The 144,179-nt window shown below is 37.5% G+C and overlaps 2 protein-coding genes across 2 annotated transcripts in view; one reads left to right on the top strand and one right to left on the bottom strand.

Annotated features, from left to right (window-relative positions):
* The first annotated feature begins 3,299 nt into the window (after positions 1-3,299).
* On the top strand, positions 3,300-100,496 carry LOC139685955 (gamma-aminobutyric acid receptor subunit alpha-3). Its single transcript, XM_071583090.1, has 12 exons — positions 3,300-3,405; positions 39,828-40,075; positions 56,676-56,743; positions 58,247-58,473; positions 63,846-63,928; positions 64,245-64,379; positions 66,026-66,178; positions 69,906-70,066; positions 89,140-89,235; positions 89,353-89,412; positions 95,857-96,090; positions 99,462-100,496. The coding sequence occupies exons 1-12, from the start codon at positions 3,368-3,370 to the stop codon at positions 99,948-99,950; spliced, it is 1,992 nt and encodes a 663-aa protein (XP_071439191.1). The 5' UTR covers positions 3,300-3,367; the 3' UTR covers positions 99,951-100,496.
* A 12,892-nt stretch (positions 100,497-113,388) lies between these two features.
* LOC139685956 (gamma-aminobutyric acid receptor alpha-like) overlaps positions 113,389-144,179 on the bottom strand; it is a 357,245-nt gene continuing 326,454 nt past the window's right edge. The window contains exons 6-11 of the mRNA XM_071583091.1: positions 137,565-137,647; positions 119,883-120,119; positions 116,105-116,257; positions 114,590-114,723; positions 113,461-113,674; positions 113,389-113,414 (exon numbers count right to left, since the gene is read on the bottom strand). Coding sequence (XP_071439192.1) covers positions 113,389-113,414; positions 113,461-113,674; positions 114,590-114,723; positions 116,105-116,257; positions 119,883-120,119; positions 137,565-137,647 — 847 coding nt within the window. The remainder of the gene's footprint in view (positions 113,415-113,460; positions 113,675-114,589; positions 114,724-116,104; positions 116,258-119,882; positions 120,120-137,564; positions 137,648-144,179) is intronic.

Here is a 144,179-nt window from a genome sequence, read left to right on the forward strand (position 1 = left end):
ATCATTGATCGGGAGCGTCTTTTGATGTGTACACATTAGCATTCAGTATTTTGGCCAATGGTCATGAATGATTTCAACTGTCGATAAAAACTGTTAATGGTCATGTCAATATATTTTGACCATATTTTAATCTTTTTTTGAAAACTCGCACTTTGAGCGACGACCTCAACCTCGGAACGTGTTAAATTAGCAAAAATTTGCTAAATTACTAACATTTCAGTTGAACACAATCCATTTTTTTCGATGCGTGATAAGGAACAGGGTCCACATAAATCATAATCATATTACAATTCTTTTCGGAATGATCATCCCTTTGAATACTTATGGCCTAGTTTTGTTACCATCCAGTAAGGACAAACCATTATATCATTCATTCCATGATAACTGCATCCATCTTCGGTTTCACGAAAGATAGGGAGTGACAAACAGTTCCTAAGGGATTGCATTAAGATATTCTCGGTCCTAGTTGGTAAAGTGCTCGTAGTCATCTCCTCCTAACTACATTAGGAATTCCCCAGATCCTCCCTTGGGTTTGGGGGGGGGGAAGTGAGGGGATGTTTGAGGGGAGGCAGATCAGGGTGCAAGGGAGAAGGGTGGTGGTGTCGTGAGGAAGAGAAGACGACGTTCAAAGTGGGAGTTCGTGTACGCGTTCAATGGCCGGCACGTGGAAAGTAAGAGGCAAGCGCTTGGGAAACAGACAGCGGAAGGGTGTTGTGGGGTGTGGCGGGGGAGTTGAACGCCTTAGATGGACAAAGAGCGAGGGGAGAAAGTGGCTCTGGAATATATCAGGAAGCGAAGCGGGCAGCGAAAGGCGGGAGTGGTGGTCAGTGAAGAGAAGAGTACATTTAGACCAAGCTCTTTTCCAGTGAAATGAATGGTGAAATCAACGAACGTAGTTAAAGAACTATTATTCTAAACGTTATATCGGACAGCAATTCGGAATTTTTTTAAATCAAATTTTTCAAGATGAGAATCTAATTAAAGCGGAAACTTATTTCCATTTTGATTGCGTAATTTACACCGCCATTCGAAGAATAGGGTACGTTTTGAGTTTTGAGAAGAGAGGGGAAGACTTGACGACAGCGAAGTGTTTCGCAGCTAAATACGAACTAGATTTGAGGGCGTGCGTATCCGAAAATACCATAGCAACGGAAATTAAATTGGAACCGAGAAAACAGTTTAAGAAATCAATTCTTTGATTGAGAAACCATCACTTTAAGGGGACATTTGATTCTACGTCCTGCCGCAGTTTCCACTCATGATTTGATCACCTGAGATCTCAAAGGAAAATTCCTATAGACAACGAGTGATATAGTGTGAGGTCAGATAGATTCGCCAGTATTTACGTGCTTTTGTGTAAAGGTGTAAACAGCAATCCAGCCTTTTTCCTTAAGAAATCCTTACTTCATGTTAAAGAAACTTTTAGTTTCATTATGATCCGTAATGGCACAAATAATCTGAAGGCATTCACATTTTTACTTGAAAAATGGCGAGTGAAACCAAGTGTTTTGGTGGACTTGTTTCAACAATTCTGCAGAGGATTATTGGAATGAACGTGACCAATTTAGTGTTGCTATCTAGCATTTATTTATGTATCCTGAAGTATAATCTTAAGATACTGCTTCATGTTTGATGTACTATAAACACGTTTGATAATATCTTATAAAAATACGTTTTGGAATGCAATATTTGCCAAATATAAGTTTTCTTGAAAAATTCATTAATATCATACATGTAAGATATAGATAATGTAACGCCTGTAAGGATATGAGAAAAAATTGGCAAAGATTTTCAAATGTAGCGTAGTGCTCTAAGGTTGTGAGACCTGGTGTTTTAGGAACCAGCACGAGCGTAGATTGGAGACTTTTGAAGTGTGGGATTGGCGAAGAATGGAGAAAATACGGCAAACACTGAGGTTTTAAATAATGTGGGCGAAGAGAGAAATTCGCTTAGGGGAAAATCCGAAAAAATGTATGGAAAGTGAACGGAGGAAATATTGAAATCTTTACTAAAAGCCGTTAAGGAAGGGAGAGGAGGAGGTAAGCGAGGTATATAGAGGAAAGACGAAAGTGAGCCTTTTAGACAGAATGGAGACAAGAAGGAGTTACGAAGACATGAAGAGAGAGATACTGTAGGGCAGAGAAAGAGGAAGCTCTCGCAACATTAAGAAACAAATATTCTTCAGGAACCGACCGAAATCTATCTTTATATAAATAGGTAGAACACCTTGAATGAGTTGAAGAGGAGTCAAAATATTATAGAACTTGCAATGTACAATGGATTACTCCGTAAATCAAGGTAGAAATAATTTCCGTTTTTTAAAAGGACGAACAAACTATTCCGGACATAACGATAAGAATGAATAGGTGGAAAAACAGGCGCTTCTGGGAAAATTGTTTGAAAAGACTGCGAGTTCCATACGGCGTCGTCACGTAAAATGGACGATGCACGAATGGGTGGATACGTAGCCGGCTGAGCGTAACGGAAGAGCGCGGGAATTCCTCCAGTCGAACGAACACTTGGCTCGAATCGCTCGCGTCTTAATGATTAAGCCAGCGAATCCAACACCTCAAATATTTCACTACAGTTGAACGCGGCGATCCCTTAGGCTGTGATGAATAAAGATGAACATTTGACTTTCACATTGACTTGACATAACCGTGACGATTAATAAAAAAAAATAAGAACCCGAGTTTGAAACAGATTAAATCAGGAAGAAATTCAATCTCATCGGAATCCGGTGACGAAAAATCGGACACGAAAGCGAGGAAGAGAAGAAGATTCGATGGGGACGTCTCTCCCAGAAATTACGTCTTCCCCGCCGGCGTTTGAATCGCAGTGCATTTAAAGCCTGAGGATTCGTGTGGAGGTTGGGGAGGGGAAGAGAAAAAAAAGGATGGCGGAAAGAGGGAAAGAAAAGAAAAGGGCGAGAAAAAAAATGAAGAGAGGCGTGGATGAGCGAGGAGAAGAAGAGGATGGGAACGGGAGGGATATTACCTACCACGAAAAGTAAAGCGGGGGAGGAGAGAGGAGGGTTGGATGGGAGCTGGGTCGTTGGAGGAGATAGATACAGAGAGAGAGACGGAGAGAAGAGGGAAGGAGGAGGAGAGGAGATGAGAAGGGAGGTGGCCTGAGGTGGGAAGGGAGAGAGAGAGAGACTTGAGAAGTGGAGGATGGTTGGGGAGGGGAGGGAGGGCGTGTTGGGGAGAGGGGGTGTGGCGGAGTTGGCGCGGAGGGGAGGTAGGGATGGGAGGGGGGCGCCGAAGAGTGTGAGGACCCTTCAGACAGGATGGCTCGTCGTGGGAGCCGCTCGCTCCTGACACTGCCCTTGCCGACCACGCTGCCGCCGCGGTGTTTGCCGGTGGACATGAGGCCTCCGCGGACTCACACCGTCCTCCTCCTCGCGTGAGTAGACAGTCGTTTCCCCGTAGACATCTTCCATCCTTATCCCTCCATCCCCCAAAATCACCCCCTCTCCCCTCCCCCTCCCCACTACACATCAATCCCTCAAAAACTTCCCCCACCCCTCCTCCCCTCTCTTCCGAACCACCACTTTGGCCCACGGGTGCGTCCTTTTCTGGTGAGTGGGCGGGGGTAAAGTGAGGGGGAATGAGGGGAGGTGTTGGAATGTGTGATGCTATGGAACGCAACTACTTGTGTACTGTAATTTATTTAATGTTTTTTTAAACGTGTCTCGAGGTGTAATTTAGTTCCACCTCGAGAGGAAGTGTGGTCGATAATACGTTAACTATGGTGCCTGGATCTTCGTTCATGGTGATAAGAGTTGTCAAAAGACCATTATGTCTCTTGTGCCGGTAGTGTTCTTCCGATCGTGGTGTTGCAAACATTTAAATCCCTCTTACCCTCCGTTTCCTTCTATCCTACGATCAATCGAGTTAGTGTTTTCTCTCCCATCTCTACTTGCCAATACGCGGACGGATAGGGAAACGGAATCTGATTCTTTAATTTGGTGAATATATTTTGTGACCCGATGGACCTAAGTCTGAGATATTCACCCAAAATGTCGCGTGTTTGAGTTCCGCTGTGTTAATTTTTTTTGTCTCGAGATTGAGAATTTTCTGTGAAACTGCTTAACTCGTCTGGAGGGAGCCAATTTGATTAGTTTACTGCCAGGACCGTACTGCAGTAATATTTTATCGGGAGTCTTTGAGTTTTATTTATAACTCTCCTCCATCTATCTATACATGGCAGAAGAGGCTTATTAGAAAATAACTCTTTCACGAGATTTGTTACTGTATTACAGGATTTTCCAGTGCTTCAATTTTTTTTATTTTTACTTCTGAAGCTGGATCTGTCCGCACAAGGGATTCAGTTTGAAATATTAATCCAATCGAACATTAATATCGTGAAATGAGAATATGTAAACATCGGTCTGGTGAAAAGTTATTGAGACACTCAGTAAAACCTCCGTTGTTTCGAATAAATTGATGTAAAGTGATAGGAAGCTATCACCCCCTCGGTATTACCTTTTGCAATTATTAAATTGTACTCAAGAAATAGTGTTTCGCTTGCATATAAAATCTCCACGCTCGAGTTCTCTTTTACTCTGAATCTCATCACTTATGTTTGCATGTTTGTTTTTTACTATTGCATGTCAAACGTCCAAGTCTTGGAAACTGATCTCAGTATGACTGTCATTGATGGATTAGTTTGATATTTTGTGTGTGCGTGGTCGTGTTTCCCTCTTATGCTTGCACAGCGTTGTTTCATACGTCTCATATGCTCTCGAATTTAATATTAATTTGTGTTTGGGTTTTCATCATATTATTATTAATCTATGGGACCCGTAGAATTCTTATTTTTAAGGGTTACATGTCAGTGTGGTTTAGAATATAAATATTATCACACAAACAGACATTTAACCGCTTATGATTGTCTTTTATTTTGAATGAAGTTTTTGAAGAAAATAAAATTTTTCAGCCATCAAATATATTTTTTATATGGTGGAAAGAACATCATGTTTTTTAGTATTTCTTCTTGAGCCAGGACATTAGGTGAATAAGCCAGTTGTCATTGGAAATCGAACTCTTGTTTGATGACATTCGATGAATGGACTTCGATGAATGGAATATATTGTGCAAATTTATATGCATGTTTCATAATTACCAGTTAATGCATTTGTAGAAAGGTAAAAAGAATTGATTAATTAAACAAATTAAAAAAACAAGCATGTTTTAGCCTTGTAAAATGGCTTGAATATCAGATTTTTAATCTTTCTTTCATTTTTTATTGGCATCATGAAATTAAGCAAGACAATCCGCGTGGTTATGAGCCATTAAACTGAGGCGTTATTTGTCCTATAAGCTTTTGTGATTTTTGTTTGTATTTTAAATAGTGAAACTATGGCATGCGATTTGTGGTGAACATACACACCATAAAATACCTTTTTTGTAAAGGAGCCAGTTGGAAGTTTTTATTCTTTCTTCAACTCTGCTTGAAACTTTGTCTCTAGGTAGTCCAACATGCTCTCACATTTCATATCATGATGAAATTTACCTGTAACGGATTGCTATCATCATGCTGTAATCCATTCAATCGTAACAACCCAAATGCTATTAGCTCAGCTTAATTTAATTGTATTTAAGTTATTTCGTGTTATTAAAGTAGCTTAATAAACTATTTAGATGAGCAGAAATAACTATGTACGTAAATTTCCTCCATACTGTGCTTGGAATTTCAAATGCCATCCCTTTCGAAATGCTGACATATCCTATTTAAACTTAATATCGTGTTAATCAAAAGAAATCAAATAATTAATTCATTTGTAACAACCCATTTTATTTTTAATGTTAGGAATTAATTCTTTACCTTCTATTTGGAACAAATGGAATCCATAAATGTTGAGATGATGGTTTACAGAAAGTTGCTGTGGTGGGAAGGCTGTGTACTTTAATTTTACCTTTAATGAGGCCCAATTACGTAACTGAAGGGAAAAAAGTACAGGAAGACCTTACGTAAAACTCTCCACTTGACGAAACTCAATAAATGCTTAAATTAACTTAGAGAGAGACTGGTAGACGGAGCATGTACGAAGATTAAGGTGAATAAATATATTTTAACCCATCCTTTGGCTTTGAGAATTGCAAAAGTAGGTACTTCAATGTGTTTTTTTTCAAATCCAAACTTTCCACGGTTGAGAGATTTTAGTTTACACCTTAAAGATTGGGGAAAAATATTTGCAACGAAATGTAAACTTGCGATGTTGAAATTCAAGTTTATAGTTTGAAGTTTATATATTTTTCGCAATAGTACTATTTGCTTTAATAGTCTTATCAAATAATATTGTCAAAAATTAAAAATATAAAAATCTTCAATTGGCAGTTATCCGAAGATAATATCAATATAAAAATCCTCACTCGATTCCTATGTTTTATGAAAGGTTCTGCAGTTATCCGAAGATTAGCTCAATATAAAAATCCTCACTCTCTTCCTACGTTTCATGAAAGATTCTCATTATTTCCTTTCATTTATTTCCTTGGCAGCTGTATTGTATGTACCCGGTAGCAGACCTTCCATTAACTTGTGTCCATGTTTTCTCTCCCATCTTTCCTAATTTCTAATAGATTAATAAAGCTTGCCTAAATCCGTTAAGTGGATTCCTTTGTGTTTCAATGAGTGGGCTAATATTTTTGTATATAAATAATGGAAAATCTTACGCAAAATATAGCATTTTCTATTTTTATCCACAATTTGTCCTGGTGGGACTTGAACCTCTTAAACATGTTAGATGAAATTAGCTAGAGAAAAAGAGAATTTAGAGAATTTAAAACCAAAGTCGAAGGGATGTTTTGAGGTGCTTTCCCTCCACCCTCTCCAGTACAATACATCAACATCTGCCAATTCCACTGATTCACTTCCACAAGCTAGTACTAATGGCAAATCCCATTTGGGGATCCAAGGGAGAAGCCGTCTCTACTAGCGGATAACTCTTGGATTAACTTATTCATTTGAAGTCTATTTACTTGAAAATGAATAGTTTTTATATGCATCGCACTACATCGTACGTACGTCTACAAGTACATCTGCTGCTCCTTAATCTTGAAGAATAGCCAATGCAGGGTGCGTCGCGACCTATAATTTAGTTCGATGAATTTTAAATTGACAATGGTGCTGAGCTTTCTTCAAGAAAATATTATTAGAAAATTATATTTATTGATATTTAGGAAGTTTAGTGGGTAGAGGGATTGATTAATTATCAGAAGACCCGGGTTTGATTCCGATTGACACCCCTTGGCACACTCAGCTTCACCCAAACTGTGGGATAATTCTGATACTAGAGCTGTCTCAACCTGGGAAACCACAGGTGGGATGGGGAAAGCAACTCGCCGCTCTTATTATCCTGTTAATGCATGAATCTTAATCTCTGTTTAGGGGTTAGTAATAGATGAGCCCTAGTTTATAACACAAACTTCAAGAAGATAACTATGGTTATATAAAATTCTGAATAAAGACTTGTTGTAGAATGCATGTAGTATTGGGTTTAATGATACTCTCTCTCTCTCATGTTATACTGGGTAAAGGAGTAGTTTCATATGCCAATTAAACTCTACCCTAACTAGTTAGACTAGTATTTATTTAAAAATTAGGAAAATGACTCCGCCATGTTAGAAGTTTTATATATAGTCTTTCTGCTGCCCAGTACAAAATTTTCCATCCGTGTACTCCTTTCTTCACCATTTTCTCCACATCCTCCGATATATCTCTTCCGACAGCATTTTATCTCATTTATCTTCATAAGCTTCTCCTTCCTGTTCACCCAAGCTGCGCCGATACCCCAGACGTGTGGGTTCCACCCCCCGACGTCGCTGAACACCGATCCAGGCGCCCTCCGGAGAGTATGCGGAGGAGAGATGCGGGACGTACGATTGTCTTTTGTCCGACGCTTTGTTGGATCACGTCTCCCCACTTGCCACGACCTCCAAAAGGTCAGAAGACTGATCAGGGCAATGGAAGTTGTGTAGGTGGAGAGAGAGGAAGAGGGAGAGGGGAGGGTATAAAGAGCAAGGTAGGGAGAGAGATAACGAGGGAAAGAGAGGGAGGATTTGTCTTTCATGTGTTTGAGGAAGGGGTGGAAAGGAATTTTACATTTTTTCGAGTCTTTAAGTGAATGGGGTCGTAGAACTCCTGAGGTCCCATGCTCGGGGCCAATTTTTGACACCGGCGTCAAGTGCCCTCAATTCAAATGTATATGCGTATTTAAACAGTAATTTTTTACTATGAAACTTTTCCCCATTCATATCATTAAAACACTCGCTATCGCATTTCTTGAGTTGGGAGAATAAGAATGAAAGCGCACGTATTAAATCTCTTGCACCAAGGTCTTTATTTCTGATGATGTTATGACATAGTTGTATGGAGTGCAGTGGCTCACGCTACTTTCACTGTTTCTAGTATTCCTGCCAACCTGATAGACTTGCTGGAAGATCTTCGAGTCAAAAGATTTTGAATGAAATTAAAAGACGGTTAGGAATGCTGGGAATCGTTTCAGAATGTTCTGTCATGATCATTGTCGTATGCATGAGTATGGAGTGATAATAAAAAGGTAAAACTCATAAAGGTAATCATTAAATTATGTTTTTCATTATCAACGTAAATAGATCGTAAATTTTTTTTGGTCTGTCGTTTTTACATGAAATCCACAATCTTTAGCAACGAGAACATAAACGGTGAACTACTGTTCCGAGCCACTTAAACAATTATAACCTACCATATTAATATATTTTCGGGGTTCAGTTCTTTGGTATTTTGGGTGACCCAAGATAGTTTCATCGCTAATAGAAAACAGTACGTCTCTTATTTCAACATACTTGGTCGTAGATGCTCATTTCGAATTTTGAACATGTCTCAATCAGAGGTTCAAACAGACCTTTTCATTTGATTATAATGAAAAAAAATTATAGAGTTAAAACCATTTCTTTTTCTAACATTTATGGCCATAGGTTAATTGAAAAACCGTGATAATATGCTTCTCTTTCATTCTGTTCATCTCTTTAGCTGGTTCGGCCTGGATAGCTAAATCGTCATCCCAATTATTGCAGTGTATCTTTCTTTCATTAGCCCTTGTACCATTAGTCTTTTCCTTCATTGTCACCATAGCTTCGTCAATATATTAGCAAATAGGTATGATGAGAGTGGAAAAACCTTGTTTGAAACCTGCCCTAATCTTTTCTTCATTCTCACATTCACTTACTGCCATGAACGTGTTTTGGTTCAGGTGGAGATAAAAAATGTCTTCTGTCCTTTTAGTTCCTTCCCACACTTCTCAAGTGTCAAATATTACTTCGCCGTAAAGTCTATCTAAAATATTTTCCCGTATAAGTATTAATAATTAAATAATCCTCGGGATTAACAAAGTGTTTTAGTAAAACATTCCAGATCTTTGTCGATGAATACAACTGAAAAAATTGCCACGTTATTTTTTAGGGGATGAAACACTTTTCTCATACCCAATTCCTCCAAGTAGTAGTAGTTTTGAGGGGAGGCGACCGACAGCTAAGGTCATTTGCGCCATAGGGGATGGACAGGAAAGGATGAAGGGTGGAGAGAAACCCGGCGTCGGCATTAGCCTACTCTTTACGAAAGGCGCCAAGGGGTCCGCAGTTTAACGTCCCATCCGACGGACGGCGTACTCACTCAAAGTGCCCTCCACAAAGCACCTCAAGTAGGGATCGAGATACCTCTGAAAAATATTCAACACCGCCGGGATTTGAACCCGCGCCCTCAGGGTGGGAAGCCAGTACGTTAGCCCCCGCATCATCTCGATCCCCCAATTCCTCCAATTTTCGTTTTCCGTGCCTAACCATTCAGTATCGAATTTAATTTAAAAATTGAAATTTTTTGAAGCTTGCTGTTTTTCTTCAAAACGAGTTTATTTTTATCCCATATGATTGAACGTCATTGAGAAATATTTTTCTTCCGTGGATTTGTATTTTGCATTCCACATGTTAATATAATCTCCCTCTCTCTCTCACATACACAACACTACTCTCAGTGGTCTCATTTGCTGCAATCGCATCCGGAGTCGTTGCTTTCCTCATCAAGGGCATCCGCCTCATTTCTCTTTCCTACCTGAGCGTGCATATGATGATGCATTTCATCCAGGATGGAACGCTAAGCCGCTCTCCAGAATTCATGACGATGAACATAATAACGGCCACCTAATATTGCTTTCCTGAGGGGAGGTTTTCGAACTCCGGAATTATTAACCAGGCATTTTTCCAAGCACACATCAAGGGTGGAGTGCGGAATGAGTCGCAGAGTTTTTGCCCTTATCTCCCTGCCTAAAAGCGAATGTACATATATAGCTTCTCGAGTGAAACCGGAATATTTGCCTAAGCTTCATAGACAGTTTATTGGGAAGGTAGTTAACGTGCATACCTGTCCTCAGACGGATTCTAGGTCAACCGAATGCGTTTCGGTAAATGCATAAATCCTGGTTCCTACAGTCCAGATGAATAATAGCCAATATAGCATCTACCTAAGTGGGAGATTTTATGTATTAAATTTATTATATGCTACAAGATTCAACATTAAACTGCAGGATTGAATACCGTGTTTTGGTATATTCTGAAATTATTTATTTACTCACAGAAGAGAAGGAGATTTAACTAAATACTAGGGCAATTTATCTTCAATTCGGACTGAACTATTGAAGAAAAATCATCTCTCTGATTATTCCTAATTTATTATTTTTACTGTCATCAAAGATTTTTGAGGAATACTACCTTGATAAAAAATTTCCCGGAATTTATTCAGAAAATTAAAAATACAAGTTTATTCATCTAAATCTATATTGTCCCCTTCAAAGTAATCCCCATCGACTGCAACACACTTATGCCAGCGCTTGATCCAATCCTCGAAACATTTTTTATATTCGGTTTTCGGTATGTCCATCAGTGCTTCCTGCGATTTTTCCATTACTTCCTCTCGGCTGCTAAAACGCGTTCCCCGTAATGGTTTTTTTAACTCGATTGAACAGAAAGAAGTCACAGGGAGCCAAATCAGGTGAATTCGGTGGCTGTTGGATGGTATTTGTTGCATTTTTCGTCAAAAAATTACGAATAATGATAGCACTGTGCGACGGTGCGTTATCATGGTGCAAAATCCACGAGTTTTCTGCCCACATTTCTGGTCTCTTTCGGCGAATTGCTTCACGCAAACGTCTCATAACGCCCAAATAATACTCTTTGTTTACTGTCTGGCCTTCTGGCAAAAATTCATGATGCACTACACCGTTGTAATCCATGAAAACCGTCAGCATTGCCTTCTTTTTTGACTGAAAACGACGTGGTTTTTTTGGTCTCGGCTCATTTGGTGAACGCCATTCACTTGCCTGATGTCTGGATTGCGTGTCGTACTCATAAACCCACGTCTCGTCTCCAGTAATGATCCTTTTGATGAATGTGGGATCGGATTCAGCCTCGCAAATCATGTCTTTTGCGACGTCAACACGGTCTCTTTTTTGCATGAAATTGAGGTCTTTTGGCACCAACTTTGCTGCTACACGACGGAAACCCAAATCATTAACCACAATGTCTTGGGCGGATCCATAGGCAATGTTCAAGTCCTCCGCTATTTCTCTGATGGTTAATTTGCGGTTATTGACCAACATTTCTTTTACTTTATCAATTTTTTCACCGACTTTCGATGTCGATGGTCTGCCACTGCGTTCATCATCTTCGATTGACTCACGACCACTTCTGAACCGCTCGTGCCACTGGTAAACGACCGTTTTTTTTAGAGAATCGTTGCCGAAACACTTTTCCAACATTTCCAACGTCCGTGCGCCACTAAATCCGTTTTTTACGCAAAATTTAATACAAGTTCGTTGTTGCAAATTTAAATCCATTTCTGAAATTGTAAAAAATCGCCAACACACACAGAGATAGATGTACTCTTGGCTACGTAACTTTTGCAAATGTCAAGTTATGACACTAAGATTTAAAGGGAATATCAACAACAGATGTACCAATTTAACAAAAAAACAGAACTCAAATCGGAACGATGGGAGCGCCACACGGTGGTTATTCCGGGAACTTTTTGATCAAGGTAGTATTCGGTTTAGGGGTAGGTCGGCTTTGGAGGATTTTGGCCTGTGGGTTTGGAGGAGAATGGAAAATGAAAAATTGTCGGAAAGGAGGCAAACAAAAAATTCCAAGGAACTTGGTACCAGAATAGAAGATTGCTGGAAGAAAATACAAAGGAAATACGAAGGAGTATGCATAGGAGTGTGATTAAGGGTAGAATATGATGCAGACGGGGCAGGGGTAGAAAAACGATAAGCGTGTTTGACGAAATGAAAGGAGGTACGAGAATGAATCGTATGTGCGATGGAATAAGGGTTTGTTGTAATGAGAGGAGTCAGATCATTAGGCTATACTAAGGATTTGAGGGGTGTCAGGTTCGTTTCCGTCTAAGATGTGCCTTAAATAGTGCACAAACTTTGAAAAATATTTTGTTAATCAGGGATAATTTGCAGTAGTAGTAGTATTTAGGGGAGGCGACCGACAGCTGAGGACATTTGCGCCATTGGGGATGGACAGGAAAGGATGAAGAATGGAGAGAAACCCGGCGTCGGCATTAGCCTACTCTTAACGAAAGGTGCCAAAGGCTTCAACAGTTTAACGTCCCATCCGACGGACGGCGTACTCACTAAAAGTGCCTTCCACACAGCACCCGAAGCAGGGATCGGGATACCACTGGAAAAGATCTGTCGATTCGAACCCGGGCCTTCTGGATGGGAAGCGAATGCGTTAGCCACCGCACCATCCCTATCCCTGATAGTTTGGAACAACAAATGAATCTTCAATACAGTATATGTGGCCATAGAGCATAGTCGTTACAAAAAAGTCTATTAATTGCTGGAAGAATGAATGTCTGAGCAGTTTAGCATGGGAAACATTTGCTCTTACTAAATAGTCATCAAGTTTTACCAATTTCCACTTTCAGTAATCCCATCCATTCTTAACTATTTACCACGCCAATTCAAGATTCTTCGTCATATCAGTCTTTGGACACAAAATGTCACGAAATATCTCCTGCATTAGAATTCTCTTCCTTCAACGAATTTGTTCCTCAAACATTCTCCCTTTTGCAAATATGTATGCCACTTACTTTTTCGCCGTCTGTTACGTCCCTTTGAATTTATACATAATTTTCCATGTTCATATCTCGAAAGCCAATTAACCCTTTTCCTTCCATTAAAAATAAATTTTAAAACCGTACGACGTAGCGTTTCACGTTGCATGTTTTGTAATTTTTCACTTACTTTGCCATATCAACAACTCTCCCTTCTTAGTAAATGCTTATTCGACTAATACAGTTCTTCTCCAATGCACTCCATAATTTGAATGTATTAACCTGATTGTCTAGTCAAATCAATGAAGTATCCCATACTCACACTGCCATCCATGTTCGTCTGAATTTCCTGACAGACAAAATTATCCTTATTCCGTTTGAATCGAAAATTTCATTTATAAATCTCGCCCAGTAAATTTCTTTTCTGAATTTCTTCCAGTCCTTCAGCGTTCGGAATCACCGCATAAACTCTATCGTAAAGAATCAAGTTCCTCAGGGTAGCCTTAATATGTTACTACCCTTATTTCAACTCTGATCTAACCTCACTGAAAAACCAAAGTGTTTTCTAAAAGAACGCAATCTCAATCTTATTTCACTTGTCCAAAAAAAATATTCCTCTCCGTCAATTTAATCCCTGATATACTAATCTACGATTCTATTCCCATAGCATAAACATGCTCATTCTGTCCAAATTATGTCTTGCTTGACAAATTATGGTCACTGAAGAAAAAATAGACGAATGAAAATGTTTAAACGTAAGAGGACGTAGTTGTAGATGCTGTAATAGAAATAAATTTTCTATGAAAGCAAGGTAAAAAGCAGAAGAGAGTAAGTGGTTTTCAGACGGTACGTATAAAGGCAGGCAGTAGCTACCAGGAACTAAAGAACGAAATAGCTTGGGGAAACAAGAGCAAGTCTCCTTGATGAATTGTAGGCATTCATTCCCGACCAAAACGTATGGGCATAAATGCTGTCCCATAGTAGTGTGCCAACCAAAACCAAAGTTCCATAGGCAGGCTAATTTAAATAAATTTGGTAATAATTATGAATGAACAATTGTTTAAAAAAAGGTCTACAAAGTTGCAACCAATTAGTGAAAACAATTGTAGGGGGTGTGGAACATAGGAAAGGTAGACTAGAAGAGAATAAAAACCTTCAAAACTTGGTGCTCAAGACGAAATTTGAAGATAAAATTGGCATAGGTCAAAGTAAGAAATGTACAAGTATGCAGAAGAGAAGAAAGGCCATGCAGAATACCCTAATGAGTAGAAGAAAAGGATAAATTGGGAACACCTTCAGTTAAAGCGAATTCGTGATGAATATGGTAGAAGGGGAAATAGATGGAAAGTTCCCGTGAAGAATGCCAATATAATGGCCAAATAAAGAGGATTGTAGAACAGAAGAGTCACCAAGGCGTAAGAATATTAACATGAGATAAGGAAGAATGGAAAGGGGCTGCAGTCAGCCAATCTTCAGATTGAACGATCGATGATGATCGTCCTCTCAAGAAGAATGGAACTTTCATTCTAAAAAAAATCTTGGGGTATGTATAACATCGACTGGGGAAGCGTAGGGGTCCCATTACTTAGTTATCCTAACTTAAACTGTCCCATTCCCTTCGTTTCCACTCAAAATATCTTCTTCGAGTGCTCAACCTCCTTGTCGCTTAATCCACCCTCATCTTATTAAAACAGCTCGACCGAGTGACTGATTGTGACATTATCAACTGCAAACCTCACTGACTTAATCCAATCGCCGCCTACCTTCGCGCTCCCGTATCTGACAACTCGCGTGTCCCTTTTGCCAGTTACCTCCGAGCTCCAATGCGTTTGGAATTGATCTGAGAAACAGAAAAGGGGAATGCTGCGAGATCCTGAGGGCTGGCTGTTCGTTCGTGGAGCTGGCGTGGGGGATGAGACCGAAGGCCGAGGGGAGACAGGCAGCGGACAGATGGCAGGAACGCCTCGGGATTGAAGGGGGAGCCGGGAGCGGGAATTACAAGAATTTCATAGCTGATTAGTGTCTCGAATACGAGAAAGACTTCAATCCAAACTCCAAAGGTAATAAATAAAATAGAATGTTAATCCGCGTCTCAATTAGGTGATATGAATACTAACGCTCTGCACAGTCTTAGGTTTTAGAATTCTGGACGACAATTTCATAAGGAGTGATTGGACAGAGAAAGAGAGAGTATGAATTCAGTCATCTCGCTCATCTTCCACTGGTTACTACAGCCAGGATAATTTACGGGTGGAGCTAAAACAGGGTTTCAACTTAAATGAATATTACTCCCATGCCAGACACTACTTTTCAATGCCTGTCGTACCCAGAGAAAAGCATTATCAAATGCAGAGTTAGTTGAGGTATTCTGATACAAGTAATATATCAAAATTTAACATGATTTTTCGTCTTAATTCGTAGGAAAAAGATTATAATATTAAATTTATTCATATTTAAAAATTTCCCAACCCCTTAAAGATTTTTTAGATCATTTCCTGGGTAGATTTTCTTTCACAGCAGATCATATTTCAATAGTAGTGACATTAAAGCAAATTAATTTCCACTCTTCTCTGAATATTTTGAGGAAGGTGAAGTTCAGCTATGAATTTAAGGATACATAGTTAAGTTAAGTTTCTAAGACAACATTAATTACTGCATTTCTGATTTATGTCCTTCATCTTTTAGTTTGTACAATTTACGTTTATTTGTTATATAAACACAAAATGAGTTGAAAATAGCAGGAAATTACCTAGATTTAGATGTCTCGCGAACTCTATCGCAATTATTAATTTGTTATGGTATTATACACATGAAATATATGCTAATACGAAATGACCCAAGAAATAATGCATTTACCCTTTTTCATGCAGATGTGTTTAATATCCTTATTTTAAAAGATACTTAAAATATTTACCTGAAAATTGTCCGTTCCCGGTATGGGCACGGAAATTTTGTTGCCTTAAAATAACCATAATTTTTGTTTATTTTACCATCAAATGTTTTAAGTAGTTTTGAAAAAGGTCATAAATGCTTTTCTTCAAATTAAATGGCTTGTTGTTCAAGATCGTCTATATTGGCTTGAAATAAAAAAAAATTACCAAGGTAATTGATCATTTTATTGATATTGAAAAGAATTTAGGTTTTTGTTCAGAATTTCTCGGAACATCAGTGGATGAATTCTGGGAAAAGCATGTACTGAATACTATATGTTGGAAAACAAATTGTTCACAAGTTTACATGCAGGGTGATGTAAAAGTCTTTGAATCTAGTATCCTTAAAGTTTGAAAAACAATAATCCCATAGCGACGCGCTCAACGTAACAATCCCGACTCCATGCAACGGGTCATAAAAATCCGGGAACATCGGAACCAACGTCCTCAATTTTACAATGGCGGCCATAATTCTGGCCTATTTATGGTAATATGTACGTTTACGGTGACGTATCGATGCTCACTTGACATTTTTTTTTGTTTTTTTTTCACTAAAAATAAGGAGGGCGGTGGGGTTCGCGGTAATAAAAATGAAGTGTCGACTTGATGACGGAAGCGGAAAAAAAGAGATGATCTTCTCTTTAACCCCTCTCTCTCTCTCCTCCATTCCCCCCTTTTCCCCCTAGACACACGACCTCTTCATCCGTGTTCACGAAGGAAAGGGGGAGAAGAGGGGTGGGGGGAGGGAGAGGAAGTGAAGTGGGAGAGGAGGCGGAGAAGAAGGGAGTGGAGGCGATGAAGCGGTCGAAAGGGGGATGGGGGGAAAGGGAGGTCGAAGACGATGACTGAGGGTGCGGGGAGGAGCCAACCCCCGTGGGGAGAGAGTGAGAGAGGGTGGGATGAGCGTGGGGGGGGTGTGGGGAAATCGTTCGCATACTCAGCTCATCTCCGCCGGGAGAGTGCGAGGGGGTGTGGGAAGGAGGGCTCGGTTGGATGGAGGGGGCCTCACCACCAATAGCTGCCGCTTGGGTGTGACGACGGAAGGGCTCTCTCTCATATCTCCTCGTTCCCAACCACCTCCCACACGACTTAGCCCTAATTATGGGCATTGGACAGCGGGACATTGGCGGTGAAACTAAATCGAATTGAAGGTATCGACACCGACGGAAGTTAAAACTGTTCTTGTCTAGCCGTTGGTATCGCCCACTCTTGGGAAAAGAGGGAAAAACATTCCTATTCATGCTCTTCACTTTCAATTTAGATTTTTTTTTCAGGACCACGTAGTTCATCATTCATATCTTCATGACAAGGACCGTGATTTTGTGCGGGAAAAATCTGCTATTTGAAGCAAGATGACAGGCATAGCTTTGGAGGTTTTTCTGATATCGGTTTGGAGAACGGTGGAAAATATGGAATGGACAGAAAGGAAAGTATACGAAGAAGTGGATGAGTATAGCGGGGGAGGAAAGAGAAGATTATAGCGATAAATCCAAATGGGGCACGAGAGATGGATGTATACCATTTTAATTGGAAATGGAATTCTGAATACTGTGATGTAGAAGGAAGGATGTTAATCAAACGAAAGGTAAGGGGGGGTGAAAGAATACTTTTGTTGGATGGAATTAAGGGAGAAAATGGAAGTAGTTGGAATTAAAATGAAGTATAGGATGTCAGGTTGTGTTGTCAGACAAAACTATGAAAAGTAGCGACGTTAGGACTCTATCCATTCAAAACCTACCATTGACGGTAGACTATAAATGGAAGAAAATTATTATACGACGAAATTAGTATTTTATTTTAAGAAAGTCATTAATCAGGTGAGGTCATTCGCAGCATCTGGATCAGATGAACTCTTTTTTTGAATCAGCCGCAGATGAATTCTCTATGAAGATAATTTTTTACTTCTCTGGAAGCAGTGAAAATTGATACTGATTGTTTCTACGAAAAAAATTTCAGCTATTTTAATCTAATTATTAGTTTTTAGGAGAAACACGGGAACCAAAAAATAAAGAACTTTTCTGGGTTAAATTTTTAAAGGAACACCAATTTAATACTCAGCACAAGTTGCCCGTGTGAATTGTAACAGAAGGGAAATATTTATGAATACCACACGTCCAATTAAAAAATATTGAATCAATATGAAATAAGAAGTTATGTTCCGCGCAATGCTGAATTAATACAGACGTTGAAAAGAGATTCGATGATCGATCGTTCTTTCATGCGACAATTTAAATAATTCGGTGGAGTTAGCATTTTCTGGAAATGGAGGAAGATTTGGGAGAGAAAACCAGCGTCAAAATCAGTATCTTGTATTAACGGAAGACGCCAAGGGGTGACATTATTAAACGTCCCATCCGACGGACGGCGAATTCCTTGTTGTAGTACTCTTTCCACATGGCACCTCAGTTAGGGATCGGGATACTCCTGAAAAATCATTCGGGTTCTAGATCAGTGCCAAAGCCATTTTACCATTGCGATCCCCTTAGTAATTTAAATGGAAAGTTCTTTCTTACCGAAGTGGTTTTCAATACCTGAGATATCCACGCGCTATCCAAAATTTGCTAAAATACCTCGGCAAAAAGTCAATTTTGGTGCCCAAAACGAAATTACCCTCTACATTTTTCTTGATTTTCAATATAGTTACAAAATATTGTCATGAGATGAAATTATTCACACTATAAGGATAATAGTGATAGATATTAAGAACGCAGAAAGTGGAAATTCCAAATATCGGCTGTATAAAACTAATATTCCACCATTATCGATAGTCGATTGTCAGTCCTATTTCACCTCTCCCTAACACCGCAAGCCATTCTTCTTATTGAATCGACGCGTTTCTGCGCATAATTCCTGCCGCATCCCTTTCAAGGTCTTGGCCAAACATTACACATAACCCTTAATCGCTACCCGATGCTCATCGGATTTCCCCTTAGCTATTCGACCATATTTTGTCCATTCCTGGCCACCTCTTCCCAAATCGCTGATTTGTATCCACTGCTCAATTATTATTGGCTAGATTTTAATGTGTTTTGTGAAGACTTAAATGGAGGCAGTTTCGGCTATCTTAATAATGCGAACATGTAATGACGTGTAAAAACATCTGTAATCATTCACCAGAGTGCTGGGGAGGGGGGGGACGTTTCTTATGTGAACAGCGTGTCAGGGTGATGTATAACTAGTATCGTAGTAGTAGTTTTAGGGGAGGCGACTGATAGCTATGGTCATTTGCGCCATCAGAGATAAATGAGAAACGAAGGGTGATGAGAACCCCGGTGTCTGAATTGGCTTAATCTTAATGAAAGGCGCCAAGGGGTCCGCAGTTTAACGTCCCATCCGACGGATGGCGTACTCACTCGTACGGAGCCCTCTCGGTGAGAAGCCAGTGCGTTGGCCAACACACCATCTTGATCTCCATGCATAACCACCGTAGCCCTAGTGCCCAAACCAATGAGTACCAATATAGAAAACCCCTCCACCTAACTCTCGGCGCTTATTTGACTGTCTGACTTTTGGGAACGACAGTAAAGCATACTCTGTCGATAGTTACGTAGAATCTTTCGGATGCAAAATCCACGATTCTCTATCAATTAATCTTGTTTTTAAATGGGAAAGACTGGTTTGTATCTTTTTACCAAATAAGATATGAAGAATTTCAAGATAGAACAAGGACAAGCTCAAAGATGACTGAGAATGAGATACATTAAATATGAGATATATCCTTGGTAATATAAAATACATTTTTATCTTTACAGAATTTTCGTGAAGGGTCTTAGAATTAATAAGAGGTTAAAATAAAAGTTTTAGTTTGCATGTGGCGTATATAATAAAATCTATGCTTGTCTAAGGCATCAAAAATGGTATTTGTGCATCACATTTATATCCAGAATACCTCAGTATTTTAGGATAAACATAAATTTCTGCTGAATTCAGTGTCTGTGAATACTGGAAGAGTTTTAGTGGTAAAAATGCGAGGGTTTAGATGAAGACTAATTGGACTAATTAAGAATTTCTGTTGAATTGGTAATAAATAGTATATAAGAAGTGTATTCCACTAGTTTGAAGAGGATAAGAGACGAGGGTTGACGCTCGAATCACCAAAATACATTCATTTAAAATAAGAGTAAATTGCTTAGGATATGAAGGATAACGCGACATATTTAAGGATGAATTTGGCCGGAGGAGCACTGTAGTAGAACTATTAAAAGTTTTAGGAACAGAGGGGTATGATGTGATTCACAAGTGTGACAGGAGCGATATTAGTATGAAAGGATAGGACAGACAGGATGGAAATAGGAAATGGAGTCAGATTTTTTTTACATCCTTTAAAATCAGGCTTCCTAGAGAATGCTCATCCCGGAAGAAAACGATGAGCAGTGTATGCACGTATACCTTGTATTGAAGGTAGAGAGGTATGTGAACTTTCCATATTACCTTTTTGATTTTCGCCAACGATGTTTCATTTGAAGTTTATTGATGTTGGTAATACTGAAGCCAATGCTAGCATGATGTATGCGTATACATAGTTAGCATAAATACTTTCATAATTAGTACCTTACTCCTACGCAATGAATTTATATAGTCACCAAGTTATGAGATCAAAACGAATTCAATAGCTCTTTATCTGAAAAAATCCGATTGGCTCAGAGTGACTATAGGACGATATTTTTGTTACAATGAGTTAGTAGTCAGATTGGAAAATACGGGAGGGAATTCCCAGCAGGAATAATTATGTGGTAACAAACGTTGCAAAAATAAGTCATAACGGTAATAAATAGATGATCGATGAGGTTGAATTCCAATTTCAAAAGTACGAATCTAACGCAGGGGTATTTCAATCCAATTGAATTCAATTAGTGACGTTAGATTAGATTAATAGCCATTTAGAGTTATGCCAAAGTTGCATAATTTTCAATGACTGCTGAAGCTATTGCTGCATAATCTTTAAATTATGCAAAAAATACACGGAATAATTTAGCCCACGTGTGAGGAGGGAATGGAAAAGGGAGATTGGAAACAATGGTCGCTATGACGCGCAGGGAACCCGCGAAGGAAGGGGCCGCAGTGAAAGTTACAAAATTGGGAAAACGAGGATCTTGAATATTTCAGGAAAAGGAGGTGAATGAATGATTGAGAACCAACCGAGTTGGAAGGAACGACTTTGTAAAAGCTCATATTGAACGATCAACCCCGTGGATATGTGTCAAGTGTCACGGCACTCGGCACGCTGAAAATGGATCCTGGTAAGAGTTGAGCTAGGGAAGTAGGGAAAACTAGGAAGCAAAAATTTTTTATTATGTTCCGCATCGATTATTACATTAAATATGTCATTAAAATATTTGACTGAAAAGTGCGATTTGAAAACCAAATTTTTGTATTGTGTCAGGACTTCAAGGTAATCATAGGTAAAATTCCAAATATTTTGCATGTTTTCATAAGGTTGTCACGCAAGAATGGTAATATTTTTCACATTTTAATCTTCTTACATTTAAAATAACAATTATTAGTATTATAACGTTTAAAAATAGTTTTAGAGTGAAAACATTATGTAGCGGAAAAATGATATATTTCTTAATCTAACATAAAAAAACACAACCTCTCATCGGACATACCAATAACCACTTCTTCGATTTGGAATGCTTCCTTCCTACCTCTGTTCTGTCTTGCATCCCTATCCTTACCATGGATCCTGGTAAGAGTTGAGCTAGGGAAGTAGGGAAAACTAGGAAGCAAAAATTTTTTATTATGTTCCGCATCGATTATTACATTAAATATGTCATTAAAATATTTGACTGAAAAGTGCGATTTGAAAACCAAATTTTTGTATTGTGTCAGGACTTCAAGGTAATCATAGGTAAAATTCCAAATATTTTGCATGTTTTCATAAGGTTGTCACGCAAGAATGGTAATATTTTTCACATTTTAATCTTCTTACATTTAAAATAACAATTATTAGTATTATAACGTTTAAAAATAGTTTTAGAGTGAAAACATTATGTAGCGGAAAAATGATATATTTCTTAATCTAACATAAAAAAACACAACCTCTCATCGGACATACCAATAACCACTTCTTCGATTTGGAATGCTTCCTTCCTACCTCTGTTCTGTCTTGCATCCCTATCCTACCCTAACTCTTCCCTGTCTGCCTAGGTTCCCCCTTTCTATATCAGTCTTCCATGTCCCTTTGCCAATCAAAATGATCTACATCTCATCTTTCCTAACTCCTTTGGATCTCACCCAACAATTCCCTCTACTTCCCCCTATGCCTAGTACTTCTTCATTTGTTTTCCTTTCCATCCATTTTACCATTTCTATCCTCCACGTCTACTTCTCAAAAGCCTCCAATTTAATACGTCTAACGTCTTGCCTCAATTACCCTGTTTTCGCGAAGGGCAAGCCCACACTTCATATCAAATTTTTATCAAGCCTTTTCTTAAAGTTATCACTCAACGTTTCTGTAATCGGTTCCCTTCTCCATGTGAATTATTTTTTGCCTAACACAGTTTTTCTCCTGATATCCTAACTACTTTGACCATTTTGGTTCAATACGCTTTCGAGGTAAGTTAAGTGCTCCACCTGTTTTTGAAATGCAGTTTTAATATTTAACTCCATTAATATTGGGATAAAAATTAAGATTTAAACATCTTATATGCTATAGTTTTTTACATTGATACATATATTCAAATAAATACACATTTTTGGTTACTTTGGTACAATAATGCGACTGAATTATAACGCATAAAGATCGAAACAATTACAGTTAAAATGGAAATATATACATGGAAATATTAGAGCATATTATATGATAAAACAACAACTTCATGTCTTATTCGTTTGTAATACCCTCTGAAAACGGGGAAAATTGCTCTTTTATAACGCCTTACCCGCCAGTGCCTTAAAACTCTGACGATACGCAAATTTGGTTTTCACCCTCGTATTTCGCAGTAAAAACTCTGTCTGCAAGGGGAATTTTACCTTCTCTGATACCGGATGCAAAAACTTGGTTTTCTAGCTCAATCGCTTCAATCCTTCATTTCATTGTTTCGTGTGTGTGTGTATATGGGTTTTTTTATCTGCTGTATCTCCTCCATCCCTCCCATCGACAGCCCCAGAACGAACGCCCTTTGATGCTGCTCTATCACCGTATCCCAAGTCCGTCATTCAGCTCTTTGTCATCGTTCTCTTATTCTGCCCACTTATGCCCTCCAATCATCGCCTCGTCCTCAAAATTTCTCTCTATCCTTCTTCTCTCCTTAACTTCCATCCTTCTGCTTCCTATGCTATCAAGTTCTCCTTTGCATTTCCCCAGCCTTATCGTTTCTCTCCTCCGTTCACCTTCGAAAATCTTACACTATGTCACCGATATAGACATTATTAGAAGGCATCATTTTTCATCACCAAGGGTTATCTATCAAAGGATTGTTTTTTTAAGCAGCTCTTTAGCCTTCACCCTGTTACCAGCTTATACCCTCAGGGCTCCTTGCACCGATGTTTACCATTAACTGATTCTAGTTTCTAAAGTATTTTAGATTCTAATGGCGAATGTTAACCAAACATCCCTCATTTGCCTTTCTTAGTCATTCTATCTCTTACTGCTTTCTGGAGATATAGTATTTTTTACTTGAATGTGCTTTAAGATGTGTGCAATTAGTTCACCTCTTCTTCTCTAACCTTAGGCCTCTCTCATCAACCACTCTTCTAAGTAGCTTTTCAATTCTTACTCTAATTAGGAATTTTGTCAAAGAAAATGATTATAAATTCGTATTTTACAAAGAACTCATATCTCTATATCTTTCATTTATTATCATTTAATGTTCATAACTCTTCCGTAGTATCATTTTATGATCCCCTTTAATATTCTTCTCTGTTTCTTCTCTCATCCGCGAATTAAAACTATAGGCAATGCTACTCAATGAATGAATGTTAATGGATTGGCATCCTTTTTTAGCATGCAAACATTTTTTGTACCCTGATTAAGTCAAAGTTGAATTAATGTTTCTTAAAATACATTAAAATTTGCCATTAAGCACTCTGTTCTGGTATGTTTTATTGTATTTTTTCGTAATCAATCCAAATGATGGAACTAATTTTCTGTTTTATTTTTTCCCTATAATGTGCAATCGAATTCTATCCTAGTATGGCTAACCGGTTGTTTTATTACGCGTCTTCGTTATGTGACTTCACTTTCACACGGGGTGTGGATACATAACTTTTTTTTTCAAAAGGGTTTTGCTTTATAAAAAAAGGAAGTTATGTTATCGCACGCTGTGTAAAATCTTCATCTTGTACTTTACTTAATATTTGATGCTCTTAAAATGTTTTCAAACTATTTGCCACGAGACGCAATGTGTGATCAATCTGCCTATCTCTTCTCCCAGAAAATACCACCCTCTTGCTCACACTATGATACGTTATATTTTCACTTGATCGCATCAATTTCTCCTTCTTCCTACTTCTCCCCGTTCTTATCTGATTGTGTTCACAGAAGGTGTATCTCCGCATTTTTTACATTTTCTTGATATTTTCATCTATCAATCCAGTCTCTCAATACCCTATGCTCCTTATCTTCCGCTGGAAAAGTGTTGAATGGGAAATGTTTATTGAATTTATGATATTAGCTCTGTACAGGTATATATTTATGTTGTGGAAGTGTGGAAAGGATCGAGATGTAACGTAAATATTTGATTGTTAATCACTAAAAACATAGTTTATGGTACCATAAATACGGAACGAAAAATCTACCACCAACACGGTAGCAGAAAAATTTCTTTTTTACTCTTAAGATAAATGCCCCCGATCAGAGTTGTCATTTAGCGTAAGGAAAATTATTAATACCACACCCTATCTATTTCCACGGAAAATACACTCCGATATGCATGTAAAATAAAAGGAAGTCATTCTAAGGGTATCATATTTTAATGTAGTATCTAATATTGTGCACTTCGTTGATTTGGTTAGGACTGAATTGGATGGGTGATTAGAATACGGAATATTTTTTTAATAGCATTTAAATTCCCAAGATTTGAATTGCTGTATATGACGTAATTCATTAATGTGATATTATTGGGGATTGTTTCTGATTTGCAAAATTCATTATCACAGCGTTAATCATTTGCGTTCTTGGTGAAGTGCGGCAACATAACCGGTTATTACTAATAAAATTCCTGATACACATACATTTGCTCATATGCCGGTAGAACTCACCGTGGTTCATAACACAAATTTTGTTCCCATCGACACAGTAATAATTAGAGTATAGGACGAATCAATGCTGGAATATTTGTGCACCTTAATCGCTCTTAATAATTACCCCTTTTAAAGGCATTAATTAATATTCAACGGGTTAGGAGAAATCAGCTTTGAGCATGGCTTTTCCATTTTGTAAATTTTTCCCAGGTTTTTTAATTTCAACCCCTTTCGATATAGCGTCAGTAAATAAATACGCTTTAGGAAGAGCACAAATAGTTTTATTTTACATTCCAGCAGTTCAAATTTCAAGGGACATTTTTCATTAGCTACTGCGTCCATGAATTCCATCCTTTTATTTCCTTTGCGGGTTTATATTTACATTGCTTTTATAATGTTTTTCTGACCGCTACTGAAATCGTTCAGGCAAAAGAGCTGTAGTATGTAAAAACATTTTACTTCGAAGCCTGGTGTCCTGATAAAACCTACGCTATTCCTTGGTGACTTTCAGGTATTGTATAAACCGTTGAAGTAGTAGGATTAAAAAAATGATTTTCACGTTCACCAAATTAGGATAAAAATGAAACTCTCCGAGTAAAAGAAAAAAACACCATTTGAATGTGCGCTCCAGACTCGGTTGTCGTATTCCACCGAACAAATTTTCTTCCTCAGGCACTTCTGCTCATCGATGGAGAGACTTTTTGGCACAATGATCTTACCCGAGCTTTGCCTGGCGAATCGAATGCGTCACAGACGCCTCACCGCTTCCGTGAGCCACGAAACGTGAGATAGTTGTTTCGCGCGTGTGTGTGTTGACAGAGGATGGATGATCGAATTCGGCCCCGCCGTGCTTAGCTTTAGCTCTTCCCTTCTCTCGTGAACCTCTGACTGAAAGTGAGCCCCATTCGGATGACGCGTAAAAGAGTGTTTGTCCCGGAAAATATATTTTGACTCACGAACAACAGAGTTTGAAGAAGAGAATACGGATGCATTTACGCCAGACTATATGCCCCAGTTTCTAAGGCCATCCCTGTTTACACAACACTCTAATTAATTGTCGCATCTCAGATCTGGGACAATATTAGCTCCCCCTTAAATCCAAAACGTAAGTAATTTTAAAGAAATGGTTTCTTTTTAGATCTGAAAGATAACTTTTAATTTTTGCCTGTTTATTTACCTATTGATTTTTGTTACCATTAGTAAAAAACATTCTTTGCTTGATAGACTGACAAGTCAGTGTGATAGGGGATAAGTATAGGTATAAAATTAAATGAAATAAAGACAATGCTGTTTTCCAGAAAGAGAAAGTTAAATGCGGAAATAGGGGTGCAAAAACTAAAGCCGGTGGATTTCTTTACGTATTTCGGAAGTGTTTTGGGACTAAATGGTCAAAGTAGTCGGGTCATGAGGAGAAGAATGGAAGCTTTAGGCAAACATGTGTTCTCAAAGAATGAATCGAAAGCACGGGACAGGTATGGGATGAGAATCAATATTAATAAAACAAAGGTTATGTGATTTTCTATAAAGAAAAAGGCTAAGCTAAACATTAAAATAGGAGGGCAAAAACTAGAGCAGGTAGAACAGTTTACGTATCTCGGAAGTGTTTTGGACCAACACATTCAGTGTAGTAGGGACGTAAGGAGAAGAATTGCGCTAGTCAAAGATGCTTTTACAAGGAGGAGGGAGTTGATGACAGGGACGTTGAGTAAGAATTTTAAGAAAGGACTCGTAAAAACTTTGATATGGAGCGTAGCTATGTACGGTGCGGAAACGTGGTCATTGAAGCAGGAGAATAGACGTAGATTGGAGGCTTTTGAAATGTGGGTGTGGAGAAGAATGGAGAAGGTGAAATGGACAGAGAAGAAAACAAATGAGGAAGTACTTGGGATGGTGGGCGAAGAGAGGGGTTTGTTGGGAGAAATCCTATGGAGGTAGGAAAAATGGATGAATGGCGTTTTGGTCAGCAGTGGGATGTTAAAGACAGTAATAAAAGAAAGAGAATGTTAGGCAAACGAGGAATAAGCAGGGATAGAATAGGGATGTTGGACGGAATGAAGTGAGGAAGGAAATATGAATACGGGATTGAAAACGAGTTTGGATGTTGGGTTGTGTTTTGCTCAGAGAGACTAGTGATTTGTCGCTGTAACTTCAGGAAGCTTGTGTCCATCAAAAACCAATCGTAGCCGGTAGAATACCTATAATAATAATTTCATGGCTTCCATTTAGCATAATTTTGGTAGATGCTTCTTGATAAACATTTTTCAGTGAATCTGTCAAATTATCCGTTAAAAAGAAATCTCATAAATAGAACGTGTTGGAAGATAAATGTAGTTTGTCAGTACGTTTACAGTTACTATTGTAATATACTCCTTCACAAATTAGAATACTACCTAATCAGAACAACGATTTTAGAATATTCTTATTATTTAGCAATAAATACATTAACAGTTTAAGGTCCTTTGGTGAATGAAAACACAATGAACACTTAAACATTTAAATGACAGCGATGGATATTTTCATTTTCTGAATTCCAATTTTTATTGATATCAGTTTGTAATTAGATATTAATTCAAGTATTCCAGCATTTAATTTATGAGAATGCAATTAAAAGGATGAGTACCTGATGATGCCGCAAGTCGGTGAAACGCGTTGTACCGTATAATAAAATCTGTGGAAAAGTACAAGTCTTTCTTTCTATCTTAATAATGGATAAAAGGATGAGCATTGAAAAGGCTAATCGATCAAATTGAAAACGAAGTGGGTGTAAAGTATCCCGGTGTTAATGGCAATAGTGTAAAGTATCCCGGTGATATATTAATTGCAATAGTGTACTCTCTGTATTCTGTGACTGCAGGTGAAAACCAAATTTATACAGGGCAATTTAGCTTTTTGTTTTTGAAGTTTCCATCAATGTTGAAGTTAGATCAATACGTACATACCACGATAGGTCCTTTGAGTAAATGTAATAGGAACTTGGGATATTCAATAGACCAAGCATATTTTCTTCTTAATTTTATATTTCTACTTTGACGGGGATACATTTTTGCAATAGATGTAACGCAGTGAAACGAGTCAATTCAATAAAGTCAATCAAGCTAGGGATTTAATTAGATCGAACGAAATTTAAATTTCTATTGTAACTCGGAATAAATAAAGAACGGTTGACGTAAAACTAAAATTCTTGTAAGTTTGCTTATTTTGTGTTTTTTACTTCGAGAGATGTTTCCGCACAAAATTTTAACTCTTTGCGATGGATTTCGTCTTCGAAATCCCGAGTTATAATTTATTCTCCTGCGCCTCAGCCGCATACCTTCCCATGAACTTCGTCTTTTAATGAACCGTTGAGGGTCCTTCCTCCGGCCCCAAATCCATTGATTTCCATTTCCAACTCATATCCCGTTCTTCCACGAGTGACCGCTTCATTATACCTCGCCTTTAGCCTATTCCCTCGTGAACTCCATACAAAACGCCTTCCTTTCGCATTGATTAAAATTTTCTTTGCCGAAGTTACGTTTTCCATTCCTTCATTTGAGGCTTGTCTTGACATACGCCAATTCCTTAGCCTCAAATCGCATTCGAATCTCTTATTTCAGACCCTTTTGATTCTCTGACGAAGAACCATTCGAATGTAGATCAGCTAGCAAGTGATTTTCCACGTGATCCACTCGGTGAATGCATATTCAACGGTAGAGGAAACTTGAGGGCACCTTTGTTAGAACTGGTAAAAAAAAGCGGATCAGGGTATGGGAGCTCATGCAGAGTGGAGAAAATACCTGTGATTCGCGAGTAAGTAAGATCTCATGAGAGAAGAATTACGACTATCTGGGTCAGTTATAATCTGAATAAATTGCAGTTTCCGTTCGGTTGCTAATTATTGAAAATTAAACTTAACATACGATTCTCATTCAAATTACAAATGCGGTTTTCCAGGAAATATTAATGCCTTGCACTACTAATTATGAAACCGAATGAGGAAGTAACAAGTAGTCCATCCGACAGTCATTTATTTTTATTGTGTTTCGCTGACAAAATTAAATGAGAAGAATGTTGTGAAATTACTTCATGAGCAATTGGGATGGGTTGACACTTCTGCTCATGAGGGAGGGTCCAGCACCCTGCTTCCTCCAGGTATAAAAAGAATCAAGGGATTTTTTTGGTACCAGCTCTATCTGGGAAATTGCAGACGGAAAAATAAAATACCTAAGAGATGACTTACGATTAGGTGCGACTTCGATTTGCCACAAGCCTTGATAGGTAAGATCCACCATCACATACAAAACCTATATTTGTGTCTCTATAGTTGGTTAACAAGCATTAGTATGAATTAATTTATTAAATAAAAAATAGCAATTATTATTTCTGAGAAAAATCAAAAGAAATGCGAGAGATACCGAGACAGTTACTATGAATGATAATTATTAATTCAATTTAAGGCGAATTGTTTTAGACTAGAAAATTCCTGAATTTCTGTACATAAGATAGGTGTAAATGTAATATACTAATTTGGATTTAGAAATACATAAGTTTTTCACCGTTTAGAAAATTTTGTTCAACCTACTCTGATAAACTTCAAAGGGTCAACTGTTAATTAGAAGGTTAATATGGATGAATATTTATTCATATGCAACTTAATTTACATGGAATGAAGAATTATTCCAATGGTTTGTCCATATACAAGTTGGATGATTGATCTCCGAAGACAAGTGTGCAGTAAGGTCGTGTATAGCAGACAAATCAAAACGCTGCATTTCCACGAATACATTTTTATTTTCCACTTCCCACGACCATGGTTGAACCATTTTGGGGCATTATTTGGTGGCTTGATGGCCTTGTAAATGGAATGTATATGAATTATTTTGTGAAATCAAAGAGTTTTTATTTATTTTTTCGATGAAAAGATTGCACTAAGTTACTGTTCTAAGAGTTTTATGAGTATGCTCGGAAATAAAAGGAAATGGCAGGATTTGATGAAATAATTTACGGTGCATATCTCCCAAAAAATAAAAAAAGGGTTTGCTAACAGTCGATTTGTCCCTACTACGGGTGTTTTGTGGAGGGCACTTTTGAGTGAGTACGCCGTGCGTCGGATGGGACTTTTAACTGCGGACCCCTTAGCGCCTTTCTTAAAGAGTAGGCTAATGCCGACGCCGGATTTTTCTCCACCCATCTTCCATTCCCATTCATTTATCATGGTGGAAACGACCTTAGCTGTCGGTCACCTCCCTAAAAAAACAACTACTGGGTTTATTTTAGTGCCGGAGGTCAGGTTCTATTTTCTTAGGAGAGGGGAAGAAAAGTTTTGTTCTACCGTTTTTTAGTCTGTTTATAAGGTAAAAATACGAAGGAGGCAGGATATGTGGATGTAAAGCATTTTAATTGGGGAAGGAATGATGAACATAGAGGTAGCGATCAATATAGGGATGAAGAAAGAATGGAAAATTGAGAAAGCGTTTATTGCATTTTTGATGGTGGTCATTTTCTGTTGTGCTGGGTTAGTTTTAGGAATATATCAAATTTTAGTAGGTGTAGTCTGCCATCTCTAACGGCAAACTAGCGTTAATTATAATTTTTAAGAATACACTGTTCCTGGTTTTATTACAGTCAGTCTATCGGTCTATTAGTCAGACCCTTATTATCAGAACAGTTAGGTCACTGGATACTAACATAGCTCTTTGCAAACTTCCTAATATTTATTACTGATTATTGACTATTACCTAAAGCCCAACTGATTTCCTACTATGCATTAGTAATATCCGTCTTCTTTTTATAATACTTTCTACTCTTTCCGGCTTAAGCGAATGGAGTTGTTTATGTGAATATGCTGAAAGATATAAAATTGGTAATATTTTAAAATATAAAAATTTCGAAAATATTAACGTTAATTCTGAAAAAATTCGTAATCATGACATGATAAATTGTTTCTTTTACACGCTCTATGTATTGATTTATTTTTTCACCTATTGTTTACCTCTTTAATCGTTTGGCAGTAGTTTATATGGTTAATACCAACTATTAAAGATAATATTTCTCATTTACGGGAGGCAAACGGGGGGGATTTCTGCTATAAACATAACGCACATATAATACTATGGAATTTCGAAATCATTACATTGTTGAAATTTACTTCATTTAATAGGAAGAATTATAAAAAAATACACTCCTTGAAACTTGGAGTCAATATTATGGTTAATCAAGTCCATTTCATAAATTACGAGGTAGGCGCGTTCAGATGCATCTAATAATGATGCAAACTGTCTTACGCTTTTACTTAAATATTAGCTATGTTACTTGATAAACTGCTGTATTACAAGTGTAAAAGATACCTTTGAATTTGGGCTTGTAACCCTAAGTCAACGAGAAAGATACGCAGTTAAAACCACGAAAAAAAACTCATTGATATTCGCGGAATTCTACGGACCGTACTGCCCTCCCAACCAACTCGGGTTTCAAAGGTGTTCGAAGATCCGATCCTATTAGAAGTCTCCAGCTGCTCTCCACCATCGTTCATTCCCATCGTCCCTGAAATCGGTTTTCGATAGGTCAATTGCCGACCGGTCGGTGGGGAAGACCGCGCGTTTTCGTCTCCCATCCTCTCATCCCCCTCGAGCGATTCCCGGGAAAGTCGAGACGCTGGGTCCTGCAAGCGGAAACGCCCACCGACAAATTGGTCGAATTTATCGCCCGCCCTCCATCCCATCAGACCCTCCTCCATTTGAAACCCTGTCTCCTGCTTGGTTGGTCACCACCCTACCGATCCGCGAGTTCCATCTCTCTCTCTCTCTCTCTGCACACAACCAGATAAATGCACACTCCTTCAAATACCTTCCTATTTACAAGGAAAGAAGCAGGTTTTCTTCACTCTCTTGTCGAAAAGAACACAATTTCTCACCCGCTTCACCACTCATGGCCCGTATATCCCCTGAGCTTTAATTTTAGTAATCGTCCGAAAAGCCAAGATTGTACTAAATTTTTGCGTCAAAGAGGAGGTTTTGTCGCACCGAAGCGGTTAATTGCGTTTTCGAATTAAAACCGCGAATTTAAAAATACACTTATTAAAAATTTATTTTCCCTTTACCTAATAAATATGCGTAACTATGTACATTGTTACTGTTGGTACTATTATACCACAGATGCTTAAATGCCTAGTTTGACGACTTGCAAAAAGTGAAAACATTTATTTTTGCCGTTTACAGACACCTTAGCTCTTAAGTTTCACAATAAACTTAATAAGCGTAAGAAGTAGGGTGTAAGACTAAAGTGACTTCCGTGTAAAGTGAACCTCGCAACTCATTTACATCTTGATTGCACGATTTGTATCGATTACCACGATTTACTCATGTATACTGATAGACAAGCGTTGTGTCTCTATCAGAAGAATATAAATGGAAGTAATTGAGAAAAAAATTATCAAAATAGAAACTTAAAATTTTGAATGGAATAAACAATGCAATGTGTGTTTTCGTAACTCGTGCATACACGCACGCGCGTAAAAATACATCGAAAGCTTAATTTTCAATTTTAAAATTGTTCAATTACATCTTTCCAAATTCACCATATGAATGCTACAGTTTGTAATGGAGAATTAGCAAAAAAAATAATTTTAGAAGAATCTTTTTTGAGCTCTAAATTTTTTTTAGTTATTCGGTTGGCAACCTTGATATTCTGCCACCCAACTACTTTTCAGTTCCCCTCCCTGCGTCGCCGCCCATTTAAATCTCTCCTTGTCGTCTTTCTCCCAATTCTCGCCTTCCATTACGAAGATTAATTTCGAAGGAGAGCAAAAAAAGCGTATGTGAAGAGTGTGGAGGGGGGGGGGTAGTTTAGTAACTAGTTTTTCGGAGCTTGGACGACTGTGCATACTTCTCCACTACTTGGCTTGGCATGTCGCTGGCCATTTTCTCACGAGGACATTTCAATTATTCAGAAGAAACATTGCATCTGTTTCCGGAAGTGTCCTTTTTCTTGTGTAAATCTGTCTTCTTTCTAAAATGGGGCAGGAGAAGCACATGGGGGCGATTTACATCAACACTTAATTGGTAAAAAAAACAAATACACAGGTTTCCTTAGGAGATGGAGGGAATTTGTTCTGAAGTTCGTTTCAATGTCGTATTGCCTCTGCTTTCTTGGATAGGAATGGAGGCCAAAGTGCAGACGTTTCCAAAACACGCCTATGCAAGGTCAATAAAACACCGAGTAGAGGGGGGGGCACGTGATAATGGTAAAACGATGTTTCTTCATTAAATATGAACTCGTGAACCATAGAGAGTTCTCTAAGACACGCTTTGGGATAGCAGTACATAATTTACGTTAAAAAATGTTCCCCTTACTGAATATTACACTCCTGTGGAGACGAAAATATTTCCATCATAATTTAAAAATGACAGCTCTCGTCTAAATTAGTTTAAGGTTGATGGAGGAAAGTTGTTTCAGGATTTGAGAAATGAATAAGATATGATATTTGGGTGAATGATTTTTTTTAGGTCCTCTCCCAGGGTTAAGTGTTTTCATAGCCAAAATTTTGATTGACAACTTGTCCCAATTCTTCAGATCGTTCAGGACGATGGAGGATTTATCTATCAAAATGTCGGAAATGAAATATCTGACCTTTACCGAAGGCCTTCACCGAAACTATTCTTGGGCGAGATCAAATGATTATTGAAATAAAAATTATATTTTACCGCATTTCATTTAAATTCAATTACGTATTGCCGTCACTCATTAAAAAATAATTTTGCTATAAGTGGAGAGGATTTTTCGTAAATATTTAGACTTTCAAACATTTCGTCTCTAATATATAACATCTGAAGCTTTATCCGAATGATAGTTTTGTAAGAAAACAAGACATTTCTCTCCAGTTTTAGACTTTTGGTAGCTCTTTCTGTCTCATTCATTTAGCAGTGACTTGATTTCAGAATGTGGGCCTTGAGTTTTCCTATTTCGTTTTGAAATATTTTCATGAGCCGTCGCGCACAGCTCTAAGATATTGTTCCTCCTCACAGAGTATTTTTCAATTCATATAGCCGTGCATATTTATTTTCAATGTGCTCTATATTATGCTCAATTTAATTTCATCTTGGCACCTTCAGTATGTCCGTTGCTGATGTCGTCCGCTTCACCCAATTGTTCGACATGCACGCATTATTCTATGAGGAGGCAGTGATGAAATCAATATGCACGAGAACGGAAAGGGAAAAGCAGCAGTTAAGTAATTAAGATCTATGAGATGTAAATGACCTCTACGGGTTTGACAGAAAAATGTTGTGAGAAAAATTACCAAGTATATTCATTCGGTGATTGTGAATTTTCACAAAGTAGAGTCTCGAATCATCAAATTCATGCTAGAAAATGTTTTTCTAATGATGCTATAGTACACCACGTACTGAATATACATGGTCTCTTCCAAAAAATAAATAGAATAAATCAGGGGAAAACTTTATTGCAGATCAAAGTACATATTACTAAAACTCTTCAAAACAGGACCCTTGCGCATCAACAGACCGGCGTCAGCGCCTCTGCCACGCTTCTGGTACGCTTCCTGTAAGGCATCAACAGGACCATCGTTCAGGCACCTCGTCATGGTATTCTTGACATAATTCAGTGTTAAAAAATGGTACTGGAAGGGGTTGTACTTGGGTCGTACTCAAAAGCCCACGTCTCGTCACCAGTAACCACCAATTCTAAAACATTCGGGTCACTTTGACAGAGGCCCCAGAGGTCAAAGGTAAGATTGTCACACAAACAGTCTTCTGACAGTACCTTGAGGACCATCTTGGCACATCTTTTTCATGGCTAAATCTTCTCTGAGAATGCAATGCACTGTGTGATTCTGAATATTGTACTCTTTTGCTGACATTCTGACCCTTGGGGGGTTCAATCGGAATTGAGCATGTCTCACTCTTTGCATATTTTATCACAGTGTGTTGTTGATGGGTTACCCTCCCAGACTCTACGGTTCTAGAAGAAAACTATCATTTGGGACACTTCTTCGTCTCCATAAGCATCCTTAACCATTGTCATGGTCTCCGAACCCGATTTGCCGTCTTTAACACAAGATTTTATTGCATGTCATTGCTCCATAGATACCGGCATCGTGAATTTGGGACGAGACCCTCGAACAGGTTTTCAGTCTAGCGGCGATTCACAGACTATAACGGCCTGTAGGCAACTGACGTGGGTCGTATTGCTTTCTCAAGACATCTCACCATATTTCCCGCTACAAATTGCCCCACTCTAGTTGTCCGCTTTATCAGGAAAAATCGTTGTACTTACTTTTTGGGACAGACCCTACATAGCTGGTCCCGTGTAATTTAATTTTAATGATTTAAGAGGTGAAACCATGAAACAATTAAATTTGTTTATCTCACCAGCCATTTCTATTGATTTATTTTTCGTCAATGCTATTGTCTTATTCCTAACATTGACCTCCCTCTCTTAATTCTTAGTGGAGTTGTATCCTAAGGGGAAAACAATTTTCTCTATTCTCCTCATATACCTATAGGAGTTTAGTCTCTTCAGCTCCATGGTATAAAATATGATGCTCATGTTCTTTAGCTCCTTTATTTTCCCCCTGGCTTCTCTGTCTGGCCATATTTCTCAAGAGCAGTCATCTTTTAAGCTAATCTGAGAATAATGGTTTCTAGTCCCATCTCTGTCAATTAAATTTTGATTTGAAATGTTTCGTATTATTCCATCAATGACACATGATGGCTTCGACTTATGAACACATTTCGTCCTTAGCACTGATTACAAATATTATGGTATTGAGAGTAGAGCGTAATTAGTTATTCGGAATGCAGAGATTATTTCAAGGCAGGTTGTTCTCCATAAGGAAATGAGTAAAAGGATAAATATGTGTTTGTAACTTGTGAACTGAATGAAATTATGATTAGGGTTACTTGTAATTTTATCAATATTTTCAAATATTATAGTTCATTACCTTCTACTTTACGAGGAAAAGGATGGTAATGGAAGCTATAAAATACGTGGTGCACGGAGTAGGGCTAAATCTAGAGGGGGTGGTGCAAATAACTTATCTTGCAGGTGTTTTGAACCAAGATGGTCTAAGTAGAAGAGGAATAAGAAGAAAAATGGCGTTAGGCAAAAGAGCTTCCTTAAGAAGGTGATATTTGATGTCAAGGACGTAAAGGAAAAAATAAGTGAAAACTTGAATGTGGAGCGTGGTTTTTTACGGCACAGAAACACGGCCGCTTAAATAAAATGATAGCATGGATCCAAATCTAGGCTTTTGAATTTTGGTTGTAGAGAAGGGTGGAAAAAGTTTAATAGATGGGAAGATGAACAAACAAAAATGTATTAGACATGTTTGGAGAGGAGAAAGGATTGTTGAAAGAAATCCTAAGGAGGTAGGAAAGGTGAATTTGGAGCATTTAAAGTTGGGATGGAATGATGAACACTGTGATCGAGGGGAGAACATTAGACCAGCGAGGTAGAGGGAGGAATATGATATGAATATTGAACGGAATGAAAGGGGCTAATGACCCATTAATTTTATCAATCACCAAATGTGTTATTTCATTGTCATGTTATTGGAATATTAATTTTAAATGAGATTTTTGGCTTTGAGAGTTTGGTAGTTAACAATGGGACGAGTGAAAAAAACGGATTAAGGCTATGAAATATGTGATGTAAAAGTTATGCTAGAATATATATTGTTTGCTCTAATATACATATACATCGTTTAATTTGCTCAATGAAAATTTAATAGCAATATTTTTTCCAATTAGTATCACGTGAAATAAAATCAATGCGATATCAGAGCTTGAGTCTTTCAATATTTCACCATGAACATAACTCGTGAAACATATATATAGCAAGCGGTCTTAATGAGATTGAAAGCGTTTAGGAGCCGCCGTATTACGTCATAGATTGATGAAAAAATATGTGAATCCGAGGTGAAGTGACAGTATCATGAGCGATCACATCGCGAATCCCGATATTGCAATTGCTAAAATACTATTTACACAAATATTGGGTCAATAGATACATTGGAAATCGGCTCCAATTACCCTAATGAGCTGCCAAAATGTCATTGGAAAAAGCGGCAGTGTGTTTGAATTTAATCTAGGGGATTCGATTAATTCGTTACTTAAATACCACCTGGATTTCAGGCTCTCAGTATGTTTGCGAAATGCACTTCCGAATTGGAAACTTCGTTAAAATCCTGGATGTTTCGTGCGGCGAATTGCGTTGTATGTTGTGTGTTCGGCAGTATTCCCTCCTCTATCACACCTTTTTTCGCATTGATTCAATTGACAATATACGCATCCCATCCCTCACTCGCTTGCCTTTGTTGTATCCCTTAACTTATGATCTCCAGCGATTGCACCTACGAGTCCGTTTAATGCTCTCCGCAGCACCGCTGCCTCGGCCACACGTGGCCTTTGTCGACCAATGAATGGCGCTGATGTTCTACTCTCCGCTCTTTCAGTTTCACATGGGATCCGGGTAAATTAATAAATGACCCTCGTTGCCAGTGATGAGACTGTCCTAAAAAGTGAGGCGGAAATTTGGAAAGTAATATTGATTTTCGGACTGCAATATGCGGGAATATGGGCGTCTCCCACATGTTTACGCATCGCCTAGTTTTTAATGAGAGCTGGAATGGAAAATTTTCCAGACGAACATGGTAAAGTTGACTCTTTGAACATGATTTTCTGCCTAATTGGATCGGCACCCAAGGGATGGGTGTGGTTTACTGCATTTGGTTGCGCTTACCATGCAAAAAATAAAAAATAAACATGTGGCTCCTGGGAGAGAATTTTACAATAGTAACAGAGACGAAGGCTATTAAAATTTTCCACTTGATAAAGATTTATATCCTACTAGTTTTGATGCACTACATCATTTTAAAGTCTAGAATTGAACATTTTGTAGTGCATCGAAACTAGTTGGGGATAAATCTTAAGTAAGTGGAAAATTGTATTAGCCTTCGTCTCTGTTTTTATGTAACAATTCCATCACATCACACCTGAATCTGTAAATTACATTAGATTTTACCATGTTAATGTTCACAGATCCAAACTCGACACAAGCGTCTGACCGTTGGAAGATATATTTTTGTGGATTCTGGAACAATAGTTGAAGCTTGGATGCTAATTCAATACATATTACATATGTAGTCAATCATGCTTTCGGAGATTTAGGAGAATCAAGGGATTTAATTTGGCCTTTTAACTTGAATCGCTCAACTTCGTTGGGACGTGATGATTAGTAAGATCACAGTTTTAGGCTGTAGTCCTTCATTGAAATATTCTACAAAATTTTTTTCATGTTGAATTTTTACTTTAAGCGCATTAATATGAATAGCGTTCTATTTGAATGAAATTGATAAGTTCTGTTTTTTTCATATCTGAAATACTTTCAATTAAATAAAGTCAGACTATAATAAGATTTTTCCGTGTACTTATATGACACATTAAACTAAGCATAAGATTCTGTAGAATGGAAACTTTGTTATCACTTTCGAGCCAAGCATATGCATAAAATTGAAGGATAGAGATTTTGAAGATGGGTGCTTGAGGTTCTTTTCTCGAATCATTTATATACACATACCTTAAGTTAAAGTCTTACAGATGTGAATAATAATGTAGACCACGATAGTACTAACGAATAAAATCAATAGTTCCTTCTCTCCCTTGAGAAAGGTGGTTATCGCCACCGATAATTCAGGATACGTGTGAGTTCCTTTTTTGTATATTTCTGCTTTTGTTTTGTTCCCTAGTGCTAACTTGGTGTACATTATATATATATATATATATATATATATATATATATATATATATATATATATATACCTGTATAGTCGACCTGATGTAGAGTAGGATGTTGTGTTTTGATTGGGGCCACAAATTATTTAATTGGTAATTACGTCCATCCAAAAACCTACCTTAACCGGTAGATTACCTAATAATAATAATTATATATATATATATATATATATATATATATATATATATACAATATATATACACACACAAACACACTTACATGCGTAAGAGATTCATCCACTACGTTCTATTGAAATCCCTATATTCGGTGTGTAATGATGTAAAGCGTGAAGGAAAAGTAGGACCTCACTTGGAATATCGAAGCAGGTAACTCCGTCGTCATTTTTAACTCTGAGCAGCGCGATTGGCAAATTGTTCTTAGTGAATCACACGTTGACATTTTCACCTCGCCCGCATTACTCGGGATTTCTGAATTTATCAATATGAGCATTTAAAAGAAAATGTGTTCCCATCAAAAGACTTATATCGCTATTAGGGGTCCCATGGTGGAATTAACGGTACAAATCCTTGCAACATTAACCGTGGTTAGACCCCAGAATCGTGGGAAAATTAGCATTCTGCTTCGACTATTCAATGGTCTTGATTCTTTGATTTTCAGTTCGTAAAATCAAAAGATCTCAAATAATCCGTAGGATAAAGCGCTCCAATGAACGCCTCTCTCTTTCTCCCACACACTTCCGCCGTCGGCCATACTTTCTTGTTTCCCGTCACTGGGAGTCACCTGTTGATCGCGCACTCCCTCTCCCTCTTTCGCTCCCAACTCCCCAAAATCAAAATATCTTTCTTATTCTCACTCTCTCTCCAGTCTGCTCCTCTGCCACCCCACTCCGGCCCCCGCGTTTAACTGGAGCTACCGGTCGTTGGACGGGAGCGACGAAGACCTCTGGCCGATCAGGCAGAGACCCCCCTTCGTGGTCCCGGAGCCGATCCCAAGGGCCGTGCACCACAAGCGGACGTCTTCAGGGAGCGACATAGTCAGCAGGAATATCACCATGGTGCTTGAGAACTTGCTCAAGGACTACGAGAGCAGTCAGCTGCCGCCGGAGGGAAAAGGTGATTTTAGTGATGTCGTGCAGCGTCGTGTAGGAATGTCTGCTTTGCGCATGCTTACCTGGCGAAAGTTTAGATTGGGGTGGACTTATGGGTAAAGAAAATTATGGGTACGAGAGAAATATGCTAATATTTCATGCTCTGAATCCTTTTTTAGGTACTATAGAGCATCGTAGGTACGACTACACCGGATTATTAAGTCCATTTGGTATTCTTTTGGTACAAGGAGAATCCTAAGAATATATGGTATTCATAAGTAAAGTGTGAGTTGTGCTATCTTAAATTTTAGTTTTAAGCGGCAACACTTTCCTCCCTTATTTTCTCTATTTGCCTTTACAAAGTGTGTAATACGCACTAAACCCTCTCCTAATTATAACTAATAAGAATATCTAAACTTCCAGAGTAGGTTTTTGATAAATATTTCAATACAAAAACCAATTTTTCAAATTCACACGCTTCCTACCTTCCACCATTTAGTACAACATGGCTATTTTTCAGCAGATTCTCCTATCTCACCCCACCCTCTACCAGGCTCCAAGAGTCCATTGCTGGTCAATATCCTGTATTTTTCATTGAATTTCTTCCAAAAATCCTTTGCTTCTTTCACCATGCGTCGTGCTAAGGTTTTATTTATTTTCCATTTCAAGTATTCCATTCTTCTGCACACTCATTGTTCAAACTTAATTTCCTAACGCAGTTATACTTTTAATATCCTTTCTTCTTCGGCCCAATTCCTTAAAAAACTTTCTAAATACCTTCCTCTTTGTAAAAACTACTTTACGTAACATGTACCGTATTTTTATTTCCTAACTGCTATACTCTTTTTCTTTTAAAGCATCTCCTAGGTAAACTAAACTTCTGAGCACACTTTTTACAGCACTGCATCATAAAAAGGAGAATAATTCTGTCAAATACAATTATGAGCTTAATTTTTATTTTTAAAAAGACGAATTAACATGCACAATACAAATACCAGTCAACAAATTGAACACATGTTAATGCATTTTAATAGTTTTGACATCAGCTAATTGTATTTGGTAATTTCCCATATAATTCGAAAAAGCATTTTCTATGTGACTTAGTAAAAATAAATATAATTATTTCACCATAATTGTAAACATCTACACATTTTTTCTAATGAAAACAATTTTTTTTCCATTGGCCGTTGTTTACAAAACTATTCAATTTCAAATATTTGGTAGCGAAATTACTAGAATGGGCATTATCCTTGAAAAAGTTGCAGGCAAAGTAAAATGTTACTTTTGGCATTAATCATAGGTGAAACATTTTTAGACTATCGTTTCTTTCGGTATTTTCTTGGAAAATCAATATGGTTTTACTCAAATTCCAGCGGTCTACTATTTGGGGATGAAACTAGAACATAAAAATACACAAAAAGTGGTTGGAGTTAGATACAAATACCCTTAAATATTACAGCAGTTACATCTCATTGGTGTTTTAGCTTTAGCTTTTAGATATCCTTGATTTGAAATACACCCATGCCCAGCCTTCAACCGCAAAATGCTTCAAACAATTCCACATTGGAAAGGTGTTCTAAAAATGACGGGCAAGAGAGCAACAGGCAATATAGTCATTAAAATCTTTGATTGTTATCTTAATTTTGTTATGAATTGAAGGAAGAACTGATATCGTTTAAACTAGGTTTTAAATTAATAATATCATAGGATTGATTTCTTATTAATTCATATATTTAAAAAAACTCAATTATTCATTTACACGTAAACGTCTTGTGTGATTAGCGAAGGAAGTTTATATATGTCTTTTAATGTCTCTTGGATTGTGCATGCATGGCTAGTGACCTAACACCCACCGCCACACACCCTTACTGCGGGTTGTGGCTTGCCATGTAGATATAGTTAGTAGTGTTTATTTCAATGGTAACTTTTACATTAATTTAAGACGTAATATTATACACATCCTGTTAATATCCAAGTATGCATATTATATGTATCCCTACATGCAAATGTGCAATTTGTCGAAGTGAGTTTTCCCATGTATTGTCATCAGAGTACTAAAAGGTCATTTATTGCATTGAAAACCCTACAGATGCACGAAAAATTTAGTTATATCTGTTTGCAAATTATTTAATCTGCTACATTTACGTCTAATAGTTGTAAGTGACGAAAAACTCGGTTGAAGATATGATGACTTGAATATTATTTAAGATGTCTTAATAAGGAATTTGTTCATCTAATATTTTCCCCGTGAATTAAATTGCTTTTTTAAATTTCAAAGAAACTGCGGGAGATGCCGCAACAGTAACTTTTAACGGAGTCATCCGCTAATGTGCATTTCAATGCAACAATATTTGTTTGTTGCTTTATTGTTGTTTTTTTAATTTGGCATATACGTAGGTGTGATCAATCGACAAGGATTATTTTTTATTTATTAATGCTTTTAAGCTTTTATCAAAATATGATAGGCTTCTGGATGTTGTGGTTAAACAATATTGCAGGTTTTGCGATGCACACTGAACTTCTGTAATTTACTTTTCTCAACCAAAGATATAATTTTCCTTGGGGGAAGAGAATTTATGCATTGCTTGCCAATCTTACAATATTTTCTCGAAAAAATATCTTAGAAAATAATAGTTATCGAATACATATCCAATTATCTCCAGTTTAAGTTAAATATTTTCTAGCTGGATTTAGTTTTATTTGCGCCGTTTACTATTGTATGTCTATTCCAAACAAATCAGATAAAATAAATATTTCCATTAATTTGGTGCCTTGCCTGGTTTTTATTGCAATTATGTACCTGTTGCGTGTATAGAAAACCAGCATATCTATACTGATCGACGTCAGACCTTTTCTGGAATAAAATTGAACCTGTCCAGTGAAAAATAATTTCGCTCGAGGAAAATTAATTCCTTGAACAATTTGTACCGTCGTCGGCTCGGATGGTAAGATAAAACCCCACGGCATGCATCAATCGTCTATTAACATCCCGTCTATCTGTCGGCAAAAGAGTTCGATACTATGTGTCGCGGCTGGCCATAAATCGATCAAGAGGAGGTTTGGCAGTACGCCAGTTTTCGCACCCCGCTCTCTCTCTCTCTCTCCCCAGCGTGTTTTCGGCAACCTTTCCCGCGTGAAACGAAGACTAACGATGGCGTGTCCTGGAACCGTAGCGTGGGTTGGTGACCGCATTCACCTCCTCCCCTTTCACCATCCCCATTCATCGTCAACTATGTCACGTAAAACGTTCAAAGAGGTTGAAAGAGTTTCTTACACGCGATGCGATCACATATTATTTTCGTCAGTCATTATCAGAGGATCGTGCGGGCCATTGGTAGCGTCGTGGACTAGCCAGAAACAGAAGCTTGGGCAGCAATGGGAAACTCCAAACCAAGTTAAGGTGAGAAAGAAATATTAGATATTCTCCGAGGAATTTGGTCATTTCAAGGGAAATTACTAGAACGTCTTAAAACAATTCAATAAAATTCAATATATGTTTTGTTGCACCCCTACTACCCACTCTCATAATTTTAGACATAGCCTGACAACACGCTAATAAACTTTTCTACGATTCTTCGTTCTGTCTATCTCTCTTCATGCCATTTACTATGATTATTATTTCCCATCACCTACCTCACCTCCCTTTCTGCGCTTATATTTTTATACGCTTAAGTAACGTTGTCTTATTTTGTTTCTTCCATTGATACAATTCATATAAGTAGAGATTATAATAAGAAACAGTATATTTTTTATTTAAAGTTAAGCAAAATTTTCGTAGGCTTTTTTCCATGCTTACGACTGGTTTGGTTGATGGTTTGCATTCCGATAAATGTTTTCCTTTCCTATGCGCGTTAAGTTTTTGAAATCAAACAGATAAAGGGTCTGCCCCAAAAATGAGTGCAAATAATCCAGGGAAAACTTTTATTGCTGATCAAAGTACAAAGTAATAAATTTCTTCAAAATAGCGCCCTTATGTATCGATACACCGATGCAAGCGCCTCCATCCGTAAAGGTACTTACTCTTCCTGGAAGTCGTCGGAAACCTCGCGTTTAAGCATTTCGTCACGCCACCTTGGACGTTCTCAAGCGTTCCAAAATGGTTGCCTTTATAGCTCCATTTCATTATTGGTAACGGAAATAAGACCAGCGGTACCACATCGGGGCTAAGGGTGGTTGGTGCAGTGTTGCCAACTTGTGCTTGACCTGCTACTTGGTCAAGAAGGAGAAGGTGTGGGAGGGCGCTTAGCCGATAGGTTCAATATCGTTTCGCCGCAAATTGTCAGTTTTATTTGAAACGCCTCGAGTTTTTGCGATTAATTTAACCCTCTCAGTACGGAGATTTAAAGTTCATATGTATAAACTTTAAGTCAACTGCAAGTAGTGCATTACATTTCAATACATATTGAAATATAGTGTGCTATTTACCAACACTGTTAATGAATCCATACTAAAGAGACTTGGTACTTTTCCACAGATTCAGATAAAATCTGTGGAAAAGTACAAAGTCTCTTAAGTGTTGATATGAAGTAATTCTACGAAGTGAAGTCTGAAACAGTAGAATATGCTGCTAATGAATTTTATTTGATGATATTGCTAGACTCCGCATGTTCCTCAATCATGTTTCCCAATAAGTACAGCATTCAAAAACGATCATTACACAGGCCATCGGGCCATGGAAGGAGAACCTGAATCAATAATATAAAGGTTGAAGAATATATACTTCCAAAACGGACATACTGGAACTAGGGCTGAATGGCTAACTTATTCTATTCTATACACACTAATGAGAATTATTTTCGTTAGAATACCTCACACTTGAAAACAAGCTGAGTGATTGTGAATAAAGAGTAGGTTAGGATTCTAGAGAAAGGGAGAAATTTTCTTGAAAACCAAGCCATGATTGGCATTATATCAATTGTGAATACAGGGTTCGTCCGGAAAATAAGTGTACTGATTTTTTCCCGCCGCTCCAGGCGCGCCCAGCACCGCTCTGACGGGCTGCGATTGGAGGGGGGTATGTTGGCAAGCGACGCTGAAAAAGGTAGTTGGCTCTGAGCTGTGGTGTAGTGAGGAGCTCTGTTAACACGAACCTCCACGCTCGACCCACGTCACGGAACGCGATGCCGAAGCAGCGTTATTCCATCAAATTTGCGGTAAAGCTTGGGAAATCGTCTACCGAAACTGTCGGTATGATTAACCAGGCTTACGGGGAGTCAGCCATGTCCAGAAACATGATCTTTCGGTGGCACAAGATGTTCGTGGAGGGCAGAGAAGAGGTCGACGACGAACCACGGCCTGGACGCCCATCAACGACACTCACCGACGAAAATGTGCGAAAAAGTGCTCAGTGATGATCAAAGACTCAATCGTTTGGAAATCGCGACACAACTTGCGGATCACTGCAAAAATGATCCACATTTTTTAGAGAACGTTGTTTGGGGTGACGAGACGTGGATCTTTGAGTACGACCCGGAGTCGAAGAGACAAAGTGCGGAGTGGCACACCCCATCATCACCCCGTCAAAAGAAAGCTCGCATGAGCAAATCTCGGATCAAGGCGATGCTCATTGTCTTTTTTGACAAAAGGGGAGTCGTCCACTACGAATTTGTACCTGAACGACAAACTGTAAATGCTGCATTTTACGTCCAAGTGCTCGACAGGCTTCGAAAAAGACTCGCCCGCGTCCGGCCAGCGATCAAAAACATCTGGCGGCTGCATCACGACAATGCGCCGTCTCACACCGCGCTTGTCGTGTCGGACTTCTTGGCCAAGCACGGCGTGGCAACGCTGCCGCACCCGCCCTACAGCCCGGACTTGGCACCACCGGACTTCTTTCTGTTCCCGAAGATAAAGAGGAGTTTGAAAGGAACGCGATACGGGACTTTGGACGCCGTCAAAGAGGCCGTGACGACGTGTCTTCGAGAGGTTCCCGATGATGCCTTCGCGGGAGCGTTCCAGGAATGGGAACGCCGCTGGAACAAGTGTATCGACTCACAAGGGTCCTATTTTGAGGAATATTAGCTTAAGATATGTAAAAGTGTAATAAATTTTTTTTCCTGAGCTCAGTACACTTATTTTCCGGACAAACCCTGTATTTTTGATAGCTCTGAATTTTAATTTCAAGATAGTGCCTCGCAGGAAATTGTTGGTTTTCTTTAAAGCGCCACGAGTTTAAGTGAGTTCTGAATCACCTTGAGAACTGAGATATACTTAATTTACTATGAAACCTCAATCTTGGTATGTTCTTTGATACATTACACGCCCAAAACAACTGTGATCTCCATTTTTGAAAGTAGCCAATGATACGGTTTCATTCCACCCCAATTGCTTACTCTTCTTCATCTGCAGTATTTTTTGAACTATCAACTGATAATGCTTATTTCAAATGGAAAGTAAATTGAGAGAAAAGAGGAGAGTGAAGTGCGTCCAAAAGAATGGAAGAGAAGATACCACTAAATGGGCGCCACGCATTTAGGATGAATTATTCTTGAAGGAGAAATTCATAGTAGTAGACCGTAGGGAAGCAAGGTTGATTCTCTTAGTACTACATAATCTTTAAGAAATAATAAAAATAAAAATACATTTTATGGATTGGCGAAGACTATTGATGTTTATGATGAAGTCATTAATTAATGTTACAGTATTAATTATTAACAGTGGTAATTATTAGTTAATGCGATTATTACTTATTTATTGAATATAAGAGGGACTTGTTTAGGGATCATTCGGATTAGGTAAGGAGGGGTTTAGGAATTAGATTCAAGAGGTTGAATATATAAGATGTGATTTGAAAAGAAAAAATTAGTGCGGATGAGAACTTAAAAGGTTTGTGGAAAAATAAGAAATTAAATAAAAAAATTAAAAATCTCCAAAAACTTTCATATTTAAATATTTTTTGGCGGAAAGCTTAACTTAAAACACGTTTTCATTTCACCCAATAAAATAAAAATGAACCAAGACTGTTTCTACGACAGACCTTCACCATACCAAGACAGGTCATGCAGAACTGGAAAGTAGGAAGGGGATATTCCATTAATTCATGAATCTGAAACTCATGGTCCCTGCCCCTAAAATCACAGGTAGTAAAAATTTGACACCCCGCTGTTGGCAGCGCACGGTATCTGGCCTCACCCCGACGGAGAGGGTCGAGGGATGGAAGGGGGAGCTTAAAACACAACCAAAAAGGTTAAGGAATGCTATAAAAGGCACGGAATCAATTATATGATTGTCCCATTTGGTCATGCGGGAAGATATTTAACAATAAAACACAAGAGATTAGTGTAAAATAATTCATGTAGGTAAAAGTAATTATTTCTTAGTCATTGCGAGTCGCAAGCGACGTTCTTGTTACCACCAACCCTAGAGTTACTGTCCCGAATTGTTCGTTTGGAAGAAGGAGTCCTTGAGTCTGCTAGTTCTGGCGTCTATTTCTCGAATTTAATATTGATGAATCAAACGATCAATGAAGTTATGCATGCCACGCAAAAATACTGCGGCCATCGTAGTTTTGATCAGATGTGATTTTTTGTAGTTGGTTTATCATCAAGACTTACATCATATTTGCTTGGTCTCTCAGAGCTAAGTAAATTTTCATATTAAACTAACCATTGATTTGAAGTATTTTTAAGTTAAAAAAGTTAAGTTAAAAAAAAAATTCAGAGTTTAAGAAGACGCCTCGGTAGCTTAAGTGGCTAAAGCACTCGACCGGATATTGAGGGATCTGGGTTCGAATCCCAGTCAAGGCGAATGATTTTTACACTCTGAAATTGTTGCATTAAGTATTTTTGTTGGTTATGTAACCAACTTTATCGTTCTATGATTCTTAAAGAAAAGGAACGTATTTTATCATCCCACAGACAAATCGGGACATTATTTAGCACAAGTGCGTTCACGTTACACTTGAAGTGTTTACGTGTAAGGCGTGTAACTTAAGGGCACCATTATAAGATTCTGGATGAATACATTCATGTGTGTGTGGATTTATGATTTTCCTACGGTGCCTCTGCAGAATTGCGGTAAGAAGATTTGGAAGTAAGAATGAGCAGAACTTTAGATGGTATCATTTGAATTCGTAAAATTATATCTCACAATAAATTCATGAAACTTAACGCAAAAGCGCAAAACCAATGTTGTGGGAATTCAGCCAAGAAATGGAAAGATAGAAATTCTGAAGAGACGGCTGTGCATTTTTTTCTCCTTCTTAAGGAAAAGAAATTCTTTAAATTAATTTAACTTATCGTGACTGCTATGACCGTGCCCCTTAGGAGGTCGTCTAATGCACTAACATCATGGTGAAACACGTTCAATGGTCTGATGAAGTGCAGTGAAACTGACGAGTATCCCCGCGTATTGGCCCCCTAAACTAACGTTACGAGTTCATTTTATTCGCTATGAAATACAGAAAAATGTACCCTGTTATCCTGTATTTGCACTAAAATAGTTACTTTCATAATTTTCATATTAACAAAGCCTTCTCTTCCGCCCATCTTTGTGCTTGTATCTATACATAGATTTTGTTTCCATTGCGCACCGTCTCCCAGCCTCTTTGTGTCTTTTGCCTGCTCCATCGTTCTCCTGAGCAATCGATTCGTCTAGAGGCCTGCATCACCGCTCCCATCGAGTTCTCATTGTGCATTTTTCATCCTCCGCCCACATCATCTCCCCACACCGCTCCGATGGCCTCGCTTCCTGGCCGATTAGTCACAGGGTAACAAGGAGGGTGTATTTTAGGTCAGAGAGGCCTGAGTTTCACGACTTGCTTACGGCGTTTACTAAAAAGAACGATGAAAATAGCATACTCGAAGGCGATAACCTGATTTTTAAAAAAAATTATCGTATTGGAAAGCAATACAGCTTTCATGCAAGCAATAAAACTTCGGCTTGTTTACCAGGGCTGCTGTTTTCGGAGAAATACGATTCTGCAATGCATATTGAATACACTGCATTGATAGATAGATAAAGGTCTTTATTTGGGCGAAATTGAGACCTAATGGTCCCTTATTTTATTTAACCCATCGCAATGATCTGTATTTTTGCATGAAAACTGCATTCGAATATTGGGTAAACCAATAAAAATTTTAATATAGACAAGGAGAAAGAAAAACAGTTACTTTTAAAAATAACTCCAAAATGACTTCGTAAGGTCCCGCCATAGATTCAAACACTTGTATTGTGTATCGTCTCCATATAAATCAGGACAGTGAACATATTAGTAATACTTATTACATTGATAGTCCACCGCTTAAGCTGGGTTTTGGATGTTCACATTTCTTAAATCAGTATCCACTGCCAACTACTATTTCCTTCACCAATTTTTTTCTAACGTATACGGATTTTCCCCTTCAACTTCCTCTTCGTTCAATCTATTAAAAACCTCAGCGTTTGTCTTTCACACTGTCCAACTTATTTTCTCCATTCCTTTCCTCCATACAGCCACATCTCGAAAGCCTCCGATCCACGTTCGTCCTCTTGCCTCAAAGAGCAGGGCTTAAATCCATAAAACACTAAGCTCCATATCAAAGTCTTTATTAATCTTTTCTTCACATCATAACTCAAGTGTACCCGTCATAAAATCTCTTTTTCTTGCAAAAGCCAAATTAGCAAAGACTTAAATATGGGAGCGCAGTGCTTTATGGGTGTGAGTCCAGGTCTTTGAGGAAAGAGTATGAGCATAGATCGGAGGCTTTTGAGTGGTGAATGTGCGGCGGAGAATGGAGAAAAAGTAAGTTGGAGAAGTAGACTAACGCCGAGGTTTTAAATTGCGTTGGCTAAGAGAGAAAGTTGCCGGGAGAAATAAGAAGGCCAAGATTGTCAATAAATACGAACTTCTGTAATGTGTGCATATAAAATGGTGTTCATGGATCACGCTACCTTGTGTTTCAAGAATTTTACGAACGAGATTTTTTCCATGGATGCAACAAGAGAGAAACTAAACAAATCGATGACGGTCAATTAATGTAGGAACAGCTCTAATGCCATCATTGAGTCACCAGAAAAAATATTTTGCAAGGAACTATGGTTTGGAAACAAATATCAGACTGATAAGTCGAGATTTCAATTTTAAAGCAATATACTTCTCTGCATCCGAGTGAAATGTAATCTGGCTCACTATCCCTTCTTAATTCTTGGTCTAAGTAGTTAAGCAATCATACGAACCCGCTGTAACAGGATTACACAGACCATTAGACCCGAGACTCCGATTCGTCGTATCCTGCACCGTCTCAAGACATACTATCCATTTTATTTGGAATCATATATTTTATTTTCTTTGACTTTGAAGTGCCTCATTAAAATAATAATGGAAAAATCATTGATCTCAAAAAATCTTTAGCTCATAAATTGAAATTTTATTCAGTGAGAGTGCAAAATTCATTGAAAATTATTGGAATTGAATTGAATAAATTTTTACACATTTAGAAACGAGACTAATTGGGAAATTGGCTCCAACTATCAGAATCAAATTCGGTGTGACGATATACATTCAACACACACGAATATTTATATGTAGTTATTGCCCATTATTTTCGCAAAACAAAATATGAATGCTAATAATTCAGAGGTCGCAAATTATTCCAGGAATTGTAGTGTTAAATCATATCTATTTAGCATCCAATTAATATCTCGGATTTATTTGAATAATTGCTTGGTATTCAGTATCTAAATAATATTCGTAAAGCGAGAAAAATATTAGTATATTCATATTCTTATTTTTCCATCCCTGGACGATGACCGCAGTTGCTATTGGTCATTGTTCAATTCATATATGGAATCTTCTTGGCCTGATTAAAAGGTTGTAGTTCTCTATTGATTGTTAGCAAAAATGTGCAATCCATGGGGAAAAACGATATGGCACTTTCGCCAAGTTACCTTAAAAAAAGTATTATTTACTATAATCCGATTGGTATATATTTTTATAATGAACACAACTGATATGTGTATATATATATATATATATATATATATATATATATATATATATATATATATATATATATATATATATATCTAAGTATAGTTTTATTAATATTGATTCTCATCCCATACCTGTCGCACTGAATTTCCAATTTTACTAAACAATGCTTGCAGCCCCTTGGCTGACTGACAAACTAAAGCTTGGTCATCAGCAAACCTTACTGGTTTTACGAATTACCCGCCCACTTTCATTCCTACCTCCAGTTCTTCCCATGCCTCTTTGATCATTTCCTCTGCATGCAGGTTGAACAGCAACGGTGGACCCCCGCCAGGCAACCCTTTCCCTACCATGCTTCCTTAACCTCCCCCACCCCTCCCTCCCCCCGGAGGCTAACCTTAACTCCTCCTTCACAGTAATACCCCAATCCCGCTCCTTTCCCTCCCCCACCATCTCCTCTTCCTTTCTTACATCCATACACCCACCCCCACCTCCCCATTCCTTCTGTTATATAAAGAAAGATTTTGGCCTGTATTTCACCTGAAGATGACGCTGAGCGTCGAAACCTAGGTCGTGAATAAATATTTTATGTGGAAAAACCAAGTTTTCTTTTTCAATATGTATCGTTTCCACAAAGTGACGCCTGAAGTTATCTCCTTTATCAAGTGCACTTGTAACGCGAAAAAGGCATTTCTCTACAGGAAATTATCAATCAAATACAGAATAGCATCGTTGAATATATTCTTCAATAGCCAGTGTATCGTCCTCGGTGTCCTCCCGAAGTACATCAGCCTGAAAGGGAAGGAGAGTTGGTCTTCCGCTGGAAGCTACGCGGTGGCAGTTGGAAGACGGGCCTGGCTTAAAAAGGGAACTCCACGAGTGGTATGTAAAAAGGGACGCCATATCACATTATCTACTCCTGCTATACCTTGAATTAACCCATGAGCTGGAATGGACCGAATGGCTCTGCTTTGACGACATGGTCAGGCAAAAAGCCAGTGAAATCGCCCATATAAAAAGAGGTAATATCTCTCAGAAACTCAAATCCTTGGTGCAAAATAAGAAGTCGGCCTTTAACAGTAAATATAGTACCTTACCAGTTCTTGGTAATCACCAATTCGGGGAGAGATATTAGTGAACTTATCAGAGCACCAATTTAAACCAGACAAAACAGCCATGTTGGAGAAAGGGTTGAAATACGTCCCCAACCTCCCTATTACGGTCAACGAGGTGAAGAGCCTTGCGGTGGACTGTGAAGTAGCTCTCAGTAAAGAAAACCTGGGTGAGAAACAACTGGTGGCGCGTGAAATAGAAAAATGTTTGCAAAAATCCCGGTCTAGGAAAGGAAAAAATTTCCCTTCCGATTTAACGGCACTAAAATCAATCAGACGTAGTTTAGCTACGAATAATCTGATTGTCCAAAAAGCGGATAAGGGCAACGCAGTAGTGGTGATGGAGCAGAATAGCTACAACAGGAAGTGCGAAGAGTTCATCAAGGAAAATAATATCATAGAATTACCTAAGGATCCAACCACCCAATTCCAAAGGTATTGTAGGGACACCATCAAATCCTGCCAGCTTTTGTTTAAACCGAGTGATTTATATAAATTAGTGCAAATGAATCCCTCTGTTCCCCGGTTCTTCGGACTACCTAAAGTGTATAAACCTGATGTGCCCATAAGGCCAGTAGTTTCCAACGTTACAGCCCCGAACCATCTCCTAGCTAGGAAACTCAATGACATCTTTAGGCAGCACTCCAAATTCTCCCCCAAACATGGGGTAGTCAACTCCTCAGATTTAGCCAACCGTTTATCCTCAGTGGTCCTCCCTCCTAAATGCATCCTGGTTTCCTTTTACGTGGTGAATCTGTTTCCCAGTGTTCCTGTGAAAGAAGCCGTTCAGCTCGCCGAAGACCTCCTCATACAGAAGGCGGTTCCGTTCCCCATTATAAGTGAAGTGTGCTCAGGTCTAAAAACATGCGTTGCGCAAAATTATTTTAAATTTAATGGGAGAATATATGAACAACCAAAAGGGCTGGCGATGGGGTCACCTCTATCTCCATTATTAGCCGATATCTTTATGTGTCAGGTGGAAAGAGACCTTTTTGCTCACCACAACTCCTTAGTGAATAACGTCTATCGCTGGTTCCGTTATGTCGACGACGTTTTTTGTATATGGTCAGGATCGGAGAGACAACTTGACAATTTTTTAATGTTCATTAACTCAATCAACAAATCCATTAAATTCACTTTAGAAAAGGAGAGCAATGGCTCTCTTAATTTTCTAGACTTAGTAGTAACTAAAGTCAATCAGAAATTGGAATTTGCAATCTACAGAAAAAAATCTTACACAGATCAAGTAATCCATGCCACATCTAGGCACCACTTTACTCAAAAACTGTCTTCTTTTCATGCAATGATTAATAGAGTAATTAACGTGCCCATGTCTTCGCGCAATATTGCGAAAGAACTGTCTATTATTAAACAGATAGCGCACAGCAATGGTTACACGCCCCCATTAATTGACCGTTTATACCAGAGTAAAAGGAAAAAACTAAGCACGCTGTTAATATATGGTTTCAATCATAATGTTTTTTCAGAAGCCAAGTGGCGCAGGCTTCCCTTCCTAGGACAGTTGTCTCTCTCGGTCGCTAAAGTGTTACCAAAAAAAACGGATAAAGCCAGCCTTTTATAATAGACGCAACTTGCGAAACATCCTCGCAAATAACAAAGACGAAATACCAAAATCGGAAAGGAGCGGAGTGTACAAGCTAACCTGTGAATGCTCCGCCGTCTACGTAGGCCAGACGGGAAGGAAGTTCCGAGAACGAGTGAAGGAGCACCAGGCCTGCCTGAAGAACGGTAATGGAAAATCTCAATTTGCCAAGCATTTGATTGACCAGAACCATAAAAGTGATTTTAGCGTGGAGTTTCTCCATTTCGAAAGAAAAGGCCCCCGGTTGGACATTTTGGAAAATATGGAGATATTGGAAAGAGCGAATTCTACCTGTAATATAGTGAACGACGTGCTATGTAACTCCCGGTCACCCCTCCTCAACCTTAAACTCCCAAACTCTTTGTCCTATCTCCACTAACCCCAAGGCGGACCCCCGCCAGGCAACCCTTTCCCTACCATGCTTCCTTAACCTCCCCCACCCCTCCCTCCCCCCGGAGGCTAACCTTGACTCCTCCTTCACAGTAATACCCCAATCCCGCTCCTTTCCCTCCCCCACCATCTCCTCTTCCTTTCTTACATCCATACACCCACCCCCACCTCCCCATTCCTTCTGTTATATAAAGAAAGATTTTGGCCTGTATTTCACCTGAAGATGACGCTGAGCGTCGAAACCTAGGTCGTGAATAAATATTTTATGTGGAAAAACCAAGTTTTCTTTTTCAATAGCAACGGTGATAATGGGCAACCCTGCCTTACACCCCTTCCTAACACTGCCCAACCGGACCCCCCGTTCCCCACTCGCACCTGAGCAGTCTTAGACATGTACAGGTTGCGGATTAGCCTCCTTTCCCTCCAATCTATTCCTATTTTCTGCAATATACTCATTAGTTTTTCCCAATTCACCCTATCAAACGCTTTTTCGAAATCTACGAAACAGGCAAATACCTCCTGGTTGTGTTCTATATTCCTCTCGATTAATAATCTCATTACTGCAATGGCATCACGCGTACCTCTCCCCTTCCTAAACCGAAAATGATCATCCCCTAAGTAATCATTTGCCCTACTCTCTACCTTTTGTTTATGATCCTGAGAACAACTTAAGCTGCGTAACTTAAATGAAATTCTTACGGATGTAAATAATAATGTATATATATACACACATAATTCATTATATATATGTATAATTTTAGTGCTAATAATAATATATATTATTAGCACCAACATATTAATAAATTTTGTAAGAGGTATGTATCATTTCGCAGTTAGCCAAAGTTCATTTCCATTTTTTTTTATTCCTTTTTGAAGAATTATTTTTTTAAGCTTGCAAAATTCAATTATCCTCAATATAGCTCAATATAGCCTCAAAAAAATAGTGATGAAATACGAATATCTGAAGCAATAAAGGAAAATTTTACTTTCCAATCAAATGCCACCTGTCAACGAACCACAGTGAGAGAGAAAAAATGATCTTAAAACAATCAATGACAAATCATAAGTAACCCATCCGTCTATTATTGCTAATAAATAAGGCGCTAGTCCCTCAAGAGCTATTGCTCATTCATTCAATATTCTTTTCTGCAGATATTCCCATGAACGCATCCCAATTCCACGGTGAGAATTTTCCAATCGGTGGCGTTCTTCCAGCAATATGGTCTTTGTAATCTCTCTGTGACAGGTATATGAGAGGGGGAAAAAATACGTTTTCCTGTCTAAAAGTCTTCCGTTCCCGGCACTGATTTCACGACACAATCGTCCTCCCTTCCTTCTCCCTTAAGCGGCTGTTAATTGACGCTGAGCAGGTTACCCCGGGAATTGAGTCCAATAGAGAGAGATCTTTCCTTTTCAGCCTTTCTTTCCCACTCTCCCATCACAGATGAGGAGGAGTCATTTAACAAACCCTCTTTGAGTTCGCTTGTGAGTCCAATTCCCCCGCGCCTTTCACTTTCGGAGGGCAGAGCAGAACAGAACTTTCTTGTAGACGTTAATGTCATGTTTTACCCTTTTTGTTCGAGCGCACAAAAGTTTAGAGGGATTGAACGCCCTTTCCATTTGAACAAAAGGCATCATTCGAATGAGTGACACAATCTTCGGAGTAACATCATCTGATTGCAGATGTTAATCAAGCATCTAGCATGGCGTGGAACCTGTTAGCATTCCGAAAATGCCCTAATAAAAGAAGTTTAAGTATATCTTTAAAGTATTGAGGTTCACCAGGAGGCAAGAGTAGGATTATTTTAGCAGGACGAATTTTCAATACTATTTTACTTAATTTTAATTTAATTTATGTGAATGAAAAAAGTTCATATATATATATATATATACATATATATATATATATATATATATATATATATATATATATATATATGTATATTAATAAATAAATAAATATTATATACATATATATATATATATATATATATATATATATATATATATATAAAGCCCTTAAATTGATGAAAGAATAAGATTGTTTTCAAGAAATATATTGAAGTCGAAGCTTTTCCTTCGAGCGAACCAAATATCTACAAATTATTATCGTTGTTCAAAAATAAGTCCTTTCTGTTTGCTTGAATGAGGAGGCGGGAACTTCATGAAAATTCATGGTGAGCGATTACGGGTGAATTATTTGCGTTTCCACGGAATACGTCGTTATTTATTTCTTGAATACCCATAAATAACTCGGGAATCTTTTAAAAAAATTATTTGCCCTCATGGAAGTTCGAATGCTTTAATTCTCTCTTGGTCTTTTTGTTTTAATTTTACAATGACAAAGATAAAAAGTTCAAGGAAAATTCTCCGAGAATTATTTTGGGATATAACGTTTTGTGAAACGTTTTTTCAATTTAAATTAGAATAAAATGTATGCCTTTTATATTATTCTAAAGGTTATCATAATGAAACCAAAGTATAACTTGCTATTATTAATAATATGCACTCTTAGAATTCATGCAAATTTTGAAAGTAGATGATTTTGACTTACCACAATGGTTTAATAATATGAATAGAGTCAGTGAACTTATTTTATGTTTAATTTCAGGTCGTCCGACAGTAGTACGCACTAACATCCTTATCAGGAGCATGGGGCCAATCTCTGAATTAGATATGGTAAGAACTGATATTTGAATCTGGTGTGTTCGCATTACCTCTTCTATTTTATGCATAATCGATCAAGAGGATGAAAAATAATATGCTTGCCGCGAGATGAACATTAGCTATTAAGATTAACCTCTTTAACTTTCAGAGGTAATATAGCCTTCCTCCTAGGATTTAGCTATAAGTAATACCGTTTAAGTTTACTTCTATTATGTACATGAAATAATGAATGACGCAAAATAAAATAAACTCCTTATCCCAAAAAATAAATTTATCTTCTTAAAGGAACAACTGTATTCTTAAACTTCTGGCGGAATGTACAAATAATATAAATAATTTAAAAATTGACCGAAACAGACATTACTTCCATTTTTCACTCACGATTGTGTTAGGCTTACATAAGAATAAGTTTGGAATAAGGAGCTTTGTTTTATTTTTGCCTTTTTTGATGGATTTTTTTTCTTTTTCTCAAATATTAAGCTAAATTTTTAAATTTCATTTAAGTATGAATTTTATTACGGGAAATGGTAAATTTTTTTAATGGGAAAGTTTTCATTTCACAAATTTAATGAAACTCTATTCAGTCAACTGGAAATATACCTTAATTTTAAAAATATTCCAAATCAAATATTTTTGAAACGACGATTTTTAATCTAATATTCTCTATAGTATGTTTCTGTGTTTTTTCTTTAATATTCTAATTTTACCTGAGCCAGTAGATCCTCTAACTAGATACCATATTTGATGAAGTTTTTTCGGGTTTTCCAACGGATCAGGGGTTCCATATTGAACGACGTTTCGATGCTCGACTCGTCCTAAGGCTGAGTCGAGCATCGAAACGTCGACCAATATGGAGCCCCTGACACGGTGGAAGACCCGAGAAAACTTCATAAAGCAAATACGCCGGGAGAGCATCAGATCTTATTTTATATTGTATCTTCAAAATACCCGCTATTGACGGAAAATAGTCTTCCTAAATAACATTTCGTTTTACAAAACTAGCAATGTAGTCAAATTGACCAAGATATCTAATTTAAACTACATAATTAATAATAATATTATCTCAAAAGTTGATTTTAAGTTGAAACGTACTCGTTTTGTTAAATTGGTTCTCAGTGCTGGCAGTCAGTGTACCAAATGTGTATCTGCACACCAGCCGACCAAATAAACCTTCGCAGATGGAAATTTTTGCAGATGAATATTTTGTGCTATTATCCAATGAAAATCGATTTATTTCTTTTTTTCCTAATAAATTTCCGTTTTTCTAAATGAAAATAACGTTTTTGAACCTCGTTCATATCATGGCTGTTGTGCCAACTCTGGTTGTACGACCACTGTGAATGATATAACGACAAACCAAGAATATTATCTCCCAATATTTATATATCTAGTCCTGCATCGAGTGGTAGATAGAAAGAAAAAAATATATTTCTTGGCATTTAACTTACCACAGATACTTAGATGGTGAGTTAAATTCCACCACCAACTGATATTTTATCCATTCCTAATTCACAGGATTACTCGATGGACTGCTACTTCCGCCAGTATTGGAGAGATTCTCGACTCAGCTTCTCCGGCGCCGGACACATCAAAAGCTTGAGCTTAAGCATTAAGATGTTGGAGAGGATATGGCGCCCCGACACTTATTTCCACAACGGAAAGAACTCCTATGTGCACACGATAACCGTTCCAAACAAACTGCTGCGGATTGGACAGGATGGAGATATTCTATACTCCATGAGGCGAGTGATCTTACTCCAGGAAAAATTATACAAATATTTCCTCAAAAAGTAGAGCTTCCAACTTGGATTTAGCATAGCCACATTCTGCTGTTTCACGGGATTTGGAAAATATGTAAAATAAGGAACTGTTTAATATTTATACATTTCCAAGGCGGGCGTAGTTGGAATTTTATACTCAGATAAAATGCAGTATTTTCAATGTTTATGATGATGGTTATATTAGCCTAAGTTTTCACGTTTTATACTTAGGGCTTCGAAATAAAATCAGGATAACCATGCCTGTGGAGTCTTTATGTAAACAACTTCCTTTATCTATAGAGTTTAATCAGAAGATTTGCCATCTATCACATTAGTCTTCTCAAGTACCAGACCATTCCTAAAGCCTCTTTTTTTCTGACTTTATAATATTTCTCCCCTTGACAACATCTCTTTCTTGATACCAAAGTGGGCATCATGATCATCTGTTTTAATCTAATTTTTCCGAATGGTTTTTGCTTGTTGCCTGTTTTTATCTAATTTTATTCAGAACTCATTCCCCTTTTCACATTGGAATTCGCCGTCATTCTCAAAAATTATTTGAAATGAAATTTGAAAGGAAATCAATTAATATTTTTGACGGGTTGTCAATACTCAACGTTATTTCCTTATGTTTAATTAGATTGTCTACGCAACCGTCAGTTTTCTCGGTTAACACTCTTTAATTGAATTTAATTATCCTGCTTTAATTGAAGGGTATCTTATTTGAAACCCACCAGAACAGAGTTAATCATCTAGAATAGTTATTTGTTGATTTTTCCAGCGGGAAAACATTAAGGATTTTAAATTTTATTACTGAAGTCACCGAAGATAATAGTAAGAATTGTTAAAACTATCTCAGAGCCCTTAACGAGTCCAATATTTTCCAAATTAGATCGCGCGAAGTCTGGAGGATCTGTAATTGTAAAATTGATTAATGATAAAATTAGTAGAATAGCTCGATTATTAAATCACTCGGATAAATTGGAAGCAGGCCACCCCAGTTATTATGCTTAAATGTATAATTAGTCCCAAAGTACTAAGACAGAAGAGATCATGACGATAAGATTAGAGAAATGTATTTTTCTTTTTCCCTTTCCAGGTATCTTAGTATGTTGTTGTTTTTTTCATTAAACCTTATTTTATTGCCCACTAGCAACTATTCGCTTACGTGTAGTGAACTATATTATGCTTAGATTCCGCAATTCATGTATCTGTATTTGACTCTACCTACTTCGTTGAATGAATGTAAAACTCCAATAGCCGTAAACAGTTTAAAACTGTTTACGGCTATTGGAGTTTTACATTTATTCAATAATACTAGCCGTAAGAGCTCAATTCTACCAATATTCTACCTACTTCATTTGAATTTGTTTACACATGCTATATTCTAGCTAAAAATTAAGAAAAACTTTGATATAATGTTGCATGCTTGTTGTCGAATTCCCCTCTGCCATATGCCCCAAAGTTTTATGCAGGGTTCCATGTGCCTTATGATATGAATGCATGCAGATGAAGACAAGATAATGAATTTAAAAATTACATGCAGTAAGCTAGCTTTTTAATATGTGAGAGTCTGTGGAAGGTAGTAAAGTGCAAATTGTAATATAACGAATTTATCGGTACGGCAGATGGTTAAAATTATTTTTTCATTCTGAGTGTATATCAGTTTTTATTACTTTTTATGCGCATCAAAAAATTGTCAAGTGATGTTCGTGCTCTCTTTTTATGTTACAAAACCACATTCTGGTTTAAGTACTGGGTTGTTCCGTGTAACTTTAGGCAAAATTTATTATTTCACCGATGTTTGAGTAGCTCTAAAAATCTATTTATGATGAGACCCGAGTCCAAAATTAAATTATTTTTCCTCATATCCATTCCCACTTTGATTCTATATCTCATAGGCATTCCATTTATTAAAGACTATCACAGTTAACCTATTGCACTGCAAGTTATGATTTGGCATCAGAGAATCCGAAATTTGGAACCCTATGGCCTCCTGCCTTGACACAATTTCAATCAATTGAGAAAATAGGTGGACATTTCCGTAAGAGTTCTCAATTGTACTTGAGAAATAGGGCAGAGCATAGTGAATTCCAAGCATCTTCGTCCATTATCTAGATGGAAATCTGTAATTTCGAAGCATAGGGAATGTAAAAAAAAATTAGTTGGAAAATCAGAAGTTATCCAGAATTCGAAAAGGGAGGCATACCCTTGACCTATTTCACTTTTTTACTTCACGAATTTCATCTAGATTAAAATTTTGAACTGTCGCAAATTACCTCCAAAGAAGTCAAGTCGCCTACCGCAAAACCTTATGCAGATGCTAACCATAGTTCCAAAATGTCCTGAATTATAGTTACTTTTTTTTCGCGATACTGGAAATGAACGCGGTGCAGATATATGTCTACGAAAGGTTTCTGTAAGATAACCCCATAGACTTGAAATTCGGTTATCGGTAGCGAGCAAGGCTGTTGGATGGGAAGTTTGGAATCACCAAACAGATTGGCGTGAAGCCTTAGCCAAGTCTGGCTAAATATGATCTATCGAGGAGAAGGGACGACGTTTCATTGGCCGTTTCCCTGGCTCATTCAATCATGGAAGCGAAGCTCCAAATCTTTGATGCTTAATCAGTGGTTGAATGCGCTAGGGAACATTGTGAAGAAAAGAACTCCTGTAATTGAATCTGATTCGATTCGACTGGAATTGCATGGAGTTTGTCGTCACCAGATGGAGAGGGATATTGATTGATAACAACGTCAGTTATAATTATGGATGTTGGCTTGAAAACAGTTTATTAATTTTCCATTATAGTGGAATGTATACTTCCATCAATACATTATATAAACTTATAAATAACTTCTTCTCCTGGAAAAAGTTTTTTGTAGTGTTTTCATACGTTCATATCATTTTATTCAATGATATCTTGACCGGGTGAGCCCCGAAGTTGGATATATGTGATCAAAACCCTTAGTACCGCAATAAATACCAAGTTTTTATTTATAGTTCGTCATTGTCTTATCGTTATCATCAGCCAGTTTTGTTCAACATGCTATTTTAATGTAGCTTCTATTTATGTATCATCCATGGTCATGATTTTTATTGCAGTGGCTCCAACGCTTGAATTTCATTTACAATTCCCTCGTTTTGCTTAAACAAGTGAGCAGTAGGAAACAAAAGCCAACAAACCTTATTAGCCATTTCATCTATCATACCCGTTATCGTTTAAACGAGTACTATTGACAAATTCCGAATAAACTGCGGGAGATGCCGCAGCAGTAACTTTTAACGGAGTCATCTGCTAAAGTGCATTTCAATGCAACAATTTCAGAGTGTAAAAATAATTCGCCTTGACTGGGATCCTAGTGAAGGCGAATGATTTTTATACTCTGTAATTGTTGCATCGAGTAATATTGATTTTATTATTAATGTAAGCCCCTACCAATATCTAGAAACAACGCTCTTGGCAGCACGAGGCTAAGAGGGATAAACCAATCATGAAAAAATGTGGGAAGAAGGTTTTAAAGGACTTTTAGGTTTTCATTGGTTGGTGTTCCAATCTCTTTCGATCATGGTCATGCATAATGTTGGGGAAAAAATAAAATGAATACATCCAATTCAACGAATCTATATTACCCTAACTTTTCTTCTCTTATTCAACCCCGCGGTATGCGGATACGTGTGAACTAATTTCTCGGAGTCGCGATTAAAATTCATTCAATTGATACTTCTCGTTTGTCCTAGCGTTTAGCCACCAAGTGCTTCTATTCTAGGTTACGTATGCCAGCGTTCCGACACTTGACCGAATATACAAATTGGGCAATCGGAGTAGACGCCGGACTTCAGTGTGTGTTTACATCTACATCAATACCCTGCGAGCCACCAAAAAGGTGTTTGGCAGGGGGTGCAGCACCAGGAGGAAAGGGTAAGGGATGAGGGGGTTAGCATTTTTCAAATGGATGGGGAAAGGTGGGGGGAACCTGCAAAAAAAATATATAAATATACTAGTATAATCATGCACAGTCGCTACCTTGTAGGTTAATACTTATTATGTCGAGCCGACTAGCGGGGGATTTCGATTACTAGCATTCTGGTCTCTTATTGTTCTTGGAAAAAATGACCATTTAAACCTGTCAGTCTTGCAGTCTATCTCTCTAATCTTAAATTCGTGATCCCTCCGCCCGTAATACGTTGGGGTTCGTATTATGTTCTTGATGTCATCGGAAAAGGACCCATCTTTAAACGTTTTTAATAAGTTTAATCTATATTATAAACGCCGCTGTGTAAGGGAATCCCAACCTAAAGTTTCTAGCAAAGTAGTTACGCTACTGCGTTGGTCATAACAATTTTTGACAAATCTAGCCCCCCTCCGGTGAACTCGATCCAATTCCGAAATTAAATTTATCTCTTTAGGATCCCATATACTGGCAGCATACTCTAGGTGGGGCCTGACTAAGGCAAGAAAACATCGTTCCTTCACTTTTTCGTCACATTTACCCAGCACTCTTTTTACAAATCCCAATTTTTTATTAGCACGACCGCATATTTCCCGTATGTGCTTTCCCCAGGACAGATAGTGAGTAATTGTTACACTCAAGTATTTAAAGGAATCTACACTCGCGAGTTCTGTTTGCTTCACTTTTTAACTAAATTGGGGAGTGTTACTCTTTTCCCAAAAATAATAACTACGCATTTTTTCAAGTTTAATTCCAATTGCCATGTATCGCACCAAGTATACTGTTGAGTGTAGTCTCTCCGCCAACTATTTTAATATTTCATCTGCGACTCTTTTCGTTGAGGTTAGGACGATCTAGGAACTGATGAGTCCATGAATTGAGGTGAACTGTGATTCGATGTCTAGGTTCATAAATGTGTTTGTTCATGCCATGAATATAAAATATTGCAGTTTAAATTTTTTTCGGTTGTAATAAATTATGAACTTTTTTATTGTTTTTGCCAACTATTTTATCCAACCTATCTGGCAGCATGTTTTATGTAACCTAGCTAAGTTGAAGCAAAATTAATGACGTTAACTAATGCCAGTTTTTCTGAAAAAAAACCCATTTGGTAACTTCCAAATGAGATAATTATTTCACACTCCACATGTTAAATTACCTGTTACTATGAACAATTCAATATCAATAAGACGTTCATTAAGGTAACGTCTTATCGAATTATTGTAATAACGAAAGCATATTGCTTTTGTAATCGTTAATTTCTTATGTAAATATTTTACACCAATTTACTGAAAATTATCAGACATATAGTATATATGTGTAGCTAATGTTTAAGTAAAATAAAATTTTATTTATTGATATTTAAAATTCTATACATATGGATTCTTCTCATTACAACAGGCTGACGATCAAAGCAAAGTGTCCGATGGAGCTGAGAAATTTTCCAATGGATAGACAGTCCTGTCCCTTGATCCTCGGTAGTTGTAAGTATCGAGAGAAAATACTTGACTTTTTCTGGAGCTGCATATTCATCTCAAATAGTATAAACCTGGAGTTTAACATTAAGTTCGATGATGTAGTGAGTAAATCAAATTATTTTACATTCATTGCAAATACGGATATAGAAAAGAATTAATAAATTTGATGAGGAAATACGGATAAGTATTCATTTAAAAAAAATTATCGCTATAATGTCCAAAAATTAATTAAAAACTTGCCAAATCTTAGGATATATAATAATAATAAGATTCATTGCTAATGAAGGTTAAGACCTTTATCATTACTTTTACGCTTTCCTAGACGCATACACATCCAAGCAGCTGGTCTATCAATGGCAGTCCGGTAACAGCGTCAATTTTGTTCCTGGGATGGCGCTATCTCAATTTGACCTGATGGGCAGTCCACAAAGGAATCTTTCCTTGACACGCCGAGAAGGTATTTGTCATGCAAACTATTAAGCACGCCATAAAAAATAGCCTTTATGAAACGATAACTAATCATCAATTGCCAATAAATATGTCTTGCTAATGATATATCAAGGATATCATAGTTTCCAAAAAAAATAATTCAATCATTCCTGATATTGAAATTCAAGTAATAATTATGGAGTTATTTTGCTAAGAACGAATTTGTAGATGCCGCATATCTTTGTATTACTGTTTAGTGTAAACATAAAGAAAGTACTAAGTATTTTTTTCACATGTATCTATTATATGAACTTATGTATGTGTATTTTGGACTTTACTATTAAGGGATGTAAGAATTAATTTTATTATTAGCATGAATTTCCTTGCCTTATCAATAACTAAGTGATTTTTTAAGGATATCTGCTGTGTGAGCACGTTTCTACCATTTTAGTAGACACTCTTACTAGAATTAGGATTGAGAGGCTAACAGATTAAGGGAATAGAAAATTTTCTGTTTTTCTCTAAACATAAATTGCATATAATGTACTTATATAAATGAACCATTGTAGGAATAATAGTTACATTCACAAAACGGGATATATAGGGAGCTTATGCCCACATATTGATTCGTACCCAAGTCAGATGTCAGGAATCCCAAAGCTATGCATGTATTGTGCTCTTGACTGGATCATTAGTAATTAACTATATGTTTGGAAAATATTTTATTTTGTTGCTTTATTCTATCATTGTGTGGCATATATGTATATTGATGAGAGATCAACAAATGATCTCAGAATTAGAATCGAAATAATTTCGAAAATTTTAATTTGTAATATCAAGTTATATTGTAATATTTAGTTAAATTATCTCCAGTTTTCTTACAAATATTTTAGAATATTTTCATGTGCATAATTGTTAACAGACATTGGTAATTTAAATTGTCATGACAATTACATTTTCGATATCATAGTTATTTCCATATCTTTTGTACTTTTAGCCGAATGATAAAAATTTATTCAATGCATGCAAATACGTTTCATGATAAAAATATTCCTAATAATTTCTCTGAGACTTACGAGTATTTGTTTATAAAAAATTATGTGCCTACGAGAGATTGTGAATTTATCTTCAAATTACAATCAACTAATACATAGAGTGTTGGAGGAGTTTCAGCAAGAACTCCATTAAATTGCAAAGAACTTGATAAATATTTCGTAAAAGAACCGATTTCACAGTTTAAGTATAAGGGCTAATTACGGGCAAATTAATAAGCACTTAAGAAGAGCACCTAGAAAAATTTAGTCGAAATTTAGTTATCTATTGGTACAGATGAGAAAACTGTATCCACTTTTTCAGCTGAAATAAACCTTTATATTATATTAAACTCAATTAATCCAATAAAATTCTGTTTCATTTTTCGATAACCACCACGCATTAAGAAAGCAGGTTTATCTTCCATTCATATGCGACTATTCACAACTTATTCCGCTTTGGTATTACAGACAGAGATAGAGTGAAGGAAATATGGCCGCAAGTTACATTCATTCAATCGTTCATTCAGCTCTAAAATGGGGCGAACGAAGTCATAATATTTTTATTTTAGCAGAATGACCTCCACACACGATGTGCAGATTAAAGCCAGCGTAAAACCTCGTCACCTCTCTTTCCTTCCAGGAGAATTCTCCGTGCTGCAGGTGAACTTCAATCTCCAACGTCATACAGGATACTTCCTCATCCAGGTGTACGTCCCATGCATCCTCATAGTCGTTCTCTCCTGGGTTTCCTTCTGGATCCACCGCGAGGCCACTGCCGACAGGGTGGGACTCGGTGCGTTCCAATCTCCCCACGACGGCCTCTGATCAAGGGAACGAATCCCTACAAGGCTGCACGGGGATAAGATTGAAATATTACGGAGGAAATCAATGGATGAGGTCGAGAATCATATCCAGGAAGAGCCAATCGTTTCCCCTTTTCAGCATTGCACTCTTTTGGTTCTTCTCCGTACGCATTGATGTCATTGGATGACCTCATGGGCATGAAAACCGTTACGGTGTCTCTCTCTCAGCAGAAAAAAGGGAAATTCTAAGAGATGATTTCAATATGCGACTCAACTCAACTCTAGGGTATTTCAACAATTCCTTCTCTAATTATTATCTTTACTTGTGCCGAAGTACATGGTAGCCCAAGCACATTGTTTTCTTACGGCAATTATATGGCAATTTGCAATTAACTCTGCAAATCTCCTTTACTAACGGCATGGTAGCAGTCTCGTATTCTAACGCTACGTTCGTGGGTTTGGTTCGCGCCTTGGGGATATTAATTGTGACGACTCTTTTCGATTCTGCCTCTGGGAAACCTGAAGACGAGTCAAGAGTGGGTCCTCGACATCTTTAAGACACCGGAACCACCAGAGAGGCATTCGGAGATCAAAATAAAAATAACTCCTTAGATCTCTACATAACGGTCCATTTATTCGCCGATTTAAATGAATATATTTACCGACTTTCCACTGCGTTAGGTTCTCATCCATCTCCTCCGATGTGTTTCGATGTCCGACTCGCTCCAGATCGTCAGGCCTTCGAAAGCCCTGGATAAGACAAGTGAATTGGTAATCGGAACTTGGAGATGGGGAGAATATAACGGGGTAGAATAATCGAGAGGAATTCGTTCGGTTTAGCATTAGATGAGCTCTACCCTCATTAAAGAAACAAACCTTCGGGTTGATCACGGTGGTTAGGTGATCTGGGATGCCCATTTGCCAATGTGAATATCTGCTCTACGTAAGTACAAATTGACTGTTGATAACAGTATTGGAGAACCAGGAGAGCAGGCTTTTATGTATCCATTAATACAAGTACTCCAAAAATATGTAACATATTTGCACAACATTTTAAATGCGTTTTTTGACTTCAACTAACATAAGACCCAATTTAATTAACTGGCGCTCTCGATCATGACGGACGGATATCAATCTAAATATTAGGTTATTGCAGCTGCCCATCCACTTTATATCAACTGGTTGCTTATTTCCATGATGATTTTTTATTTACGCATTGTTTCCCTCAAATATTTTGTTTTTGGTAATATTTGGCATTACATCCTTTTATACGCCCTTTAATTCTACCGATAAAGCCTGTGTTAGGCAGTCAATGCAGTACTAATTGAAATATTAATTTTTTGCGCTATAGAACGACAAAATGACTCTAATTTAAAAAAATGTGATTTCGGGAACGGAGAGTTGTAATAGCGCTCTGATTTAAACAAGACGCTAAAAAGAACGAAATGGGCCTTTATTTCAGGAAAAATTAGCATTGAAATTCAACTATTTTAATGATAGGTGAAACGTGTGTTTTTTGCAGAGAATTTATTTCTGTCTCGTTATTTGTCATTTTCAATATATTTCACGAGTGATCTTAAACTTTAGTCTCTTATCATTACGAGTTTGTTTGATAGGAACAATTTTAAGGTAAACGTGGACCAACTAATGGTGTGAATTGTTGTAATTTATTCCAGACAACCCAATTACATTGTAAAATTCTTTTTTATATATTGAATTATACATTACAAAAAGGTTAACATTTGATATGGAGCAAATAGCTCAGTAGTAACTGAATTAAAATATGAATTTGAAATGATATTTTTGGAAAACGCGAAACTTTTCAAAGAGTTACTTTTTGAAACTTTAGTAAGAATTGATTCAACCAGTCCGTCCTAAGAATAATTATTTGCTTTCGGCCATTCAGGTAGAATTCGGCTCCAGAGCAGTAAACAGTTTTTGGAAGTAAGATATTTATAAAACGTGATTAATGAGTAATTATCGTTAGCAAAAAAGACAGAAGCAAATTTAAATCCCCAGAAATTCGACCAAATTCTTTGGAATTTATTCTCCTGAAGTATGCGTTCGCCTGTGGATCATACGGCGTTTTCCAGCAGTGATGTCCCTACGTCAATATGTTAACCCAACTATCTTAACGATCATTCCTTGTCCTATTCCAACATCCTAAGGGGTTAACACGGAACTAACGGAACTCTCATAGCTTCATAGAACTTAGTTTTCAATAGAAACTTCATGGACTTCTACTAGCATGCTAAGTGCGAGGCAATGTTATTAAGGAGACTACATATATTTGGAGATATCTGGCTCCTTCGATCGAGACGTTGTATGGAGGAAGGGGATTGAGAAGGAGTGAGAGGGTAAATGGAATAATGTTGGGCGCATTGAAAATGGGGCCAAGGATGCGAGGGTGGGATCAAAGATGATTATGGAGTCAAGGGCACTATTCCTCATTCTATGGCGTTATGGTACTTTCATCTTAAGGTCAATTCCGTTGACTATATTAGGCTGCCTTAGGAGTTCAATAATAATTTCTTCACCTCACCCATACGTTTGAGACTAATGTTATGTCAATGTGTTATATATCTGTTAAAATTAAGGAAACATACTCCATTTATTGTTAATTGACCATATAGATTTAATGCGTATTTAGCGTACAGGTATTCAATTTTTTTTACTCAAGAGATTATACAGATGAAATGAATCTGAATTTTGAACTTATAACATTTAAAACCACATTATTTAGTCAGTATTTTATCTAGCTCATGTTACTGTTGGCTATGATTTTTTTAAAATTTAAGCCAAGCGAGATATACGACTATAAAAATCCCTAAGGAAGCAGTATCTATCTATTCAGTAAAAAGGGATCAATTCCAATAATAATATGACTAATACAATTTGTAAAACAATTTATGACTAGTCTAGTATAAAAATATAATTATATGTTGACAGCAAAATCTAATAAGTTAAATCTTACATTTCAATGATAAATACTTACGAATTTTCAAAGATTAACGAAAAACAGTGAAAACGTTTAAGGCATCAATTAAGTTTTATTCTTTTCTCAGTAACCCATTAATAAAATAAAAAAATCCTTAAGCGTTTCATATTTAATCCTATTTTATTTTATGCTAATTATTGCTCCTTGTGCGTCAGAAATTATTTTTTTGCCAAATAAAAATTAATATTTTACGTTAAATTAGACGTAGAATACCTATCTTGTCTAGTGGTACTCATGAACGATTTATAAACTATAGCCCTTCGTCAAAACTAAATAGTTTAATTGACTTTATTTATATGGTTATAATCGGGCGTGACTCAGGGAATCAGCTGATATCTACAGTATAAATGAAATGACTAGTTTCCTTCTCTATAAAATCAGGGGAAACGAGTATGATTTTCCTTATGAGTTTATAGACGGAACCAATCTTTGTAGTCTTGGTATCCGATATGGACCACTAGTATATTTAATGATATACCTCTGAATCAACGACGCTATACGGCCATGAATTCCCAAAAACATTTGAACAGACCTAAATACATAACTTGATTCCATCACCAGCACTGGAGCCTTCAGTAACCGCTTGAATAATATCGTTGAAGCAAGTTAAGACAGTTGTTCTGAAACTTGTGTCCTTGATGTTATCACTAATTCAATAGGCGTAATTTACATTACCAAAGTTGTATCTTAGGATCCCTTCTCCCTTTTCTTTCTTCCAGGGATCACGACTGTGCTGACCCTCTCAACCATCAGTCTGGACAGCAGAACCGACCTCCCTAAAGTCCGCTACGCCACGGCCCTTGATTGGTTCCTGCTCATGTCCTTTTTTTACTGCATCGCAACGCTCTTAGAATTCGCCGGAGTCCACTATTTTACGAAGGCAAGTTGTTCAGTGCGTCCACTAAGCTTCCAGAGGTATTTACAGATCATTTAAGATAACCAATAAAATTTTGGTTGTTACAGGGTCATTCAATAAGTGCATGTCACAGGGTCCATTCAATAAGTATCGCGACTGGTTCCAAAAATCAAAACGTATTGCAGTTATCATTACAATTACTTAATCATCTTCAAAATACATTCCTCCTACATCGATTAATTTAGTTTGGCGCGTCTGCCACTCGTCAAAAGCCCGCTGGAAGTCGTTTTCCGGTATACTGTTGAGAGCCTTTGTCGCCGCCACTTGAACCGCCTCAATGGATCGAGCCGATATCCTTTGAGCTCCCTTTTTATTCGCGGAAACGAGAAAAAGTCAGGCGGAGCCAGTTCGGGGCCGTAGGGGGGATGAGGCAACGTTGCCACGCCGAATTTCGTCAGCAGCTGCCGCACAATAATCGCACCGTGGCACGGCACGTTGTCATGGTGAAGTTTCCAATTTGCAATGGCTGGTCGCACGCGCGTTACGTGATTTCGCAGGCTTGTCAGTACTTGCACGTAAAATGCAGTATTTGCAGCCGTTCCAGTAGGCACCAACTCCGTGGGAACAATGCCTTGTCGGTCGAAAAAAACAATCAGCATGGTTTTGATTCTGGATTTTGACATCCGGGCTTTTTTCGGACGCGCCTACGAGTGCCATTCTGAACCATGACGTTTTGTTTCCGATTCGTACTTGAACACCCACATTTCATCGCCGGTAATCACGTTGTCGAGAAAATCTTCATCCTCCTGGACGCAGCTCAAAATTTCTTACGAAATTTCCACCCGCGACAGTTTTTGTTCCTCGCTCAAGACTTTCGGCACCAGCTTCGCGCATACTTTCCTCATCGCAAAATCTGTTACAATGATGTGGACGGTTCCGACTGAAAGACTGTTCTCCTCACTGATAAGGGCGATGGTTAAACGCCTGTCAGAGTCCAAAACGTTTTTCACTTTGGCCACCTAAGCATCGGTTTGAGCGGTCGTCGGGCGTCCGACGCGGTGATCTTCTTTGACGATCCCCCGACCTTCCTTAAACATTTTGTGCCTTTCAAAAACTCTTGTGCGGCCTAAGGCATCATCCCCATAAGTCCGTTTAATGAGTTCAAGGATCTCTGACGCGGATTTCCCGAGTTTAACGCAAAACTGCACAGCGTTGCGTTGCTCGACGGTGCGCTACATGATGGCGCGACGGCACCACAAACAATCACACGTCACAAAAATCCACCTCCTTTCTCAACGCATGCCGGGAGGCGGCTGAACTAAAGTTAACCTGAATGGTGGGGGACGCCTCTACCGAGCCGACCGGTCGGACCCCCATCCACTGCTCTGTCGAGGCTACAGCGAACCAGTCCCGATACCTATTGTACGGACCCTGTGGCTATGAATAGAAGAGTTTTCTAAGATAGATTCTAGCAATTAAGACTTGTTTCAATGATATAAAATTCCCTGCTTTAAAGTTTCTCGCATAGATAATGTGTAAGACTGTAAACAATGCGTCAAACTCTAGATCACGCAAGAATTTTACTTCGCAAAATGATAAAAGCAATGCCGATCCTCCCGATAACCTTTTTTTTCTCTCAGCAATATCTTATATTTATTGCAAAACGAATTAAAACTGAGCGACATCAAGGACAGGATCACTTGTAGAAATATTTTAGTGCCATTCAAATTATGATATAATTGATAAACGGCCATACGACATTCATCATGTCTGAGATCTTTAGGTAGAATCTTATTTATACAATATCAGCTTAATTTATGGTACTAAAATTGGTTTAAAATATCTGATATAACTTTACATGAACCCCTTCACGAATTATAGCATGCCATTAGGTAATTTTTTATTTTGATGATGAATGTTACGCAAAATTAAAAGTCCACATTTATAATATCACCCCAATTATTAGAGAAATACAATTTCCAGTAGAAACAGTGCCCTGTTTGCACTGAAATTCCTTCATCCTTTTTGGAGTATGAAGTGAGAACTTTAATAGGAAATCACTACCAAATAGAACGAAGGATAATGAAAGGGTAAATATTAAAAGTATTGGGCTTCATCATTATTTCTTGCGATAGACTAGAATGGAGGGTAGAATCAACTGTTTCAAAATATCGGTCGTTCAGGTGGAAGGATAAGCGTAGATTAGATGTTTTTGCGATGTGAGTGTGGAGAAGAAAAGAAAATAAAATGGACTCTAAGGAAAGCACACAATGAAGTACTAGTCATGATGGGGGAAGATAGAAGATTGTTGGGAAAAATAAAGCAGGGTCAGAATAAAGCAGGACAAGTGGATGCAGGTGACGTTGAGAGGTAGTAGGGTGCTAATTGATAGCAATAAAGGGGAGCATGCTGGGAAATCCATGGAGAGGAGGAAAATAATACGTGAATGGGAAAACAAGAGGTATTTTGAATGGAATTTAGGGAAGGTAGAAAGTATTCAGAGTTGAAGAATGAGCTCTTGTAGGTAATATGTAAAATGGTATCTAAGGATATGTTGTGTAATGTTAGCTAGGGCTGAGGCGTAGTGTGTCGTATAAGAATCCATCAAAAACCTATTATAAGTGGGCAGACTACTGCTAATAGCAATGTGAGCAAACTAACTAAAATGACGATGACTGTAAAGTAGAGACAATTCGATTTGAAAAGTAATTTGATGGTACCAGACACAATTTGTGCAAGTTTGTTTTTATTATACAATAGAAATATATAGCTTTGTAATGGCACATTATTTTATTAAGAGACGACCCTGGTTTCGATATATTTGACGTAATCATCAGGATATACCTCATTATTAATTACATCAAGTGTCGTAACTCCAGCATTCCCTAATAAAATACTGTGGTATTAAAATGGTATGTTTTTCATTTTAATGCGAATCGAATCGACAAAGTTTCGCGAGGAATAACCGATTGTTTTAGGTTAATTCTACATTTATATATCTGGTGCTTCATTAATTTGAAAGATCGACTAAGAAATATTCGAGAGGTGACTAAATACCTCTATTTTAGAATGTTCATATTAAGGAAAGAGACGCCACAAATGCTCAACTTAACTTCAAAGTTTAGTCCACCTCTCTTCTGATGTCTCGAGGAAGGAAATTTTCTCAAGTAGACTCTCGACTCCCGTAAGAGTGCGAAATTAAAGCCGGAGAAACTTAAGCCAGCTCAGATGTTCCGGGGAGAGAATATTTGAAATATGTGAGAGGTTCATTTATCGGCTTAAAATATAACTCGCTAGTTTTCGTTGCTTTCATTCAAGAACACTTAGAAAGAAGTCTCGAGTAGTGTAAACGGAGATTCAAAGTTTTTAAGAAACGCGGGAAGTTGACTCAAGAATCTTATTACGCGCGGCCGCCCCCTATCATGCTAACTTGGACGGGGAATCCTGTGCGACGAAGAGAAAGGGAATGCCTTTAAGACCCCCCTTAAGGCTTTTGCCATTCCGGAAAGAAAAATTATGGGGATTGTATATTACAATTGGTTCAGTTGTGAAAGACATTGTAATTTCCCCACCTTTATTTCCCACTTCATCCCCTCGGCCATTATCTTGGGATTTCATTACGCATCAGAAGACTTAATTTCATCCAAAGATTTAAGATAACTTAAATGTAATGGTACAGATTAAACTGTTAAACAGTCAATATTTACTTGTGTATTCTTATTTGTGTTTCAGAGCAAAAAATAAACTAGCACAAAAATAAGAGCAACGCTGGGTTTAATGGATTTGATCTCTTTGCACCTGGTCTCTAAATTGTTTCTTAATGTAGTTTTTCAAAACAAATAATAGAACGTAGCAAGCAGAGGTCTGTGGTGTATTGACCCTATTGAGTGGCGATTTGGTGCGTCTGATGACCAATTTAGCCAAAAGGCGATCGGAATACTTTCGAAAAATAGGCAGTAACGAGATCGGCGTCGGGGAAAAAGAGTTTGAATGCTTAATTTAAGTTTTAGTGGTGAATATTTTTAGTTTTTATTAATTTATTAGTTACGTATTAATTGAAAATCTATTAGTTTTAAATTTTAATTATGTATGAGTCAAATTTTGAAAGATAAAATCATTACTGTACGAGGGTTCTATTTGGTATCAATTATGTCCCTTTGCTTTCTATTGAATATTTTGGATTTTGGTGCAAAATGTCTTTTGACGACAATACTCAAAAAAACTTTGTGATCTGCAGCTTTTGGGTTAATTTTGAACTCATTTATCATTGTTTTAAAATTCTTTCAACTTCAATTTTTCGTGAATTGATTTTTAACAATCTTAATTGCCATTTTGTTATTTTAGAATCAAATCTTGATATTACATTGAAATTGTCAACTTTTATTTCAAGTCTTGTAATAAGAAAACTGAAAGAAATGCTTAGCACTGAAACAAATTTATTTTGCCATGAATTGCACTCATTTCATGAAGGATTAATTATTTAAAATATAAATCATTTATTATGGAATGTTCGACGAAACAATCGTGCAATGTTCTTAACAGATCTCAAAATGAAAGAACGTTTAAAATTATATTCTTTTCAGGATGAGGAGAACACATATTCCTGATTAAGAAGCAAAGAGTATTTAGTTAAAGTTGAAAATGTTTTGTTGAGAAAATGTTTTTATATGATGTAATACGAATAATAACTAAAATTTACCTCGTAAAATATTTTAAGACAAAACATATGAAGAAAACAAAAGGGAAAATTTCTGGTACATGGGATCATTCCTAAAGTGCAATAAATATTTGTATGACCCAATTTAAATCAACGGAAACTCAAAGCACAAAATGAGATTACATAAAACTTAAAGATTTCAAATTGTACGCAGAATCACGTAAAAACATTCAGCACATATATGTTGTGTTTTTTTAATATAACAAAACAAATATAAAACCGAATTCCGATGATAATAGATTTATCATCTCCAATCCCAGATAAGAGGAGTGTCGCATTGTTTATTTAATGGATTAATTATGCAATTGCGAAAATTTTCAAATTAATTTACCTAACTTTGTCTTTCAAATTTCTTTTAAGTTAAGATTTATCGAGTTTTCTAACGGCTGAGCTTATATTTTCATCAACATTAACTAATTTATTTTTTGATAGTTATAATGCGTTTATTTAGTAATAATTGTTAATCACCAATATTAGTTCAATTAAAATATTGCCTCTTTCCTCTTTCTTCTCCAGCTTTCTACCAAATGCTGAAATTTGCTCCCTCTTAATTTGCCCAACGTAGTTGTACCACAGTTTCCTCACGGGAACTTTCCTTTTATTTTCCTTTCCATTAAGTTTTTAACTAATCTATCCGTCTCAAGATAAGCTAATCAAGTGAAGATTTGCTCATTTTGCCCCACGTTCTTTTACGTCTTAGGTAGAGCTTTCTTTCCAGCCATCCTAATCCACCATAGTGTAGATTAATCCGGATGATTTAATAAATAAACCATCATGATCAGAAATTAACCTCTATTGAATAAAGAACACTTATAATAAGAAATGGAATCCCCATATAAAGTGATTCCAAAATGTGATGGTATTATTATTTATTCCAAATTTTATTTTCATTTGTAATTTCAAATTTAAAAAATAACACTTTTCCGTTGATCATCCACGGGGAAAATAAACAATTGTAAAATAAGGCAATGATAAGCGAACGAACAAACATTCATTTTTTTTAAACAAAACTTAGTCTAAATATTCTTCATTCAAATGGAAAATAACAATTTTGTACCACTGATTACTGGTAATTTTCAAGTATGCATGAAATTAGTTTTGATAAAATTACGAGGAATCGAATAAATGCATTGTATTGTAATTTATATTATTTACGAAAATATATCTGCGGTTTGACAACGGTATGGAGGCTAGGCTTAAAAAAAAACATTGTATTCTGCCTTTATTTTTAAAGAACTAAAGGGTATGTTCCAAAAATAAATACGATACTAAAATCCAGGAAAAAATTACTGATGATAAAAGCGCAAATTATTAAAATTCTTCAAAATATAACCTTTGTGCATCGACACACCGATTCCAGCTCCTCTGCCAGTCGTGGTACGCTTCCTGGAAGGCGTCGACGGGAACCTCATTCAGGCACCTTGTCACGCTTTGACATTATCCAGCGTCCCAAAATGGGTGCCTTTCAAGCTCCTTTCTAATGTTGGGGAAAAAAAGAAGTCCGGCTGTACCAAATCTGGGCTCTAAAGCCGCTGGTTCAGTGTTGTCACCTTGTGATTGGCCAGGTACTCGGTCACGAGGAATGCCGGTTTTGGACGGTGCGTTGCCGTGGTGCAGCCTCCAGTTCGCAAACATCTCTTTCCTAATGCGTTGAACTCTTCTCCGTAGCCATTCGAGGATTTCCACGTAAAACTTACTACTCATTTTCTATCCTTGGGGCGCAAACTCTTTATGTATTAAGCCTTATGTGGCAAAAAGAGGATGAGCCTAGGGATAATAATTTTTGGGATAGATTCTGCAGTCACCTTGCCTTTATATCTCAGGTGTATTTTGTACGAACATCCTAATGTTGGATTTAAATAAGCAATGCAGATAATGTTGATTAGAAGGTTGGACGTTAGGCATAAAAATTAAGGCTATGAAAACGGACAGTGATATTGAATGAAATGAAGGGAGAGCGAAATCATGCTGGATTAAAGGGCAGCTTATTGAAGTTTTCTGTGTTACGTTTTGACTTGTTAGGCGAGACGAAGAAATCTAGGAGTGTGCAGCCGTATGCCTATCCAAAACCTATTATAAAACGGTTGACAAGCAAATAGTAATGCAGATAGAATTGTGAATATGATTATGTAACATGAATTAGGGAATTTAAAGCACATTTAAGGAGAGCGTTCATCTCTTTATCATTTAAGGAAGCGCATTACCCAAAATGCTCTCCTTTTCCTCACTTAGGCCACCCTCCACCCGCCAAAATAAAAAGAAAACATAAATAAAGTGAACGGCGCGGACTTGCATCCACGTCGCCGGACGTCACGGGAAGTAGATGCATGACGGGAAATGAATGGCGCCGACTACCCCTGTCTCTCTCACCCCCCCCCCCCCGCTCCTCCCCCTCCCGAAGGCGGAGATTCTCCTCGAATGGATTCAAGGCTTCGCTCGTTTTCCATGCGGGTTGACCGAGACTTTTGCTTCCCTCCTCCTATTCACATGACCGTGTGTATGTGCGCGTTGACTCACGTTATGCGCACCTCCGTCACTGGTGTGTGTCGGTGGGCATTCTCCGCTCGAGTTCATCCCCCTCCCCTTCCACTCCCCCCCCCCTCTCGTCAGAATGAGAGGGCAGAGGGGCTTGGAAGGGGTAGAAGGGTTAGATGAGGGGTCAAGTGCCTGGTGAGTGAATTGAAAACCATCCTTTTTTTCATTCCATCGGAACCCCTCTAGCCTCGAAATGCGACGCCAGCGATCCGTGGGGGTCTTCCCGCGAAAGCCGAAAGCACACTCTCGCGAAATCGCGTGCTCTCGCACGAACGGTTCCTCTGGAGTCAACGGCCGATCTTCCCGACTTTTCTCTCCCACCCTGTTCCCCAATCACCATCTCCCTTTATCTTCCCTCTCTCCTGTCTCCATCCCCTATCCGTAGCAGGGCTTCCACTCGTTCTAATTCGGGGGTGCCGTGACGACCTAGCCTATACGGTTCCATTCTGCGTCCTCGGAGTGCTAGACGTCGATGATGTCGAAGTTAAGAAATTTATTTCACCGTTCGAGTTCGGGGGAATACGATAAGGAAGAGCGCTTTGAAAAAAACCCTTATTAGAAAGACGAAACGGCACTCTTGCCATTACATATCTGCTTAACTTTAACCTGCAGACAATATTCAGATAAAATGGCTGTTTATATTTTGCGGAATAAAGTTAGGTTCACTATCTTTATTAGGTCCACGTAAAATGTATTTGACTGACCCAGATGTTGGCTCTCCCATAGTCATTCTCGAAGGTAAATATCACTATCACGGGTAAACAAAGATAATTTAATCTCTAAATTGGTTAATACTTTCCAAAAAGCGACTCCTAAGATCTTTAAGTCTAACCAAATCCTACATTTTCAAAATATCCATATTTTTCGTATTCTACCATTTCTGTCACCTCAAGATCCTAAAAATTTCTCAGGATAGTATCTTTCTCCTTTCGGAATACCTCTAAGGTAGCGACCTTTGATAGTTTATTTTATTGTTCGCATTTACTTATTTTTCAGCATTGTATTTCACGACCGAGCCTTGACCTGACCATAAAAATGCACATAAAAAAAACTCAAATACGTATTTAAAACAACACGTAATTCTTCGAGTGAAGCGATTGTAGGAGTAATTACGTAAATTATTCGCAGTATAACCAAAAACTTGAGCTATCTTTTCAAACTCTTTGTTAAGCACATCACGCTATGCCGGCCTATATTGGCTAAAATATGTATCCATATTAAATTTTCATGTTCTTAACCAAGAAAAATAATTTTGCCATCACTGAAAATTGAAAAATAAGATGCTTCAAAACCTTTTGTGTGAAATATTTTAGAATCCCTTCTGCAGTTTATGCATTAAACAATTATTGGGGAAAAGGAATCCTGCATCCCAGTAAAATTTTTAATCGTTTTAATTTTATTTAATAAATAAGTTCTTCGTCATTAAATTTTAATATACTCAATTAAAATAATTATGCGTCTTGTAAATCATTTTGATAGAGAGCATCGTAATAACATAGTTAATTAAATAAATTGTGATTTAGCTAAAAACATCCCAACTATTAAAAAGTTTCACTTCAATAAGCGTGAGTAATTAAATACAATTCGCGCCAATAGAATGATAACCTAAATTTTAAGGATTATTTCCACATATTGCTTCGATACATTTGGCAAATGGGAAATTTATCATTGAAACGAGTCTCATATTAAGCAAAATCTTGAATTGATTTAATATTTACAAACAATCATCTCATTGTAACCCTAGTTTTTAATTTAATTTTCGAGTAAAAATGTACACGTATTGTTTCCAAATCCACGTGTCACTCACTCCTTGATGGATGTTACATATCGAATACGATAGTCACAAGCACATAGTGAGGGAAACGCCGTCTCTTCAGTGATCCGTATCACTGATCTCCAGAGGGATATGCATTCTCGTTATGCACCAACCCGGTTATCCGGGTTTGTTTTCCCCATAGGAATCCACGGCGAATGGTTGGAGTCTTCGTTTAGAGAGGATGGGGGGAGTGACGAGATCAAAGCGAGTAAAGCAGAGCGGGAATGGTTAGGATGTCAGTCGGAGCACATTGCAGAGAGTGAAGGGAGAGCGAAAGACAATAATCGCTGGCTGAAGGATGATCTAACAATGCCGATGCATGAGGAATTACGGAATACCACCATATAGTATTAAATGGTGCACGCGGGGCAAAGCTAGGATGTTAGTCTACTCGCTGCGATGAGGATAATGTAGTAACTGAAACAAAGTGCAAAATTTTTCGTTGCCCTTGAGGGTAGCTCGTAAGTGATTGGATGCATAATTCGGGTATTTTTATGTATAATTTATCTGGATACCATGAAAATTATTTCATAGCTTCAAAAAAATGCGTATAATGCATGTATAATGCATTTTCTTCAGTAAATAATTTTATAGCAGATGAAGAAGATAATGCAGAATTAAAAAATCAAAACTTAAGAAAAATGTCTGTTGAATTATTTAATTATGTGAAGAGCCATGCTTTGTTTCGAAAATTACGTGATATAGTTACCAATTTGTTTGCTCATATTCTTTCGAGTCATTTTTCACTTTACATATTTCAGCCTTCTAACTCTTTCCATGTAAGTTTGCTGTCGCAAACGACAATTTAGGGTATATGAAATTCTATGAATAATTTGAATATGAAGCATCTATAATTTGCATATGAATAACCAATTATAACCAATAAATTGCCTGTGTATATACCTACTTTTTTTATTATGATTGTAACAACTACAGGGAAGGTTCCCGATACCCGTGGTAATCTGAACCAGTAGTGGCACATGAATTGTGTATATATTTATATATATTTATAATATAATAAATATATATTTTCTATAATTTATATATATATATATATATATATATATATATATATATATATATAGGAGCACCTGTAGTATTATACATGACTCCTCAAGGTTCGCAGTCAACCTTCAACTCTACCATTTTTCCAAAATATTTATACTCAATAGATTTGAAACTTGTCCTCTTGAGTGACATTGTCGTCTCCCGGGGAATCACGTTTATACATGTATATTTTAAGTACAATTGAAACATCTCTTTAAAAAAAACGAAATCTAAAAAGTGATCAAACTGAAGGTATCTACTACGAGTAAATGCCAAATTCTGTGTGTCAAGCCAAAGAAAAGTCATGAGTTAGGGCGAACAACCAATTTAATTTCACGTTCTTCCGCATTGAATACGGCCGATAAACGTACGCAAGGTACGCAAATTTCTAACGCAATAGCTCTGGAACGAGTTAGTTTCTTCAAAATTTTGCTGACTCCAGGTGGTGAAAAGGAATCGGTAGAAACCGGCGGAAATTTTATAAACAAATCACCCTGCCAAAACTAATCACATCAATCTTAAAATATAAATTGAAAACAAAATAATTTTTCAGATTAATTTAAAAAAGTTTTCTGCAGAAGGTATCGGAAAATAATGTCGATATAAATGAATTATCAGAGGAAAAAAATTAATAAGAATACCGATGGTTTTCAATATATCGTAGAAAAAATACCAATATGTCAACCCACCGGTATACTTTGAGCATACTAAGTTCTAGATAATGGCGGTCGATGGAGAACTTTTAAATTATATAACACCATGTAAAATTTTATTAGTATTTGTTGCTGAATGGCATTCGTGATATTTTTCCTTTAATGAATGACCACTTAATGATCTCTTTAGTGAATCCGTAATTAGACAGAATAATAGTTCAATATTGTGCAAAAAAACTTGTAGCCAATGTACGTATGTATCATTTTGCAAGTTTCCGTGAGAATTGGTTACAACTTGGAATCGACAGAAGAAGGAAGGTTTAGAATTGAACAAATGTTGAGCAATATCAGATGCCATTACGGCCAGCACATAAACGCACTGAGACGACGAAATTGCCTGTGTATCAGTCCTTAATTCCGATGACAATTTTCCAAAAGGCGTACCCATTCCCTTCAATCCCTTAGGGACCGTGAAACAGCCCCGTGACCGTTTTGAGGCGCGACTGAGTGCTTTTTTTGTGCCGGCGCAATCCAAAGGAATGGCACCGCCTCGAAAAAAATGGTTCGTTCTTTTCCCACTTTCACGAGGGCCATCTGAGTCCCCGACAATAAGCGTATGGGGAAGAAGGAAGGGATTTCGGGTTGGATGAAGACTTGAAGGGTGAAATGGGGTTGATTGGGGGCCGTAATCCGGATTAAGACGGTGTGTGGGGGCTGATGTTGGCATTTCTTCGCCGGCGGATCATAAATGCGAGTCCGATATACATTTGGCCTCTTCTTTTTCGTTTCCATCCAGGAATCAGCGATATTGTTTCATTTCGATATGATCTCATGCATTGGGGGCCTCAAGGGGATACAATGGAACCATACATAAACCCCCCGCCCAGACACAACTTGCAGAACATATTTAGTCTAAATAAAATTAATAATTAATAACAATATATGAGCAAAAATACTTTTGAATGCCATTCAAGAAAAAAAAAATAATCGGCTACAGGGTACATTTCAGTATCTAAATTAATTTAACTAGCTTAAAACTTGGCATATAGGGATCGAGATGGTGCGGGGGCTAACGTACTGGCTTCCCACCGTGAGGGCGCGGGTTCAAATCCCGGCGGTGTTGAATATTTTTCAGAGGTATCTCGATCCCTACTTGAGGTGCTTTGTGGAGGGCACTTTGAGTGAGTACGCCGTCCGTCGGATGGGACGTTAAACTGCGGACCCCTTGGCGCCTTTCGTAAAGAGTAGGCTAATGCCGACGCCGGGTTTCTCTCCACCCTTCATCCTTTCCTGTCCATCTCCTATGGCGCAAATGACCTTAGCTGTCGGTCGCCTCCCCTCAAAACTACTACTACTAACTTGGCATATGATAAGAGTTTAGTTTCCTTTTTAATTAATTCTGTCCAGGTATGAAAAGCTCTCCTCCTTAAAGAGGCGTTCTGCATATAATATTCCATTGACTACGAAGCGCAAAATTCATCAGCGAATATTCATTCAAATTCAATCGATTCCAGTTCTTGGTAAAGGTTTGTATCTGGGGTGAAAAAAATATATATTTTGTATTCTGTGTATCAAATGGGAGAATTCCGCGGCACATACCAGAAAACGATTCCGTAAAAGTTAAGCGTCGTGTCATTTTCAGTAGTCTGTCTGATTATAAAATCGATTTGGACGAATACCAGATTCATAATAACTTGTCGTTTACCTTTATTTAAAATAGGCCTCAATAACTCATGTGATACACACCCTTAATTTGCTTTAAAAGACTTCCTACTCCTTGATCTAACAATCTAAAGAAAAGAGGACGCTTTATTGTACTTCACCAAAACATTATTCATGAGATTCAATTGAAAATGCTATTTGATGAAAGCAGCGCTTCAGATCTCAAAACACCTTTATTTTTGCCGAATCGAAATATGCATTTTATGCATAAAACCGTTTGTTAATGAAAATAATAATAACTAAAAATGGGAATGTGTGTGTGTATATTTATTTATATATAATGTGTGTATATATATATATATATATATATATATATATATATATTTACATATAATTATTATGAAGTAATCTACCGGTTAAGGTAGGTTTTTGGACGGACGAAGCTCCTAAATAAATATTTTGTGATCCTAGCAAAACATCTATATCAGGTCCCTCTTCATCTCTGAGTACCTTTTTCCTCCCTTCTTCCCGTCCAACATCCCTATCCTGTTCCTTCCGTTTCCTAGTTTGCCTAACATTCTCCCCTCTATCACAGTCTTCAACATCCCACTGCTCGTCATTACCCCCTTCATCCACTTTTCCTGCCTCCATAGGATTTCTCCCAACAAACCCCTGTCATCGCCCACCATTCCAAGTACTTCCTCATTTGTTTTCTTCTCTGTCCATTTCACCTTCTCCATGCAACAATTTCAGAGTGTAAAAATCATTCGCCTTGACTGGGATTCGAACCCAGATCCCTCAATATCCGGTCGAGTGCTTTAGCCACTTAAGCTACCGAGGCGTACTCTTAAACTCTGAAATTTTGGGGCTTTTAAAGGAACAAGATGTTGTGACGAAATACCGTACATACAATGTCACAGGCATTCGTAGTCGTGCGCACATTATTTTGTTATATTATGTGTATTATTTTTACACTCTGAAATTGTTGCTTTGAAATGAACATTAGCGGATGACTCCGTTAAAAGTTACTGTTGCGGCATCTCCCGCAGTTTCTTTGGAATTCACCTTCTCCATTCTTCTCCACACCCACATTTCAAAAGCCTCCAATCTACGTCTATCCTCCTGCTTCAATGACCACGTTTCCGCGCCGTACATAGCTACGCTCCACATCAAAGGTTTTACGAGTCATTTTTCTTAATATCCTTACTCAACGTCCCTCTCATGAACTCCTTCCTCCTTGTGAAAGCATATAAAAATATATATATATATATAGGATAACATCCTCCTATCCATCCTCTCTTTATATATATATATATATATATATATATATATATATATAGAGAGAGAGAGAGAGAGAGAGAGAGAGAGAAATAATTAAATAAATTAAGCGGAGATTTATTTATCTGTGTTACTATCCTGATTTGCAACTGATAACATCCTCCTTGTCGAAATTTTAATAATAAGTTGGGAAATATCATGTAATAACAAATAATTTCAGGTAGTATCCATTCACGTATTTAGTTCTTTAAGAGATAGGAGGAATTATGTGTCTTGAATTTCAATTAGCAATTAATGTTTAATGACTCATAGAGTATTTTTTTCCTCTCTCACGGGTAAGTGAAAATAGGCTGGTCTTATTTTGAACCCTTGAAATAAAATGTTGACCTCGTGTAGGTAACCATCACATGGAACCGTCTAAAATCAATAGAAATAAATCCCAATGTCACCGATAGAAATTAACAGCTGTTTAATTGGACCGTGAACTAGATAAAGGTAATGTTTCATGAAGCTTCCACCTCAGGGACTCTATTTCCATTTATCAGTCTCATAAGTTCAACATTCAATGGATAAGGTAGTTTTGATATGGTCAAAAGAGTTTATTTTTCGTAATTACGAATACATGACTTAATTAACGATTACAATAATTTTCTTTTATTTCATATAATTTTTTAGTATACTTGGATGGGGTCGGAAGTTCAAAAATCTAAATGTCGATTAATTGATGTTTTTGGGTCATACGATGTAGCTCCAAGCTTTACTTTATGGTGGCGATGAATGGCTCAAATACTACACTTCGTATTCCACATAAAATATTTATTAATGCTAGGTTTAAATACGTAGTATTATCTTCAGGTGCACATGCAGGACATATGTAATGTAAAACTATGATTCTGACCTCTAACACCACAAAGTTCAAACCAAATCGTCTCTTTAGAATGTCACAATAACAGTGGAACGTTGACGAAGAAATTCTCTGTGAATGATGCCTCGACTATCAAAAAAGTTGCTCAACATTGTTCTTAGTCTTTTGTTTGGAAGCATGAACTAACATCGTGCTTGCAAACCCCTCAGTTGATCATCAAAATACACGGTCTTAGTCATTTCATACGTTTTTGGAGTAATTCGCCCAATTTAAAATAAATTTTGATGTTTGTTCGTTGCTCCAAATTATTATAACCCATCCAAAAAATATCCTTCGATTAGAAGTAAATGATCGTAAATCATGCGTAAATTCTTCTCGGGTCCTCCACCGGGAGGAATTAACGCAGCTGATACGCCGGGAAAACACCAAATCTTTTACCTATCTCTCTTGTTCTGACCGAGAATTTAACATTAATACATTTACTACTGTGGGCTATGACTAATATAATTACAATGGCGATAAATGCTCTTAATAAGATGATGAGCAATTACAATGTAGATGACTTCGGTCACAAACAAATTATCACTTGAGAAACTGGTTTTCAATTTCAATCGCTTCCACCAGTTTCTCTCAGCATCATAATCCAGTTGTCCCAGTTCCGCGTGGGAGTTGTGGTTTTTGGTTTTTTCTGAAAGGGTTTATGCCTATTGTGCTCTCAAGGGTGGTAGATAAGGAAATGCAAGGTGTCCCAAAAGTAGTAGGACTTATTTTCCCCGATGGTCGGACAAGCGTTGGTTTCTCTGGCTTTGTTCGAAGCAAAGGGTCTTAGGAAAGGCTGGAGGCCGGTTAAAGTTGGCTCCCAGCTCATATAGAGTACGGATCGTTCGTTTTCGAAACTTCTTTAACGTGACCACGTTACGCTCCGTCATGAACCAGTTATTGAAACAGCTCTAAGTCATCAAATTTTGCGTGAAACTGGGTAAAATCGGGAAAGAGACTCATGACATGATCAATGCAGCTTAGGGTGATAACTTGATAGGTAGGTCGTGTGTTTTTGAGTGGTACAAGTTGTTTCGGGAGGGTAGAGAAGACGCCGAACGTTCAGGATACCCTTTGGCCTCAAAAAGTGAAGAAAATCTTGCAATACTGAAGGCTTTGTTGGACATGGATCGCAGATTAAGTGTTCGCATGGTATGTGCTGATCTTGGTATCCCTAAAAGAGATGTGCCTCGACTTGTTACCAAAAACCTGGGTACGGTAAAGGTGTGTGTGAAGTTGGTGCCATGCTTTCTCTCAGACGAACAAAAGAAAACTCGCACGCGGATCTGCCAAGAGCTTCTCTACCATGAGAGTGAGGATGGACATTTTTATTTCAGCGCTACCAGACTTCTTTCTCTTCACCCACGTCAAATCCATGTTGTAATGATGTCATTACGGTTCGGTGGAAGTGTTACAACAGACTGTGACGATTAAGCTTGGCAGCATTTCTGGAGCCGCCTTCCAGTAGGCTTACGAGACGTGGAAAACCCGCTGGCAGCGGTATTTGGACGCACAAGGGTGCTACTTCGAAGACTTTTGAGTGGATTTATCAATTCTGACACTACATTAATAATCCACTCAGTCTCACTACTTTTGAGACAGATCTTTTACGTTAACTCCTGAACTAAGTAAGTTCATGTTAGTAGGTTTTTAGTAAAGAATTCCGGGATATAAGGCTTACGAGGTTTTTCCTGTTACAAGAGTAACAATTGTTGTCCAAATAATAGAAATATTACACTAGTAAAAAACTTATAACCCGATTTAGTTGATACATTTCAAACCAGTGGAGAAGAGGAATCAGTTGGTCATTTATTTAGTCCAATTCCACCATATCGTGGTAGAAACTGCGTCATTTAAAGATTAATTTTCGAGCGTTGGAAGGTCTTCAATTTTTTTGGATACAGAAAAAAGCTTATTTTAAAAAATTGAAGCATTATTTAAAATCTTGACTAATCTACTATTTTTTTACATACTTTTCATTTCGATAGATCGTTTTTGTAGACACTAGGGTATTGATTGTGTGCCCATGCCACACAAGCTCGATGTTTGAATAATTTTTACATTGATTTTATTCATTTAAGGTGGAAAATTGGAAATTTTTAAATATCATATAGGTTAAAAAGGTCCTGTAAGTGTAAATGACCTACATGAATCCATTTCATTGCATAAGATAATGTAGATTTTTGTGTACCATAGGGTGTAGATTATTTCATTTCCATCGAGGTTCGTAAATAAACGTATTTTTGTCTCAAATGATGGCACCGATGTTGATCAGTAGTTATACTTCTGAAATTTCATTGATCTCTGTCCTATTTTCAAATTAGTGCATCAAAATACTACCTTGATCAAAAGGTTCCCGGAATAACCACCGTGTGGCGCTCCCATCGTTCCGATTTGAGTTCTGTTTTTTTTTGTTAAATTGGTACATCTGTTGTTGATATTCCTTTAAATCTTAGTGTCATAACTTGACATTTGCAAAAGTTACGTAGCCAAGAGTACATCTATCCCTGTGTGTGTTGGCGATTTTTTACAATTTCAGAAATGGATTTAAATTTGCAACAACGAACTTGTATTAAATTTTGCGTAAAAAACGGATTTAGTGGCGCACGGACGTTGGAAATGTTGGAAAAGTGTTTCGGCAACGATTCTCTAAAAAAAACCGGTCGTTTACCAGTGGCACGAGCGGTTCAGAAGTGGTCGTGAGTCAATCGAAGATGATGAACGCAGTGGCAGACCATCGACATCGAAAGTCGGTGAAAAAATTGATAAAGTAAAAGAAATGTTGGTCAATAACCGCAAATTAACCATCAGAGAAATAGCGGAGGACTTGAACATTGCCTATGGATCCGCCCAAGACATTGTGGTTAATGATTTGGGTTTCCGTCGTGTAGCAGCAAAGTTGGTGCCAAAAGACCTCAATTTCATGCAAAAAAGAGACCGTGTTGACGTCGCAAAAGACATGATTTGCGAGGCTGAATCCGATCCCACATTCATCAAAAGGATCATTACTGGAGACGAGACGTGGGTTTATGAGTACGACACGCAATCCAGACATCAGGCAAGTGAATGGCGTTCACCAAATGAGCCGAGACCAAAAAAACCACGTCGTTTTCAGTCAAAAAAGAAGGCAATGCTGACGGTTTTCATGGATTACAACGGTGTAGTGCATCATGAATTTTTGCCAGAAGGCCAGACAGTAAACAAAGAGTATTATTTGGGCGTTATGAGACGTTTGCGTGAAGCAATTCGCCGAAAGAGACCAGAAATGTGGGCAGAAAACTCGTGGATTTTGCACCATGATAACGCACCGTCGCACAGTGCTATCATTATTCGTAATTTTTTGACGAAAAATGCAACAAATACCATCCAACAGCCACCGAATTCACCTGATTTGGCTCCCTGTGACTTCTTTCTGTTCAATCGAGTTAAAAAACCATTACGGGGAACGCGTTTTAGCAACCGAGAGGAAGTAATGGAAAAATCGCAGGAAGCACTGATGGACATACCGAAAACCGAATATAAAAAATGTTTCGAGGATTGGATCAAGCGCTGGCATAAGTGTGTTGCAGTCGATGGGGATTACTTTGAAGGGGACAATATAGATTTAGATGAATAAACTTGTATTTTTAATTTTCTGAATAAATTCCGGGAAATTTTTGATCAAGGTAGTATTTGTGTCCAAACGGATTTTCAATGCCACTTGCGACATTTTAATGAAAAAGAAACGATTTATTTAATTTAATAATTAATTTCTGAAACCCAACAATTGATTGCAAATGGTCGTTTAGTCATTACATTTGTTTATGCAACGATTACGATAAACATATGCCCAAAAATAATCTATACATAAAATCCAGTCACTTTAAGTCCACACGGAAACAAATTTACGAAATTTTATGAAGAACTAAATTTAAAAGGTAGTTCAATATACAACCAATGGTTCAGATTGTTGTATTATCTATGATTCCGTGTTTAAATTTTAAGGAGTTAGTTATTATTAGGTAATCTACCGGTTAAGGTAGGTTTTTGGATGGACACAGCTACTAAATAAAACATTTTGTGACTCCTAACAAAACAAAAAAATTGAATGGAATGAAGAAATATTGAAAGTATTCTGAATTAAGTAATTCTGTAATGCAGAGTGGGGTGTGTCAGATTACGTCTTTTTGGATGTCGCTGGTAAGTGCAGCGATGGTCATTCTATGCCCATCCAAAGCATACAAGTAATTTAAAATTTAGACTATCAATAAATATAACTTTACCTTTATGTATTTATTTATTTGGCTCCCTCGCGAGTTGGATTTTATCTTGAGTATTTATTGTCCAATAAAGAAATACTATTATTATTTTAAGTCGCTCATGCGACTTCAAATTGAGACTAAGCCTACTCCCCAATTTATAATGTGACTTTCGCCATGCTCATCGGCACTTTCCCAAGCCATAGTGTAAGTTCTCTTCAAACACCGACCGTTCTCTGCTTTGCAGGTTGGGAGTGGTGAGATCCCAATTGACGAGGACGAGTGGGACGAGGCTGAGTTGGAGGCGGAGGCGACGGGGGCGTTTGGAGCGGACGGCGGGTGGGTTTGGGAGGGCCACCGACGTGTCAGCTCCTTCGCCGGGGTCACCGTGGGACGAGAAAGGGTCGTGGTTGGGGTCATGGCCCTACCCTCCGACCTCGACCCCACGGGACCACCTCAGCCTCCTCCACAAGCGCGACCTCGCCGTCGTAGCAGCACCCTCATCTGCCCCATCTACAACGTTAGTAACACAGCCGTTCACCTTTGTCGGAAATGTTTGATAATTTTAGAGGTGTATTTGGCTCATCAGAGACTCTTTTAAGTTTGGCATAATTTGGTTGGAAGTAATGTGTAAATTACTGATTTTAATCTCTTGCATAGATTAGGAACATGTTTTGCGATAAATTACTTAGTTTCAGGCGTAACATGGTGGAAATTCTTCATGATAAAAGAAGACACTTTGATTTTCCACATTGAGTCAAAATCTTCAACCTGAAGATGTTACGGAATAACGAAACCTTGGTTGTGATAAAAAAATTCTATGTGGAAAAGCAAGTGTCTTCTTTGGTCGTATTATGCGATAGTTTTGAAAATACATCATTGGCTCCGTCTGGTATGGATTGATGATGAAAGTTAGTGAAAGTGATCAATTGTCTTACCAACATATTTAAAAATTTATTCCTTCCCACGAAAGATAGCGATGTGATATCATAGTTATTTCAAACAATGGTGCTAACAAAGCAAATTATGTTTATTTTTTATCGTTTAACCTGTATATTATTTTATCTAACCATTATTTAATTTTTCTCCTTGATATCAGGTAATCTCACATGTGCACAGAAGTATTATAAACTTAGACATCATAGTGAATATTGAAATATATTTTCGATTGCCAAAAATTTAACATTGCTCTAAATACAATTCCATTGTCTGAATTTTGGTATATAAGATTTTAAGGAGGCTAAATTTGGTTGTCGCGTGCCTGTAATGGAATCACTCCTTGCCACATACTATAAATGTGTTTTGCAGGGTAGAAAACTTTTACAAGACCAATAAATTTGGCGTTAATAAGCTTATGTATTAGTTTACGGTAAGGTCAAATTAAAACCGCAGTTTCTTGTTAATAAATTTAATTGTCTGCCATCAAGAGTTTTGGTTTACGAAAAAATCAAGCATCAAATCTTTTACTCTGAAAGCTTTAAGTTTTATCAATATTGTTTCCACATTATTTCGTCTAGTTTTTCGTGTCCAGAGCTTTCCCTTAGAATGAACCTAGTGAGTAGATCAGCGTTTGAGAGGCCTACGTCAAAATATAGAATTAGGTCGGCATTGTGGAAGCAGGGCGTGTAGCTTTAATGAAATACGCGAAACGAAAACGGATCTTTAAATAGAGGCAATGCACACTGCATGCTGCTCTTTTTCGTAAAATGGCTCTTCCATTAACGTTTTTAGGACCTTTCTGCTTGTCATGACTTCTATGTTGACCGTGGTCGTTAGCAGTGATATCATTCATTGCGTATAACACGTAAAAGAGCCGTATTTTTTAATAAACATGACCCTGACCTAATATTGAATCCGCTCTATTTTTGTTGATCACTCGATATTTATGGACAGTTCAAAGCGTTCATACAATTTATTCTAATTACTATTATCTTAATCTGTTTAACAAGTAATCATTGGAGGGTGGATTTCGGGTCGTTTTAATGTTCAAACATAAAAAAATATCCTCTTTCCTCGGAAATAGCCGTAGGATTTTAGACTCTAAGGGCTTCAAGACTAATGGAATTTTTAAAAAGCGCCTTCAATTGACTGAAGTTTGCCTTCTTGTGTGAGAGGGTCGTTACCTACATGCAGTATCTATTAACAAGACAATACTATGCTAGTGAACTCAACGAAAAGAATTTTAATCCTTTGAAATTGCAAATTTGAGCGCGATACTGATCGAAAAAAATACTATTGTGCCCTCCGAAGAATGATGAGCGTCGCGGACGGCACACACAAATTGGTCGGATAATTTTTTTTATCCTTCCTACGTAGGTACATCATTCTTTTTAATAGTCTACAGAATTTAATAGGAGAATATTTATTTAATTATTTAATTTATTATGTGAGGCTAATTATTCAAATAACTTTTCAAATCACTCCTAAAAGTGAGGTCGTCTTTCATATTTTTCCAGCTCAAAATTTCTCACGACTAATTTTTGGCTAACGGATAATCGTGCATCGTAGTCGACTGATTTATTCACAGTCAAATCAGCGGATATTTAATTTCTTTCATTACCTCTTGGCGAAGAAACAACTACTTCACGAGGAAAAATAAATTTTATCAACCAGCACACTGCGTCCGCTATATCCAATTTTTTTATGAATAAATTAAACTATGAGATAAATAGCTCTATGTGTAATATAGGTCAAATAAGGAGTCAAACTCCAATGGTCGCAATGCATTTGGGGCACCCAAAAACGATCAAATGATTTGCATCTTGGGTGTTTGTATCTAGGGCCGAGGTTAACGGGGAGTTTAATCCAACTCTTTCGGGATCCAACACGAAAGATTACTACGCACATACACACAAACGCACTATAATTCATCAACTGACTTTTTCGACGCAGTATCATTAACTTGGAACTCTGCGGTCAAACCTCGCCAAGAATCAACGCACCTACTTAAGACACAATCAGACTCACACATTCTGTGCTTGTTTTAGAACTTGTAGTGTTGTTGAACTCTTTGTCAGGGACTATTACAGGTAAGTGCTCTAAAACTCTGATGCAAGACCCATTGATGAAGCAGAATATATCTCCATTAAGGTATCTCGAAGAAAGATCCTTGATAAAAAGGGTTTTCAGCAAGTCTGGGACTTCTAAATTGTTATCGTCATTGAATTTTTTCCCAATGAATGATTTGAGATTTAATGTCGGAGTGAATGACCCCTTAACCGGGTCACTCCGAATGTGCAGTATCCGTTAGTCGTGTTTGCCTTCATTTTATATAGAGCTGGAGATGACCCAGTTTTGTGTCTTTGAGGCAATCGGTGCTATATAGGTTTCTCAACCCCGAAATTGTGTGAGTTGGAACGAGGAGGTCGCCGTTTCTTTTGCTCCCGTTCTCCAAATTATCTTTTATTTTTTCGACCAGTCCCTCAGTAACATCCGAAAAGGTTTAACTAGGCTTGATGAAAAGAACGAGCAATGGACGAAATTATTCCGTAATCAATATTGATCCAAACCCATTTATTTATAACTTCCACGTAGTCAAACGCCATTGAACGAAACAAAAGGCGAATGTTTTCCGACAAAATGTAAGTGCTTCATCGTTGTTCCTCAACAAAGTTCATCAAGAGCTGACCACTCTATGGAAACTATCAACGTACTTTTGAACGAATTGCTTCTCGATATATCTTCCGTATTTTCATCGATTGATAAAGAGGCTTACTCCGAAGAGAAAACATGTATTCAATTTAAAAAAAATCCATTAAGGGAGGACAAGAACTTGACGCATTTAAATAACAATAAGTAGTCTTTTCTTATAGTTTTTCATGGCCAAGCACATATAGTAAAAAACCAAGATGTGTTTAAGTATTTTGCTATGGGAAATTGAATGTAAAATAAAGATGACTCAAAGATCTGACTAGGATTCTATTAGGACATGATGCATGGACTGGTATCGAGGGAAACTCTTATCAATCACGCATAATTCGTTTGTAACGTTATTAAATATTAAATTGTAAATCCAAGAACGATAAAATACCACAGAACAGGATTCTAATAAATGAGTATTAGAAATTAGAGCAGTGCTGACGAACATTGAAAGGATAAATTGCCCTCTGAAGCATGGTATAAAATAGGGATCGTGATATTTTACAGCTTTCATTGATATTGTAACTCTAACAGAAAATCCACGGTGAAATTATATGAGCATTGCAGCAAGTTATACATAGCCATAGTATAAAATATAAATAAATCGAACGCAAAAAAAATCAAAAAAATCAAAGCGTAGATCGTATCACACATGGTTGACCCATATCAAAAGAAACTGCAAGATGTATGAAACCCGGTTCGATGATATTATAGAGCATTAATAGAATATCCGAAATTAAAAATGTATATAATGCACTAAACAATAATAAAATACGTTAGAATAGAATTAATATTAATGGGAATTTGAATAAAACATTGTGGTTTCATCTTGAGAGGCCAAATGATCCAGGGTTAAACCTTCAGTTTATTGCGCTAGTATCCCGGGAACGTGACGAAAAATTCCCGGAAAAGAGACGAATGATTATCCTCCACCGAGAGATGGGTGTCGAGAGAAAACTTTAGAACGAAGGAAAAAAGACAGTCTGGGAGCTTTGCGGGAATCTAAGATCTTGGCCAAATATTCTCCGCGATCTCATGAACTCGGGATGACGATTTAATATTCAATTGGACTGTGTCCGTGTTTTCTTGGAATGGAGAGGTTTAGATACTTTTCTTATTGGAATGTTTTAGGACACCCAGTCTGAATGCTTCGATTCGTAGAAGTAGGTGACTCTTGTAGGATACGTTCTCCTGAGAAAAGTCTTTCATTTACATCTACATAATACGCCCCATGCCGCCGCCAGGGTGTGGGGCTGTGGGCGCTAGTACAACAGCCATCTACGAGGGTCATCCGGAAAGTAGTACCCGTTCGTGAAATAAAGCCACAAAAGTAAATATTAACAAACATAAAAAAATTTATTTGAAAGAGGATACTTTAAACTACTTCTCAACATAATCTCCAAGCAAATTAAGGCATTTGTCATAACGTGTGACAAGTTTCTGTATTCCTGCTGCATAGTCCTTCGCCGCCAGCTCATTGAGATACAGGGTCACTCCTTCTTTAAGTTCTTCATCGCTGTCAAATCTTTTTCCTGCCAAAAAGTCTTTAAGCTTTGTAAAGAGATGAAAATCTGAAGGGGCCAAGTCCGGGCTATACGGTGGATGGCCGATCGTTCCTCACGAATTCGTCAACTGAGCTCACCAGTTGGTCTGTAATGACAGACGGTCTCCCCGAACGCTCATCGTCGTGTGTGTTCCCCCTCCCCATGTTGAAGTTGCGACACCACCGCCGAACAGACGACTCGTCCATTACATTGTCTCCATACACCTCCTTTAATTGGCGATGAATATCACATGGGCGAACGTTTCTTGCATTGAGGAATTTAATCACTGCCCTCACTTCACAACTGGCGGCGTTCTCAATTTTTTTAAACATTGTAAACAATCACAGAAACAACACAGGCAATGCTAGCGTCACGCAACTTGGCTCAGAGAAGGCAGACAAGCCACTGAAGCTATCTGACCTCGTCCAGCGGCTACTCGCGTCGTCAGCACTTCATGCGGCACGAACGGGTACTACTTTCCGGATGACCCTCGTATGTGCACAGTCAATAAACCTCTCACTCAAATATCAGGTAGATCATAAACCCGAACAATAATATTCACACAAAAGAAGCTACTCACGAGATAGAATATTCAATAGCAGGATTATTTAACAAAAGTGTATATTCAAACCATGCGAGAACAATGTTATAAAAATGGGTCTATTTGAAATGCATGCAGATATGCAGTTGTAAGAAAGTATTTTTCCTATTAAAGTAATTCTGTGTTTAAGTGCCATGCAGAATTTTGTATAGAAGTATAAGATTGGTTTTTATTGCTCATATTATCACTATCCTAATAATTTAAAAATTATTTTAAGCGCAAAAAACGAAGCATTAATAAGTAAATTAGACACTTCAATTTTGATGTCCCCAACAGTAGCTAATTTTTCGCGATATTTTCATGCAAAAAGAAATGTTTCATTATCTTCTGAGGGAATTAATAAATATATAAATTTAGGTAGGCATATCTGAATATTTAAAGTCTACCATGTGTAATATGAGTGTCGATTTAGATTACGAGTTTACGACCTAATACGAGTCTAGAGTTAGTCTCGCTGACAACTTGCGGCACCCATTTTAACTGTTTGCAGTGAGCAAAGTAGAAAAAAACACTGTCTACACTTTACCACAGTAGGATGCGTACTGAGTGTAGGGGCGTTCAGGCACCAATATGGTGGCTCTAGCCTTACCCTCCTTCACACTAGACCGAAACGTAAGTAACTTGCTTCACAGCCGTAATTAGTCCCATAGCAAAGAAAGTCCGGGATAAGTATATTAACATAGCAAACTGCCCTTCTTCAACGTAGAGTATTCAAATGGGGAAGCTCTTGCTTTCTTAGTAGAATTACACATTATATATATATATATATATATATATATATATATATATATATATATATATATATATATATATATATATATATATATATTTATACAAATATATATATATATATATATACATATATATTTTTATACAAATATACATATATATATATATATTTATATTTTTATACAAATATATATATACATATATACCTCGTATATATATATAAAATATAAGTACATAAAAAAATGAAATGAGGCGGACACTCATCCAAACTTATTCATCCACTTATTTTAGTCTGAGAAGGCTTTCTGGGAAAGATCTTTGCGCGTTATCATTTCTTGTTACTAACCTTTATTAAGGGGGATGGAGTGGAAAATAGGTACAGGAATATACCTGTAAATTAGAGTGATGATTGGGAGTGGTGGTCGCCCTAAGAAGTCTTCTTCCCTCGTAGCCCGGCGTTTCCCAGATGCAGACCAGCGCCGGAAACATCGTGGCCCCAGTCCCGCTGTTTCTGAATCCGGACCCCGGCGCCGCAGGCCCCTCGGCCTTCTCCTCGCCAGTCCCACGCACCCCCACCATGCAGCAGCAACAAGCCACACAGCAGGATCCTGCCATCGAGTGGACGCCCGCCGACCGTGGCCCTAGCCTCGCCCCTTCCAATGTCGGCTCTCCGTCATCCAAGGAGGTCAGGCCGTAAGGACCACGGAGCCGTGGTCGATTGACTTTGAGAGTCATACTGTCACCTCTTGTACGGAGGCTGCATGGTTATCTCTCTTGAATTTAGATAGAGTTTATGAGAAAAATGTCATTTCTTCTCATAGCTTTACGGATGGGATTAGGAACTGTTAGCTTCCGAAAGTCGGAAGGTGGTCACTGGCCCACTTACAACTACAGAAAGAGAAAAAAAAACTTTTTTGCGTGGCATAACTTTCCGGAGTGCTGACGATAGCTCTGGACACTCAGAGGGACGTAAAAATACTCGTATTGCAAGACTAAGTGTCTTCCAGCCATTGCTGTCACCTTTCTCCAATTTTAGTGTCCTGGTGACTGTCTAAAGACTTTTCACAATGAAAGTACGAAGAACCAAATATATGAAATTTGGAAAGGTAATAAAAGAGAATAACTTGAGATAAGTCACTCTTTTAAATTTGTATAGAATTGCGGGTTTAACAATGTCTGGTTAGAGTAATTAAACATATTTAATGAGTGTAGATTACCGTGACATTGATAAAATTAAAAATAAGAATGGACTTTGATCATATTTTCAATCCGAGAGGAGATATTGGCGCTCTTTTCATAGAAAAAATTGCTACTTTATTGACGATAGAGTGTATTTAAATGTGGATGTCGAGATGATTTGCTAACAGATATAAATCAAGATTCATTTACTAATGCAATAATACAACTCATATTTACAAGGACTTTAAATATTGATACACATACGGTTTTTGTATAACTCCAGGTAAGAAATCCATAGTGCTAGAATCTCCGAAATCAAGACATACTATATTTGTGTCCAAACGGATTTTCAATGCCACTTGCGACATTTTAATGAAAAAGAAACGATTTATTTAATTTAATAATTAATTTATGAAACCCAACAATTGATTGCAAATGGTCGTTTAGTCATTACATTTGTTTATGCAACGATTACGATAAACATATGCCCAAAAATAATCTATACATAAAATCCAGTCACTTTAAGTCCACACGGAAACAAATTTACGAAATTTTATGAAGAACTAAATTTAAAAGGTAGTTCAATATACAACCAATGGTTCAGATTGTTGTATTATCTATGATTCCGTGTTTAAATTTTAATGAGTTAGTTATTATTAGGTAATCTACCGGTTAAGGTAGGTTTTTGGATGGACACAGCTACTAAATAAAACATTTTGTGACTCCTAATAAAACAAAAAAATCCAGAATCCTACTCTATATCAGGTCCCTCTTTATCTCTGAGTACTTTCTTCCTCCCTTGATCCCGTCCAACATCCCTATCCTGTTCCTTCCCTTTCCTCGTTTTCCTAACATTCTCCCCTCTATTACAGCCTTCAACATCCCGCTGCCGGTCAATACCCTCTTCATCCACTTTTCCTGCCTCCATAGCATTTCTCCCAACAAACCCCTCTCTTCGCCCACCATACCAAGTACTTCCTCGTTTGTTTTCTTCTCTGTCCATTTCACCTTCTCCATTCTTCTCCACACCCACATTTCAAAAGCCTCCAGTCTACGTCTATCCTCCTGCTTCAATGACCACGTTTCCGCGCCGTACATAGCTACGCTCCATATCTAAGTTTTTACGAGTCTTTTCTTAACATCCTCACTCAACGTCCCCGTCATCAACTCCCTCCTCCTCGTGAAAGCCTCTTTGCCTAGCGTAATTCTTCTCCTTACGTCCTTACTACTTTGACCGTGTTGGTCCAAAACACTACCGAGATACGTAAACTGGCCTACCTGCTCTAGTTTTTGCCCTACTATTTTAATGTTTAGCTTGGCCTTTTTCTTTCTAGAAAATCGCATAACCTTTGTTTTATTAATATTTAGAGTCAGAGGATCTTGCCGTTTTATTTACCAACATATGATTAATTTAATAAAAAATAACCTACAGTAAAGTAGGCAGTTTCGGTAAAATACTTACAATTTCTTGCATCGCTGGTTTTAGTCTCATGAAATCATCGTTGTTTTATTATGTTTGAATTCATCAAACCAAACGCTCAACCGCAATCCTACTGAAGATGTAACGTGAATGTAAAGATGTTACTACACTAAGAAAAAATGATAAATATTCTTCCATATCCATCATAGTTGGTAAAACAATTCCTAATTTGTCTTTCTCTTTCGTTTTTTATCGTCCCATGATTTCCCATCACATCTGTCTTCAGTGAGCCATGTGCTTCTTTATCCACCCATCCATTACTCTTCCCTCTCCACTTGTCACTGCTGTCCACAGGCTTCTTCAGTCACGCTTTCCTTGAAAGGAATCGTTTTCAGGCTCTGAATCTATCTATTCATCGCTTTTTTCAAACAGCATTTTCCTGTTTACAATTGCCATGTCAAACAATCATGTGCAAGTATAAAACTTTGAAACGTTAAAATTCGCTCAAAGGTTCGTTTATCTACGTCCAAAAACTCCCGTAGTTTCGTAAATAAAACACTGCAATTATTTCTTTTTGAACAATATTATAATCTCCAGACTTTAGTTACTTTCTTTTATGTATTGTCATTTTCTGATTGCCTTTTTTTACGGTGTATGGCTCAATGATAACTTCTTAACTCTTCCATCGCTATTGATTCGGCTTCCAAAAAAATAGCATTATTATTCCACATTTTTAAGCTTTTACATATTCAGTACGTTTTTATGATTTCTTCATTATGATTCAGAGGGGTGAGGGTAGGTGGAGGAGGGATTGGTCGACGGTGAATTCAATGGGGAGGATGGACGTAAATATATCAACCGACCTTCATGTAGATCCTTATCAAGTGGAAACGGTACATTTTTTGTTCTGAATTCCATTCTTTTATTTATTTTTGTTCCTTTAGCGACCGTCCCAAAAATAAGTGGAATAAAGCCGGGAAGAAGTGTCTCTACAGTTAATGCAGTCTTTTATGATGCCTATTTTAAAAAAAGTGTAAATAAGGTCTGTATTCAAGTCCGCGAGTATGACATCCAGGTGTATGACATGGTCATGTGAAGATATTTGTAAAAGATGCTATTAAACGCATGCTACAAAAACACCTTCGAAGATTAAATGCCACTCTTTGCTGATGAAAAATTGAGCTCCAAAATCACTCGGATCAAATATCAGTTCCATTTACAAAATCACAAGATTTTATGGAATGGATCGTGGTGCTGTTGTGTGAAACACCACATATTACACCATCAAAAGGATGTTTAAACTAAGGAAACGAATTAATAACAACTTGAGGAAGTATCATGTTCTCTGTTGGCGAAATATTCCCCAAGTGCGTGGGGGAAACAAGGTATGCAAGACGAATCGAACTAGTAACGACCTCCCCCCCTCCCCCCCTTGTCTCCATCTCCCCCAATTGCAGCACCAGTACCACCAGCCGAGAGGAGGGTGCGGAGTTGACGTCCACACTCCCGTGGAACCAATCCGCAGCCTCGCGGCCGTCACCACGACAACCACATCGACAGTAAGCACGGTTCCCGGCGGGAGGCTGTATCTGCGGACGGTGGTCGAGCGTCAGACGCAAACGGAGAAGCGACTGCCATTTTGGAGGCAGTTGCTCTATTGCCTAGCGGGAGACGACCAGTATCGCCGGCAGAGACAGCGGCAGGCCGCTGCGGAGGCCGCTATGGCTCTCAAACTGACTGGCGAGCGGTCGAACGGGGTCCCAAGGCTGATGGGCCTGAGCTCCTCGACGGCCGGCAGGGTGAACAGCGTGTCCCAGATAGACAGGGCGGCAAGGGTCCTTTTCCCCGCCTCCTTCGGCCTCCTCAACCTCTTCTATTGGGCGGGATACGTGGTCGCCTCCGGGGACGAGTTCACCTGGAAGGACGCCCCTGGACTCAAGCACTGAACCTGGAGGAGGTGTTCAGCGTTTGGATTGTGAGCGGATCACTCATGTGGTCTCAGCTTGCTCCATCAATCTAATTGCAATTGTCGGGTTGAATGAGTCAGACATTGGGTTGATTTCAAATCAGGCCCCTCTAACATCATTTGAGTAGCTCCCTTAACGAGGGGAAGCCCCTCAGAAATCGTGATTTAGTCCCTCGAAAGTAGGCTTTTGCTCTTCACCCTTTTGTCCTTGTCCAAGAGCTGCCTTTAATACTGAAACGGAGTACGCTTGATTTGCAGGTATATAAAACTACCTAACACTATCACCACTAGTGGTATCCGATTATGGAAAAGTTTTTCTAGTATTAATCTAGCTGTTGTAGCGATTGCATCAAACTCGTTGAGTAAGTAAGGTAGAAACAAAAGTGAAACGCATTTTGTATGAAAATCAAAACAATTTGTTTTATAAAATTATCGTGGAACGTTCAATATTCGTATTTCCTCATTCGCACTGGTGCAAGGGAATTCGTGCGTGTACTTAAATTGACAAAAAAAAAAGGTTTTTCATCGCCCGAAGAATTCGACTCTATTACCTAGTCTTTATTGGGATGGTTCCGGGCTATCCAAATTATAATTTTTTTAAATAGTATGTCGGGTCCCCAACATTTTTACATTTACTGGACGCGCATTGAACTCAAAGCAACCTGAATGTTGTCCTGCTCTTTCCTATTTATTCGTATATGCACTAATAAAAAGCCCTTACGAATAATTTTAATTGAAAAGATATTTAATTTTTAATCCATAGATTTGAGCACTGTTTGAGTGCGAATGCTTATCTTATTATAAAAATGCTAACTTGCGACGTATATAGTTGTATCATAGATCATTCAGCTGGTTTGAATAGAATAATTTGGTGAAAAATAAAATGGTAAAGGGTTAGAGTAGTTTTTAAAAGTAAATCGAAAGAGACTTTTTACTTTTTTCCGATACTCCAGCACATTAAAATCATCGATGTAATTAGAATACGTTAGCTTACAGTACGAATACAGAAAAATATAGTTTTTATCTGCTATTGGCTGCGTATTTCACAGGGGATGAACAATCCAGATTAACCAGGCTATGTATTTATTTGAGATAAAAGTTGTGAATCTGCTTTAATAGGTATCAAAAACTATTCAGGGGATTACGTGAGTCTGGGAACGCTGTCGGAATTCTGACTGCTTACTTTTATAGACGAAGCAAATAACCTTCTACGCCATTGAATTAATTAGTCGATGACTTTAGACAAAGAAATCGGCTATTGCAATATATTCATTCCTCCATGCTGGGTACTGTACATTGACGGCTCCATGCAATCACGACGGCCGGTTTAAGGACTTTATTGATCTTAATATATACAACACATAGATTACGTTCGCTTTTCAATGGTTTAGAAAGAAGATGTATGACCATAGTCTCTTAAGAGAATAATTCTAGTAAATCCTAATTGTTTAAAGACTTAAAAAAATTCATTGGGGTAAGAAAAGTTTTGAATGTGAATTTTTATGTAGGCGTATCAAACGTCTTGAAGTTGAACGCAACAGAATTAAATTAAAACTCGGACGCCTTATTATTAATATTTTCCCAATTATTTGAATCGAGCGGATTTCTATTTTCAATTTTGATTCCATTTTAATGTCCGTCTTTGGATTGATACAAACGAATATTCGTTTCAGACGCTGATTGCTTGATGTGGATATTTGACACATTGTACAGACCGATATGGCCAAATATTAGCTCAAGATTTACCCAACAGATCAATTTGCAAATGGCGCTGAAAATTAATACTGTATATCCAAATAAATACCATATTTTATAAAGTCTGCCTTAATGCGGATGCTGGAAAATCCAACGATACGGCTTCTGTTAGTGAAAATCCAGAAAACCTTTCTAAGGTTTTCTAAGTAAATTAAATACAAATTTGGCAGTTTAAATATCAGTTTTCACTTTATTTACATTCTGTCTAAGTACGACGGATTTAGACGTTTAGTGCCATCTTCTCGTGCATGCCAGTGATGTTTAAACCTAACTTCCACAAGAACACTGCGAGGTGAATTTAAAATATATATATAAAGTGGAAAAATACTGTGGTTCAATGTTGTTAACACTGAAATGAATCGATTTCACTAAGTATCGCCTGAAACCGCAAATATTATGCGCAAAAGATTGTATGCATAGAATTCAGTAGATTTGTTATATCTTGGAACCTAAGAATCAGATTAGAAAAATCGTTGTTACATCAAGCGATTGAGCCGAAGAAGATTCCTCAAAGTTCTCGTATTTCTATTTGTCCTTTCTAGCATTTCCTAAAAAACATGAAATTAATGAGAATAATGCTATGCAGGAACTTTAATTGCATTGAAACTTCGGTGAACTCTAGCTCTGTGGGGATGCAATTGAATCCGAAATGACTTATTGGGGGCATGTAGTATATCAGATTCGGTTTCATACACAGTGCTATTATTAAGCAATTGCACTCTTGCGATGAAGAAACACATCAGTATTCAAGAGAGGTTAATCGGAGTGGCTGAATAATTGAATATTGTACATCATATTACAATATTATCATTTCATAAAACACTACTTCCAATGTGCTTACGGCAAGTAGTGAGGCTTCAAAATTTATGGAAATGAAATCTATTCTGATGATCAATGTTATTGAATTATACGACCTTAGAATTATATGTCGCTTTCTCTGGAGTGTCTTACTAATCCGCTGAGAACAGTTCAATTTTTGTCTGAAATCCTTCGGAAATCCCTCCCTAGCTCTTGTTTTTCTCGAGCCTCGGATGGACAAAAAAAATTCAACTTCCCCACCGTATTTTTTTCCATTCGACTGAATGGCAATCAATTACACTAACCAGGGTGGGGTAACTCCAAACATTCATGAAATCGTTGAAAATGAAATAAAAGGCTTACTTGCAACTTCCCCTTCTTTTATAACGGAAGCGAGGATTTTAAATATCATTAAAATTTATGGTAGTAGTAGTAGTACCCGAATAAGCAACTATAAGCTTAGTAATGTAATTCGCGTAATATTATATGAAAAGAAAGGAAATTGCAATTGTATATTTGACCGAAGAAAAAAATGATAAATATGATATCCTACATCTGCATCTGCATATTACCCAGCAAGTCTTCGCAAGGATGTGTGGCAGGGGGTGGTAGGTAGGTCACCAGCAAATCTAAACACATTCACTCTATTTTCTCATGCACCTGACATCCCGCGATCCACAAAAACCGCGTGGAAAAGGGGCGACCGAACACCAATTAGGCAACATGCCTACATATACAACGAGTATTACATGGTTAGCGGTTATTCCAATGCCTACACAGAGTGGAGAAGAAAATACAATTAAAAAACCAGTAAAGAGTAGCTTGCATGCGGAATTAAAAAATTGAATTAAGGATCGAGAATAAATAATTAATTGATTTAAAAAAATGTTTTTTTCGGTCAATTGATTTAGTTGGATGGGATTTTACATTTTTTTGAGTGGCTAATTTGAAATTTTTTAGAACTATCCCAGATGCAGGTTGGCAGTTTGGGAAATTTGCATTTCGTGCCGGAGGCAAAAGATTCATTTCTTGCGAGAGTTTCTTTTAACTACAACATTTTTTACGCCTGATTGGAGAATGGCTGTTGAAAAATTTCGTGCAATAAATTTATTGAGGACCGTTTTAATGTCGTGGTAATATTTTTCTAATTATTTCTGCATTTTAATCCTTTGATTTGAGAAAGTTTTTTATGTGAGGGCAAGCAAATTTTGTGTACTTAACTTGCTAGTGATTTATTATTTTCTATCACATTGAACTGTTCCTCATGACTCGAATATTTCACTTATTAGTTACCATAAACAGTTAATGAGTCAGGAAGCTAGAAATTTTACAAAGAAATTCTTACTGGACTAGTTCATGACGTATATAGTCGTTTAAATAATGTACACGTAACGTGTGCTAGTTAAATGCACTTCGACGTATTCTCTTGATTATTAAAACAGTTCGAAAATGAGTCCTTTCTAACGACGGAGTGATGACGTAGAGTTCAATATATGGAACAAGTGAAGCTCTTATGGATTTTGTTTCACTAGTGCTTACTGGAAACCTGTCTGATGATATTAAAATGGAGTAGTATGTGTGTGCCTACAATACTTTATTATATTGAACAGTATATCTAGCCGCTATTGTTTCATATCTTTTGCAAAGTGTGCTGGAAAGACAGATAAAAGCCTCGACGACTATATCAACAGCTTTTATAGGGCAACGTTATTGCAAATAATCTGAAATTTTAGCAACCTTCATAATAAAAAGAAACAATTGAAGAATCATCATGATTGAGAAATGGGATATAGACATGTAGTCACGCATTCATTCTTAGAATAGGCCTCAGCCTATTCTTAGATAGTTATGAGAGAGTCTCGATGCTATTCATCAGTTAATTTCCGCTAAGATTTTGAGAAGTTTTACGTCATTTGCCTTAAGAAACAAAGCCCTATTTCGGGTTCGTTTCAGAAAAAAATATTGCTTCAGTAATGAACTTAATATCTACACAGTAAGTCACTCGAATTTTGTTTTCATTTTTATCTCAGGATACATTATGTAAAAAAATAAGTATTTATTCATTAAGGATATATTTAGATCCCAAGGAGAATTTCCATTCATTACATTGTACCAATTAACCCTTGATTATTATTTAAACTTTCGGTGTAGTACCTTTTAGAATTAGCTATGAAAATAACTGTCAAAGTCTAGGAAGGTCCTTCTTCTAGAGGTCACTATAGTGATAGTTCATGAAATATAAAATTATCATGCAACAGTAAATTGTTTAGATCTATAATGATTGTATGTACCCTGGAAAACTTTTGTCACTGCAATTATCAGTAGATAAGTATTCTTATAAGGTAATGTATTTAAATTAAATGTAATAAATTAGGATATATTTTTTGAAGAAATGAAACATGAATTGCCGTATGACGGAGAAACATATTGTGTTATTTTAATATCCCAATTTTAGTTTATAATTATTTTTATTTTTAAAAAAGTTAAGAAATTTTCTCTCATATAATTCATAAGCATACCCGGAAATTAATCCTGTAGAATTTACCTTGGTATATAATTCCAATGCCATTCTTCTGTTATGCCTTCACTGTGCGAAACATTACCAAAAAAATAATAAGTTATAAAACATATATATTGTACCCAATGAAAAAATACCGATACTAGTAAACAATAAATAATTCATTAACACCTCAGTAATATTTTTAAACGAATATTTTATTCCATCATATAATATATGAATACATTAACAATATTTGTCAACCATAACAACGTGAATTATTTTTTCGATAAACATTTATTACGATTAACGTCGTAATATAATTTTATGGGTTCATATATGCCTTTCATATACATTAATTACATTTTTGCATATTTCCAATTTGAATAGATTTTCTACACGGCAACCTATTTATTTACCCTGTTATAATATATCCACCTCTGAAGGTTTAAACTAAGGTCACTAAAGTTGCCTATTATAAGGATTACGCTATATAATATGTGTTTTTATTTTTTGGATGCACTGAAATTTTTAAGTAATGCACCTTCAGTAACGTCTTGAAGTTTCATACTCGATTATATGATACTGAAACCATATTATTCATTAAAAATCAGTTCATGTATTTTCTTCCGATTTATGCACAGATATTTTTAGCGTTACTCTTTTGTAACGTTTCATCTTGGCAATTCAAATTTACGAAAAGATAACCAGAGGACGAAAAAATTCACAGATTGTCTTTTTGTTGCAAACCAATATGGCCAAGAGTAAAATCCTCCTTAGGTTAAAGGACTTCGTGTTGAAAGTTCAATAGAATTTTGAGCATGGTTGCATTAAATGAATTGTTTTAGAGTTAAAATTGCGCTGGTATCAGCGTAAATTCTTAAGGATGAGTTGAAGGAAAGGTGGTGAAAACAGCAGTGAAGAGGGGTGAGGATTTGAAAAATACTATGGACACCACATCGAGTTTTTAATGGCTTTCTGAATCTTGATTGAAATTTCAGGGCAATGAAAAATGAAACACACATGAAGGAATGGTTTGAAACAGTTACGCAAATAAGTTATGCCTAGTATCCTGAATCTATAAAATTCTAATAACATTTACGGAATGGGTAATACTTTTCCCCCTTCAAGTTTGGCATTCCAATATTAGTACTCCCAACCCCGATTCGAAGGACTCCTGGTTCCCCATTTCGGTGTGTTTCTAACGGTATAGAAGATGTAAAGGAGGGGGTCACTTTTAAAAGTGGAATTAATATGAAGAGGTTGGCCCTTCGGGCTACCATTCCTTTTTCTGTCTCTCCCTGGACAGAAATATTACTGAGGTGATCCAGCAATAGAGGAATGGAGTAACCTTTGAATGACTTATTACATTTGAAGAAATACATATGAGTAATGTGGTTGCTGATTACATAGGGAACCAATCCTTACTTAGCGTTTGAGCTCTGTCATTTATTTCGAAATAAACCCTCAGCATATCCGCGCCAATTCTTCCTTATAAGAAAGGACTTCTCGAAGCTTTCAAAGACCAGTGGAAAGCTTGAAATTCTAATCATGATGCAACATTACAACGGGTTTTTTTGTATGAAAAGGTTCAACCAGGAAACAATTTTCTTAAGGGCAGAATTTCATGAAAATTATACTTGGGGAAAACGTGACCACTTTGTAACCCTGTTGAGAAATTAGCATCACGGAAGTAAAGCGTTTTTCTTGTCGGGGTTTGAAAGGAATATGTCACGTACTTAAGGCCAAAGAGACTCAACTGTCTCATGAACCATAGGGGATGACCGACTATAGATGGAGACTATGGAATGGTTACAGAGTACAATGAAGCGTGTAAAAACGAACGTGCGGATAATATCTCAATCTGGTTGGCCCTAGTAAAATCATTAGTCAAGCGCTTTGTGTCCAAATATTCTTCTAATAGATCAATAAACAGGTAATATGATTATCAACAACTCACCGATTTTCATGTGTCAACACAGTTCCTGTTTATCTGTGTACATTGAATAATATTGAGAATCAACTCAAACTTCATTTTTATTTAAAAAAAATTAATATTGATATATTTATCTTTCACCAAAGTCGCTATATGTATCGTGAGTATTTGTAATTTCACTCATATATCCCTAAATCAAATGTATGTGTCCTTAAAAATTTGAGAGAATACTGTTTCGTGTTGAGCATTGCCAACGCAGAGTCAGCATCATTCCTGTTGACGTAATTTTCAAAGATCAGATGAAAAAGGTGAAACTCGTGTAACGGAAGTAATAGAAAGTCAGAGAAGGCTTTTAATAAAATGAGTCTTTTTGGCTGGGAAAGAATCATTTAATTTAATTTCTCTGTTCACTCACCCACGCGTTGACTTAAGATGTATTCGTGGGCCCAAGAATACCTTCAATGGGGAAATTATAAAAATCTCCCACCGCCTACATCACTTTGATTTAACATGCATGAGGATATTTTCTTTCGTGAATTTGATGCACGTCTTCTGGAAACGCCGTGGTCCAAACTAACCCAAGGCAGGTATATTCAATAAAAGGCTGTATGTTATTTTAAGAATTAATTCCTGCCTACAATTTATTTTAATGCCATCAATAAGAGCCCAATACACGGCCCACATATCACAGTCTCTATGTCATTGAAGCACACGCGATTTGGACCATTGCCGTATAGTTTTTTCCTTAGGCAAACATTTTAGCCGCATCTCCACTAGAATCGATGAATTTGAATCAGTAAACACCGACCCCCTTGTCACCGTAGGAATTGTGATTGGGCCGGGAACATGAGATAAACCATGAATACAGGGGCCATGATCATAACCCTGTGCTACGATTTGGAAAACTACCCTAATTGCTCCGACCTTGGGACTCATAGCATTCACCCGATCTCCGTCCATATCAAGGAATAAAGTGTGATTCCTTTAAAGGAAATCTCGGTCCCCTGGCAACACGATCGGAACTGTAAAGGTATATGACAAGATTTGGAACGAACCATTCCCGATCAAACCCATGGTGAGCGAAATAAATTCCTGGTGACGAATTGTTTCTGGAAGTTCTCCCTACAAGGAGTTGTTGAAGAGTATCGGGATGAGGTTCGCATTTGAGGAGGAATGTAGCGATTCGTATATAAGGGAAGCCACTGGGGGGTGGTGGATGGATTCCCCCATCTTCCTACACCGATGGGGGCGATCTCGCCTCGCGGGTGAGGGGGTTCACAGCCGACCGGGATGGCTTCCCATCCGCTCGCTCCTCGCTAGGTACGAGTACCAATAGAAGAGGTTGATGGCGAGGAAGCACAGCGGGAAGACGACCCTCGACGCCCGGTCTATCTTCGAGACGGAATTGTAGCGCGGAGTCCGCTTCTTTCTCCGGCTCCTTGTTCGGGAGCCGGCCGCGGTGGTTGCGGCGGCGCCACCGTTCGCCCCGCTGCCGCTCTCCCGCCTCTGGAAGCGCTCCCGGATGCTATCGCTGAGGCGCCGGCGCAGAGGCTGGTGTCGTGGGTGCATGTGAGGGAGCGGGGACATCTGGATCGAGTCGGGCGACGTGGGCTGGCCGGGTGGGACATCGTAGCGGCCGATGGACGCGGGATGGTCTCGGATGGGGGCGGCACGGTCTCCGCGGACGAGGCAGCACAGCGTCGGGGTCGGAGACGTGGGGGTGGCTGTTTTTGCAATTATGGAAAGAGGAAAATATATTAGCGAATGTTTGCGGTTTTGCTTAATAAAAGCGAAAACATCAAAAAAACGAGTTATCTCAAATCTGTCAGTTTCGCAGTATGAGAAAAATCTCGAAGATAAACACGGGAGGGAAGAATTATTTCCAAATTAACACAGCAAATCATTCATTAGTCATTTTTAAGCATGGTCATTCTTGTTTTCTCACAAATAAGACCATTTAAGTCGTTTTATGTAGGTGGTTGCTAAAATATATGCAGAAAGTAGATATTTTAAGGGCACTTTCAATAAATTAGTTCCATTTTGATTTTGGATTTAAATTTGAAAGTGACTGAAAATTCGGAAGATCCCTGTTAAATGTCATTATTAGGTTAAAAATTTAAAGCATTTCATGCCTCCACCCAATATTTTAATATATATAATGCATAAAAAATATAATCTAGAATGTCTCGTTATGAATCTAACATGGGTAATAGGTTGGACAATAGTGTAACGGTTGAACTGATTGCGCTCGTTGTAAATCATTACGTTTCTTTTAACATTAAATGAAACACAAGATATAAGTAAATGGATAAAAAGAAACTTAAGGTGTTTATAATACGAAAACATTTTCTAATGACGTATAGCCTCTTTTGACTCAAATTTAGAGTTAAAATGACATATCATTCACGAGATTTATCTTTCGGAAATTTTTGTTTTCCATTACCACGCCAATTTCCTCCTCGGTTAAGTTATATAGACGCGCGTTCGCTCTAGCAAATATGAAAATTTTTTAAGTGGAGAAATTGTGATTATAACACATGAATAAAGAAGACGGCTTATTGTTGAGAATTTTAAGTATCCACTGAGGTTATTGTCGTTCTGGCAGTATCAGTATCCGACCAATCGCTGTGTTTGCTCCTCAAAATTCAATTCGTAACTCAAGCAAAACCTAGTTCGCTGTGGCGGATCTGGTGGTTGCAGCGTACCGTGAAAGTACTCACCAGCAAAATCAAATGAAATTTGACAAAACTTCAGGATAAAGACAAACAAAAGAAATTAGCATGAATAAAATCCAATTAAGATAATGAATGGAACTTACAGACCAATGCGCATGCTCGGAAATATGAATAGATTATGCGGAAATGCGGATCAACTATCGAATGAGAATGTGATTAAATAATTAAAAACCGTGTTTTAATGGTTTGCTGACTGGCTACAACATAATCTCATATGTATTTCATCAGTTGAGATCGGTAATCCGCCCAACATTAAGAATATCTTCAGCTTGTAGTTCATAGTGTAGTAGTGTCCATTGGTATGAAGGAAAAAAATCTTTTATTTTAAAATCTCCTTTATCTCCCCGTTTATGTCAAAAATTCCCAGATATTTGCGGAAGTAAATGTACGGTGACTCTATTTTGCCGAAAGACTGTAAGTAGTAGTCATTTTTTAGATTTTTATCAGTATATAGCCGAATGGAGACTATGTTGAAAAATAAATACCTTTTTATCTAAATATTTGTTTTCTTTGTTTGGCCGGGTACTTCTGGGACCACCCTCGTTCAGCAACTTTGTGGTAGAGTCTGCATTTAGTAAATATACGTTACAGCCTAAATTTGATAATGATTTTTCATAGGAGACTGCTATTTAGCAATTGATACAATCATTTTCTCAATTATATACACACACCTTTATGTGTGTACATATTATTATAAGGTAATATACAGGTTAAGTTAGGTTTTTGGATGGACACAGCTACTAAATAAATATTTTGTGACCCCTAACAAAACACAAAATCCAGTAACCTACTCTACATCAGGTCCCTCTTCATCTCTGAGTACTCATGCCCTCGAGTTCAATTTTTCTCAACGGCATTTTGCAAGCTCTTGAGCGAATGAAAACTTTTGCGAGCTATACTATAATTCAGTGATTTAATTAATTTGTTTAGTATAATTCCGTGAATTAACAACGTTCAAAGTTAAAAAATAATGATCAAAACTTAAAACGGACCCGTAACGTCCAGAGATACATACACAAGTTGCTTGGTGGCGCGAAAATCTCCAAGGCATCCTGATCTGGTCAGATGAGTACGGTAGCAATTTAGAGAAGCATTGTTCATTTAGATGTTACAAATGTTTTTTAATCGGTGGTACTCAGAGCAAAAGTTTACATTTTTCCAAAATATATGTTAAATTTTTATTTTCAAGGAGATGGTATGAGCTTAGAAGGCTAGGCTGGGAGGATATTTTAAAAACTATTAATTTTCGCTAATTGGTCGGATTTTTCAATGTAATTCCACAGTATTATTTAAAGTTTTGTAGCGGAATATCTGTTGCCGAGTGCTTTAGTCAGTTAAACTATCGAGGCGTCCTCTTAAACCCTGTAACTTTGGGGGCTTTAAAAGAATAAATGTTGGGACGAAATACCTTACATACAATGTCACAGGCATTCGTAGACGCGCCTCAGTCCACGAGATTAAAGCCAACTTTAAACACTTGGTTGTTTTTACCTCTGACAAATTCCAATAAACTGCTAGAGATTCCGCAGCAGTAACTTTTAACGGAGCCATCCGCTAATACTGTATGCATTTAAATGCAACAATTGCAGAGCGTAAAAATCATTCACCTTGACCGGGATTCGAACCCGGATCCCTCGATTTAATGGAATTCTTTTTTGATTGTTGGTTTTAAGCATTTTTATTAGATAAACATATATTCGCGCATGCTTATTTTTAATAGTACAATTTGCACTTGAAATCCGGTAAAGAGTCGACTCTACACAATAGACTCAACGTTTTATGTACGGGCGATGTCATGATAAGACGTCATCTTTTTTTTTATATCTGAGAAAAGAGCCAGTCTCTGCGAAACTGCTTTAATTTAATTCTTTCTCCGAGTTGATGCATGCAATGTAATGTTTTGTTGTGTTGCGAATGTCTTGGGGTCGACTTAAATTGCGTTTTGGACTGTAATTTCGTATGAGGCGTTCCACGGCTTTGTGACTAAAGCCGTAAAGGAAAATGGTTAATTAGGCCGGGGTAGGAACAATGGATGAGTGGTGGTTGGGGGAGAGGGAACACTACGTCAGATTTTAACCTTCCAAGATGAGGCTCCAGAGGTTAATGCTCTGTCCAAACGGATCCTTACCTCTGCATGCAAAATACAATGCAAATAATATGTTCAGAATAACATAGAGAAATTCCTCGTGCAATAAAAATAGAACGTTGGCCGTTGAAGAGAGAAATAATAGATTTCAAATGGAATAATTAGAAATTATCGTGAATCTCTGTGTTTTTGCCATTAAATGAAGCAGAAAATATGATAAATTTATGAAAATTATATTAATGTGAAATATGTTCAACGTGTAGAATTTTCTTTGGCTCATTCCTAATGTTTAGTTTTCATTTGACTGATGAAAATTCAATGTGTACATTTGTTCTTTTTCCTCTATTATAAGGAGGAAACGAGAATATTTCTTATTTTTACGCTAAATCGTTTTTCCTGAGGCTAAAAGAGTTAATTTTGATGCAACTGTTACTTTCCTTTTTACGATTCTATAAAAACCAATTTTCAGAGCACCTGCCTAATTATACAAAAAAACATTTGGACCAAAACACTGTTTGCTTAACTAGAAGTCATGAGCAAACCTAGTTTTTCGATATATTACTACTTAATTTTTGATTAAAATTTGCTTATACCTGTAATACATTATACGTACCTTACCATTGGAACTATATTATTTTTAGTTTGATTCCTAATATCAAATCGAAATCCAAGTTCTTTCACTCGAGCGATACTCATATTCAATTTTACATTTCAAATTATACATCATCTTAAGGCTGAGAATTTTCATTGCTCTTTCATTCTTTTTTATTTGTAATTTTCACGTAATATAAAGTTTTATCCGGCTCAGAAAATTATTAAAAAACAAGAAAGAACTTTTTTGATGCAACTATTTAGAGTTGATAGAAAAAACTTCAGAGAGATGCATTTTATTACATTTATTGATAATTTAGGAGGAAATGTTAGGCTACGTATTCCCTCTTGCCAGGACATATTGCAATTCGTGGCACCACGGAACGGTGTTGTATAAATGCGATTCCACTTCCGCGATCGCTGAATTGGGTGAAGGTAACTGAAGCGTGTGAGCCTAATTCTCGCTGGAAAGCAAAAAAAATAGTACTCATTTCGCTGCAATTATCATTTTGCCAGCTAATAATTTTCATTTTATTCTCACCTTATTTATTCTCATCGCGGCCCTCGACTAAATAAAAAAACTCATCGTATCCGAAGCAGAACATGCACCCACCCACTTGAGGTTTGAAAAACCGCTGGTTTTAATGTTTGGGACGCAGTTCCTCGACCCATTTTTATTCTCTGTTTTTTTTTTAAATCCTTCCCACCCCTGACATTTTCTGCCTCACTCCAGCATCAAAAAGACGAGGGGGAGGCTAGTAATTTCATCGTCCTTACGGAGTGCGCGCTCGGTACCCGGTGCCTTGCGCGCGCGCCTCCCCAGCAAGTCCCCCGGCTGCTGTTGTGGAGGGACCAGCACCACGGACGGTGGTGCCGCGATTATCCGGTTCTGGAACCTTCCGTCGTGGCCGAACCTCCGGTGGTGATGGTGGTGGTGCCGTTGGGGCTGCGTGGTGAACAGGCTCCTGCGGTCGTGGAAATATATGGAGGGCGGCGCAAGGGGGATCACCTCAAGCCTCGTTATGTCCAGACCCCCTCCGCCCCCGCTGCCCCCCCTCCCGGAGGTCGGGTCCGGTCCCGGGACACCCCCACCCCCAGACCCAGGCTTCCGACCGTTTCCGTCGACCCGGCCCCCTGCTCCGTTTCCACCGGAGACAATCACACCCGGGCCTGGGCCGCCGCTGCCGCTCCGGCTCTCACCCTCGTCCCATTCTCCCTCAGAGCTCGATTCGCCCGAGGTACTGAAGTCGGAGCTGAAGTACACTTCCCCGGAGCCGTACTTTGTGAAGTAATGCACGACAGCAAACTGCAGAGTACGGGAGAGAGAGAAATTGATTTGAGAATATTTTTTATTAGTTTCTATCTAATGTGGTCAAGGTTGGATTGTGCATCTGTGGGGGATGGAGGATTGGCAGGGTGAATTCTTTAAATATTATAGTGCAGGAATATTTTTAACACAGGGTTTTACCACGAATTCTCGCGCAAGAAATTAACCTGCTAGGAAACACCCAAATTCTCCGATAGCCTAGACCTGTTTTTTATGGTGAGACCGTTCATTTTACGGTAGTTTCTTATTGAAATATTTTATCTCTCTTGGATACGGTGAATAAATTTGACGCAATTACGTGGCAAAAGTAATGCAGGGAAAAGACAATACATGATATGATATGGCAAAAGTATTTAGGGGAAAACCGTTGCAAGGATTGATCGTGGTATTATTAAGTATTGCCGTCAGAGAGCACTGTCTGAGTAAGGAAATTTGATCTGCACACTGATTTTAATTGTGCGCCAGGCCACGATAGTTCGACCATATTCCCGAGAATTCGAATGAATGCATCCAACAACGTAAACTTCATGTTCTATGACGTAAATTGTGTGGAGTGAAAGATATGTCTAGAAGCAAAACCCTGTTCAATTATTAGAAATAAAACCCTATCCCATTTCTTTGGGATGTCTAATGCCCATTTGGGTGGTCAAATTTTGTCTATTTATACATGCATTCATATATATATATATATATATATATATATATATATATATATATATATATATATATATATATATATATATACATACAGGGGCTAAATTCCTTTTCTAAATAAGTCTCTTCTAAGCTTCCTCCATTAATTATACTTGAAGGGTTCTAGTTCAGAATTAGTAACATAATTGCAAATAAACGGATCCACTTCAACTGCATACTTTTACTCTTTCTAAGACACACCTGAATAATGGTGGCAAATATGAACCCAAACGACAGGAAAACGAAGAAATCGAGAGCCGTTGGATAGGGCACCTTCGGTAGATCCGTCCTTGCCTCCAGTCCGAGGAACGTCATGGTGAGCACAGTAGTTATTCCTGTTAATTATAGAAGGATTAACTCAAATGCAAACAAAGTAAGAAAAAGAGCCAGAGTGTTATTAATATACTCATGGACATATAAATCATGATATGGTTTATCAAATACCTGAGCATTGTATTTAACGAGTGTCAGTAAATATGGTTTAGTAAAAATAAAGTATGAAAATTAAATGAGAATAGAGTAAATGTATAATTAAGATACTCTAAGAAATATCCGGCATGACGTGGTACAGTTAATTACTTTGTTCCAATGAAATATGTGTGCTGTGTGCTGTATTCCATACACGTCTTGAAATGACGAGGACAGGTAACATTTCCTGAGTATCCAGGAGAACGAAGTATTGGTCCTATTTGAAATATTATAATACCACGACTGAAAATTGATTTTAGTTAGTTGAAAGTATTTTAAAAACCTAGTTCAATGGTGTAGTTCAAATATTTCAAGAATATATCAAGGTTATGAAAGTATTTGTGACCATCTTATGAATAAGTAAAAATAAGTCGCTCTGCCATTCAAATCACGAGAAATTCTCTGCGCGAAAAGTGTCTTTCCAGGCGAATGGACCCTAAACGACGCGTACATTTTTTTCTTTGGGTCTCACTACTTTAACCGTGTTGGTCCAAAACACTACCGAGATACGTAAACTGCTCTACCTGCTCTAGTTTTTGACCTCCTATTTTAATGTTAAGCTTAGCCTTTTTCTTTCTAGAAAATCGCATAACCCTTGTTTTATTAATATTGATTCTCATCCCATACCTGTCGCACTGAATTTCCAATTCACTAAGCAGTGCTTGCAACCCCTTGGCTGACTGACAGACTAAAGCTTGGTCATCAGCAAACCTAACTGATTTTACGAATTCCCCGCCCACTTTTATTCCTACCTCCAGTTCTTCCCATGTCTCTTTAATCATTTCCTCTGCATACAGGTTGAACAGCAACGGTGATAATGGGCAACCCTGCCTTACACCCTTTCCTAACACTGCCCATCCGGACTCCCCTTTCCCCACCCGCACCATTGCGTCAGAATAAATGTCTTTTATTGCTCTCATCCTGATAGTGTTAATTATAACTTTTTTCAGTAATAGTCAAGAGAAAACAGCTTTCCAAAATGGCACGGAGTGAATTTAATTTATGTGTTCATTTCTGCAAAATATTGACTATAAAATGATGTGTCGGAAATATTCCAGAGATAAATTAAAGAAGCATGCAGAAAAACCAAAATACTAATGTCTAGATGTTACCTCATGTAGGGTCTTAAAGGTTTGTAATGCCAAGGGAATTTTGTCACAAAAGATTTTCATCTTGGTAGCATGGACCCAAGATTATTTTGTGAACTTTTCATCTAACTGGACACACTCAGCATCTGTATATACTCACCTAATGACACCCTATCCGCCGTTGCTTCTCGGTTAAGCCAGAATGACACCCAAGACAGCACCACGAGAAGAACGCAGGGACCGTACACTTGGATGAGGAAATTTCCCATGTGCCTCTGCAGGTGAAAACTCACCACAAGCATCGAATACTCACCTGAAATGGAAGAATACAACTAATAGTACCATAGGTAAGATGTTATACTGATTGAAGGTATGTGTCTGTTGGCCTTTAACAGCTGTAAGTGTTCTATATCGATGGGATCTCCTTTAATTTGGCCAAAATTATTTCTTCCGGCAGTTCTTTGCCCATCCTATCAACCTTCAAGCTGTCCAGAAGACCTTTTCCATCCTCTAACCCATGTACATACGCCATCGTACGTTATGTTCTCTCTTTATCACGACCTTTGAAATTCCACTGCCTTTCAATATTTCCTTCACCTATCTTTCCGATATTCTTGAGATTAACAAAATAACTTGCTCTCTCAACATACTCGTATTTCAAATCTGGTCGTCAGTTTTCTTCGGTCCAGATTATTTATTTTAATATTTACTATGCCCGTACTCTTTCTTCAAAGACCATGTATCAGGTTCATACGGTGCAGTGTAGTCGTCATTCATGACTAGGTTACATCATTATTTTGATCAATTCATTTCTTGCATATTACTTTTCTTGGCGAGTGGAATTTTTCTACCAGTATTCTCAGACTACGCTCATATCCGTTCAAACTCTGTTTGTCACTCTCTCTCTCTCTACTATATGTTATGACTTTCTACTTTAATTTTTAACTGTTTTAGGAAGAAAACTGTTTCAAAAGTTGGGTATATAGAAGGAGTGTCTGAAGAAGGTCGAAGTAAGTGGATTCAGAAGAAGTTTTACAGTAAAACCATGGTTTGATTTTCACTGAGCGGGAATGAGCATTCACCTGAAAGGGATATTAGTGTAAGGTAATACAATAGTATGATGAAAAAGTGCGAAAATGGAATGGGTATGTTAAAAACCACTGCTTATCATCGTTGAATTTTTCCTTTTTCCGGATAATGGCCCAAGATAAAGCATCATGATTACTGCCGTTTCGAAAGAATTCATAAGTAAAAATCGGAAATTAAAAAGTATCCTCTGAAGCTACATATTTCATATACTGCATAAATTCAGCGAAATTCTCCGACATTACATTTTCGACAAAGTTTTCAATTTTATTTCGGTAATTATTTTTATAATCCATTAATTTGAATGTGTAGGTTTACTAGACAACGATATATGATTGACAGCTGCTACAAATCGTTTCATATGCTGTAATTTACTCCGTTCTTCCTAACAAGTACTATTTATGTGTGGATTGCTTATATCAAACAAATATAATACTAGCCAAAGATGGATTTATCTATTGAATAGGTATTCATTTTAGGATTACCTTTCAGCCTTTCTTCACTTTAGAAAATATCCTATTGAGTGAAGTATTTTGCTAATATTTCTTGCAGCATATTTACGAAATTTTGATTCTATTTACTTTTGACGCACGTTGATGACGCATTTAAGGTTTGGACAGGGTAATAGGCGGTTTGATTAATTTAAAACATTTGGTATTAATTTAAATAATAATACGATCTTACCAATTCCCCATCAAGTAATTGCTTATTAATGGATAATTTTCACGCTAAAACTTTAAAAGATGCACTCCACTTCGCTTTTTTTCATATTAATTCAACCTTTTAGCTTTTTGGTGATGTAAAATCCTAGAATTAGTAGTGTAAATGTCATAAAAAATAATGAAAATATCGACACAGTTGGACGAAAAATTCTTTAAACCATCATTCGTTCGACGTTGTGAGCATAATATGTGTTTTTTGAAACAAGAAAAAACTTGACCCTTTTCCACTGTTGCATTGCTTGAAAGATTAACGAGCGCTCTTTAAATTGGCTAGCGTTTCAATAACGCTCGTCATTTTTCCACGAGACAAAACCGAAAGGGCGTATTCCTTTCGCCCCAGTTCCTCTCGCGTTTCCCTCGAAGAGTCACTGAAGTGGTGCAATTTCCTCACGCGGGCAGCCAATGAAAGGAAAGGAAAAAACTTGTCCTGCATACGCGGAAATTTTTACGCAATACCCGCTCGTTTTGAAAGTCTGCGCCAAGTGGGGGTTTAAAAAAAGAATTTATCGCAAGTGCTCGCTCCTAGAGATTGGTTAGGTTTTTGTATCATGATAGGTTTCCTTGCGATCTTGCATATATAGATATATGTAGTTTTATGTGCATACGTGAGAGAGAGAGAGAGAGAGATACCTCTCAGAGGAATAGGAGACAGCTGACTTCGGGCTGGGGGCTGTAGTCAAGGTTCGAGTTTTATGCGATGAACGGGAAGTGGGTGAAAGAGGTTTCAATCCGATTCCCAGCAAACGGGAGTGGAGTTAAAAGCACCGCTTGGAGCGTAAAGATGGGGCATGACAAGTCGCAGAGTGGAATGAAATACTTCGTCGGGAGAAGGGAGGTGGCGTGCCAGAAAAGTAAGATCCTCTGCGAGGCATAAGGATTCAGAATCCCTGGCCTGTCGCCCCCCATTCAACGACACACGAAATTTCAAGGATGGTAAAACATCTTTAGGGGCCCACTCTAATATGGCCGGGATTTATTGCAAACGATTGCGATGCAATTTCTCACCTCATGCGTTTCTTTTGGACCTGCTAAAGGGAAAATAAATTATGCAATGCGGTATTAGATGCAGTCCAATTGCAGTGTATATATATATATATATATATATATATATATATATATATATATATATATATATATAGACACGCACAAACACACATATGTTTACATTTAATTTTATTAATTTTTTAATCGCTCATAAAATTTTCTGTCAGGTAAGGGTATCGTTATTTGATATCTATTTTTTATTTTAATGAAAAACATCATTCCTTCACTATCCAATATTTTCTACAACTACGTTACGCGGTTTTATTTGATGACATTGAGCTTGATTTAAATTTAAATGTCATTGAATCTCTTACAGCCAAATTAGAAAAATTCTCTCCGGATCGCTATAAATCCTGATTTTTTTCTGGTGACCGAAAAAGGAATAGTTTAATGCACAAATGATTATGTAATAGACGAAGGGTTTTGGGCAAATGGAGATTTGAAGAGTGGTTTTCCGTCCTCAATGACTGTCCATTGATACAGACTCCGTCAAAAATTACTGCTGCGGCAGCTGGCGCAGTTTCTTGGAATTTGGCCATTAGAAAACCGTCTGACTGATTTAATAACAAAAACTAATTTCGTTTATATACGTATTTAACAATGGTTACATACATTTCAATAGTACGTTTAATGCTTGATTGAAATCGTCTTTATGAATAATACAAAACCTCGTTTCTTTAACAGGAAAAAGGTTTGTATTGGTGTAATGAATGTGGTGGGCTACCGAAAGGAGAGCCAGCGTTCAATTTACAGGGAATCTCCTTGGTATCCTTACGCACATCCTAGCCGAGTGAATTTTCGAGTATCAGACCTTCCGGGGATTTCTCGGGCGTGAGAAACCTTTGGTTCCCCTTAATATGCTGAGATTTGAATTTTACACACCTTATAAGGCTTATTAGTGTATACTTTGACATCGCCTATCAGATTCTCCGCATTCAGACTTCTGCGGTTACACGAAAAACTATTGAGCATATATTGGAAATATTATCCCAAAGGCCCTTTATTTAACGCTATGGTTACCTTCCCCCCCTCCCTCCCAGACATCAGGACAATCGGAGGTCATCCATATACAAGGAGTGCACTTACTGACGGTCACCACGGTTGCGGACCTGGGGTCAACGTGCGCAAGCGTTCCCACCGGTGAACCCGCGATGCCCCCAACTTTGGCGGCCGCCGCCCGTCCTCGTCCGGTCTTGAGGGCGTCCGTCTGGTTGGCCGTCGGAGTCGTGATGAGGTCGAACTGGGACAGCTTCATGTCCTCTGCTATAGCCACCCTCCGCGCCGAGTTCCATCGGTAGAGCACGTCACGTGTGGTGTAGCCGACTGGATGAGGGAATAAAGTGAATTCTTAGAAAATGTCACGTTTGGACCATGAGGAAACGGAGGAACGAAATGCTGTAAACAAAGACAAGATAGAAAATCATTCTTTTAAGTTACCATAAGGCCCAAAAGCATAAATTGTCGAATAATGAGCCCTAGGTAGAAGAACTTGGAAAGGAGTGCATTGGTAATCATAGGAGAATAGTGATATCTATTGATTGGAATTGACTGACGGCCAATTTATAGGTCATAGTCGTTGGGGTAGTTGTTTCGTGTTTGGTAAGATCAAGAAGAAATGAGGTCAGGGAAGGGAGGCAAACTTTATTGCCATAAGACAAGCCACGCAGTAAAAGTATAACATGTGCGACAGCATAAAATATGTGTTGTGAAAGAACATTATGCAAACAACAAATACCTTACAAGCACTGTCATTTATGAAATGGATCGTCATTAGTCGGTAATTTTAATGGCATAGTTTTCGTTAAGCAACGCAGTAATTTTTTTTAATATCATTTCGATAAGCGCAATAATTTACCGAATTGTAGGTGAGTTGAAAAAACATTTACACGCATGCAAACAAATCAATTTCAAACTAAATTTTCAAGTTTACTATCCGAAAAAATGTTAACTCAATCACGAACATTAAGGATGTATGCTGTAAAATTGAACGGTATGAACGTAATCATGAGAAATTTTTCTTCCATTTCCGGCTAATTTTTTTCAGGTGTTCATTACGTTTGAGTGTAATCTAAGTGAAAAAAATATCGAATTAATGGGAAGTTATTTCGTTTTGAAAAAGTAGTTATCAAATGCTGGAGGCATTTAGTTTCTTTATCCTGAAGGCTGACTTCAATCACTTCTAGTAACTTAAGATTAGGAGTAATGCACTCATCTTCTCTTATTAAAAGAACAAATACCTTGAATCAAACATAACACATGGTGCAAAAGTGACAGAGAGAAAACTGGGTTCGTTATTACGCTTCTATTATACCCTTTGATATATGCTTGACCGTTCGACGTTCGAATTTGCCGAAAAGCGTTTTAAGTAGGCATAGAATGAACTGAATATATTAAACTAAGGTTGTTTCTTGTAATGTGAACATAATTGAAAAGAATAAACTGATGTAGGGTAATAAATCCTTCACGGCTTAGGTAAATATCAAATAATATAGTCAGCCTGAACGTAATTCACAAATTTATTCTGGATACCATTATTTGTATCAAATATATCCAACAATAGCTGTTACAACAGAATCTTCAACGGCTTATACATTTATGCTTCCGACCACGGGATTGATGTGTTTTAGAAGTGTTACACGCCGATATCTTCGTCACTAATACATGTTTAAGTAACGCGGTAATGGAGCTTACTGGCCTCATATGACTCTCTTGAAATCAAAAAAATTGGAGAAGAACACCTAAAAAATTACATCCGCCGTAAGTGATTCGGAAAAAAATAATCTTTCCTTCCTTTCCCTCGCACATAAAAGCTTGAGTGCAGCAATGCCTGTCGGTGTCACAAAATTATTCTTCATGAGAAAACCGATTTTCTGAACACTACGCAACAGAGAATCTGAATGAATTGCAAAAAGGTACGATATTAACAGATCAAAAGAGCGTCAATTTTCAATAAAAAATATTTAAAGCCAAAATGATCGACTTTAAAGCGAATGATCCTCACCCATACGTCGGCTCTGATAGACAGCGATGGATGCTGTGGTAAATCCAAGCTACGGTGCTTCTTTCGTTTTGGGAAATGGAAAGCTCGTATGATTTTCTTTCAGAAACTGAGTTATTGCGACATGATGAGGATTTGCACATGGCCCCCGGTTGACTGCGATCACTTGAACGAATCCAACGGTCTCGGTGGAAAATGCTAAAGAAGTGCATTTGAAGAGGCGCTCGACTACTCATAAGAGCAGGGGAACGTCGTTTACTAATCACTTCACGGGACGTTCCCACGGGGAAATTCAAGATGCCCCTTGATGAAACATGGCGTGAACTACATGGACTTAATTTCCATTACTTTGGAAGAAAGCAAATTACGAATGAACAAAATTGCCAGCATTTTAAGTTTCTAAAACTCTTTGATTAAATGAATTTCTGGCAGCAACTTCATCGAGATAGCTACGGGCGTGATTTGAATCTTTTGATATGGTAAAGTATTTATCTAGGAAAGAGATACGTTCCAAAATGAGAAGCTATCAGTGTTGGGAAATTTCGGAAGGAGGCAGGATGAATAAATTCAAAATATAGTTCATAAGTTTGTTCAGAATACTTAACTTAATATATCGGGGCTTTCTGCCTATTTTCAGGTTAGGTTTTAGACGATTTAAATTATTTAATTTGAAGTATCGTGGGAACTTCCCATTACTTTCTTCATTTATTTGTAACTTCTGATTGCCTCCGTTATGTCTCAAAAAGCCACACTATTCCATCCTGGTTTTGCTAATTAATTTTTCTATTTTGATCCATGTGAAATTAACTGGAATATTATGTATCGGAGATGTTTCAAAATTAATCATTCGTACAAACAATACGTTAATCAAAAGGCTTTTTTCTTTCATAACTCTATTTAAAGATACATAAACGCGTTATATTTACGAATTAAAGTTTCATATACGTAGACGAATTCTGTAGTATGATATATTTTCGATAAAAACGAACCGTTGGTGCATTAAGGAATAATCTAGCTTACTACCACGCATATTTATGAAAAACCTCATAGCATAAGACTCATTGCAACAATATGGTATTTTTATATTCATTAGGAAAATCTACTTAAAGATGAAAAACGAAACATATTTCTAGGCCTTCAGTAAAATGCATATGACACTTTAAATTTTCAGATAGTTACGTTTGAATTTCCACTTCTGACTTTGTTTTGCCTAAAGATATCCTTATTAGGTATTAATCTTGCTATTTTCCGACGGTCGTATGTGAATATTGTCTAGAACATTCCACTCCCTATCATACTCTTACTTATTCACTATTTCTGTTAATGATTGAGTAAGTCAAATATGGATACGGCTGTCAGTATTTTTGCTGATAAATAGCATATATCTACAGGCCAAAAACATTGAGAGTGATTGATTCATTCAAAGTACCTTTGATAATTAGGTTATACATATTCTGAAAGCTTCGGCTGTGAGGTTAACATCCATAAAATCTTCTTAAATTTGCAAGCATTACCTAGGGGTAAACATTATGGAGATACAGAAAATCCTAATCTCACGAAGCCAACTTTTGATTATTGACTTAAAGTAGGATTGAATGAAGAGAGGCTGCTGATGCAAAATCACTGGCAAACATTGTGGGGATGCAAAAAATTTGCCAATCTCGTGGAGCCAAATTTTGGCTATTGACTTAAAGACGAATTGAATGAGAGACGGCTCCTCCAAAAACACTGGCAAAATTTAAGATGGCAATACAAATCCAACGTTACGGATTTGAATTTTTGTTGAGTTTCACCCTGTAGGTAATCTGGAGAATACACATACGTACCCGGATGAAATTCGAACAATCTGATGAATCGCCACCCAGCTTCTACAACAGGGCGAACAATTGAGTAGAGACGCGTGTTTGTGGGAAGTTCCCTTCCTACCACCCTTTACCATTTGAATCCCCTGCGCGCAGTCATTACCATGTACCCGTTTAACCTCAACACGTATGATGGCCATTCCAGTCTGGAGTAATTGCGTTCGCAACAGTATTAATGGAAATCGAAACAGGATGCCACAGCATGCATTTCGGGTCCAATATTTCATTTGACAAGACGCAAATCAGCGAAATTTCTCCTCCGATTTTTAAACGTCAAACAAAAATCTCTGGAATTTCACCACTTGACATAAAATATAAACTATAAATATTAAACCTAGAATCATAAAATTACGCTAATATTTAAGTATATTTCACTACGTTTTGGCGCAGACTCTTATAATTTTTGATTTTCTGTCAACGAAAAACAATTTAGTGCTCATCCTAATGAATTGAAAAGACAGCTGTGCAAATCCATTATCTCGATAAAAAATAATAAAAAATATAACAAGTAAGGTAATTAAGATTATACTACGAACTTGTGGAAAAAGAATGATAATTTTAATTTAAAGCTTCGTCCTTGCCATGTGACACCAAAGATTATCATTGATCATGTGCTCAAGGCTAGCGATAGTCTTACATCACCTTCCACACGCACTTTTGTAGATTAGATATGTACAAATGTAGCAAACTTGAAAAGAATATGTGTTTGCTTTTCTAACTACCACAACCCATAAGATCAAGTATGAAAATAAATACAGGAAAAGGTTAAATAATAATGAATTTTAAACAGACTTTAAAGAAATCAATTGCACATTGTTTCTTCATGCTGGCATTAAATACTTTAAAAATACTCCATAACAATGGAAGGAAAATTTGAAAGAGGCAAAAACATGATTAAATGTTTTTTTAGGTGTAAACCAGGTGACATGGTCCAAGTTTGACTCAGTAGTCAACACATAGTCAACATGGATTATGGTGAAAATTTTTGCGGCCAGATTGATTGCGTCCACTCGTTACCGGAAGATGCCTAGCGACGCGGCCTCATCCGATTGACTAAACACTGTGCTTGAAGCAAGCGAATGCAATCATGTAGCAATCGGAATACCAATGAAATTTTACCCATGTCGGTATTCAATCCTGAATTGCTGGCTCACAGTAGGGCAGTTTTCCGTCTACTGGTTCAATAATATTCTCCAAATTTATTGAAGTTTACAAAGTAACAAAATTTTGTAATGGCATTAGTTCGACCGTTGTTTTAACTGCTGCCTTGGCACGGGAAGACTGAAGAACGCAGTAATATATAGAAATTGGATGGCTATTCAAGATGAAAATCTAATGTTTTATCTTTTACTGGGATGGTATAAAATATATAAGGTGTATTTAAAGTTGACAGAGCGTCGTTGATGCGCAAGAGAAGTGAATCGTTCAAAACTACCACGGGTGATATGTGCGTTTCTAAAAGGGTAGCATGCCTTTATTTTTCAAGTAAAATATTCAATTAGTTATTTACAGATTGCAAGAAGTAATTTATTCTATTTTAAGAACTTGCACTAGACTTACATTGTGTTTCCTATTTCATAAATAAAAAATATTATTTTTTTTAATTTCTAAAATAGAAAACACAATGACAGAGATACTATACAATGAACTTTGTAAAGTATGATGCCAAAAATATGAGCAAAAGTAAATATGAGGACATTTGCATTTGAAAAATTTGAATTGGACAATATATATACATACATATATATATATATATACATATATATATATATTTTTTTTTTTAAACATTTCCTGTTTTATGTTCATTTTAAATTATTTTAGAAGCACTATTGTCTGTTGTTATTTTTTAATATAAAATGCGATATCGGATTGTTCTATTCATTTTAAATCGGAGCGATTCTCCAGTCGTTTTGAAAATATGCAAGTCTGTTGTACAATGCTGTAATATACCTATGGATAAAAATGCTTCACATTATTTAATGCCTGCCATATTAATTTTTTTACTGCAATACAATGAAGCAGGTGAGTTGAATACACATTTCAAGGTGAATGATTTTAGCGCTTTGAAATTTTGGCGTTTTAATATGAAAATATTATCGGATAACTCCGTTAAAAGTTACTGTCCTTGAATTTCCGGCAGGTTTTTGAATTTATCAATGGTGATTCTTTGTAAATGAACTTGACTCAGGTACTTGAAATAAAGTAGGTAGTAGTACCTGAAATAAAGTGGTGGATTGGAACAAATTGTTTCTTTTTCATTTATTAAAATGAACTTCCACAAAGTTGAGGCTGAAACTATTGGGGTGATTATTTGTGTTTAAAACGTTGGATTTAACCTCGTGGACTGTGGCACTACGCTCACCACTACGAATAATTGTGCCATTGTTTTGCCCGGTATTTCGTCATAACATCTTTTTATTTTTTTTAATTCAGTTTAAAATTTGAAATTTTAAAAAACCTGAGGCTGAGAAATACCGATTATTTTTCGACTTCAACATTCAATTCAAAAGGGCAGTCACTCAATTTGGCAGAATCCAACATCTATGAAAAGATATAGACTCCTAATGCAAGCCTTCCAAAGAGAAATGAGATATGAGCTTCCCAAATGAGAGCGCATCAAGTTTTGTGGTGTTATAATATTAGTTTAATTCTGATAATGATTCTACGAAATCGAACACAAAAAATTTATTTTCAGAAATAAAACTATAAATGTATAGGAATCCGCATAGTGTACCCAGTTACGTACCCAGTGCTCAATCATTTATGGATGCATGATTTCTCTTTTACGCAATATGAATCCAAATTAATTAAAAACAATGTCTGAGGACAAAATCTGGAGCCTTTTAAATTTAGATTAAAAAATTGTTGAGTTCACTCACCATAAATTTATTTATGCATACTTATGGCCACACTATCTTCGATTAATTTAATACTTGTAAAGACTCTTCGCATTGAGGTTACGATTTGCAGACCTTATTGATTTTTTTCTTAATTTTCAGTAAAATTACCTTAAAGCAAGATGTAAATAGTATACCGTACTCAAATAACTATTCACCTAAAAATTCGTATGAATTTAAAGAGGTTCAGGATGTGGAGAGGAAATGACATTTTTCTTTCATCACTTTTCATAATGCGAATTATTGGCGTATTAATATTAAATTTGGAAAATATTTCGTTCAGCCTTTAAACTTTCGTACTTGAAATTAACCTTACTTTAGGCTCACTATAAAGTTTTTGCACGGCAGGGGATCCAAAAGGCTTGCAAATTCAATATATTAATTTTTATGGTGCTGAAGGAATTAAATTTTTAAAATTTACATCGATTTTTAATCAAAACATATCTAACTAAAATATTACTCTTGCCAAATATTGAGTAGATGCAGAAGATAGCCGAGGCGCTAAATTTGATAATTTATTAAAAGAAAGAATTCTTTAAATGGCGTTACGATGTCCATCTTCCAAAGTTGTTCTCAAAACCGATTGCGTCAGTATCGTTCGCAATGACAGACGTATGACAAGTTAAGCTTTAACGGCTGCTTGCTGCAGTCCGTTTTCTCCCCCGAAAGGCTACGGTTAGTAGTTAAAAGAGGAGAAATTAGAGAGGCATTTTATTTGGTATGGGAGAGTCCTTGGTGGTGTCTTGGAAAAAACCTTGGTTCCGGAAAGAGCTCACTGTGCTGCCTGTGTATGGCAAGAGACGGAGGAGGCATGGAAAAGGAAGTAGTGGCGGCCCAGCGGAGCCGGAGGTACGAGGCGGGATCCTCAGGAGAAGGAAGAGGGTAAAGTCAACTCAACCACGGTTTTCGGCCGTCATCCCGAAGAAATTCACCGGGGGATTCATTAAGAGTGAGTGCCCGTGAATTCGTTTATTTTTGTCCCCGAAATTCCCCAGAGGGATGAGATGGATTTAAATGAGAAAATGAGTTTTGAAATCTTAATCGGAATGTGATTCGTGTTCACTACCATTCTCTGTATCTAGGCTTTACTCTGGTTTCATTCTAAATAACAAGCTTATTAATGAAAACCCTTCGTATTATTTTCCGGATAATCGCCGCACTTCCCTGAGTGATTGCTTTTGGTATATCCACTCACACACGTTCATGTGAGCTTGACAAAGTGTACTAAAATTTCAAAAGGACCTGGCCATTCTAATTAAGGTTAAAGTTTCGGTATGAAGAAAAGGAGTGTTCTCTGTTGAGAATGGATTTTACTTCATGTGATTTTTATCAATTTAGGTATGCTCGATGCTCAATTAATTTTTTAACCATGCAGTTTTTACTCAAGGGTGAAAGAACATTTTCAAAGGTGTCTGAGTTGAAATTATCCCTAGTTATCGGGGATATTCTCCTTATCTACAATTTCGCAAATTTTATTCTTTAATTTTAAAGATTTCGGTGGATTTACGTTAGGGAAAATTAAACAAACTAGAAATGGGGTTAGGTATCAGCTAATAAGATCAACTAATTTCGTAGTGGAAAAGTAGCAGTAAAATTTTGTGATTTTCGCTAAAATTCTATTTTCCGACCTGTCGTTCGACCGTTTGAGTCATCTCCTGGTGAATATGATCCAAGGTGTCGAAACCCGGATCATAAAAATAAAATATTTGAGGAAATTAAAATGTACGATTTTTCCTTCGTGGATACCTTTTATAGTTTGGAAAATTTCCACAAAGTGAAGCTTGTAACTGTTCAACTCATAATTTCATACTTTCGAAAAGAAAAATACACCATTATATTGAGGTTTATCACGTTTAGATCTGCCTTTCCCAGCTTACGAATGAAATTAAGTTTATTCCGGATGATGAACCTGTTCGTAGTTACTGATATAGAAATAACCTTGTCTGTATGTAATTCTAATTACTGAGTTCTATCTACTAATCCAACATTTATCTACTTCTTAAACACTTGCCTAGTAGGTCACGAAAGGATACTCGATGTATAAGTGTGCACTTAACAGTGCCATTATATCTCTATTTGAGATATTAATTCCTCATTTCTTGCAACTAACACATCCATTTACGATTACGTTTCCGTTCCATGACAATTCAGAAATTCACTCGTCTCACGAATAATAGCGCAGGAGTAAGATTGTTGAATTTCACCGTCGACTGACGCGTAATTTGATGAAATTAGGAAGACGATAAAAACCCCAACATGCAGACAGACGTAAGTAAGAGAAAATTTTTACTGCTGAAATAAAAATATCAAAGTACATTTATGCTAAATTTTTATTGCAAATGGAAAGATATATTGGTATTTTCACTTCAGTGATGATATATTTCCACAAAGTTAAGCCTGAAAACATCGAATGTAAGCAAATTTTTGCTGTCGAAAGGAAGTAAGAAACAATAAAAATAATAAATGTGGTTAAAGACCATACGAATTAATTGTAAACTGGTACTACTCCTCAACGCAAGTTCTACTACAGGCCACTTCTTTCCATTGAAACTTTGACCAGCTTGAATTGCTCTATTTGACGTCCAATATCACATATGTGTTATTATACTATTACGTTAAAAATGCAAGCAGACATAGGTATGGAGTGGTTGTGGGTATTATTATCCGATTACAAGCTTATGTCATGAGCTATATTCATCATGGAAACACCCGGGGAGTAAACCAGGCCAGGCTAGTTTGATTAATTGATTCATTTGAATCTTCTAAAAGGATGAAAATGTACGAAATTATTGGGGGCGGGAGTTGATGAGAGAGAAATTTCGATCGCAAACTTTAAGAGAAGTTATCTGCAGCACAGACCAACGCCATAAACACAGCACATTAAGCCGCGTTCAATGCGGCTTGGGAAATAAATGGGTGGAGACCTTCTGCGAAAGACGCTTCCGCGAATAGCTCCGCCTCTGCGCATAGCTGTTCACTTGTTTGGGGGGGCCTACTCACTCTTCACGGCCAGCGTACTAACTCGCCCACGCGAACGGCGACATAACCCGCCCTTTTGATGCATTATTTCGTCCTATCTCTCGCATCGTCTACTCCTCCCACGCGTCTGCTTATATCTCTGCCGATTAATTCACCACACCGCCCACATGCGTAGGTATCGCATGGGGATTTCCCTAATCATCGAAGTTCCTTTATTATTTTTTTCTTTCGTTAGGGAGAAAAATAAAAATCATCCCTCAAATTTTACGATCCTTTTCCCCAGTATTTGACACGCGGGGTCCATTTTTATTTCGTCTCCCTCCCAAAAATACATCTCAATCCCGTTCTGCCTCCCGGCAATTTTTTCCCCCATTTTCTCGTTCATTTCGTACACCCTTTCGGTTCGCCCTGTGGCGTGTCAAAGCGCTCCCCTCCCCTCTCTTTCTCTCTCTTCCCACCTGACCTCATCCCTTCCATTCCCTTGACCGGAACGCGGTCATCATTAAATGGTGCCGTAATACGGACGTGGATTTCGGTGAATCCCGAAATTAATTTTTTTATTTCAAATATTACTTTTTTCCCTCCATCTCCCTCTCCACCCGATTCCTCACCTCGTATCCCATTCGAAGCTCCACACGATGACTTGGGTCGCTTTAACTCCCAGTGGGATTAATAGAACGAGGCGGGGAGGATTAAATAGTAATAATACAACCGCACAGATTCAAGGACAGTCGGGGAGGGGGTGTGAGGGGGGTGAGAGAAGGGGTACACGCCCACACCCCCTACCACGCCTCATACTCAGAATGGGCAGAAAAGCGGTGCAATTTCGAGTTTCGTGAGTGGCCGTTTCGTACATTTTATTTCTTTATCGCAAGGATTTTCGCATTTTACCATTCATATTTAATGTTGGCTGGAAATCCACTCGCCTGGGGTAATTTGAAAGCGTTGATCGTTATAATGGAATTAGTACGGATCACGGTCGAATTGTGTGGGAGTTTTTTTTACATTTAATTTTTTTCCATCCAAAAGTATCGTTTTTTATTAGGAATTCATTTTTATTTCCAATTACGTAATGGAATGATAGAGATAAATTAATGTCATAAAACTATGATTGGGTGTGCATGATTAAAGGTACAAGTATGTTATTATCGATTAATTTTTAAATTTAGCCTGATGGTAATATTTATAGATACATATAGTTAATGACTTAATGGTGAAATTTATCGGTTAAAAAATTCAAAAATAAAATGATGAAATAAACATACACTTATCTCGAATCGTTTTGCGCTCCGCCGTAGTTTCATGTGAATTTAGTGATTTTTATAAGTATATGTCTAAAGGCATCACTCATATATTCAATTTTATTGTTAAATGGATTGTTCCCAAATTGATCGACATTTATTCCTTCAAGAAAAGCATTTTTACCAGATCTTAAACTTTGTACTTGTTAAATAATAGCGAGCTTAAGACCAATGAGAATAGCCTCTTTACTTTGACTCAATTCTAAATGAAATTTTCATAATTTTATTTCTGTATGTATATGTGAGTGTGTGCATTTACATAGAGTTCCTTCTTTCCGCAGAGGAAGTTTGTCTCGCCAAAAAAAATTTCTACATACGAGTGAGTGTCCTTTTTTATGTGTTATTCCATTTATTTGTTGGCCAACATCATCTCTCTCCTTGGGCATGGATAAATTTTTACAACATTCTAAGGTGCAATTGGTTGATGATCGATAATATATGTATTTGCATACGTGTCAGTTGAAAGGGTTTTTCCATGAATGTATACGTCACGATGGGTGTAGATTTGCATGAATGTGGTAATTTTCGTTTGGTTTTCTTTTCTTTTACGGGTGGTGACCTAACATCCCCCGCCATACGCCCTTGCGTCGGTTTACGGATTTTTATATAGATATAGATCCCATGTATCCATTCTCAAAGTTATTCATCATTTTATGCCATTATGGAAATGAATTTTTTCTTAAAGTTTGATCGATTCAATATACATATCTACGTGCGCGTTTGCTGTGCATTTATCCCTTGTCACAAGGCCAAACGGAGGCTTGCGTGGTTGAGAGTGGACGTAACGGGAGATAAATGTCAATAGTCATTTTAATAGTTATTATGAATCTAATTGATCCATAATCCTTTCACGTAAAAGTCCTCTTCCCACGAATTTAACTCTTTCACGCTCATTCCGTTTGAATCCTTAAATCTCTTGCGTGGACGACCGACGCCTTCGGCCGGAGTCCGCCCACCCTACGCCCCCGAGTCACCGCCGTCCCCTTCTCCCAGGGGTGCCCTCTGCCCTCACCGCTTGCTTGAGCGGTCTCATAACCACTTTCACACCTCGCTTGATTTTTGATGAGAATTTCTTCACACCGAGCGAGCATCGGGACGATTCGTCCCGCCCCGAGGATGAAGGGGGGCGCCGCTTCTTCTGCCTCCCTCGACTTCCCGGGTCCACCCCGCGGGGAGAGCGGGAGTAGAAGGGAGGGCGTGGGAAGAAGAGCCGGCCTCTCGAGCACCGAGCACTTCCCATCACCCCTTTCTCCGTTCGCTCGCACCGTATGAGCTAGGGATGATAGAGCGACCCTAGGGGTTCTCACTGCGCTGAAGTGACCGTTCACACGGACTAGAGAACCCTCGCCCCCGCATAGTGCTCGAGGAACCGAGAGCCGACAGACCCCCGCAAAAAGGGTTCTGCATGGGACGATAAAAGATAATTTTCATTTGTCCAGGGTCTAGAGCATATTCGCCTACATTCCACATCGAGGGGATATTCACCTACGTGTTTTCAGCTTGACCATGCAAGTCGCCTGAATAGTGTATGTATGACATGGGAGTTGTTAGATGACCGGCCACTAGTGTACTTGGTCATTTATTCATTCATTCATACTGTCCAAAACAGGTGAGACGTGATATACGAGTGAGTAGTACGCTGGGTTACTGACCAGAGGTCCTGGGTTTGATTCCGGCTCGTGCCTCAAGGCACTCGGGGATTCTTCACCGAAGCCATGTGTTTTCCAGGGTAAGAGATCTTCTTGGAAAACCACGGGTGGTACTAACAGAGTAACAGGCCCCCCTAATTATCCTGAATGAATTGATTTCATACTCTGTTGGGCTTAGTACAGGGTGAGCACTTCCCTCGCCTATAAAAGCAATCTTCGGGTCGATAACTGTGGCCACTCTATAAAAAGGGAAAGTAAAATGTCCCTCCCATCCTGATTCGTATATTTCGCCCGCAGTTAAGGTTAACTACTATGTGAGCCGTAACCTCTTCTAAGAAACCCACCATTTGGTTATTTACCGGTGGTAGTAATTTTCTTCAGGTAAATGTACCTGTAAATGGTATAACACCTATTCATTTAGGCAAATAGTAGGAGAAAATAGACAATAATTTTAGAACGTAAAAAATCACAAAAAGATAGAGCAACATACGACTAAAACTTCTAATTGTCACCAAAAAAAGTCAAAACATTCTATTAGCCTAAGACCTAGTTAAAAGACTAGAAGTAGGTAAGAATGATAATGAGAGGGAGAGCAGATATAGGGAGGCGTGTAAAGAATGAAAGTCGAGGACATGTTTCAAAACACAGGTTAAATAAAAATCTTAATTGATCTGATTGTGCGTTTAGCTGATATTAGATATCGTTTTATTTTCAGGAAGTTCAAATTACATGTATCGTAGGCGAGTACCTTTTGTTAGTGTTGTGGATCAGAACTAAGCGGTGGGAAAAGGATTCCTGGAATCGCTTTATTTGGCGGTCCCTTCCCAACAACTTTCAGTTGTGGTCTCGACCCACGGTGGATATAATGCGGGGCAAGTATCATTCCTTCTATGTCAGCGTTGAACTTATACCAGAGAGGGCGAACCTTCTTCTATTTTCCGAAAGGGATAGGAGGAGCGAAACTAACTTCTGAAATGCGAAACGATTTCGGCGAGCTTGCTACTATTTTCTTCACCGAGATGCGTATTTCTCGATCTCGGCGGCCATGGGAAAACACTTTTGCTAGACATTGATCTTGTTGACATATATTCTTGGGAAAATCCATTCAATGGCCAACTTTGTTTTTTCACCATCATTTTAATGATAAGTAAATGTCTATTTAAGGATATATATATATATTATACACGTGTATACATATATGTATATATAAATATAAATAAATATACATATATATATATGGAGGCTCTTATATGTTTAATACATACATTAAATATATTTATAAAAATACCATTAATACATATATATATATATATATATATATATATATATATATATATATATATATATATATATATATATATATATATATATATACACATAATAATATTTACGCAAAATAAGATATATTGGTCCAATGAAGTCTATATTCGCTGAGCAACTTGTTTATAGGAAAATAAAATATTAACACCTATAAGAACCTATAAGTCTACCTAGGCGAGCTTGTCTTGTCTTGTTTAACTTAACTTTGGCTTCGTTCTTTTTAGTACGTTCTGACACAAAAGAACTTCAAAGTTAAAAAGCCTTGTTCTTTTTCGTCAGAAAAATACTAATTATCCAAACATTTTGTGTAATTTCCACAGTAACATGCGCGACCAGTAATGACGGTATTAGTCGGTGGGCACTATCAACGCGATGAAGACATCTCTCGTAACCACTCATGTTCATTTTCTAATACGTATTTTTTATTTTTGAATCAAAAAAAATGTTGTTACCTCTATCGTTTTATACATATCATACCAGATATTCCTGGAAAACCATAACCGGCAAAGGGAAAGGAACTGGCCCCCTACCATAGACACATTAATCAACCCGAATTCGGATTGATTAATGTGTTTATGGTTTATATACATATTGGGGAATTAAATTTAAATTTTTGTATAAATAAAACAAATATTTTAATAGTTGAAATTTTCATATTAAGGGCGCAATGTCTCAAAGCCCCGATATGCCAGCTGGTTTTTCCAGTGCCTTCTGTCGCCTATCTATCTGGTAACTGGCGTGGGCTTTGTATCTCTGTAGGTATTGAAAACAACCCCTTCCCGTGGATAGAGGGCATGATTCATGTTCGCACAGGAGAGCTGGCCAACGTTGGCGAGTTAAAACGAATAAGATATAATCGACACTCGGCTCTCATTTTGTATACGTTGCGCATTCGGACTCGTTTCTGTTCACTCCCACGCCGCGAAGCGTCAACATCAAAGCGGCAAGCGATCGTGGGTGGGTGGGTGGATGCGCGAGGGATTTAGTCGGGCGGGATGGCATCCAGGTCAGATGGCAATTACGGCGACCTTGGGTCTTCGTGGCCACTTCTCGAGCACCTATGACTTTGATCTGCATGCGTGTGTCTATCCACTCGCTCGCTCTAAAAATCTAAAAGTCTTCTGTTTTGTTTGAATTCCGTTCAGTTCCAATACATACTCATTTGGAGCCATGTGATGTGATGATGTTGTCCATTTGAAAAATCAGCAACCTCTTAAACGTCTGTAGAATAACACCTCAAAGTTGCAGCATGAGTTGATATATTTTTCGTGGCTTTGGACGATTAACGATAATAAGAACCGTATTCTATTTAGGAAATTAAGGTTGATTTATATTGTCTGTGTATTACGAATTTTATAGAAACAAATTACTTTCCTAAATGAAATTTTTTTCATTTTTTTATATAGTCTCCTTGTACACTAATGCACTTGGTCCAGCGACATTTCAATGTCTTCATCGCATCTTGAAAATAAGATTCCTTCATACCGGGAAAATAGCCATCTACTTCGGCTGCTAGTTCTTTGTTTGAAGAGAATCTCCGTACATCGAGGAAAGTTTTGAACTCGGGGACGCGAAGGAATCTGATGGAGCCAAATCGGAGGAATATGGCGGGTGTGGTAACAATTCGTATCCTAGTTCACGTATTTTTGCCACGAGAACGACACGTGTGTGTGGACCTGAATTGTCTTCATTAGAGATGACTCCTCCTTGCCAATCCTGGCCTCTTTTGTATATCTTTTGCAGTAGTTGGTCCAGGGCATTAGCGTAGTTGTACTTTTTTAACCAGTAGGAAGATAATTTGACAGTAACATACCTTTCGTGCCCCAGAAAACTGAAGCCATCACCTTTTCGGCCACCCAATTTGCCATTGCTTTCTTCGGTGGTGGTAAATCAACATGTTTCCAATGCTTTGACTGCTGTTTTCTCCCTTAGGTATGGTAATTGACCCAATTTTCAACCGTGGTCTTAAACTAACGCTAAAAATCCTGTTAGTTGCTTTTAAAACGGGTCAAACATTGCTTTGAAATGTCTATTCTGATGCGTTTGTGATCCTACGTCAAGAGTCGTAGCATCCGTCTAGCTGATAATTTTCTCATATACAATTCCACCGTTTAATGTGATATGCCGGTTCAGATAAAATTCCCACAGCCTGAACAATTTCTCACACTTACAGTTGGATATCCTCCATGACCATTTGCTGCAATTTTGCAATTATGTGTGGGGTAGTGGCACATTTTGATCGACCACTACGCCGATCATCATCTAAGCTGCCCCGACCAAACTAAAACTTGTCACGACAACACAAGCTCACTTCGACTTGTGTTGTCGTGACGATTACCCTTCAGCACGCTGAAGAGGGCTACTTTGTGGCCGAAATAAGCGTATTCGTATTCACCTTTCTTTTCCCTTTCCTTTTTACTTTTTACCCCTTCTTGACTTGCGGCGCCAGCCAACTAATTTCATTTTTACTTTGTTTAGAAAGGTAAGCTATTTACGGCTATTGGGGTGTTACATTCATTCAATAAAACTCGTTTGTCCACTCAGCAACAGTTGGATATGAAGAATAAGAGTTACCCAGAGTGTTCTAAAAAAAGTCAGCATGGATATTCACTTTGTTTTAATACCATTCTTTACGACGTATTTAATCACTACTATAATTCATTTTTTTCCATCTTCATTAATTACTACACGAGAACATTAACAGAGAGGCGACCGCACCACATATCTCTTCCCAGAGACACGTGATGCGTTTACTCATACAGAATTACCTATTACTACACGGAAAACTCATTTCGCTAGCAGTGGCATTTTGTGGTGATTCAGAGAACCTTTCAAACTACCCTCGTATACAGCGTGCGTTCTGAAAGTAATGAAATTAAATTTCCCGCGCTGCTCCTATTGGTCGAAATGGGATTGAATCACTTGTAGTAGGTGAGGGGGGACCTTAAGCGTTGCTACAAAATCAATCTCAGTGCTCTCCAAGCTGTGAAAGCGGCAGGGCATCAGTTATTGTAAACCTCTGCGCGCCGACCGTGTCACCTGAATTAACCTGGCCATGCGTATATTGAGTATCGTATAAAATGAAAACCAATCATTATTTTTATACTTCAAAGCATCAAATATATATTTACCGGTTTCTTAAATATTGATAAATCAGTATATATTAATAAATGGCATAAGTTATTTATCATTCATCATATTTTAAATTACTAGATCAATTAAATGTGTCGTTTGCTTCCGCTTTATCACTCGGAAATTCCCCACAGCTTACATGTTTCCCTTTTAATTTCTTTTAATTACTAAACTTTCCCACTAGATGGAATCAAAAATCTGATATTTTCAACTAAATTTTATTTTATTTAGGTAGCAATAAAATAAAAACAACAACTCGTTAAGCATTAGTCGAATTCAGAGGAAAATAAATTTTAGTTCACGCTGTTTCAGATTTTCAAATTTTATTTACAAAATAAGATGTATTTAATTCATATCTTTAAAAATGGTTCAAAGTGTTTTCCATTTATTTTCCGAGATGGTCCAACAAAACGCACAGCAAGATGTATTTTTCTTCAATGATTCTTGAAGCAGTTTGCACACCATATGGTTTCAATGAATATTTCATTTTAATCTTCAAACATGAACAATCATTTAATTAAATGGTTAATAAATTACATTTTTCTTTCATTTTACTGTATTTTTTAATTCCCGAATAATTTTACGGCGTAAACAATGAGTTAAAAATATATAAATGGAAAATATACTTACAGCTCCCAAACTTTAGAGGGCATCTTTGGATGTCCATGGGGAAGTCTTCAAGATTCATCGGGCAACCAGCTTTGATGGTTAATCTAATCAAAAAAGAGATAAGAAACTTACTTTTATTTAAACGTCTAGTGTGTGCCTTAATGAGCCATTATTTATTTAAAAGGAAGCTTTTAATATCCTCACTCAGTTTCTCCGATCAAATAATTAATATATGCACACTATATTTAGAACAACACATGTATTGGTCATAAAATCGTATGTGAAACCCGAAAATTAATAATGCTATACTATTCATGCAGTTTTTTTATTTCTTTATTTTAATATTTCTATGGAATTATTCTAAAAAATTTTACAAGAGTATTTCCTCCGAAGCCCAAGCAAGATTAAATTTTTTCATTATATAAACTACCGAAGGTACATTTGAAATCAATATATTGAAATTCCATAATTGCGGCGGCTAAGCAACTTTTAAATGGCTCCCAGCTGAGTTTTACCCGATAATTAGTTTTCCAAATTATGATACTATAAATAACACTCCAACCAATCATAATTTTCCCGTAGATATCATTAAATATATTATCATTCATTCATATTAAAATCGTTCCAGAACTAAAAAGCTTTCATTAAATTAATAAACACATTTCACGGTAGGTAATATCTTTATTATGGGTCAGCATAGTCCAAGAGTTGGAGCACTGACCGGAGGGCCCGGGTTCGATTCCCTCTCTGGGCATCTGCAGCTCCACCCAAGCTATATGATTTTTGGGGTACCAGATCTTCCCGGGAAACCATTACCGGCACAGGGAAAGGAACTGGCCCCACTACCCTAAGGTGTGAGTGTAACACGTTTATTATATTTCTCTTCTTTATACATTATCAGGAATATCTAGTAGTTTTTAGAGCTTTTAAATTATTTGATGGTATCAATGTTGTTAACGGCCATAGATTTTTAAGCTTCACGGTTCTCAGCTCCGACTTAGTAAACTGTATCTTGAAGCTTTTTCGATGCCACGTGGAAGCATATGAATAACCTCCAAGCGAATACAAGCTGAGAAAATATATGATAAGAAACGTATCTCAAAAGGTCTTAGATAAAAAATTCAGTGATCGATCTGAAATATTACTGTCAATAGTTAGTCTACCATTTAAAGGGGGCTTAAGATGGACACAGACTGAGCAAGGATACATTTCTTTGCCTCGTCTAAAAAGACAACCAGACACCCTCACTGCAATACACTTGTTTTTCAATTACGAATACATTTTTTCTCTCTTCATTCCGTCTAATAAGTCCATCCTTTTCCTTCCCTGCCGCCCCTGCTAAACATTCTTCCTAATGTCATAAAATTCTTCCGTTTCAAACATTCCATCACCAATCCATATTCTCTATATCCACATTTCCTGCTTTCTTTGTTTTTGTACCAGTAACCCTCTTTTTTCTTCTCCACCCAAACTAGTAATTCTTCGTTCGTTTTCCTTTCCGTTCATTTCACTTTTTCATCCATCTTCACACCCGAAACTCAAAAGCCTTCAATCTACAACAGTATCTTTCTTCAGATGTCAGGTTACCAAGCCGAACATAGCCCTACTGCCAACCTTTTCATTAGTCATCCTAATTATTATTGTCAGTCGTAATAACATATATAAATAAATTGTACATGGTCATAATGTATAACTCTTTGAAATAAACATCAGTGTAACCACTCCAGCATATTTAACTTGGCACATTTAAATTAAAAAAAAATATTTTCTGGCTTATTTTTATTTTTATTATTTTGTTCTTTAATCTTTTAATCTTTCCTTTCCATCAACTTTGCATTATTCCGATATATTCCACCTTTAGGGAGTATTTTCTGGGTGGAATATATATTATAAAGACCAAGCTCTATTAAGTTCTCTCTGTTTTCCTCACATCACTTACTCATTTGACATTGCATTTGATGTTTTCAATGTTTTTCTCTGTGCACGAAGGGTGAATTGGAACTAGAGATGCTAAGATTTTAATTAAGCCTTTAGAGAGCCATTCATCTATCTCTAGCCGTCGGTACGTATGTTCATACGTATCTACGGCACCAAGGTGGTACAAAATGCCTCAATTGAGGGAGACGATGAGTGGACCAGACTGCACGGTATGGAATAACGAGCGGCGAGCCGAGTTCCCGAGCCTTGGAAATACCTTGGAACGCGTATTCATCCTCGGCACGCTTAATTATGCATAATTTAACCCCTCATTCTGTTCCTATAGGCCGACCGCTCCAAACTTAGCGAACATTCGCGCACCTTGCAATCGACCGCAAGCCCTCTTTCAGTATTCATACTTAAATAAACACGTGCTTAAATATATATATATATATAATTATAAATATATATATACATATATATATATGTATATATATATATATATATATTATACGTATATTTGTGTCTGAGAATAGGGTACAGCGTATTCCGAGAGATAACCTCATCTTTCTTCTCCTTTGTCTGCGTCCGTGAATAGATCTCGCGGTTGGGTCCGGGTGAGTGGTCGTGAAATGCCTGGAGACAATTTTCCTTTCCCTTCCATCCCATTTTCGACTTCGCTAGCAAATCTGAAACGTTTTTCCCTCACGGACTTCTTTACTCTTCAGGGCTCCAACTTTTTCGAAAAAGGGTTCGCAATTTACAATCCGCGCTCGTTTTGAAATAAATTTTATGGAATTACGTAGTTAATAGTTTCATTTCATTTCAGTATGTTATGCAAATACTATTAAGCTACGCCAAATACAACAAATGTTAACAAAATTGAAATTTGGTGGAAAAATCCACGAGAAAGATCAAGATATTAGTACTTAGGACACATTAAAAAGAATATAGAATTATAAGAGAAACTGCCAAGGGGCGAGAGCATTACCACTGAATAGAGACGAGGCGGGCTGCAGTAAACCAAACTAAGAATTCAATTTTTTTAATCGCACTACATTCTTTTTTAAGTTTCTTGGAACTACTGGCGTAAAAATGTTTACCATGATATATTGTTACAAGTTGTTGTCAAAAGATAGTAATATTCGAGACGATCGGAAATTTCATACCCAAGCAATTAATGCAGTGATAGCCAGTACATGGTTCCTTACATGTATATTTTCCGTTATTGCGAAGCCTACCTCAAAGATACCAAAGGAAAATAAAGACAAATATTACGTCTAAGAATACCTTCAAATATCAAGACGTGGACTGACAAAAACCCTCATGTGCTAACTAAAATTTGATTTTCAATCCGATCGGGGAAATAAGAACTCATTTCAAGGATATCCGGATATCTCCTCACGTCATTCAATCACTTTCGTTATACGTGGTATGAAACCGAGAGGAAAAAAGGATGGGGTCAACGCATCAGTGAGGGGATAAAAACGGCGAAATAAATGATCTTTAGAGTATTATTTAATGTATTTTTTGAAGGTGATGACGGAAAGCAAAACTTACAAAAACTCCTCATATGCAATCCCTTCCCAACACAGGCGAGAACTCTTTCTGTAGGAAATATCGTAAATTGGTAGGTCACTTTGCTTGGTGTGGGCCACCTTCCTTGTTATGGCTGCGGATGTTAGCAGATTTTAATCCTATTGGTTGTTTCCACGACTAGATATAAATTGTGCGACTAGTAGTTTGTGCATACTGATTACAACGGTAGTTGCGCAATTGATAGCCCAATATTCTAAAGTGATTACGGTATTAGCGTAAATGGAAATCCATAATTATTCAATTTTTTTAATATTTCGCAAAGTGACATGAATTATTATTTGAAGTGCCTATTTACTTCGTTTTGGAAACTCGTTTTTTTTGGTAACTTACATATTTTTTCCTTTTAGTAGGTTATTAATGGGAAAGTATTGAGGGAAATAAATTGTCTTAATCGGTTCCTAGAGTACTTTTGGCCATGTATCAATGCAATCTTTATTGTAAAATGAACAATAACACATATATGCTAGAGCTATTTGTAGCATATGCATTGCATCCGAAAATACATGTTTCCTATGGCAATTCCTTCTCTCAGATCATTTGGATGCCAGCATTGGACAATATTCAAGAAGCAGTTAACATCAAAGGACTTTTTGAAACAATACTATTTCTATCAGGATGAATAACGAGGACGAATCCTTTACAAGGCTTGCCTAGCGCTTGCAAAAAGTGTTTCTAATATGAAAATAACAGAATCGTAATAGGCATGTATTAATAACGTTATTCGTAACTTTTTCAATTAAACTGAGGATCGTACGAATTCAGAAGGCTTTAGAAAATAACGTCAAATAACTGGTAACGTTATTCATAGGTAGTGTCATCATGTCTGCTACATTAAAACGCCTTTTATTTTCTATTGGCAATCTGTTGAATAAAGCGGATTAAGGTTTAACATTTCGTATCCAGTAATAAAAGAAAATAATGGTTAATTTTTACGATAAAAAATATTTAACAGCTATTATAATAGAGATGATATTGATAATGTGATATAAAACTTTGAGAAGTAGTTCAATGATCTATCAGGAACAATCCCTCTCTACAGAATCGGTCATTTGCTCCATTACGTATTATACATCGAAAAATCCAAATTGAATTGCGTAATATCAGTCGCGACAATTATAAACTTTCGGAATGAAGTACGAATAATGCATGCAACATCCATAACACGTCCATTTCGTCAGGATAATGGATTCAGTACTCTCAATCTAGGAAAACCATTGGAGTTGATTGAAATATGGGCGAAGTAAATGAAGCTGTAGCCCAGAGTTAGGATGGAAGAAGTGAAGACGATGAAGTCGGATGGGGGAAGACATTTGAATTCGGCTAAAATCGATAAAGGGAATGAAAACACTCGAAAGATTAGAGTACTTTACTTCGCCCTGGTTACTAAGATCGCATTGCGAGAGAAGCTCTCGAGGAAGTAGAACTTTCGAATACCTTCTATCGGACCCAGGCCCTTTATTTCAATTTCAGCCGGAAGATGGAATTATTCCGTTTTCATTGAAAAAGCAATGCGCATATAAATTTTTATGTAATGCATATATGTAGGTGGCATGAATATGTATGTATACTTATACACAGATAGTCAGTCCTTCCTCCCGCTGTAGGAAGACGCGTCACCGAAAATTCCAATACTAGTGTAAGTTTCTTTTATTTGTATTCTCTATTTTTTGTGCCTCGTGTTCGTCAGGCCTATGCAATCTAACAATTATATCTGTATATATATATATATATATATATATATATATATATATATAAATGGTTGCATAAATCCCCCGCAGATTTCATGGTAAATTATGTTTCCTCAATAGATCAAGTGGTTAGAGCATTGGCCCGTCAAGGCGAAAGATACATGCTTCAAGTCCCAGTCAAGGAATATTTTTGTACTTGTGATCTGCTTGATTCCATCTTTCTCACCTCCCCTGTGCTCATCCTTCATATGTGTTCCTATCCCTTTTTCCTTATATCTATGCCCATGTGAATGAATACGTATTTTTTGCCATTTGGCGGGTTTTTCGTGTTTTTTATAAAAAAATTGTATTTATTAACACATGGATATATATACACACACACACTCAAACACGAAAATTCGCCATATTATATGTATGTATATATATATATATATATATATATATATATATATATATATATATATATATAATATATGGAACATTTTTTACACGAAAATGCATGCCAAATAAATTGAAATGGAATGTTTAGCGTCTCCTCTGAATTTTTCCATTTTGATTTACGGTTAACGCGTCACCGAATAGAAAACAAATCAGTTCACACCCACTTTGCAGGCAGTTCACAATGCGTGCTCGAGGCCACAGTGATTTCCGGTCAGCCTCAAGCTTTCTGGTTCTCTGGGCCGTCAGTTGGATATGTCGCGTGGCATCATGAGTGCAGAGCGGTGATATTGTGTATCATCGGTATTCTCGCGCAGAATGACTGCCACTCTTTTTCCGCCCTCCGTTCGTCAGTGATGAGCGGGGTCACGTCATCGCTCGATCGAGGGCCTGAACTTGTTGTCTCGACCCTTCCGCGCCGTCCCTCGAGTGACCCCATCAGAGACCTTGCCCATGGGACTCCCTACCGCGACAATCGGCCCAGCATTCGATCAAGAGGTATTCCCTCTTTCTATCTTCATTGGGCTGCCGTCGACCCTGTAATCCCTAGCTGTTGTTTTCTGCGCAGTCGCGTAGACTCAATGGACTACATGCGCGCGCCGAGGGCAACGAGAGGGCTCTTGACCAACTTTAAGCACCTACATATAGGTCAATTATCTCCACGCTCCTGATCCAAAAAGAGCCAGACCATGGTGGTTAAGAATTTGGACCACGAACACCACTATATGGATAGCTTAGAACTGTTGAAGCTCGTTGCAAAAATAAGACCGATGACTGCAATGGTCAATATTAATTTTTGCAGAGATATAAATTATTGAAAAGTCACAGTAACATTAAAAAGGTGCTCAAAGAATAAGCGCACAGTGAAAATTATTATTAAACCCCAATTTTTCAAATTGAAATGTGATGAATTTTTCAAATTGATATGTTTTTTAATTTATGCGTCATTCTTATAGTTTTTTTATTGGTGATTTGTTAAGCTTGGCTTAGAGAT

Source organism: Hetaerina americana, unplaced genomic scaffold (genome assembly GCF_022747635.1).
Source record: "Hetaerina americana unplaced genomic scaffold, ioHetAmer1.1.p SCAF_122, whole genome shotgun sequence".
In the NCBI taxonomy this organism is placed as follows: Eukaryota; Metazoa; Arthropoda; class Insecta; order Odonata; family Calopterygidae; genus Hetaerina; species Hetaerina americana.

Excerpts from the sequence above, each read along its gene's own strand:
- LOC139685955 (XM_071583090.1), top strand. The coding sequence starts at position 3,368 with ATGAGGCCTCCGCGGACTCACACCGTCCTCCTCCTCGC. Across the intron at positions 40,076-56,675 it reads GCTGCCGCCGGAGGGAAAAG|GTCGTCCGACAGTAGTACGC; the intron begins GTGATTTTAGTG and ends GTTTAATTTCAG. Across the intron at positions 89,236-89,352 it reads TTGGAGCGGACGGCGGGTGG|CCTCCTCCACAAGCGCGACC; the intron begins GTTTGGGAGGGC and ends GGACCACCTCAG.